General features: G+C 38.8%; 1 protein-coding gene across 5 annotated transcripts; it reads left to right on the top strand.

Annotated features, from left to right (window-relative positions):
• Positions 1–61,594: 61,594 nt before the first annotated feature.
• HNF4G (hepatocyte nuclear factor 4 gamma) lies at positions 61,595–128,510 on the top strand. Of its 5 annotated transcripts, none has more exons than XM_075415981.1 (10): positions 61,595–61,678; positions 108,766–108,934; positions 110,541–110,635; positions 114,281–114,387; positions 119,381–119,536; positions 121,724–121,811; positions 123,920–124,072; positions 124,256–124,492; positions 124,982–125,104; positions 125,498–128,510. In XM_075415981.1, exons 2-10 carry the CDS (start codon positions 108,789–108,791, stop codon positions 125,614–125,616), a joined length of 1,224 nt encoding a protein of 407 aa, XP_075272096.1. In that variant the 5' UTR covers positions 61,595–61,678; positions 108,766–108,788; the 3' UTR covers positions 125,617–128,510. The 5 variants fall into 5 exon arrangements, with proteins under 5 accessions (XP_075272096.1, XP_075272099.1, XP_075272097.1 ...); XM_075415984.1 differs by lacking the exon at positions 61,595–61,678 and adding an exon at positions 93,739–93,761; XM_075415982.1 differs by lacking the exon at positions 61,595–61,678 and adding an exon at positions 100,952–101,044.
• The last annotated feature ends 15,669 nt before the right edge of the window (positions 128,511–144,179 follow it).

The raw sequence follows: 144,179 nt of genomic DNA, 5'->3' as shown, positions 1-144,179 counted from the left end.
AACAACACAAGTCTACCCCAGTCAGTCATTTCTATTTGACTCCTTTACACTGAAAAATTCTGTGAAAATTACTGAAAATTCATTCTAGTATTATTATTAGATGTGTTAATCTTAGCTTCAGGGCATATAGTTTTTAAAACTTGTCTGCTGTATAGTCAGTGCTGTGTTTTCATTTTGTATGTGCTTTGTGTAGACATGCTGTGGTCTCCACGACAAGAAATTTTATTCATGCACACCAAGGACCCATGCCTGGATACTAAAGGAAAAACGATCCCTAAGGCAACCTATAAAGTGCATCTGCAGTACAAGCAAGGTGTAAAATCTCTGTGGAGTTCACCTTCTCATAGTTATAGCCTGCACTAGGTTGACAGGAAAAAAAAAAGCCTTGGAAATTGCCATTAGAGGGAGCGGGTATAGTGCTGTATAAACAGAGCCAACTAATCTGCAGTGTAGAGGGTGCCGTTCCTCTCACAGTGGAATAGTTCACCAACCTCTCGACTACAACTTCATTGCAGATTTCTGTCATTATGCTTTTCCTCTTGCTTTTCTTTGTGGAATAGTTCTTTATTTGAGATATGATTGGTTATTTCCTATTTTTTTCTAAAACTCTTTCTGTAAATACCATTAACTCACTTGAAACTTCAGTGTTCTGGTGAAAGTACAAGGGAATCTCCTAGCTAACTAATGTGTTTTCTACAGTGGCAATGAGGGCAGTAAGGTATAACTTACTGGATAATTAAACACCAAGGAACAAAACTTGAGAGAAACAGAGAGAAATATTTGTTTCCACTGTTGGTTGAAATATATATTCCATGTGGAAGAAAAAATAAATCGGTGTTCAGTGCTACAATAGCATTGATGGACTGGATAGAAAAAAAGCAGAAAAGGTGGTGAGAACATTATGATTCCATTTTACTTCTAGGTTTGTTCTTCTAGGCACCAATAACAAGTGTTTTAGTGAAGTTTATCTTGTACACTTACTCTGAAATAAGAAAGGACATCGCTCACAAAGCAAAAATCCAGTGTGGACCTAAATATCTCCCCCTAAAATTGCAAAGTAACAAAAGCAGGCTTCAGAAAAAACTGTGTGAAAGAATTCAAGGGTATTATGGAAAGAAATCCAGAAGTAAGACTGATTTCCTCTATGTTCTCACTGTATTTTCACTATAGTATTTATGTGTTTAATACTGAAGAGATAAGTGGGAGCCCTGACAGAAAACTGCTAAAACAATCAATCTGTTGCATATGCTGCACATTTTGTTTCTGCACACAAACCCCTTTCAGTGTTGCAGCACAGGAGGGACACAGGGGCACATGTGCATTGGTACAGTTCCAGGGGAGAGCTCATGTTATGATTTACCACAAGGCCACATCTTTGCTAAGCTGTTAGTATCATCTATGCACATATTATAGTAACATCTATACCATCTGTCATACCAATCAGTATCAAATACTTTACAGATGTCTGTGTACAATTATATTAAGAAATTGTGAATAATATCTTTGCTGAGATTACACTGTTGTTGAATGGCAATGTAAGATAGCCATGAAACTGCAACCCTGCTGCATGTCACGGGTTTAATTTAGCAAAGCAGTCAGCAAGACTTTTCAGATACTTAAAATGCAGAAACACTTTGTCTAAGGCTAGATGAACAGGAAAATCATTTGTTTACTTGAAAAATACTGATGAAAATAAACAAAATATGTTTTGCTTTCATCACGTGCATAATTTACAAATCTAAAAATACAAATTCTTGCACAAAACTGTGGTAAAAAAGAGATGTTGGTTCTAATAAACCCTATGAATAAATTCCACTGACTCTAAGCTTCTTTCAGCAATCACTATGAACAGGAATCTAAGGCTCCCTAGTATAGAAAACCCAGAACCCAGCAATGAATTTGCTAGACTTGCTAACAAGATTGTAGTCTTCCATATCAGTGGTAACAAGTTCCAAGCACTGCCATGTGAGCGGATGCTACTGAACAGCCTCTAAAATCACCATTGCAGCGGCTTTCAAACTTGACATATGTATTTCCATTTGCTTGTAGAACTTCAGCAAATGACACAGACAATACCCGGGTGCCCAGCTGCCTCCACATAAACTAACTACACAGTCTTCTTTTTAGTGAAGCCATCTTTATGTCCTCTTGATGAACACTTTCTGATTTGGCCTTAAAACCAATCTCACCTTCTAGAAACCTTGTATTGTCAAAAAAAAATCTAACAAGTAATACTGAAATATTATGACTAACTTCCAGCTGTTTAACTATTATCTCTTGAGACTAACATATCATGAAACCTTCGAAGAGGTATTGCTATATCTACAACCACACACTACCACAACTGTATTAGGTGCAGTCTTGTGAGGGAGGTAAATTCATGACTGGCATCTTAATTGTCATAGACTTTGTACTTCCTTTTCACTTTTGAAAAACGGGTTACAAACTGTATGAGCAAAAAGTGCACATAGCATTTCTACTCTGATGTGTTTGTATTTTATGTTCCCTTTGGACAAGCACAGAGAAGCAAAGAAAGGAGCCCTCAGCTGAAGGTGACACTCACTCTCTGCCCTGCCAATTTATTCTCATTACAGAAATCCTCCAAGAGAGGGAAATATTATGTGCCATGTAGAGGAATATGTAGAGAGGCCATCTTATATGAAGAAATGAGTGTCAGAATCATCTTTAACTGTCCTCTAGTTGACTGTAGAAACTGCTTTCATGTCCCAGCTGCTGATATATATTTTCTATGTATGTTATTATCAGTCAGGAGAAAGATAATGCTGAGTACTCGGAAGTACTAGAATTACTGTCTGAACATTTCACATATATTTTGTTGCTATTTGTTTTTATACTGAATTTCCTGTTCAGTTTAGTACTTTGGCATCTTAGTACATCGAACCCTGGGGTGCCTCCAGGCTATATCCTTAGCCCATTCTGCACAAGAAATTAAATGAAATGAAGAAAATGATTTCTCTCAGCGAGCTTGTGCTATCTGGGAAATGGGATTTCCACCACCCTGCTGCTATGAAAGATGAAAACAAAAGGTTGACCAATATGAAAGCTAAAGCTTGAATATATTTTCAGCGCAAATCTTTTTGTGGAACAAAATGTTCTTTTAGAATTTCTTCTGCATATTGACTTATCTGAGTAAACAGTCCTTAGTTAATAATGCAGAACACATGGTCCTGTTTTGATAAGCACATCCACAGGGATTTGTGCCATTCAGTTTGAACAGAGCTACAAGTCATACATTTTTGTACCAAAACCTGGGCAGCTCATGTTAATTTATGGTCAACAAAGACTTTTTCTAAGTCTTTTGCTCACCATTATTGAAATGAAATATGAAGTACAGTGAGTTTAAGGACTATAGGAAGCCCGCACTATCAGATGATGTTTAAAGCTGTCATTCAGGTTTGGAGATAGAAATAAGAAAATCACAAGAGCAATGCTCTTGGTCTCATTTGGGAAAAAGGACAGAGAGCACTGCGTACATTACAATATCGTACTCTTTAGCACCAAGATATGGATCGGAGTGTCTTAACCTGGAGATGGGAGTTGCAATTTCTTTGAACACAGAAGGGAGTGGTAGTTATACAACACTTCCCAGGCCAGCTAAAAAGTGGAGATAAAGCGTGTGGTTGTCATAAAATAGTCCAATGCTATTTAAAGTGTAGTAGCATGCATTAACTAGAAAAATGGCCTGTAGCTAATTCAGCCTATTACAAGAATCTGCCTGAAATCATCCAAGATTTCACAGCTGATGGGCAATGCACCTGATTCACTGCCACTGTGTCATTGCAAATCATTGCCTTAGAAATGTGATTAAAAGCTGTTTATTTTTTTAAATGAACAGGAAAATTCTAGGAGGAATTGTTAGCGGTGAAGCATTTTAAGTCAAAGAAATATTCACATTGCTGCTGCTGTAACTGAAGACTCTTGAAGCACATTTGCTGTATGACAAACCATCAGCAGACTTCTACTTATCTCAGTACAAGCTATGTTTTATTTCTGTGAGCTTTTGTCTAAGTGACACTGAGCAAAATGGAAGTATAAATCCCTCTAGCTTAAATCCTGGTCATGAGAATAATCCTTTTCTTTCTGATAAATGGGAAACAAAAAACATGAGCTGGTCATGAAATGGAATGAACAGTAGAAGGAAAGGTGTCAATTTAAAAATAAAAATAAAAGTGGGACCATGTGGAGAGTGGCAACAGCAATAATTATTTGTATAACAGAGCTTATCTATCTTGCTGTGCAGGAATATGAGGTTTCAGAATCTTTCCATTAAAAGAGAAATATTCCCATAATTCTCACTGTAATGGTCATCACTGCAAAAAATAGAAAAAATAGTCTGGTCCATATATTGCCATTTGTTTTTTCCAAATATTTTTATTATTCTTGTTTATTTTCTCTTCCTCATAATGACTAATAATGTTTTTTAAAGAAAAGATCCATGGAAATCAGTGGACTAAATTCTAATATACTTGCTAGAGATCATCTGGAAAAATAAATTACTAATCAACATCAGGAAAAATATCAGAATATTATCTGATCTTCAGGTTTTCATTTGTTGCAAGTGCTAGCTGCACAGTCCATCGTTTTTTCTCAGCAATAAAATTGTTTTGCAGTTTGGGGGTATGACTAGTTCATCTAAGCTCCTATAGCACAAACGCATTTTCAGTATGCAGATCATTTTCTAGGAGAAAAATTAGAACCTATTCATAATCTGCAGTTACCACAACTGCACTGATTTAGAAGCAATTTGGAAGTAAACATACATGATATTACTTCTGTTGAACAGAAGAAATAAATTCTTATCATTGTAACATTAGCAGTAGCTGAAAAGTTTAAAGTGATGGCAAGGACATTTCAGTTTAAGAACTCGAAGTTTCACACTAACCCCCTAATTCTTGATTCACAGCAGCTTTAATAAACAGTTTTCTTCCTTATACTGTGCTCTTCTATACCTACTGTGAGAGACAATAGACATTTGGGACTGAAATGAACACTAAGCTGCAGGTCAGCATGTATATGCTGATTCTTAGGATTATAACAAGAACTATTCCTGAATTTCATATTGAAATACCCACTGAGATCTCATAAAGAACTATTTAAAGCCTCCACAATAACTCTGCAACAAAAAGGTCAAATAAGAATTGCAAGCAGAGAAGCTGCTGGAGATCAGCAACAAGATTGAAAGTAAGGAAACTGAAACAAGCCAAAGACAACAAGCATGTTATCTGACTCCTATCTGCTCTGAGAGATTTGATAACAACTTTGAAGGTCCTCTGGTTACCACACAATTCCGTCCCTTAACATCTATAGGCTGTGTATGTTTAGATGATTTAAGGTTAAAGCAAGTATTCTGCAAAGAAAAGTAATTAGCTGTTGTTTCTGGTAGACAAAATTATTATTAAATGATAATGTGGCACATTTCATAGACTTTTCTCACAGAAGCACCCCAAAACCAAAGAAGATTTGGCTAAGCACCCAGTTTCCTTCCTTTGTTCACCTGTCTGTTGAAGTGTGAGGCACCAAGCCGTCCATCCCTGTGTTGTCTCTTTGTGTGCGTGCTGCCCTGCCTGTTTCAAGAGAAGCTGCTGTTTTCATTCAGCAGTAGGTGAGATGTGACACAGATTCACAGACAGAGGAGGCCAAACAATAAAGACTAAATGGTCTTTGTGAACTCTGTTTAAAGAGAAGCAAGGAGTTACTGTGAGGTATTAGCGAGGTATACAATGCTGCAGTGCCAAGATGAGACAGCCTCACTTTTCAGGAGCCTCTGATGCAGTGGCAGATCCATTCCCTGCTAAGATACAAGCTTTTGTTATGAGAGATGCAAGTATTGCTCTAGGAAAGAATTAAGAGCTACCCAAACCAGAAGGACCAGAAATCACAGACACTGAGAAAAAGGGTGCTACAGAGGCAAAAATAATCCTGACTTCTGAGTTATTATTGCCATATTTCATAGCTCATGCTCCCACGCAGACAGTGAATTTAGTTTTAGCTAAAGGCACATAGCAGAACTGGAATTCCTTTAGTAATTATTATTCCCTCAGCAAACTAATTTAATATGTGTTTGTCTGGCTTCCTTCTGTCCTGACCAGAATATCTGTATGTGAATGTCTATATTCCTCTAACTTATTAATGTGCAGAACTGAGCAAGCCTTTAACTTCACAGGGTCATGGAGAGACACATAACTCATGGTGTTTCTTGAAATAAGCAATAAAAAAAAGCAAACGTATTTTGAATGAATTCGGGATACAGTGTGGAGTGTTAGCAGTAGCTTTAGTAGTTCACTGTTTAGGGGATCTATCATTTCTTTTCGATTTTCCATTAGCACGACATGCAAAAGATTCAAGGAGGGAAAATTTTTGCAGTTCATGTAAAGCTTAAAGAGCAAAGCTCCTTTCAAAAGCAATTACTGCTAATGTAGTTTTACTAGAATCCAGTAGGCTATGCTCATGCTCTGATTTTCCAGCTGAGATGCACCTGGTCATCATTGCTCTCCATGTAAACAGATGGGCTGCATTGTTTCTATGATTTAGACAGTTCTGTATAGCTTATCTCCACAATATGAAACATTTACTTGTTCCAGAGAACTCATTTCATAACATTTATTTCTAACATAATTCCTGACATCCATTTTCCTAGAGACAGTGACTGGAAAGTACTGTGTCCAGACTGAGTATTATAATATACGTAATTATTGCTGGGATACTAAAAGTAAGCTGGCTTCCTCCCTTCCAATTGTTCAAACAAGCAAATTCTCCTTGGTCAAGATAATTAAGCTGTCTGTCAGCCTTATCACCTCAGTGACAGACTCTCCTCATTTCAGCTGGTGTTTGTCAGGCTAAGTAGGAATTTCAAAGAACAGAAGGCTTGTGAGCAAGCGCGGAACATAATTTATACGTCAATGTCATTTTATGAATGAATCCTAATCAATTTTAGTGTAAGATCATCTGTACATTGAATCATTCAGGAAAATTAAGACAATTCAGCTAAGAATTTTATTTCCGTGTATGCATGTTTAAGTGCTTTAGGTATCATGGGAATGAATTCAAGTGTGAGCTAACTAGAAGCTGGAGTGTTCTAAGTAGGAGTTACTCTTGTGTGCATGCATCTGTGTAGGTTTAATCCCCTTTAATTGACTTCACATTGTCAGGCAATTTACGTTAACTTTCCTTACTGTTTGCTTAATTTCCTTACTGTCCTTAATGGTAAGAAACTCAGACTTGTACCCATGAATGGGTCTGTGGAATCACTTTTTGAAGTTTTTATTATTCTGCCATAGGCTTTCCATTTACAGGTATCCTAAAGGAGAAATAAATTCTTCTCTGCTTCTCTGAAAGATCATTTGATTGATTTTCTATCTGTCTGTTTTACTCCTTTCAGACATGGGAGAGAAGTAGGGTACTTCATGCTTGTAGAGTTTATGAGAAAATATAGGGAATAATATAGATGTGGCTGATTTCACGATTGGATAGAGGGATGAAGTGGTCTTCTAGCTTCACTTTCAACCACTGTTTATTGTCTTATTCAACATTGAAAGGAAACAGCAAAAGCTGAAGTCTCATTCACCCTCTGCAGGACACCTGACCTGGAGTAGCAATACATAACACACAAACATCTTTGTAGTGCTAAATACCAAACTACATCTGCATTATCGCATGCTGTTCCTACTGCAGGATTGGTAACTCCAGTCCTACTCACTGCCCTGAAGCACCTGCATGGAGAGGTCTGGCCCTGCACGGCACTGTCCCGCACCTCTCTGCTTTTCGATTCCCAGAGACATGGCCACAGGCATAGTGTCAGAGAAGAAGAGACAGAAGGTGAGTTGTATTTGTCCATCCTTCTCCTTCTAACTTCTCTCCCCTCCCCTCTGTAAAAGGCCAGAGCAGAGCTTTTGTGCCTGTGAGGTCAGCCAATGAAGGGTGGCCTGGCAGTGTTGCAGGGGATTTCATATGCTAACAGATGGAGCCAGGAGACCTAGTGTCACCTTGTCTTTGACACTCACCTCCCAGACCGGTCCCAGCTCTCCTGTACGATTGAATCATCAGGATAGTAGGGACAAAAAGGTTCAGTGATAGCACAGTTTGGGATGTGTACTGTGAAGGATTCAAATGGCATTGCCTATCACTGTTTCAAAGAAATGGAACAGGAGAGGCATGAACAGTTCCTAATTTCCTTATACACATAGGTTGAGGGGAATAAGCAGCGAAGGATTTGAGGTAAGAAAAAGCTCAGCCACCACCAGGGGCAAGACCTATCTGCCACTCGTGAAGATCAAGCAGCAAAAGGTTTGGTCCAGGTTCAAGGTAAGTGTCAGGCAAAAGAGGTCACCCTTCACACAGCAAGATTCTGGCAGGGCAGCAAAGATGAGCTCTGCAAAAGGGCAAACCAGCAGTGTACGCTTTCCCACATCATGAGATGACTGTGTAGGGTGCCTTCCAGAATTTGGGGAACTATTTATTTATTGTTCCTTAAAGAACAGAAAGGAGTTCTGCCAGCATGTGCAGCACTGCTTGTCACCAGTCTTAGGCTAAGCTAACCTGTGTTTATATCTCCCAGATCTTTGACGCGGGGGGAATTCCAACCTGTCTCGCTCCAGGGAGATGAGACAGTCCAAACATATTACTTCATCTCTCTGGGTTGCTGTCTGCCATAAGTACAGTGTTGTCTTTGTGATATACCAGGATGCAGATTTATATTTAATGCTTAATTTAAGAGAAAGAACAAGGGTAAGCAAATAAAGTATGCACAGCAAACTGAAGCATTTGCAGCTGTGTGAGTAGCTCCTTGAAAAGCCTTCAATATAAACCGGCAACACAGCACAGTCAGTACCTTTGCAGGCAATACTGTCTAACAACTAGGTAAAAGGTTTCAATAACATGGTGCTGGCAGAGTGTATTGACTGTTTGTCATTGCACCAAGATGACTTCACAAAAATCTGTACTCAGAACAAGCCACAAAACGCTAAGGAAATCAATAGGTCAGTTAGATGCCTTTAGAGCCAGTGGTATTATGAGTCACACTGAACTGATAATTATTATCTCTGCTAAATTAAAAACTTACTTGAGTTCAGCACTTTTGGTGCACCAAGGGAGGGAAAGGTAACCTAAGGAAATAAGTTTATAGAAATTTAAGAATTTGTAGTTGCCCTTCTCCTTATCAGAAGCTGATGCTTGTGAAAGGTAGAAGAAAAACAGCATCCTAGAGGTTATTGTTAGGTTGTTTATCACGAAAGCTATAAAAAGCACTTCACAATACCCTGTTTTTTTCTAATTGTATTAGATGCCCTAGATATTTAGGGACCAGTAAAACCTAAAGGACTCACAGTTAAATAAGGCTAGTCTATAGGTCATGAAAGAGTTGTTGATGACAAAAGTCTTAAAAATCTAAAACTCACTGCTGCCTGTCAGTTTTACAGAGAGGAATGATAGATACTAGTTCCAAAGCAACGGACTGAAAATGCCAAGGTGTCAGTAAAATTTTCTTGTGTAGCAACCTACAAAGTCTTTCTCTTCTCTCACTCCACTAAACATATGTGTGCATCTTCTCTGGGGAGACTGTCATACCCAATAGACAGAAATGCCAGAGATACATTGTGCCATTCAGCTCCACATCAGTTTCTCATTCAGTAAACTAACTTTCTGCTTATTACCATCCAATAAAACAAATTGGAATAAACTACCCCTCTTCAGCTGCCCAGGAAGCTAAGAGGGATTAGTGCTATGGCTAGGAACAGCTGGCTGAACTAAAGCTGGGCACAATAAAAGTGATGTTGATAGGCAGAGGAAAACATTTTGGACAAGTAACCAACACTGTAATAAAATTTTTTCTTGAGGGACAGCTGCTCTCATTTCTCATTTGTTAAGATGGCAGGCAGCCTCGGCATCTTTCTGCATTTCTCATTACACCATATGACAAGAATCACCCAAAACATCTTCTTTCAATTATGGCCAGCCGTGAGATTGGAACTTCTTCTGGCAGAATGTGACCTAGTCACAGTTATTAAAACTTCTGTGGCTTGGTTTGCAATGAACTGAATTTGAATGCACTGCACTGAATTGAATGAGGTGGGCCTCAGACAGTAGTATCACCCACAAGCAAAGCTCTGTGTGAAATCACAGGGATCCACACACTTAAGAACTCTTGGTGGCTTTTTTGTTTCATGAAACAGTCCAAATGCCTTTTCAACCCATCTCTACTTTTAGCATCCATAATACCTTATGGCAAGGAGTTCCACAGTTTAAGCAAGTGATACCTGAGGAAGCCTTAGCCTTTTACTTATTTCGAACCTGTCTTCTACTGTTTCTTTTTATGCTTCTAGTTTTTGTACTGTAAGACAGCCCTCTATTAAGCATTTCAAAGTTATTAATGATTTTACAGAACTTTATCAGTTCTCCCTCATGTCTTTTCAGGCTGGAGAGGTGAAATATGCTTGTTGGTCTTTTTTATGAAAAACATTACATAATTTTGATCATCCTTGTTGCCTTTTTTCTGTACCTGTTCCAGTTCTACTATATACTTTTTGCAATGGGATGACCAGGATTATACCTGTTATTCAAGATGTGAGCTCCCCATGGATTTGTAGACTTTTTCAGTAATGTTCTCTGTTTTATTCTCTGTTTCTTCTCCAATAATTTTCAACATTCAATTTGCTTCTTCACAGCTTCTGAGCACTGAACTGCTGTTTTCCTAGAAATAGGTATTATAATCACCAGGTTTCTTTCCTAAATGGTAATGATCAGTGCAGAGGATATCAAAGGGATTTTTTTATTTCAGTGAAATTTTTATTCCATATCTTTACATGTTGGGAACAGCTGGACTGATGACATTTACTTTTATATTTCATTTTTTGGATGAAAACATCTTTGGGTTTGATTTAGTGGAAATAAGCAAGTTTTCCAACCCCCTTTAAAAAAAATCAACCGCCATCCATGGTCAAATGTAAAATAATGAAATGCATCAGCTACGAATGCAGTTTCTTCTCAGTTCAGTGGCTGTATTTCAGAACAGTAGGCACAAGAACAGTGGATTTCTAATCACCCACAGACACAATCTAAGTGTATAGCTTGGGTGGGTCATAACAGCTATCCAACTTTTCCATGTCACCTTGCTGTTCATAGTGAAGCCTACATTATAAGAAAGAAGTAGAAGAAGAAATAGAATTTTAGTAGATTAAGTCTTAGCATCTACCACTGACTTGCTCTTTAGAAGTAAAACACCACTATGACTTGACCAGTCTCTAAACAAAACCTTTGACTTTGGCACCATAAGACTTTCCTGAGGGAAGAGAGACCATCTCATTAACTCACAGAGGGTTTGCTCTTACTTTCACCACTCTATTCAGAGAAAGTGTCATTAATCAGCTTTCCATTAATATGGGTGGCTGTATCTTGGCAGCAACATTCAATTTATTCAGGGCTTACAATTTAGAAATATCCACCCCACTATATCAAATGGTGATTTATCATTACTGCAAGGAGATGTTAATTAGAGCAGAACTATAGGCCTCACAATACAATCATATTTTAATGGGTTTTTAAGTCCTAGTAAAAATATTTCCAAAAAATGCTTGCTGACAGACTGATGTAATTAAACTGATGCCTCAGTTTTTCAGAGTTTGCAGGGCAGTCAGTTACAAGCAATGTTTCAAAACCAAATCTCATTTTATAACACTCTGTACCATAATTATGGATGAATAATGGAAATCAATGCAAAGGCAGGAACAGAAGATGAAGAAAATTATTCCGGTTAAATCATTCATTAGTATAATCTTTTATGTAGAAAGCAAAAATAAGCAACAGCTAAGATTTCTTTTGCCTGTATTTTCTTAAAAGAAAACCATTAATGAAGCTGCAAGCAGGAATGTATTTTCATAAATGTGACCTGAGATATTGTATTTCTTTAAGTACATATCAATTTCAAACACAAGCCTGCTCGGCAGGATGAATAGAGCTCTCCTAATAAATCATCCATCCTTTCCACTCACGCATGAAATCTGGTAACATGCACGACAAAAGATAACAGATTATTACACCAAATCAAAAAAGAATAACATATGCCTATATTTCTCAGGCACTATGCTCAAGTAGGATTGCTATGTCTGCTTAACTCTTCTGCTTCTTGTTTGGTGCTGGAAGTTTTATGGGATAAAATACAGTCTGAGTGAAAGTCTGAGCTGTGTTAGCATGGCATTTGCTCTGACATCACAGCTAGCATACAGAAAACGCAGTGGTTGCCAGGTTGTTTGACTACCAAATTCTGAAAAATATAAGGGAAGGAATTGGAAAGAGGACAGTAATCTTTTAAAAAAAACCCCAAACTGGTTCAAAGGCACCAGAAAGGAAAGTAAATTCTAAAGTATCTTTGCTAATGACGCAGTCGTCCTGTTCACTGCGTCACTGCATCGCCATCCGCGGCGCTCCCCTGACCCCTAGCGGTGCCCACCGGGGGCCGCTGTACCTGGGGCTGCAGCACCAGGGGCTGGCTGCGGGCCCGGGAAGCCAGCGGGTACACGTCTTCGAGAAGGCTGCTTCAAAAGCTGTGTGAAATACTCGTGGGTTGGATGCGTTCACCGCCTCCAGCCACCCACTGGCGCGTTTTCGTGCCGAACATGAGGGTGCATTTTCACACTGATGAACCGGAAGAAGGAGCGAGGAAGCTCCCCTGGAGCAACAGAGCAATGCAGAAGAGACTACGAGCCAACAAGGAAGCCCACCACCAGAACACAAAATGTTCTTTTTCAGATGGGCAGATATTCACGCATACAGAGGAAATACTCTCAGCTTATCACCCTGCAACAAAGCTTAGCATCCCCCCATGGCTGCTATATCATAGTCCAATGTTATGTCTAATGAAATTATGGAAAAACTCCTGACCCAACCCACATGCATCCCATATAATTTGAGCTCACTCTCAGATACTTCAGTGTGGTTGATGCAAATAAATTATGACTCTTCAGTTTTACCAGGCTGCAGAACTTTATACAGTGAAATGTATCCAGAGGTTTAAATCTGGAGGCTTTAGTGACAGGTGCATTACATTTAGGATTTCAATATATGAAAAGTTTAATAGTGTCAGCCTTTAATCAGTTTCAACTATTGAAAAAATTACTCTAACCTGTTTTCTTCTTTCCATTAAGTCTTGTGTAGAGAATCAATTACTTTAGTTGGCATTTTCTGACACAACTTACTGGATGAATAGCATTTGGAGAAATTGATAAGTAAGGATTACGGATGGAATGCAGGGACCCGGCGAATTCAAAGGTATTTTGCCTTTGAGTTAAAGAGGGTCAAACCTGAGCCTTAATCTAGCTATCTGACAGAAGCCATTTAATGATGCTATCTCAAATACTTCCACATAAAAAATACAGGGTCTGATTCTGTTCTCATTATTACACATCCATCAAATCGCATGGAACTACTGCATTACATATGCTGGAACAGGTTCTGTTCTGATCAGGTGATCTGTCCTTTGTTTGCTTGATAAGACCAATCAAAGGGCAGATGACCTAGTTAGAATATTAGGTTTGGAGAAAGTCGTTTACATATCATCATTGTTTGTAGATCTAAATTTTCATGAAACAAACTCTACAACTACAGTAACTTTCCCTGTATGTTATTCAGAATACTATATGAGCTCATCATGAAGCTCCTATTCAGACAGGACACTATTAAGCAGACCTCCCCGCAGCACACCTGGAGGTTGTGAAGCCTGTGGTGCTATTAGGCATTCTAAGGGAGGAAAAGGGACTTAAAGGAGCATTGTACCTCTGAATCAAATCTGGGTGGATAGATGTGATGCCCTCATGAGGGCTTCTGAAAACACTCAGTAATTTTAGCCAGTTTTACAAAGGACAGAATTGCCAAAAACGTTCATTTCAAATACGGCTTCTGAAAATCAGATTTTAGTGCTTCCTCCTGCCTTTCCCTAAAGGAGGTACTGGCACACTTGTGCCCTGCTGGAGCCTGTCTGGGAAAATAAATGGGGCTGGTTCCAAACGGCCACCACGCAGGCTGGCCAGCAAAATGGAGGTAAGCAGGGATCTGAGAAGACATGGAGACAGAGCAGAGAGTATGGGGAACCATTAGGAGTAGAGGAGAAGCAAGCTGGAGATGGCTGAGGGAAAAGTTCAAAGGTCCTGAGGAAAATATCTGTAAATCTTTTGGTTTGTACCTACAGGTTGCATAAGGCCCATTCATTTCTGGAGAAACTCCTTCCATTTGTAAGTTCAGATATAATTTTTTTGCACCATAAAAATAAAAAAGAGAGAAAAAATGGCTTCAACCCACATTGTAAGCTCTGCAGGTTAACAAATGCAAGTGGTGGAACTGTCAGTGGCTAGAACAGTCGATTTTTCAGGAAAGAAAAAACTACTGGATAGAGCATAGGACTGGATGGGAAACTTGGGGGAGATACCTTGCTCTCACTTGAAGTGGAAAATATCCATAGATTTTAATGTCTTAGGATCATGCCTTGCAGAGAAAAGCTTCAGATGTTGAAATATTTGCTACACTATATTAAGTTCACTGCTCAAATAGCTTGTGTGAAAAGACAGGCATTTTACATTTATTCACTGAGAAATGTATCTCTGTAACAAGACAGTCTTTTAGGGCTGATCAAAAGTACTGCAACCTTGCTGGTTTAAACTGATGAAAGTACAGTACTTACACAAGTATTTGGAAAATATGAAATGCCATATAAAGTTTGGGGGCGTTTTTTTCTTTTAAAACAAAAATATATTTTTAGGAGAAAAATCACTTCTAGCAGTAAAGATGATAAAAAATTATCTCTAACTGTTGGAAGGATATAAAATAAATAACAGAGAAAATGTGGTTTAGAGCTAACAGAGGCCACATCTTATGAAAAATAACAATGGGGTACAAAGTGAAAGATTTTGATGTGAAGTAAAAGCTCTTCCTAAGCTGTTTTCCATTCTGTTTTGTGCTTGGGGCAGATTCATAGAAGCTGTGGGGGGAAAAAAAGTGAAGAAAATATTTCTTTCTTGGTTTTTCAATGTTGAAAACATTTATAGCTGTATTTTAACAGTTTGAACAATGTTAATAGCATCTGACTGTGAATGAATTTACAGATCTGTAGAATACATTTTTATAACTAAAAGACCTTCTGTTTGAATAACACTTATTTTTACAAATGCTGCTTTCCTCTTCCATGTTTTTTCAAGGTAGACTTAGCATTGTTAATGAAAAAGTTACAGCTGTCATTTAAGTAGAGACAATTAAAAGTAACTATGTTTTTCTTTTGATGATCTCACTTTTGTTATTGGTCTCTTTAGAAGTGCATGAGGTGACTCACCTTGTCCTGCCTTCTTTTGACTAACCTTTGCAAATTCTTCTAAAACACCAAAGAAGCAAATGTATTGCTTTGTTCATGTACAATAACAACCTAACACTCACTGAGATCAGTTGAAAAACTCAGCATTGTATCTTCCAAGACAGACTCACAGATTTTTCTGAGAATGCATCACTTCCCTGTGCTGTTTCATTGTCCCTGTCAAGGTCATTTCTGGAGTAAAACGTTTACATACTGCCTTGGGATATTTTACTACTGAAAGCATTTTTAGGTTACATGTAAAATAGCAGTTCTTAAGACCCTAGTATCCCTCCAAATACCCCAATAGATTTTCTCCTAGCTAATATAATATTGTAGATACAGCATGATGCTCTACTAATACCCGTCCTGATGCAGAGTGGGGAAAAAGTGTCATAATTTGTTCAGACAAGCAGGCCAAAGCCCAGATCTGGAAGCTGTTCATCTGCAGATATCGTACAGCCCAGACTCTGTTCTGATTTCAACCGAATATAACAGAGGTCAGCTTCTGTGGTTCTAGGAGTTTGGAGGTTTTTTTGGAGGGGCACGTCTGTAGGTTTTTTGCATATCAGTTTTCCTTTCTGTCCCTTTTTTACTGGTGACTTGGAACTTTGGCTGAAGGTATTGGAGTCAATACACAGACTAGCAATGTTACTCCGTGATCTGTTGCTAAAAAAGTTTTCTGATGGTATGGAGATTCCTCATTTTCTTTCCATTTTCTCTCTACTACCTCCTAAATCCTGTGAATATCCATCTCAAGCTGCCATTAACCAGCATTCAGTCAGCCTCCTGCTGTGTTCTATGTATTTTTCTCCCAGTAAAAAACTCTGGCCATTGTGCAAGGGACACTGCCATCCAAATGTCATATCTCTTCAGACAGTCAATGCCAAAATGATTTTAAGTTATACTTCAACTAAAGAATAAATATACATTTTGGACTTTCTTTCAGCAGCCTGGTTCCTAAAACTGAAAAACATTTTCTGAAGCAGCAGTTGTCATTGGTTGTGACAACAAGCTGTGGAAACAGTCCCTCATATGTTTCTACGAATATATGAATTTTCAAATTATTCTGCTTTGACTCCTATCCTAACCTTCTTGTGCTCACTATTTAGCAGTACCCTAGCATGTAGGTGTACTAGTAGGAATGCTGATCAAAACAGATAATTTATGATACACAGTCACAGGTACTGCTGAGGCTAATATATTGAGAGAGTGATAAAAAAAATCTGATAGGCAGATTTTCAAAAGTAATCAGCTCATGCAAGGCAAATCAAACTCACAGAAGTGTTTTGCTTCAACTGAGGTTGTGTTCCAGAAATATTTAGTATATTCAATAATTCTTGCTCACAAGAGAAAGTACAGAGAACTTTTGAAAACTTGATTACATTTTTGTATATACAAATGAGAGCTATCTCTTTAAGAGCAGGTCAGTAATTTAGGATCCTGAATAAAAACACAGAATTCCTTTAAATGTGATACCTTTCAGTCTTTGCACTCAATCAGAGAATATCTGGAGAACTATAAAGTACCATTCAGGAATTCTGTAGAAACTATTCAGAGTATTGGAGTGAATGTCCTATGAGGGACAACAAAAAGTTAAATAAAATTCTAGATAAAAATTATTGATCTGGGTCTACAAAAAAGTGAACAGCACACTGCAACAATGCTGTTCTAATGTGATGATACAATGCTATTTTCCGGTGCCAGGCTTTTTATACAAATATTTGTATTAAATGGACATAGACACTTGTGGTTCTGTGCCTCTAGCAGTCTTTTTTGTCCAGTCTCTTCAGGTTCACACCGTCTCAGACACATGGCTCATAATTTCTGGAGTGTAGAAGGCTACCCGGGTGCCTTCCAGGAGCTTCGGTCTCCTACCATAGAGTGACTCCACAGGAAGGGGTGTTCCTCTCCCCCGTCCTTAACCACATTTAAAGGCATCTTTACATAACTTCATTCAAAAGCTGAAAAGGAAGTTCAGATTGTTCTCAGGATTCCTGTAGGAGCAAGTTTGAACTTTTCATCTCTATATTTAACTTAAATATTTATATGGCAAAAATAAATCCCAACTAGTTTTACTCTGTTTTCTGGAAATTTGGAATATTAGGTTTACATTTTCCTTGATTATCTTTTCTTCTTATTATTACTTGAGGTAGCTGGGAATATTCCGCCTGGATATGCTGCTTGTTTGGAAACAAAATGTTTTCATGAAAATGTGAAAACTTTTTGTTTTTACAAGATTCATTAAAAAAAAAATTATTTTTTTTTTAATTCCTTAAAAAGCAGTTTGAATTTTACTGAAAGGAAGCCTTCACCATAGTTTTCAAATGTTTTAGAATGTATTTCACCAAAATGTTCCCTTTTTTTTTTCTATCCCAGAATGAACAAATTTGAAAACTGTAAGATTACCTAGAAAAGTGAAAATACAGTTTTGACATAAGTCAGGAAGAGAGGAGGAGCAAGGAGATTAATCACATGCAGTTTTTAATGCCATTTATTTTTTTAATACTGTTTTATTTTCACTGACTAATGATCCAGTATCTATAAGTAAAACTTCTCTTTACAACTTGTAATTACTTCTCCTATTTACTACATGGGAAAACCAAAGACGAACAAATTCGGTACAGAGTTTGCATAAAGGAGCTCACCAGTGCTGGATGCTTCCTATTTTGGATGATCTGTATTCCCTTAAGATCTATAGTTCTAAGGCCTTTTCAAATGGCTGACCTGAATTACTAACTCCAATTTTAACAGTAAGGGAGAAATCGCGGATCTTTTGAAGTTAATAGCAAAACTTTCAAGGTTTTCAAGGGAGCTAGGTTTTCATCACAAATCTATCTAATGTAATAAAATCTAGATCATTTAATCCCTGGTCCTGGAATTTAAACACTGGACTTCCTTTTTACGTTTACCACTCAATAGTTCAGAATTGTAAAGAGAATATTTTTTCCCCTATTGATGTAACATCTCAGGGACTGGCAAATCTAGGTGGTCCTACCACCCCTAAGAGAACTGAAATTTTTTAATGGAAATTGGAGCATAGATGAATGAGCTAACAGCAGGGTTCAATTTTAATGACAGCAACAAGGAACTCTGTAATTAAGCACATTAAGGCAGAACAACCTCTTTGAATTTCAGAACATCTCTAGTTCATGCTCTAACATCTGTTTTTCTTACACTGCTTTAATCTGCATCCTCCCTTCAGGCATCTTACACCAAGAGCTTGACAGACGTTCCTAGCTGACAGTAGCTGGCATCCTTTTAGTTGACAAGGGAGACCACTGTTGAAAGAGATTGGGAAGAGCATTCTCTCTTCCCTCAGGGCCTAAATGCTCTGCTTTTGCAGAACTCCTGCAGGACCTGCTAGCTACAAACTCAACCTGAAAATACATTTTTTTCAGAATTCAAGAAAGAGTTCACCTGATCTTCTCGCACACTCTAGTCTCATACTTTGGATTTTTGCCCAATCTCCCAAGGGGAAGAGTTTTTGTGTTTTTTTTTCCACGTAGCTGTTATTTCAGCAGAAAGTAGGATAATCTCAATTTTTGCAAAACACTGAAGCATATGCTTATGTCCCATTGAAATCAGATGCAAATGAGAGTTTATCTAAAATTCTTCTTGTGTATGTGGTTATGAGATTAAGGGACACATCCATATTTTTTGCTGCATCAAGCCCATTGAATGTACCTTTGAGAAACATAAACCTGATATAGAAAAGTGTTATGTGTTGAAAATCATAAGAAATCACAAGAAAATAATCAAATGCATTCATAAATATGCCATCCAGTTGCGCTTGTTTTCCTGGACTAACTCCCATCATGTGCATAAAAAGATCTGTTTAGGCTGTATGCTTCTGGGCAAGGAACCTTACCTTCGTGTTTCTATTTAATGCATCTGGTGCCATGTAGGTAAGAGTAGCGGTTTTAATCACTTGTTCTCCCATTTCTGTAATCCCAGTTATTTCACTTGTGTGTTATTTATCATTCCTGCTGTGTGTTATTTATCATTCCTCATTGTATCCATCTTGTTGAACAGCCACTACCTGGTGATCTGCTCAGATGAATAGTACAGATTCCTTCCAAATACTGTTTGATGTGTATAGTCAATGTCTTATACATTTTGTGATCTGTTCTCATAATCAATATTCATGATTAGATGCCGCTGATCGAAACATCAGTTATATTCATACATGGCTTTCACAAAAGACTGAACTCCAACTTGTCAGGACTATTGCAATGACGGTGGAATGATTATGATTAAAACTAAGCTGATATTTCCACTTCTGCAGCCAGTGTTTCTGGTTTTATTATTTTAGTCTTTCAAAGAATGAAAATGGATTATCCAGATGATTTTTTTGTCTTTTTTCTTTTTCTTTGAAAGAAAACAATGCTCTAGATCCATTAATCTAGTCTTTCTTCACTTCTAAAACAAACCAGCTCCTCTGGATAAAATTCTAGACAAAGTAAGGTGGTTAAAAAAGCAAACTGGTAAAGACATATGACACACATTGAGCCTTGTTATTGACAGAATTTTGAAAACAGAAGCCTTGCTGAGATGTTCAGAAGCCATTAATGGCACATTGCATCTCACTATTGGCTCAACTCTGTATCCTGTTTGCTAGTCATTTTAGATTCAAATACCTCCTTTAATCCCATGTGGGTGTTGAGCTTGTTACAGAGTGAAAATGTAAGCCAGAGAAACTTCTGAAACAGCACTAATTATTATTAGGTACAATCATAGTTCTGGTTTACTTCCCCACTATACCTGTTGTGTTTGTTTGCTAAAAATAAAAAAGTGTGCCCATACATTCAAAAAAAGGCATTTTTCATTAGAAAGATATGCTCTCGGATGCTATATTCCATTAGGAAGAGGAAGCCCTAGGCTTAACACCATAGAAAAATACATACAGTGTAGTGACAAAAACTAAATTAATGTTACAAATCACTTTCAACATGAGATGTACCTACCCAGGAAGAACTTGCTCAAAGGGGAAGTAATTTCCTCTAGTGGCTTATTCCACCAGTCTTAACCCAGACCCTGTGGCGTCCCGCAGATGCCTGACACACCGTCCCCCGGCAGAGGACTCCCCAGCACCGAGGGATGCTCTGCACTGCATCCGCCCTACTCACCCCCGGGACAATATTTGTTTCATCAACCTACAGTAGGCTGAATACGTTGATAAACCAGACTATTTTACACACTTCTGTTTTGAAGCGCTGTCCAAGATAAGCAATGTTGGCCGGTGCTGTGAGAGTATCTAATTATTTTTGTTGCTCAGAAACCACATGCAAACTAGTTGGCCCTTGCTGTCTCTTGTCATCTGATGTTACAAAGCAATCTACACTGTCTGTGAGCTTCAGAACACATACTGACAAAAGAAGTAGTTTCCCTGGTAACAAGGACCATATGAAAGCTCTCAGAACATATCCTCCCCAGGAGTTAATTTGTTTCAGATGGGAAAGGTGATTACTTATAAGAAAAAAGGGAAAACAGCTGAGCTATTTAAGGATGAAATAGTAAAGAGTAAGCAGTGTTATTTGTTCCACTTCCACTGTTTGCATTTATATGCACATGATATATGTATTTATATGTATAAATATACGTGGTTTTGTATGAATTATCACTGCATAAGTGCTAATAAAAACATGCAATGCATTTGGCAGTAAAGAACTTCTCTGAGGGCTTCATTACATCACCAAAAAATGAAAAATCATTTCTCAAATGAAAAGCTTGAATATTTCACAAAGGTCCAAGCATACGAAAAGATGAAAGCACTGCAGGAAACATGAATACAGGTCTAGCCAAAAGATTAGGAAATACAGTATGATTGGATTGCCAAAATTAAATAAATAAAAAGCAGACTAAATAGAGGAAAAAGTCACAGTAACACTTAAAAATAAAACTGCATATGGAGGTATAATGTTCACATGCCGATAGCTCTTTTAGGAAAAGTTAATTCTTTTTCCTCTTGAATAACTGGAAGTATTATGATGTGATTGATTTAAATGGTCTTCCAGATGTAAAGTGTGGGCTACTAACGAGTCATGACTCACTAGATTTTTTCATACAAATGCTGTGTGGCTGTGATTGAAAGGAAAAGTTGTCTGTGGGTTCATGAGCTGGAGAGCAAATGGTGTCCACAGCTGGGCATGGCAGAGGCAAGGAATTTTGCACAAGTTATATTGTTAAATGTGATCAGTGAAATGAACACTTGGGGTGATTGCTGACTCGTGAGTTGGTATTTCTTGAACTGTTTAATGATTATATCCACGGAGATCGTTTCTCGTAAGACTTCAATGAATAAAGATACCTGTATGTTTTAACAAGACTCTTCTATTTGAAAATAAATCAAATGAAAGGCCAAGACATTGTTGGGAAGAGGAGCAGCAAACGAATAAAACATCTTTAAGATGAGAACTTTGACTACCTAGATGTGACTATTGAAACCCAAGGTTTTCTTTGTTCAAAATTCAGAGTTTTTTGTCACTTTGGATTTTTCTGTGGGCTAAGTTGGGGTGGTTTTTGGTTCATTGTTTGGTTGATTTTTTTGGGTTTATTTTTCACAGACCTGTGTGGAAAACCAGTGCAAAAAATACAGATTTTCCTTGGCCAGAACACTAAAATTATTAAAGTTGAAGTAGGGGAAATTAGAAAGGTCTAGCTCTATATGCTTGTCATAACTGTGATTATTTATCTGACTTTTTCCCAAGAGACTATGGCAGTAACATTTCTTCCATAAAGTTAAGTCTTTTTCTTTTTCCTGATAGCTCTTAACAGCATTAATTCATTGAAGTTTTTGATGACAGTGTAAATTTTTTTCTTTTCAGCTAAAGGGTGCATGAGAATTGATACCTGGTTGAGAAAGTTACGAACAAACAGTCAACGATAATGGATATATTTCAAACCATTTTATTGAAATAAGAAAGATATGACAATGTCTCTTTAATGTCTCTGTTCCCAAAAGAGAAGACATGAATTAACTGTTCCAAAAATTCAGTCATATATTTAAAATGCATGATGGAATTCCTATAAATCTCACTTTCTGCAGTGTGCCACACCTCAAATTATTTGGAAACCTGAGCTGAGCTCTGGCAGGAGTCTGTGGTTTTCTTGCTGAAGAGTTCTGCTTTCGGAGAGTATGTGTATTCCAGAATTTCCTCTTGCTCTCAACGTGTTTCTGGCTATGAATCAAGATATTGCTATTGTTTTTAGAAGACATGACTGACTCAGAGCAAAACTTTGAGGAATGTCTAAGTGCCTTCTAGGTTAAGTCTCGGTTTTAAAAGTGATTTAGGCACACTACCTAGAGACAGATAGGTTCATCGGAAGATTTCCAATGTGTCTAAGAAGTTAAATGCTCTCTGTGGGATTGCCTCTTACTGTTTGGACCTATTCTCGGGATAAGCTGTTTTATGATCTAACTCTTCTAGATACTAAAGCGAGTGATGAGATAACTCAAACTTTCCCATCAATTTTTCCGTCAGACTCTTTCTATCTGCTCACATGCTGGTGATGTCTCACCCAACTGTAACTGGGTTTGCTTTTATATTAACCATTGGAGATCATTTGAAAATTTAAAATAATTATTTACGTTACTCCTTTATCTTTTTTTCCCATTCTTCAGCACAACCAGTCTAGTCCTAGATAGTACAAGTATTTAGAAAGTGTATTTGCTAATGTACACAAAATGAGAAACCTGATTTCTGTCTCCTTCTGAGTCTTTCTTACTATTAAAAGTCCTTGTACTCTGCCAGATTTTTCTAGGGAAGTCAAAGTCTCCCACGTTTACCCTCCCACTTTAGAGTCTTTGCCACTACTAGAAGACTGTGGGCTGAGGAGCCCCGTCTCCTTCAAGGAAGATAAAATCACTCACACTGTCATTTTTACCGCTATGCTTGCTTCTTCTGAAAGGCTCCCTCCTTATAGAGATGACGTCTCTCCCCTAAAACAAGTTGTGACACCCTTTTCATTTCTGTAAATTTCTGCTGATAATCTCTATTCTATAGCCTTCTTCCTTCTCTCCCACATTACTTTTGGACAAAGAGTTTTTAAAAGTCAATGACAAAATTAGTAGCAAACACTTTGCCCTGTCTTTTATCACTGATGATCTTCTTCCTCTCTTTGCTGAGATTTTATTCTTGCTACAAAGTGGAGTTTCTAAAATACAGATGACTCCAGCATAAAGGAAGATGGCAAATTAAAAAATAAAAATTAAGGTTAAGTACTGACTCTCAGTATTAGTACATGAATATTTTTGACTCTCACACTGAATATTAATTATTATTGTTGCTTTATTCTGTCCTACCTATACGTCTTTGGGATTTGTCATGTAGTCAAAAAAGAACCAAGACATACTATTGAACTAAAAAGTTAATTCATACTCTGATATGAAGTAATAAAACCTCATAGTGAAGAAAACTCTCTATGTTAATATCTAAGCACAGCTGTGGTTTTTTTTTCAAAATCGATTCAAGATGCATTTTATCCAGTTTTTCCAAGGGGCAGGACAAGGATATGTGCCAGCAGAATAGCTGTTGATACCATAAAGCCATTAAATAAAGAACATAATTTCAAACTAAACACTGGAATCCTGTCACAAACTAAACACTCCATCTGGTGCCATTTAACTGAAATAACTTCTTCAAGGCACCACTCCCATGAAACATACAAACTTCAAACAGCATTATTTTACTACAAATGTGGGCTATAAAACTTGATAGAAAAAAAGGAAACCATAAAGTCCTCAAGTTTCCTCTGAGCCTGAGCTAGAATCCAGATCTTCCTGAATTAAGTCACTTTCAACATGTTGCAACAGATCTTCAGACGAATGAGGGTCCCAGTAGATATAAGTTTTATTTTCATAATTCATCCTCAGCTTGGCTGGGAACAAAGTAGCCACCTTCACATTTTTGGCAAGAAAACTTTCTTTACTGGAATAAAGGTTTGCCTTTTCAATGGGGTGTTTGGCAAGAGATCAGGAAAAAATAATATCTGATTTCCTTCACACTTGACTTGCCTTTTTTTTTCTTTCAAGCTTTAGTAAGAACTTTCTCTCCATCCTTCAAATCCTCCAGCCAAACTATAATTGCTTTGTTAGGTCCTTTTTGATCCACTCACATACCCAATATTTTATATCTGCTTTACAAATATTGTCTTTTTAATGACACTGAAAACTGTGAGTTTTGGAAATAATTTTTTTGCCTTGACTTCACAGTTTACTAGAATCTGAAACTCCTTTACTCGCAGTAAGATTATTATGCCAACGTCATAAACCTGTATTTTATTTTCCAGCATAACAATGAGTTTTCTTTTATGAGACTTTAAACATTTATCAGGGGCCTCTGCTCTGTATAACTCTTGTCCCTACAATGTCTTTTCTTTGGGTATTTTTCTACTTTAATTATGTACCAGTCTATGCTGTGGACACTCTCTTTCTGCTAATCAATTTAATCTCACCAGAACCAGCATGATATTCCTTCCACAATAAGCTCCCACATATTTATTAGTATTATAAAAAAATGTGAAGGGATTGCTACAATAATTCAGCCTTCATAAACTAAACGTGAGTACTGTTCCTGCACTAAACTGAAAGAAAACACTAGAGATTTTTGGTGCTAGTTCATAACTCTAAAAATTATTCTGTGCAAATTTGTTTTTACACTGGTCTGAGCAAAAATGAGAAATTCTTAACTACTCAGATAGCAAAACTTACAAGTCAAGAACATGGGATCTCTGTAGGCTTCTACAGAACACCATAAACATACTGCTGTCTACAACAAATTTCCCCTGACCAAGATCATCTGCCTTGTTTCCCTCTGAAATAAAAGCTGCACAAAAACCTGGTGGAAATTCACTGGCTTAGGAGACTAACCTAGGGACTTTATGAACTGTTTGGAGCTTGAAAGAAGCCATGTTTTACCTGAAAGTCGTAAAAGACAGCAGACTTGAAGAGGGAGAATTTACATACTGTGCTGGAAAACTCCACGCTTTGGAGCTGAACGAGAACAAGTAGCTGCAACTTTCACAGAGGTCTTATCCATGACATTAAATCTAGGATGGTTAACAAAATCATGTCTATTAAATACGATACAGACCAGGGTGAAAATTTAAGCAAAACCAACAACAGCAACAAATAAAAAAAATTCTGAAGAAAGTTGAATATTTCAACCAATTGGACAGAGAGTTGTACATTACGTTACTGTTCTCAACTTTATCTCATACAATCTGTAATAGAAAAGAGTAAATTTGTTATTAGGCAACTCCATGGTGCTACAGGGAAATTACATATAATAAAAAACTAATAGAAATTTTAACAGTGGTGATGTACCAAGGCCAATTTAAAAATGCTTATAACTGTATTTTAAATTCCATAGTACTTGCAGGGATATATATGACGTTTTAACAGAATGAGATGCTGAGGGAAGCTCTCAAGGGTTCCTGGAAGCAACTTGTTAAAATTCTGTCACTAAATTGAAGGGAAATTGAGGATAATTTTAAAACCTCTAATGCAATTCCTACATTCTCTGGAAAGAAAAAAACATCCTACTAGAAATGTTTGGTCCCTGGTAGTCATGAAAACAACTAAAAAAGAATAATTTATTTTGCTTTTGGAATGCACAGCACTGGTCCCAATTACATTGTTAAAAATGTCTTGGGGATAATATAACCCAGCCACCTACAAGGTCTTTATGTCCAGCCCCTTTTCAATTACATAAGCTCGAGCTTCTGATGTTGTGTCACTAGACTGCATATTTTTTTGCTTTCGTGGTTGAAGGAAGGCTTGTAGGATTCGTTTGTTTGTTTTCAATGGGTAAACATATCGGTAGATTTTCTGGTCTAGCTCTCTTCTTGAAGTTTGGGGATGGTAGGTTACTTTAATACAAACTGTAGGAGAAAAGGTATTTTGGTGCCTGATGGCAGTAGAGTGAAAAGAATTAATGCTTACAGCTTTGTCCCCTTGATGCACCCAAATATAGAGTGTCTTGCATATGATCTTAAAGACTTTGTGACTGACTTTGAAACAACTTTGTGCTTTCATTCCATTTTGCTGTATATTGTATTGTGCCTTCTGCCAATACGGAAGGAGGTCTTGTGTAAAAATTTAGGCTTCAGTCCTGTAAACACACAGGCTTTTAAGAAGTTGAATAGTCCTATTGCTTTCTGGGGGACCACTCATGTATTTGAAGTGAACCATTCACATCCGCATTTGCAAGAAAGGAGTTTAATAAGTTTAAGTATTAGGGTCAATGTGGACTAACATTACAAATGAATTTCTGTTCCAGCAGAAATAGCTAAATCCTACCCCTTCCAAAGCAGTGGTATGAAATCGGAATTAAAGTTTGCTTGCTGCTATTTCTCAGGAGCTTTACAACTAAACCTAGCTATTGACAGACCTCACACAAAGTTCAAAACCCTAAAAACCAGCATTACTTTTACAGGTTTTGTTACTATGAAAACCATAGTGGAGAAATAACATTTTTTCTAACTGATGTAATTTTTCTGTATCTTTTGTTTTGAACTAAGGCAAAGTGTGAATATTTACAAAAAATGTTTAAATGTAAGCAAGAAAGAATGGTTTGGGGATTGCACTACTAAGCTAAGATCAATAAAATACCTTTAACAGATGATATTCTAATAACTAAATCATAGATGTTAAATATTTACTCTTCGTATAAAACTCACAAAGTGCACCCTGAAGTTACTCATCATGTTTATATTTTTAAGTTGCCTTGTAATATTGTGAGAGATTTAAAATGACTGTACATCAGAGGAAAATATATATTCACCTTGGAACTATAGAAATTTATGTGCCCTTGGCCACCAAAGCTATTCTGGTAAAATTAGGTAGCCAAAACCCAAAATAGGTATTCACCTAATGTATTCCTAAAGTATTTCCTAATGCAGTCCCTAGTATGCCTTTTTAAGGTGCATAGGACACAATTTATTATCTACAAAGGAAGCAAGGCAATATGTTTGAGTAAATACTTTAATATTAAACTGTGATTTTTCTCTGTAAGATATATAGACAAATATTTCACATAGAATTTTTGCAGTGCACATTGTGAAAGAACTCTTTATTTCAATTTGGGTAATTTTCACAAAGATGTAGTAAATGTAGAATTTTTTCAGCTGTCCCCAACTTGAACATCAACAGCGATCTTTCTGTTGGCTTTAACAACAGCAAATCAATGCCATGTTACAGCATATACAAATGAACATACAGCAGCTGAGAGATCAGAAGTTTAGCTTGAATACTCGGTCAGTCTTAATGCTGTCTTCTTACCTGTATGCATTAAAATATGGCTTTAAGTACATGATTGCATAGTACTATTTTTATTAATTAACTAAAAACACAAGAGACCATGAATTTTTTGAGAACTTTCATCTTTAGGTTGAGTACAAACATTAAAGTTTTTAGTTCAAAGACAAATTAAAATAATAGAACATTTTTATCAGTATTATCCCTTTGTCACAACACAATTAGAGACTGAGCATGTTTCACTGATCATATTATGGTACTAGCACTGCATGATACATATGTCATATACTAGCAATGTAAAATTGTTCAATTTGTTTAAGTGAGTGGAACAATTATATGTAAAATAGGAGTTTGCAAAGCCTGGGTCTAAGTTTGTGCCCATTAAAATTAGTAAGACCTCTTTAACTGGAAAACCAGAAAATATTACCCACTTTTGACTATGCCAAATTTAATTCTGCAAATATTTTAATTGCACAGCTGGTGCATTGTATTTCCATCCATCTACATTTCTTTTACGCACTCCAGTCATGCTCCAAAGCATTGACATCATTCTTTCCAAATGAAATAACAAGTAAAAGGGAATGAAATTGTAGGAACTTCTGTTCAATTACAGTTTCAACTGATAACACTGTGCCATACATCACCACAATACCTCTCTGTTCCTCCTGGCTTAAAGAAGGTCAAACTATGTAAAGACAGAGTTCATATGTTCACCATATGTAAAAAAACCTTCAAAGTAAATGGTGTAAGGCAATGGTCAATCCTAAAGAGAACACAAGCTATAAACATCAGTTGGACAGACCAAGTTTTAATTTTACTGGTTAAAGTAGCATAACAGAAACACAACACAGTGGTTTTTGTGTGAGTTCTCCATAGGTTTCAAAATCATCAAATAAAACACTATACTCTTGAAGCCATGCTTCTGACAGACATTCAGAGGAATCCTTGCCCTTGACTGACAAAATGCAAGTCATAAATACAACTGACTCATGTGATCTTTTCTTAAGTTACAATTTCACCTTTCACCAATATCTTTGTATATCTTCACATTTTCCACCACAACAGGCAACAAACTTAATGCTCTTAAAGAAATTTCACATATATGGACAGTCAAAGGCCAGCTAGAATTGAGGGACCAATATAGATGGTTTTACCAGCAGTTAATAAACATTATTATATATCTTGGTATAAGCTACACCTAAGTGCAGCTTTTTAACTAGCATCTCTGATCATTGACCACAGATCACATCAGGAACATGGTTTACGGCAACAAAGATGCATAATATAAGCATACTGTCTTCAGAAACAGGAGGAGTAAACTATTGGTGGAATGGTTCCTCAGACATAACAAAGGAGCATTAGACACCTCAAATTTTAACAACTGTCGATCAGAAAAACGAAAATCAACTAATCAAAGAAAGCCACTACAACTATGCTAGTATCCTGGAATTCAAAACACTTTGAAAGAATATGGACATTTCAAATATGTGCATGCATGCATTTATACAGGTAGGCAACATATGTAAAGCCAGGCTGTGCTGTTCATACAAATACAGCAAACCTGGTATAGCCCCTTTGATGTTGCTCAGCACAGAACACATGCCTGTTTCATCCTAATATAACTGGGATATTTCCTTAGTCTGAGCATTTAAGGCTGTCCTGCAGTTGAAGTTGTCCAAGAACTAGAAAGTAGCCTCTAAAATCATGTTTACAAATCTTGTGTATGGATGGAACTGTAGAATTTTAGAATTAATGTGACTCTCCATTACATTTAAAATTTATGTCTTCATCCAGTTGAGATGTATTCTTAGAAACAGTCCTTCGACAAATCACAGCCCTGACAAAAGAACTGAGAGACTGAGGGTGAGCTGCTCTGGACTTTAAATTTGAGAAAATGCTCTTAAGATCACCCTTAGGATCACGTGTGGTGGTGTTACCCCGAGTGGCCCTAAGCGACCACTGAGAGATTTGTTGTTTCACTTTAGGCTATCCTTTTTTTTCTGGAGATTGAATTTTAAAGATGAAAACATTATAGTTTAAGGACAAAAGTTCAACCTGAACATCCAGTTTCCCTGTGGGTTTCAGTGAAATTGTTTTTGTGATCTTGTGCCTAAAAATGAACTGAATGTAACACAGCAGGCATTGGGTAACACAATACTGACATTCAAAAACAATTAAAGTGGCCCCAGCTTTATTAATAGCCAGGGAATATTTTGTTTTCTAAAACAGATGCTTTAGTTATACCACAGAAATTTAATACATGACAGTTGTTATAGAATCAAGCCATATATTTTATAACAGTGAGCGCTATTGATCAGTGTCTTAATTTAGTTCGCTTCATTTGACCATTCACCCATAGTCTTTCAAAGGCTATATTATTTATTTAAGCCTGAGATATCTGATAATATCTAATTAGTCATTAGTATAAGTCAGTGGAACAGATTTTTTAATTGGAAGAGTAGGTTTTATCCCATGTACCAAAGTGAGAAATTAATTTAAACTGGATTAAACCACAACTCTTCAAGGCCTTTCAGGGCAAAGATATCACAGGCCGGTGAAACTTTATGTAACGGAAGTCCATAAGATGAAATAAACAAAACAAGACAAAATTTCTTCCTATTTTTCTAGTATTGTTTAAGCAAGACTGTGCTTGGAGCTGGAATTCCTGGAATGTTTCCCCAGATACATTCTGCAAATGCATTCCCACTTCGCTGAAAGCACATTTCACCTACTGACAGATTCACGACTACGTCTTATTCTGCTGTCATGCTTCCTTAGATAAGTTGGTATTTTCAAGAGACAATCAAAATGTACTGGAAATTCTGCTAGCACTTAATTTAAAATGTTGTATCTCTGCCTATGTAGATCTTTCATTTGCACAATATCTGTATCACTCTCTGATTCTCTTCCTTGGCTTTTTTGTCTTTCACATCAAGCTTCAATTTTTGTCATTTACATTCAACTTGTCCTTCTTTGTCATCCCATTGTAGCCTGTCTCAGCCTCTGGGTTACTTCTGCATAGCTTCTACGTACCTGTTTGTCCTGGCATCAGCCCCATGTACTATTTATATTAATTAAAATAGCTTTTTTTAATTAACTTTCTCTGTCCTAATTAATTTCAACAAAGACGTTGCTATCTAGTCAAAAGAAAACACAGCAACATGCACGTGTAGATCTCTCTCGTGGATCTTCCTATGCATTTTGGGATGGATTTATTTTATCTACATATTTAGACTGGAAAATCCTCAAGGCAGGACTTCTGTCTCAATCCCTTCTTGATTCTGTGAAGCAGCACAATGCCGGCACCTGGCAAATAATTTGTAATAAGAATAATAAGCTGTGTTTTGCCAGGCATGAGCTAACAGTGTCCTTTCCAAGGTTATGTGGCAAGTATGAGAGACACAAGGTACTTTTTTCTTGAATGAGAATGGTTTCTCAGAAATATTCACATTTTAAATGGTAAAAATGTAATTTTTCTGTTTTTTGTTTAACCAAACTGTTCTTTTTCAGACTAAAGCTGTTTAAACAATACAGCTGACCTGATTCTCACCTCAGATAACTGGCAAAAGAGGCACTTTCAAATCCAGGACTTCAGAGTGTTCCAGAAAAATCTCACATGGATTGCTGTCTGCATCTGAAGGTAAATTAGACTACTAAAAAGGACACAAATGAGCTCTAAACACAGGGAGCTCAGAGCTTAAACTAGAGATAATTATATTGTTATAATAATAGTAAAATTCTTCCTCCTTGATTCTCAGGCTTTGCACCCTTTGACTTCTTGTGACTGTTCAATGTAATGAAGTGAGCATATCCATCCACAAGTATTTGAAAATCTTAGGCCTAACTGTGTGTTGTGTTTTACAGCACATGGTGGAGTTTTTTCAGTGTTGAGACATATTTTTCAGCCCCAGAACCCAAACTTTCTACATGTATGTACCGGTTAAGAAATATTAATTATTTTCCCTAATTCAGTATGGATACATGATATAATCCAAACTTTATTTAAAGTTTGCTCTGAAAAATATTCCACATTATCAATGCTGGAGACACACAATACTTGAGGAAAGGCTGCTTATCAAGCATTCTCTCTTTCCTTTCAAGACTGAGACTTCGTTGATTTCCTTTACCCGTCCATGGCAGCAAGAAATCTGCCACACTGCAAAGCCCACCTTGCCCTGCCAGACAGAGAATCCATGCCGTGTGCTGAGAGACTTTCCATGTGTATGATAACATTTGGTAGAAGAGGTTATATGGCCAATATAAAAGACAGGGGAAAACTCAAATTCCACTTTTTTTGGCCAAGGGTTTGTCAACCTTCATATCAATTGCAACAGCTTTTGTGCTGTTCATAGGCAGGTAATGACAGCTCCCATTGGTACACAATTCCTGCATGTAAAGCAGTACCAGATAAATACTCTCAGAATAAAGACATGGGGACTGTCAAAACAAATAGTAGTTTTACTTTTGCATTTCAAAAATTGCTGGGTCAGTGAAACACCATGTTAAAAATTCCTTTCTAAATATTTTATATTATTGCTTCAGAAGATAGTAATAACTGTAGAAAGCCTAGAGCTACAAACCACCATTATCATCTTTGCATTTCAGCTAGTTTCACAATGACTGATTTAATAAAACCAAGTCTGTCAGTAGTATTTTTAAGGAAAGCTTTGGCCAGACATATGTTTTCAGGTAACGCTTCCCATCCACATACAAACCATTCCTTCATCATGAAAGGATTTTTTATACAGCTAGCTATTTGTATATATTTTAGCTTTCATGCATATGTATGTATGGGTATATATATTATAGATTATAAACATAGCCTCAGAAATATTTCTGCACATCGAGGAAGGCACACATTTTATACCAGAAGCTGTGAAGTATTATATAAAACACACAAATAGGTGAGCCTGGGCTGACTCACAAATATGTGAAGGATAAGCCTGATCCTGGAACTTATGTGAAGCTTACTGAAGGCAATAAAAAAATCTTCCATTAATTTTTCAGCGTGTTTTTCACAAGGTTTTTAACTATTCAAGCACGTTGTCCTTAGACCTATAATGAAATAATTATGGTGCTAAGCATACTTTGGGTTTTGCTCTGAATTTACAGACTGAGATGTGAAGAAGTCAGGAGAGAAAATTATTCAGAACTGTTTACTGAACACTGCTAAGCTTTGAGGATTTTTTCTATTTATGTCCAGAATTGTATACCTCTACTTATAAACGCTCTCAATAAATTCCAATGTCAGGATCTGATTATGAATATTAAGTTCATCCAATAGATTTTGAACAGACCCCAAAAGCCATATCCATAGTTGGAGCAGTCATACACATGCAGCAGATCTTCTTAATTACCAGTGACATCACACATGAACTGAAATTATGATTAATTACAATTCCTTATATTAATATGCTGAATACCTGTCTAGAAAATATCCACATTAGAACGGCTTCCTCTAACTTTCACCTGTACTTTAAACTGTTTCAGAGCTAATGGGGTTGCATATAAGCTAACAACCAACATTTTTTTGACTGAATTCTTCAAGGGCAGGTGGAACAAAAGGAGCCTGTGAAGTGTTACAACTGGAAAGGACAGCAAGTGTCCGCTGTCAGTGTTTATAAAGAAAATAAGCAAGCATGCAAAACTGTAGGGTGCTACTTCCCCCTTCTCCTGGACCTGGTCACTCGGTCTCCTCCACAAAAGGTCCTGCACATCCCCTTTTGCTGCGCATAAAGATAAATTATGCAGAAATTCCCTAGAGTGTCCTTTGTGAAGATTGTGTTAGCTGATTTCTCGAGTTCACCAAACTATTGATTACCCAAAGACTTCTGACATCCAAGTCAAGAATCCAAAACAGGGGTGAGGGGCAAAATAATTTAGGCTGTCACACACAGATTGGGCCAGCCAACTCTCTGATCTGTCTGTCCTCAAATTACATAGACGTCTTTAAAACTGAAGCGGTACTGTCTTGTGTCTGAAAGCATCAAAGAGGGTGCAGGGTTTATACAGAGAAAAAGCAAGTGCTTCCGGGTGGAAATATCTCAGTTTTGCAAGCATTATTAATTTCAAGAGGCATCTTATATAGGTGGAGCTACATAAGGCCTTGAATTAGATTGATGAAATAATAAGAAATGGCAGCAGAAAATGAACGGAGACAGCAGAAAGAAAAGACCATAGAAAACACGAGTGGAGAACGCTACCTTAGGAAGAGCATCATTTGCAAAGCACTATTTATTTAAAAATTTATATTCAATAAGAACAGATTAAAAGTGGACAAAGGACTGATAAAAAGGAGATTTGAGATGAGACCTGGTGTTGTAGGAGATTGAATGACTCCCAAAACGAAAAATGACCTCTGATTAGTACAAGGCAGCACAAGCCGAGGATAATCTGAGAGAGCTAAGGGGTAGACAGGGGAATACAAATCATAAAAAAAAAGGAGAGTAACAGAAAAGAGGGATGAAAGCATGACTGTGATGGCTTGAACTCTGTGTACGAGGATAGGGAGCCACTAGACTGCCTCCTGAGGGGAGAAGGTGAGCATCCAATGCAGTGAAAATGATTTATAGGAAAGTGGTTTGCATGAAAGGAAGCGACAAATACAGAGAGGAAGATAAAAAAGAAATGCAAGACAGAGTTTATTTAGAAATTTAATGATTCAAAATGTAGCTCATAATTTTGCATACAATATGCATTTTTTCTCAGATACTTGGTGAGAAGCACTATTTTACATAAACTAAGCATATCACAAAACTAATTCCCCTCAAAATTTTTCTTCTGAGGTTGCTTAAGTAGAGACTTTTTCCATTATTTACAACATACAACTAAAAATGAAGATTGTCCAAACTAGAGGTATTTCAGATGAAAGATTTTATCAAGAGAGAGTTCACAACATAGTAAACCCACAAAACAGCCACTATTTTGTAACTTTAAAAAACGAAAAAATATCTATAATTACAGTAAATTCTTTTTCTACAGAAGTTTTCCTTTAAAAAAAAATAAAAGAAGAAGTCTCATCTTTATGTCTTCATTAATGTAAGGGAAACATGAGTTCCTCATATTGCTAGTTTTAACAATATTACATAAGCTAATAACTCACGTTATTAATTTGAAATGTTTTTTATAACTCAAGAAAGTCAAGTGTTTGTCTACAGTTTTAAATATGGGAATATATTTTATCATGGTCGGAATGTAACTTGTGAGCACCAAATCAAAATGGTATCACTGTCACAGGCTCCTGTCATACTTTCCCTTCTGTAAAATAAGGCTGGATTATTTTGGCCTCCTTCCTCTATCTCTGCTACCCAAATTGCAGGTTCCTTGAGGAAGGGAGTCTATCTTGCTATTTGTCCGTGAAGTGCCAAGCAGAGTGAGAATTTAGCCTCACCTGGAGCTTCTAAAATAAATAAAAATTATTGAAAAGAAAACCTTGAAGCCAGTGTTCAAAGCTATCCACAAATGCCGTGTTTAAAAGAGCTGTGAATGGCAAATATTTACTCAGTGTATTCCAGATAAATCAGAATAAACCCATTGTGCTATGTGACATTAAGATCAAAAAGACCTTCTGCTGTGAATGGGTCCATAGTAAGACATAAGGATCCATTATTTTTCTTCACTGTCATAGTTTGGAAACATTCCTAATCCCAGATTGTAAACTTTTATTATTGTCATATTTTTAGATGTTAGCTACCTCAGCATATTTTCAACATAATTATGAGTTGTGAGATTGGTATTTTAGCATGCAGTAAATCTGTATAATTGCAATCTATACCTCTGAGCTCACTTTTCAACTCTTAGATTGAACTACAAACCTCTGTGGTACTGTTTATGGAAAATTCCATATGCTTTTTAGGACTTTTGACCTAAATTCCTTAATGTTCTCCGAACAAGAATATCCCAGATTTTACCAAGAGACTTGTTAGGGAAAAAACACAGAAAATAAAACAAATACATTTGACTGTTTTGTTTTCTGAAGTTAAAAATCTCCTAATACAGAGGAAAAATCAGTTTTGCCAAAACATTGCCACTGTACAGAACAGCCATCTGTAAGGTGACAGGTGCCGGTATCCCGTTGTTATAAAAGTAAGACATGAACTCAAATAAACAGTGATTGCAGCTAATGGAAATGAGGAAGTTATTGACAAATGATTTGAGCTTTATGAATAATTTTAGACAGAGATGGCAGTAAAGAAGTGCAATCACAAGGAAGATGTAATAGTTCATAGAATTTCTTTATCTTACTGAATTATTTTTCTGTGAAGGACAAAGACAAAGATAAAACCAGGGTCCTGGTATCAGAAATGCATATTAATTTATAATGTATTGCTTAATGATTTCAGCCAATGGTAACAGCAGGGCTTCGAGCCTTGTGAATTATTATCAAAAAGTATTAGCTTTTCTGGTGAACATATGCATGAATGAGCAGTGGTACAAAGCTGAAGAAAAATCTGGAAGTCTCTGATCTCAGGTTACTGGAGTTCTTTTCTTTAAAGACTTACTTGACCTTACAATGGCATGTCAGCAAATTAGATTTAGGTAATGCTGTTCCCAAGAGCTCTAATTATGGCTTATATGTATATTCTGCAATTCATTAAAAAAAACATGCATTATAACAGCCTCACTGTATACTAATTTGCATACGTATCAAAATAGAATCTGAACAACCAGAATTTACAGAATGGCTTTAATTTTTCTGAAGCATTTAGATGTTTCATAAATACTCATAACTATTTTTCATGGCTGACATGCATTTCTTGAACTGTCTGAGCAAGGATAATTTACACCTGTTTTTGGAAGTGGCCAGCACAGATAACTGGTCTGCTCAAGAACATGTAGTAATATGAAATATAATTCTTTAAAAAAAATAACTGAACAGATTGCCCTAGGTGTGACATCTATGGAGGACAACGAGAATACAGTAATGAGAACGGCTTATGTTTGCTATTCCTCATTCACACTGAAAACTTGTCATAAAAATGGATTACCTGCCATTCTGTCCTGTTTGCAATTCTTGTCTTGTGCTAATAAGACATCAGAAGTTTAATGTTTAATATACCCTGTGAAATAAAATAGCATATAAAAATGTGTGGATATCAAAACATTTGCTATCTTAACCTCTTCCCTTTTACTGTGTATCTACCAGGGTGACAAACAAACACCACTTATGATGCTGCCTACTGCTTTCTAGTTTCTGGGAGTAACATTACGTGCTTGCAAGTATCACAGACATGTGGACCTTGACACATGAAAAAAACCCATCAGAAGGTGATAAACATTTTGGGTTGCTGGCAACCCCCAGGCCTGGAGTTGCCTAGTTGATTTTGGTGATATTTTGTTGTATTAGTGGCCTAGCTGCCTTCACTTTTATTAACTCCAGAGCAAAATCTGCAAGCTGCTGAGTGTCTCTCGCAATGTGATGTCAGTTCCTAGTTTCTGGTGACCACAAGGAGAGCGTCAACATCTTGTCGAGACACCTTTATATTCAGCTAATTTACTAACATGAATTCAGTATTTAGGACTGAACCCAGTGAAACTAAGGGATTTGAGGATATTAACTAAATATATTCAAGAGAGTTGCTGCGCCATTACTTCTTCAGTCATATGGAATTAGACTTGATTGGATACCTTAACAGGTACTTCAAAGCTGATGGAAAGGACCAAAGGGCTTTTAAGCCAAGGAGTTAAGCGGCTGTGGAGGAAATTCCTATATCTGGAAAGACATGGACCTGTTGAAACAAGTCCAGAGGACAGCCACAAAAATGATCCGAGGGATGGAACACCTCTCCTATGAGGAACAGGTCGAGAGAGCTAGGGTTATTCAGCCTGGAGAAGAGAAGGGCAAGGGGTAACAATCTTAAACTAAAAGAGGGTAGATTCAGACTATAAAGAAGAAATTTTTTACGATGAGGGTGGTGAAACACTAAAATAGATTGCCCAGAGGGGTGGTAGAGGCCCCATTCCTGGAAACATTCAAGGTCAGGCTGGACAGAACTCTGAACAACTTGATCGAGTTGAAGATGTTGCTGCTCATTGCAGGAGGGTTGGACTAGATGACCTTCAAAAGTCACTTCCAACCCAAACCATTCTATGATTCTATGATCTTTTGTTTATGTATAGGTGTACCTTATGAAGGCTTGCACGTTGGGGTGCAACAGCTTCTCTCACCTTTAGTGTATTGCCTGTAAGACAGTTCTGTTTATGGACTGACACTACATTTACTTGAATAAGCGTTGAATTAATGTTAGTAACAGTGGGACTGAGCCCATAACTGTCAACGTCTACATTTTGTGTGTCTTCAGAATGCCTTATAGTCACTGAGTTTTCTGAGCTCCTCAGATGTAACATGCTTGAATAGCCCGAAACTTAAAAAAAATTATAAGAAAAAATGAAATAAGAGAAGTCAGACAAAAAGGAACTTTTCTGTGGGTGTTAAACAAAAGCAGTGCAAATTTATGTTAATAATAGAAATAGTGTCACAACTTTACCCCATAGAACTGCTGCCCTAATGTAAGAGTGTCTGTAAGCCTTCTTAAAATGACATTAGAAGAGAATTTGTCACTCCAAACTGCAGTTACATTTACAGTAGAATATTTGTACAAGCCGTTTGCTGAAATACCTCTGTTTTGATTCCTCAGTAAAGAGAGGAAAGGCAAGAAGCTCTAGCCTATATTTACCATGGCGCAGACTCAAGATAAGCCTTAAAATTACTTTTTGGTGTCCAAACAGTGTGGTTTCCCCATCAAAAGGTTATTTGATATAAAAAAGCTTTATTTGGCAAAACATCGGGAACATTCACTCTTTAATTAGAGCAGAAAACTTCTGAACAGTCTGAGGCCAGAGTTATGGCGTTTTATGATGCTTCTTTTCCTGATTACAAAAGAAACAAGTGCAGCAGAATCTCTTTCATCCCCTGGGAAATCCCTATAGGTCAGTTACATTATGAAAAAATAAACCAGAAACTGTAATACTGAGTATGCTTTCTTAACATCTTGAGGATTTGTTTAAAACCTGTGGAGCTTAGCTCCTGGTGTTTTTTTTTTGTTTACACTCATAGTGCTAGAAATTTTAAAAATGCGTTTCATTAAGTTCCTTTTCCTGTATACGTATATCCTTCTTTTTAACTCCATTTCTATTTGGAGTGGTTTTGCATTTAATTTTGTTGGTTAAGTGCAAGTGGGTCAAATGTCAGCTTAAGTGTCTTTTTTGTTCTGTCCTTGAAGGAGTGGGAGCTTTTGTTTTACTGTATAATTTTAATACTCCTTGCTGCTCCCAACTGGATATTCCGCTGAGTGATTGCAAGTCTTTAGGCAAAACGAGTTCATATCTAGTTGATTGACTGTGAAAATTGTATCCAAACCTCCCCAGAATAATACACGATCAAATGAAATAGTTGGTATTTTTGAAAAAAATCTAGCTTAACCTAGATTTACTCTTTCTTTAAAAAATGAGGTGAAACTACCTTCAGTTTTTAGACACAGCAAATTACATTCTGCTTGTCATTTCAAGTGATAAGACCCAGAAAGCCCATTAATTAAAACAGCCACAGAGCATCTGCAGCAGTTTTGAATGAGTGGAAGGTCAAAATTCTCTGTCTTTGTGGATTAGTATTTTTGTGAGAAGGTCGAGGGGCTTGTTACCTGCCCCAGAGTCCTCCGCAGCTTGAGAGTTTGCTCTTTCGCAGTGGGATTAAATGTGATGGTGGTTGTCCAGACTGTGTTTATTTCTAGATATGAAGAATAATAAAAGCTCTGCTTTAAACATGCCCCATGACTGAGAAGGTAACATTTTACAAATTGTGTAATGGATGTTCGATTATAATGCTTCAGCGTTTGGGAGGCACATCTATCTAAAAACTACCATAGATCACTGCAGGCTGGGCTGCCAGGGAAGGTTTATTTGCATGGAAGCAGCATGGCTAAGAGTTAGAGGGCCTGCATACTGAGGCAGAAGGACCTTTATTTTAGCTTTAGTTTTACCAGCTTTCTAAGAGATATCTGTAGCTCTGGGCATTTCTAGAATAAAATACAGTAAAATTACCAAAAAGCTGATTTGTTTTGTGGTGTGAAAAAAACACAGAAGCTGCTTGAAATGCATTTTGGGTAACACGAATGAAACTAGAAGACAAAATCTTTTGAAAAACCTGCCATACTGATTTGCTGGAATAATTGAAATAGAAATAAATTTATAAGAAGAATTTTAAAATAATAGGATGGATTAAGCAACTCCCACAGAATCATCTATCATGCCTAAGAAGTTTGGCTTATCATACTGAAAATGAGTTTTGGAAGAGGCACAAAAAGGTCCATTTAAGCAGAGATAATAGAATTAATCAAGGCAGTTTTCACAGGAGTAAACTGAAACACTACTCAAAAGAAAAATAGGTCTGAGCATTCTTCAGCTAATGAGAGTTTTAAGGCTCTCTTATCAGGAAAGATGTGTAACTGAACTCTTCATCAACCCTTCAAAACAGAAATATAAAAAAGAATATTCTCATATACTGTTGAGGTCTACATTGGACTAACATTTTGAACATCATGTCCATTGTGAACAGGTTTCAGCAGAACTAGAAAAAGTAGCAACAAAATATAATCAGTATTGTGGATCAGCTGAACAGAAATTATGTAAACTACGACTCTTCAGCTGGGAAAAAACAACTGAGGAAGGCTGTGATAGAAGCCCATAAAAAAGAATGATGACTAAAACTTTTACAGGCAAAGAGGAAGCAGCATGCAAAGAAACTATTTTACAAACAAAAGGAAATGCTTGCGTAAAGGAGAGAATTAAACCGTGGAACTCAATAGCACAGGATGTTGTGAAGGCCAAAATTGTAAATGTCTTCAAAAAAGGACTGGATGACTTTCCTGAAGGATAGGTCCATTGATAAATATTAAGTGTGATAGTCTATGTCCACCCTCTGACACAGGATGTCTTTAAAATACTGACTGCCAGAAGCTGAGAGACAACGGTAAGCAAGGGACCTTTTTAGAAAGGCTGAAGAGGCAATGCATGGAAAAACAGGTCAGCTGAGGTCCTAAGTACAAAATCAGCATACAGTATGGCAATACCAAAGGCCCAAACAGTGCCTGCTAGCCTATAGAGGCAGTAAGAACATATAAGGACCAAAGGCAACAGAAATGCTGTCATATCCTGCTACTCATCATGGATGCATTCCTGCAAAATGTCACAGTTAGTGATCTGAGAGACAGCAAAGCAAATGTTATGATAAAAAAAATAAATATGCAGAGATCATCCACTGCAACATCATATCTTCCCCACTCGCTTTCTTCAAACCTGTTCTTATGAGGATTATGACATTCTCAGAAACGCTCAAAACAGCCATGTCTTTCTGTAAAAGTTTCTTCATTCTCCACAATAGGACTTACAGTCTCTATCTGCCTCAAGTCCATAGGCATTTAGCCCTTTCACTTCTGGTGACCAGACACACTGGCATATTCTGCTTACTCCATTCTCCCGTCCTGTTCAACTGTAAAAGTTTCATTTGTCCCATGACAGAGATTTTTTGCCATGTAATTTACGTTGACAACAAGAACACATAGCATGGTTGGGGGATGGAAAACATGCCCAAGGTGAAGAGATTTTTCCCTTCAGGTAGACCTTACAGCATCCTTCCCACATGTACAAGGAGCTCAGCAGGAAGCGAAGACAGAGTGAGACCCTTTGCAGCAGTGCATGACTGGAGCATGAGAGACAATAGGCACAAGCTGAAACAGGAGTCACTCAAACAGGGCATAAGAAGAAAAAATTCACTGTGTGGACAGTCAAGCTGTGAAGCAGGTTGTCCAGTGAGGTTGTGCAGTCTCCATCTCCAGAAGGTTTCAAACCCAACTGATTAAAGCCCTAACCTAATTTCACAACTGACCCTGTTTTGAGCTGGAGACGGTACTAGAGGACTCCTGAGGTTCCTTCCAGCTTGAACTTTCTACGATCCTATAATTTGCACTCTCGTGAATTTGGTCCACACTCATAATCCATAACATTTTATGTCATAAAGGCAGGAGGCACACAAGATTTAAAACCAACCTACAGTTTAAATATTCTGAGATCATATATTGGTTGTTGGGCATACTTCAGAATGACTAGGTGGCTCAGGGATGTATTCAGTCGTAAACGGTTTCCAGGAGGTAAAGGATGGAAAAAATAACTGAGGAGGAAACAGCAAAACTAGTAAGATGAGAGTGTGATGCTACTACAGTACTTTTTGTGCAGTCTTAGGGACTGTGAAGGAATTTTGTGTGAAAATCTCAATAGGTACAGTGGAAACTGTCACTGACAACAGCTTGCATATTCTAAGCAGATCCTGCTAGGAACCTGGCAGCTCAGCATTGTCTGAGACACCTCCTGTGTGAATGTAAAAGAGCTGCTTTGACATACCAAAGTCCTCACAAGCAGTGGAAGATCTTCATCAGTGTTTTCTGTCTGTTACAGAGAGGATACAATATCAAGGTCTATGTACCTGTGGTCTTAGAATAGTGGTGCTCATGTTTCTTAGTACACGCTCTTTTTCTTAAAGACTATTCTTTGCTTCACAAGCAGCTGAACCTATAATACCATGCATATTTTACAAGGCACTTGAACGAAGTATGTTCAAGCACTCCAGTATGTGTTATTACACGAGACAGGTACTTTAAAAGCTCTCATGTCCATTTCCTTTGTCTTTGGCTACTTTTTTCTACCCTACATCTCAGTGTGTCATATCCATTATGCCTACAGAGCTGTTCACAAGGCTGCTTCATGAAGTGGATCAAGAAAATCACTTAGATTAAAAATCATGCTCCAGAAACCAGGGTTATTTTAGTCTGACGGGAGGGAGATGGAAATGTTATTGCAAATGTTTGAATAACTGGTAAATTCCATACCAATATTCCTTTCCAGTGTTGTTTTGTTCCTTATTTTGTATCTACATACTTCCTACAAGTAATGACTAGGTATAAGCTTACATTGATATATGATTACAGTCTGTTAAACCTTAGTTTGCCATAGACGTTGCTAAGAAGAGTTGTTATTTTTTCCTTGAGAAAAGCTGGAGTTTCTAGCTTTTAAATGCCTATAACTGACAAATGTCATGACCTTTAAACAAACAACAAGATAAACTTCTATATTTTTGAAGCTGAATGCTACAAAGAGCAACAGACTATAAAATTAACTGACTAATTTAAAAGTTAAACATTGAACAGGGAAATATAATCTGGATGTGGAGGTTTTCCATAATGATACGATAAAATATGACTCAATGCCTAGAAGAAAAAAATATTTTTTATTGTTTCTGGTTTTTGGATGTATAAAAGGTGACAAGATACTGTCATTCAGTGTTTGTAGTGACTAGCTGGTAACATGCAATTAAAAACAAGTAGCAGTATGCCAGTTCTGCCCACAGGGTACTTCTCCGGGACAAAGATGCACACTACGGTACATATCCTCAGATGACTCTTGGACAGTACAGCAGGAAAATCTTATTTACTTCTGAGATTTTAAGGCACATAGATCGTAATCAATAAAGCAAAGCAGACAGTATAGTAAGATCTCCGAACTAGTTTGAGAGTTAATTTGATAAAGGTTAAATATTTAACTGGGAAAGCCAAGACAGATCACACCACAAACAATTCAGAACATCAAGAGTTACATGAATTTATGTAAGAGTTTGGACATATATGAAGCAAAAAGAAGCTTCCCAGTCTCTTTACTAATATGATACTTATGACTGGATCCTCTCAGGTTGTGTAATCGCATGAATACGGGTTTGACACACTGGTTTGTTCAAAACTGTCTCCATCATTTCAGGCAACACTGAGACAGATGATTTTTCTTATTTAAATAAAACTTGATTTCCTCAGGATGATTTACTATTTAAGATAATTTTTTGTACAGTGAAAGTGAAATCCCACATGCAAACACAAAAGGCAGTGGGAAAGTTGGTGTGTTGTACTATATCAGCTTGCACTAGAAGAATGTAAAACAAACTGGGATGGATTTCTGAAGCAAGAGATTGATCTCTGCCTTCACACAGCAGTGTGGAATTCTTACCTTCCTGTTTTTTATATGGAAGATGATGTTTTCTTAGTTATATCTCATTTTTTTAACCTCTTAGCTTTGAATTTTCTGTTGGAATTATCAGTACTGAAGGGGTATAATGTTTATTAGAAATATCCATAAGAAACTTTTTGTGCCCAGTGATTTTGAGCTACGTGATTATAGCATTGATAACAGAGGAACATTCTTGCAGTCTCTCAGCTGGGATAGGATAATAAATCTGTCACAATGGTTCCTGAAATGGAATATGGACCATATGGTAAGATACTAAAAAATGTGCAAAAAATTGCACATGTGAGGTGTCAGTGATCATGAAAACACTAATTTCCTGGTGTTTCAGAAAACTTAACTGAGATGGAAGGCTATCACTTCAGGATGAGCATGTACATTCTACTGCCACCCAGTGCCACCTGCACTACAGAGTAGTTACACAAGCAAATTGCAAGCTGAGGGAATCTGCCCAAGTAATACACTTCATGGAATTAAATATGATTCTGCTTATAACCTGTGACCTTCATGAAGGAAGCACCTGCAAGATGTTCCATGTGAAATCAATGGCCACAACTCTGGGAGTTTATTAAACCATCCTACTACGATGTCAGTGATTTGAAACACTGCCATTGTACACAAAACATGGAAATATCTGCCATGACAAAGAAAAAGTATGTCTACAGGCCGCTCCAGAAAAACAATACCTGGTTATTTTGATGCCAACCAAGTAACATTTTAGGTTAGCACATGGAAAGTGTGCTACTATTTTACTTCATGTTGTGTGCTGCTCTATGCATGATCTGTGTTCTGCTCTCCCCTGGTCCGACATCTAGCCCATGGGACTAGAAAGTCTTCCATTCTACACCCAGCCTGACTGTTCTTAGAAGAAGCTCTATTCAACAGTTTACGACAAAGCCAGTGCCAAAAGCTGACATTTCTGTTAGCTTACCCTTTCTGATTACTAGGTAAGTGAAAAATGCAGACTGAGAACATTTTAAGGATATCACCCAAAAACATATTTTGACTCCTGTTTCTTATGAACTCTTGTGTTAGGCTTCATTTCCTGCCCGTGAGTCACCAAAAAGAGGAGTCTGAGACAAACAGTAACGTGTCCATAGCAAAACTTGCTGGTAAGCATGGCAGCAAGACATTGCAAAGGTCACCAACTCTGCAAAGTCAGCATAACCTTCCACCTATTGATTCTGCAAATCAAGAAACTCGCAAGCTGCTGCAAGTAAATCCAAATCCTGTAAATATCAGGAACATGAAGGTTCCAGTAAATAATTCCTGTCAAAGTAAGTCTATAAACAACTCGTTAAGACTTGTCAAACTGTCAGAAGTCTTTTATATTTTCAGCACTCTTTCCAATATAAGAGATAAAACAAGAACTTGCTGATATTACCCTACAGCAGGCTGTTGGGTATGCTGGTGCCTTTCCAAAGGTCTTTAAGAATTTTAGACCAAAAGGAAGGATCTAGCAAACTTCTTTGCAAATACACATCTCTCTGGCAAGCCACTCAAAGAAAATAAAGCTAGAAGAGTTATGATCCTGTAAGCAAGAAAAGAGTCAATTCCACCATCTAGCAGTCAATATGTCTGACTGTTTAGTGCTTGCCACAGCTTGTTAGAGGGTTTCCTCCTCAAGGAACATAAACCAGTCTTGGAAACAGCTTTCTATTTAGAGCAAGCAGAGATCAGATTCGGTAACAATAGCTCTGGTAAGGTTCTAACATAGTCCACCTTTACTGAAGTCAGCTACTGGAAGAAACTTAAGGAACATTTGCATTTGTTATGGTCAACTGACAACATTTGCAGGGAGAAATATCTGTCAGTTAAGCTTATTTCTATGTTATCCAACAACCTTAACTTCCACACAGCTCTTACACTGCTGCATAAAGTGCCCAGCAGTAAAAAAAATCTTCATGCCGAATCAAATTTCTTAATGAAGGGCTCCTCCAAGACCCACTACTTCTCAATCAGTGGTACTCTACCTACCAACTCCTATATGTTTCTGTCTGCAAATGAATTTGCACTTGCAATCAAGTCTGGTTCCTGCTCTGAGGTCAGCAGACATTTCACTATGCTCCTCAGAGCATGAGAATATATCTATAGTAATAGATAATTCGAATAGGGGAAGCTTAGCACTGAAGTCACATTGACCAGCTCACATCTTCATGCAAAATCCTCTTCCCCTGCAGGGACAGGATAGCTACATCTATACTACCTTTTGGGAATGGCCTATCGGGAACAGCCAACTTGTGCAAGAATATCCAGGCATTTATCTATTAGTGGGTAGGCAAATCCCTAGCTGGGAGGGGTTAGGCTGTGCTAATGAGTATACTAAAAGTTAAAAAGCAAGAACAATTCTGAACCAGTGCTCAACTCCATGCTCCAGCCTTGTTTTATTCCACAGCATAAACGTAGGCTTAGAGACCAACTTCATAGTTTGGAAACTAAATCCGCCATAACTTCTGCTTTTTCCCAGAACAGGAAGAAAATCACAGATAATTAAAAAGGAAGTCATAAAAGGTTTGTCTCAAAAGGTTTGTTCAGAAATGCAAATTAAATTCCTGAATCAGAGAATAATTCAGGTTAGAAGGGACTTCAGGTTGCCATCTAGGCCAGCCTCCCACTGTAAGGAGGGTCAGCACTGAACATGGACCAGGTTAGGGCTGCCGGCTGAAGTGCATTGGAGTCTGACTGAAAGCTGCTCACAGCTGCCAAATGCATTTTGAGAACAAGCAAATACAAGAGCCCAGATCTACCCATTAGAAGGTAATGGGAACTACCAGGGGTAAAAATGTATGTATCTGCCCTGAAGATTTTAAAACAAGGATTCACCCTATCTACAGCAGATGACTGCTCATCTGTTTGATATAACAGCCTTCATACACAGTTGATCCCTCCTGAAATAAATAGCTCTTTGAGAGTAATAAGCAGTGCATTAAACTCAAATCCAATTCCTTGGCTTTCAATACTATTGAGCATTCTGCCATCCAAATATTAAACGTGAAGCAGCTGCACTATAAGAGTGCCAGAAATTTATGGTCAATAAAGATCTGCCACTCGAGGCTAACATAAACGAAGAACAAGCCATCTGCCTAAAATCCAGAAAACTGCTTTAAATATATGCTTCAAATCTTTGGGCAGAACATAAAACTCTAACATCTTCATGGCATTTAGTATAGGTATTCATTAGTATCCTAAGTAAGAAATGCATTTTTAATCCCACATAGTAATGCCAGGGTTTACCTTACCTTGGCAATAAAGTTCTGTCTAAACTAATGTGCAGCCAAGGAAGTCATGGAAGGTATACACATCTTCTACATAAGCAGGAATAACTTTTTGAAGAGAATTTCAGAGAATTTAATAATTTACATTATTAAACAACTCTGGATTGTGCAGTGATGTAGGGAACATCAAATAAATTCATCAGGCTGTCCCAGAGTCTGTGATAGGTGTTCTGTGGAAATATAGTGTGTTGCTGCTTTTTTGAATGCCTGCTGTAAGAGAGAAAGAGAATGTTGATACATAATTCTATAGATAAATGTTATTTTATAACTTATTGGGTGTTTCCAATTTATATATAAGGCATTTTTTATCATTTCTGCATTGAATTGGTAGCAGTTCTGCGGGGAGTGGATCTGCCATGAGGTAGGCCCTGTTAAAAAGCTAAAAACAGAAGGACTAGTGTTCTATTTTTCTACTAGTAATTTTGGAATACTGATTTTTCAGTGAAAGAATACCTCAGTACTTCTACAGAAATGTGAGGAGGATAATAATTTCCATTAAATCCTTTTTAATGATTCAAAGTTTACAAATAAATCTTAAGAAGTTACAATTGCAGGAAAAAAAAAATTCATTACAAAAAGGATAAAGCAAACCTCATCTTAGAGCAACGTGTGTGAGGATGCTGAACTTTTTCACTTAATGTAATTTTTGTTCTCAAAGGTGCCTCTGCTTTGGGAATGTGAATTGGCCATAGTATTCAGATCTTCTTATAGACTATACAGATAGCTATGAAATGCCTCTTGATTTAGGGATTAGCAATATATAGATATGTGAACATTCACCCACAACATGAACCTATCTTCCTTCATGAAAATAAGCTGTGCTACGACACCAGAATGTACCTTTAAAGGTTAATTTAGAACTGTTATCAAGAATTTTTTAGTTCCTCATAAAAAGATATTTTTTAAAATTATTTTTTACTACATCTCATATAGGCCACAGTGAGTAGTTATCAGGTACTATATACGATTGTGTAATTCTGACCCTGATGCAATCAGTCTAAGATGGGCTAAATTTTCCAGAGAAATTTCCTAATGTGATATTATTTGTAGTCATCAAGAACACCACGAGGGCTTTTTCGTAATTAAGTTTTAGCATGGCAAAAAGAAAAAGGCCACATGGCCATCTAGTGTTTACTGTGAGAAATGCAAGTAATCAACTTCAAAATCTTGCTCCCCATTTGACAATAACTCTGCATATCTCCTTTAAAAGTGAAAAAGTTTTCAGGGTGCACGCTATTTCTGCGAAGCCGAAATCTGAAATTCTGGCTGTAACACTGAAAACCATAGTACACAGGTTCATTTTGCAGCTTCATTTATTCCTGTTAACTATGTCCTTGAGTCTAGACTTCTGCAGCACACTCATCAGCATGGAGCAGTGATACCAGGGCACGCAGCTAGGACTTTCAAAGGCGCTCTCAGGTGCTGAGTGAATACATTAAATTTTGGTAGCAGTCAAGTGCCTAACTCCATTTGGTTATGTAAACAATACCAGCTGGTATTATCTACCCCAAATTACTATTCAAAGCCAAATAAAGATTTCTTGCCTTCTCACATGCACAAACTCTCTGAAGCCCATGATTACATCCAGACTGCTCTGAAGGAGGGTTATGCCAAGCAGCCTGGAAGCTCTCCGCCATGCAAACATACCAGGCGCACCCTGGCATGTGGGGTCTGAGAACGTGCTGCAAGTCTCAGGTCTGGTCTTGCTCTGAGGGCAGATTCAAACCCATAGCAAAAAAGATAAAGACAGATGTAATAGGATTCTTCAGCTGCAGTATGACCTCGTGCTGAACCAGAGCAAGTATTTACAGAAGATCCGTAAGTCAAAGCATGCTTATGGCTGTCAGTACGTGTCAGGGTGGAGTTATGATACACTATTGTTACAATTGTATGGTAATGTTTGCCTGTACATTCTATAATGTATTCAGTGTAAAAAATTCACATTCCGCCACAAACAAAAGTCGTTTTGTTTCCCTTGAAGGCAAGAGGAATTTTGCCATTGACTTTGGCAGCATTACATTTCTTATTAAATTAACTCATTTGTGCTCATATAGATTTGTTATATTAGTTATCATTCACAGAAATGCAGAAATTATCATAGACTCATAGAGTATGTTAGGTTGGAAGAGACCTCTGGAGACCGTCTCTTCCAATCCCCAGGACCAGCTGGAAAGAAGGGAGGAGCTCTTCTCCTGACGCCAGAGTACTTCCTGACAACATCACTCGGAAATTCAGGCTGAGTCCTTTTTTGCAAAATGACAATATTTTTAATAGACACTTTCTACTTCAGCTTGTTCTGCCTGTCCTTGCATGGTTTCATGGTACTGACCATAATCCTTCAGGAAAATAGACAACTCTTCCTGGGAAAAGAAATCTCGCATGAAAGCTACTTCTATTGCATCTGAAGATGCAAGCGTCTCACCTAAACATCTCATCAGTACATGTTCATTAGCAATGGCCCTTTTGTGCATATGGAGTTTTAATTAGCACTACCTTTGTCCCTGCAGGAGGTAGTGCAAATGACAGCTGAGTTCATTAGCTTGCTGCCACTGGGTAAATACCGAGATGTCTGCCACCGACATGAATCTCTTCTGCACTTGTAAGCGTGGGTTCTTGTCCTACCTCTGCCTCATTTGTTAATTCTGGCCACCAAGAATTGTGACATCAAGCTTTATTTGAAGGTACTTCCAGCATAAAGATGGAAGCAATTAAATGACATTACAGCTAATGAGGGACCACCTGAGCCCTATGGCAATTTCTACAGGCATATGGGATCTGGTGTGCTATTCAAGAATGTAGAAGAAATATCTGAGGTGATTTAATTCATTAAATAATTCCCTAGGTTCTCGCTAAGTACTACACATACACAGGTCACAGTGTTCTCCTTTTCTTTTTTCCAGTGTACAATTAATGAGATGGCACACTGAGGAGTGGTTGGATTTAAATGTAAGAAGACATGCCATGTATGCAAATGTCCTGAAGGAAGCCCAGACGCGTATTCCACAGAAAAAAAAAAAAAAAAAAATCAGTGCAACCTGGCACAACAGCATTCTGCAATCTAGGTAACTGGATTTACCCCAGATAAAAGAATATTACACTAAGCCAAAGACGAAATCTTTTAAAAACTGTCCCAGGGGTTGAAAACACATCCTCCCATACATTTGGTGACAGATATGTCTAAGTCCCTGCAACGTTTTAAAAAATCCCATCATCCTATCATCCAAATATTTACTCCTGTCATATTTCAGAAGATCAGATTCTGTCCTAAAAAAGCTGCAAAGGACAGTTCACTGTAAAGGAAATAGTAGGGCTTGAATATGATAGGAATACTACAAGCACTTCTAACTACTTGCAGGATGTCCAATACAGCCTCTAGCTCGTCATCACAGTGTGTGGATAAGGCATGGTGCAGAAAGCATAGACAGCACTGCAGATAATTTCCAGCCTAACCTCTTGGGTTTCCTTCTCATAAAACCACAGGAAAAGAGATAGGACTTTTGAACCCTGTCTTACCCAGATCCCTTTGTATAGATAGAGGCCAAGGGCCTAAACTTGCTCCTGCTTAATCTGGATCAGTTGTACCTTTTTTCAGAAAAGATTGAAATAAGAGGCAAAATCCTCACCTTCCCCGTAAAAGTGACGGACAATCTTCATGGCAGAACTCTTTGCTTGGGGCAGAAAGCAGAGTACAAGCCCTTTGGTGGCTGCAATTACATCACTGACTAATGGAGCACAAAAGGGGTGTTTGTTTTGAGCAATCTGCTATGGTTCTAGGACTTCATGGCCACATCACACGTGTACTGGCAGTCAAGCTCATGCCAGTTGCCAGCCCTTCATGTGTCCATACACCTAAACTTAAAAGGCAATGCAATGAAGATCTCTATACCAACACCAAAGTGCCTCATTGCTGCTGACAGAAATCCCTGCACGACAGATGCAAACTCCTGATGTTCCTCATGTCCACACTGTAAATGGGGCACAGAGGATGGTGGCCTAGCAGGACACTGAGAAGAGAACTACTTTGAATTCATCCTCGCTGCGCTAGAGTGTGTGTGTACACATGAACCCAGGCACAGAGGGAAGGCAAGTTCTCACCCAAACAGGAAGGCCGCCAACAGACCAGATCACTATCGTAGGTGCAGCTCTGGTTCTCTTATTCTCCCTCTCTGCTCTTTGATGCAAATAGCTGCATGTTCACATACAAATACAGAAGTACACCTATAAAGAGATCAATAGGAGACAGGTGCCACTTTAATTGCTCTTCAAACGTTTCCCTGCAGCTGCATTTAAGGAAAGACAGACCCTGCAACCATCAAAGGGTGAATCCTGGCGTGTTCTTATCTCAGCTTCACATCTGACTCCCCTGTTGCCACTGTATCGGAACAGTTCATAATCTCTCTGTATTTGTCTGTACTCTAGACTACCCTGAGATAGGGAAGTGTTTGTGTATTTTCCTTGTAGACAAGGGAGGCACAGGCACATTCCTCTCTTCAGTTGAGACCCATGGCAGACAACTGAGTGAAAACCTTGGCAGTCGCAAGGCCCAGAGTACAATAACCTTTCAGACTTCTGGTAAATATACACAGACTTGATTAGTACTATACTATGGTGTAAAATTCATACATGAAAATATACCTGTGAGAGTAATGAAATATATCTTCCACTTGCTTGTTTGCTGAATATTCTCCATTTCCCCAGTAAGCATAAAGCTTTCGAAACCTTACAACCAGCTTGACAGAAGGTTATTACATCGAATTTAACTTCCTTAGCTGTTTCAAGGATTTCCTGATGCCTTTTGACCTGCAATTTGATGCCATTTTTCAAATGAAACAGCTTAGGGGATTGGTAACAAGACAGGGGGCTTTCACTTGCGGGTCTGTGGCAGCCATCTACCTTTGTCAATACTGATTACAGTAATGTGTGGTTGCTTGCTGAAAATGAATTAGAATTCCAACTCTGCTCACTAATTGACAGAAACTGCATCAGAAACTATGCTGACCACTGGCATCTACGTTGTGATGCCTCAATGAAATGGGTGAAAGAAGAAGTATCAGGCTCCATTCTTATCCTTCTGGGACAGGGTTGGATCACTAGATAATTTGTGGAATTACATACTGCCCATACAGTACCTAGTCAATGACCAAATAAGGAACTTCACTTTACAGGACTGTCAATCTATCGCCTTTCAGGAGTGTTAAGTTCACTTAAAAAAATTAACTTTAGCAGAAAAGGATGTTATTGCTTTTACTGAGGTCACTGAAAGGGTAATATCATTCTCGGTGATGCTAATGTGAAGGTACAGGGGTGACATGAGCTAATTGCACAGTTACCACTTTATTATTGATTTATACTCTCCTGGCATTTACAGGGAAATAAAATAGAGTTTACATTTTACACAGTCTCACAAAATATAAGCCACAGAAACTACTGTAGAGAGTTGGACTTCAAATTGCTAAAGTCACATGTAAAGGAATGAAATCAAGAAAAGGCATGATATCTTAAGCTTCCTTCTGTGAAACATTAAAACTATAATTGGGGGGGTTGAAAGAAAGCAGACAAAGGGCATTCAACTACTGAAAAAGTTTACTCGCCCAATATCTGTGTGCATATAGAAATGTTCTGCCTCTGTGATTAGCACAATTGTCATAATTAAGGCGCACAAGAGGGCTTCATAAATGTGTTTCAGCTGTACATTTTACTCTACAGATATTCAAGTGTCAAAAAATAAGACGAAACACAAGTATAACTGAATGGGTATAAATTTACATGTTCAAACTTAGTAACTCTAAAGCATGTACATAGCTGTTCGTCCCTTGAAGTATTTTCTTTTGCCAGCCTATTTAGTCTGCTAACTTGTTTTGGTCATTTTGTTCATTCGCAAGTCAGAATGAGAGACTTTTTGAAAGCAAGATTTCTCAAGAAGCTTCATCTGAAATTTCTTCAGTTACGGGGCTCATTCAAGATTCACTTCTCTGACTCCCCTCCCCTGTTCCATACAACACTGTATGATGAAGGGTATCAGGAAGCAATGCTCCAGTAGAGAAGCAAGTCTGAAATTCACTTCACTGTACAAATCTCCAGTCCTGAGACTCAAACACAATAACAGAGGACGAAATCACGTGCACGCCGATAATTGAAATGCAACACAGGTCCTGGAAAAGTAGGTTCCAGCGCCCATGGCTCATATCAAGCATCTGAAAAATATATCTTAGGTGTACTTACATAAATGTTTTGTATACGTATCTGAAATCCTGTGGTAGACCTGTGGAGCATGCAGCTTCATCTTTAGGGAGTCTGGCACCTCCTTCTTTATTGTGTGAGTCTAGCCTTCTCCCCAGAACTTCTATTTGTCCCGACATGAGGAACATCCCATTATACCAGATACGTGAATTGGGAACCGGAACATAGAGAGCCTAAGAAACTTGGCAAAATATCACACAGTAAGTCTACTAAGAAAGCAGAGGAAGAAGTACATCTATACAAATGTATGAACATATATACATATATAGATCATTCCTCAAAGACAAATCAGCTGTTCCATGATGATGCTAGCATAGACGATAGAGAAGAAGCTGTTCCCCGAGGACATCTTTCTCAGAGGATTCGATGTATTCCACACTGGGGATAGAATTTCCTTTCAATGTACTCTTTCCCAGCATTCCTCTTTTGGTTTATATCTTTTGTATCATGGAGGCAAACCAGTAACTCTTAAAACAGCTATTTTGTAATGAGGTTGATGCAATCCATTTCTTCTAACGAACACATCATTCTGACTTAAATGGTCTTTTTGTTTCTCTTCTTCAGGGAAAGGTGGACGCTCTCAAATTCACTCATGTTAGCATACTATCAAACTACACATACAAACTTGCTAGGAAAAAACAATTCGAGTACTTTACTGAAACATTCTACTGTCAGGCTGACGAAAACATGCATTGATCTCTCCCGTTCCTTGAAAGAAAATGCTTGTTTGTACAAATCAGTATGAGAAAACACACTGAAAGTCTGCAAGCATTAATTTATATCGTGTGATACGATTTATGGAGTGTGGTCATTTTTATAATGACCTTGACATATTTCCTGGGGTTAGTGACTGCTTTTTACAAATGGTTTGATAAAGTAAATATATTGTGTCTCAGCAATCTTAAGTGATGTTTGCTTTTACCCTTTTTTTTTTAATTAAGCTTTTAATTTTATGTAAACTATTTAAATAAATGACAACTTCAGGTTCATCATCTAAAATATAAGAATGCCCATACTGTAATTAGGCTTTAGTTTAGACTTACGGGAGACTGCATTATATCACACGGTTCTTACGGAAAATGTAAATGCGGAGTTTTAGATCCATAGGTATGTTAAATAGCAGTGTTAAGACAAACTTCTTAAAATATCACTCTTCTCCATCTTTTATTACCTTAGAAATCAAAATTGGCATATATTTTTAACATAAATACGAACATTGTAGTGTTTGATCATGTATTCTGAATGTTGCTGTGCTCCATACAGAGCACGAGGAATGTACAAGAATCACTACTGTGGCTGGGTTCTAAGTAACTTTGGTAATTATGTGAGCACATAAAAGGCTGAGGTACATATAAAACGGGCTGCCCCTTCTGGATCTGGTGACTTCAGCACCTGAAGGTACGCAGAAGTTCTCCCTTTCACGGATGGTTAGTTATGCCTCAAAATCCTCCAACACTGTAGTTAAACCAGACTACAGCCACTCACCCTCTGCTGCAAGCTGCTTGTCCTCCTTTCATCTGTATTTTGAACACCATAACCCCCCTCAGACCTCCTGTCATAACTGCATGCATGTCCAGTGTTCCTGAAATAATCTGATTAAAAAGCAAACAAGTCGACATAATTTTTAAGTTAAGCTGGATCATTTTGACATGGTTACACCAGGAGTGGTGGGTAGCATGCTTCAGAAACTGGCAGCTTTCAGCTGAGGAGGTGGGCAGCCTAGGGACAAGTGCTTGGAGCAAGGTTGGGACTGGCTGGGCTCTTCAGCACTCGCCTGGCTCAGCCCCTTCAGCCTCAGCTGCTGTGACCAAGGCTCGGGCCTTCTTCTGCACTAAAGACCTGAGCCATGTGTTTCCGAGCAGACTGTGTGGAAGCGGTTGGAGTGCAACCAGTTCAACTGAAACCATCTGCGAGGAGTCAGCATCCATTTCTCCAAAGCAACGCTTTTCAGCTGGTGACCTGTGAACCACTGTGGTATGTGAGGAATAAGGAGAATGTGAGGGGTAACTAAGAAAAGTAAATACAAACACCAGTATAGCCATGAGCCTGTACCTCCACTGAAAAGGTGGTGATATAGAAATGGAGTAAGTTAAAACCCATTCTTTTGAACAATTTAACATCCAAAATGGGGTTAAACTATTCTGTAATTCTTTAAATCCAGTGCCAAACACAACATATTCTGGAATGCTATAAAAATATCTGGTAAACTTTAAGATTTAGGCAAAGTTGAATTGCCTCATCTTCTCTGCCTCTACGTGAGCATAAAAATAGCCCAGACACACGACCAATAACCATCATTATTAATCCAGACAAATGGAATTCGTTTAAATGGTTCATTAGACTTTTAGGGTGCTTTTTACCTGCAGAGCCCAACTGAAAACATCACAGAAGTTTTCATCAGTTGAAGTCATGGAGATCGAATTATTCCCAACTCTCAGCAAAAGATGATTTTCATATGCCATGTCTACACTGTCAATATCAAGGTATACACGCTGTTTATCAGAATACACAGTGCAAATTATACTCAGTTATCAGTAAAAGATCATTTTCTTCTGCCCTGCCTACATTTTGAATTCAATCATCCCTAACCGAATCAATGAGATGGAATGACTTTGTCTACAAATTATGTACCAGAGGCACGCTCATCCTGTTAATCTCTGTGCTAGCCTGTTTCAGTTGTGCTATGTTCTCATCTTGGTGCTGCTGAAATCTCTTTCAGCAGCAATGTCCTCTGCTTACCTATTCTACAGTTTCCAAGATATGTCCCAAGACCTGTATCACCTGGGAGGCAGTCTAAGGCAACCACCGCGTTCTCAAACATGCAGGGAGAAGCCTCCACTTCAGTAAGGATCGTTTCAGAACAGCCCATATTGGGCAGAGCACACAGACTCACAGGTGTGTATCCATGCATATAAACCCTTTTGATCATTTTTATAGGTAAGCATGAAGTATATTCTAAATCACATTGAAGGCATCAGATAACGATAGATCAATACACTTCACACGCGTAGAACAAGAAACAAATCCTTAGAACGCTGATCTGCTATGACCAGTGCTTTTAGATGTGGTGTGTTAACAAATTTACAGTAACTATGAGGTTTTTTTCATTTTATCTTTTGTTCGTGCACGTGTGTCTTGACTGTATTTTGTGAGGAAAGGAAATGAATGATGATTTGCACAAACCATGCCATGAACATGGCCTGGATTAAGCAACAAGATCGAAATCATATCTCCAGATATGCAGTTACTGTCTTCATCTGGGGAATTGTTTTCATTGTACGTGTTCTCATTACATCCGTAACTACAGATGTGCTGCCGAGCCCTGATTCCCGCTTTAACCTGGCAGGATTTTTAATCAGAAAAACAAGCACAGTGAACGTGACTTGCACCTCCCGACGTTCGCTGCCGTTGCGTGAATGCCGGTGTCCTAGATGATGCTGTGCCCCCCACCCCCGATCAGAGGATGCGCTTCTCTTCCGTGGGAGGCACTGACAGGATCGCTGGCGCAGGTCAGGTGGAACAAACAGGACGAAGACCCCGGCTCTTACGCTCTGTTTAAGCAATCCATCTACATGATGAACATCTGAGGGGTGACGGGGCCAAGGCGGGAGGGGGAGCGAACGAAGCATTCGGGCAGCGTGACACCTTTCGCCTGCCGATCGCCTCCTCCTCCCCTGCCACACGCGCGTAAATGACGATTCAGAAGTGACGCGCCGGCAGGGTTTTGCTCACTTTCCCGCTCCGGGGCGGTCGTTACGGCTGCGGCGGCAGCTCCCCCCCTCGCTCGGGCTCCCGGGGGCCCTGCTGCGCCGCGGCCTGCTCCCGGGGCCGGCGGGCGGCGCGGCCCGACGCCGCTAGGTGGCGCCGCTGGGTCCCTCAGGGCACCCGCGCCCCGCCCGCGCTACCGGCCCCGCGCAGCCGCAGCCGCCCCTTCCCCCGTCAGATAGAGGGGGGCAGCGGGACCCCTCCTCCCCTCCCTACTTACCCCGCTGCTAATGAGGGGAACGGACGGGGGGGCGCGAATCGTCTGAAAAGAGAGGCGGAAAATGAGCCCGGGCAGCCGCCAGGAGGCTGGTTTTGCTTCTCCGCTCTCGCAGTGAACTCCTGTAACCTGCGGTCATTAGCATAATCTTCAGAGATCTTTCGGGGGGTAATCTTTAGAAGGCCCAGGGTGCTCGCTTGCGAAGCTCCTAAACAGCGTGTCGCTGGCGGGCCGTCAGCACCCTCCGAGGGTTCTTTCTTGGGGTTCGGGGGGTTCCGCTCCGCCTTCTGCTGCGGCGGACAACAACGCGGTCTCCGCCTGGGTAGGGGCCAGGAGAGCCCTACAGCTCCCATCGCTCCAAACCGCTCTCTTCCGGGCTTTTAATTGACCAGGGGGAAAGGCATACATGTTCCCTCGAAGTTTACTTTTCGTCGAGGGTAATTATCTCCCTTGCATTTGAACTCTTCGGGAGGGGGGGACGGGGACGACCAGAATAAGTTTACAATCGTTTGATTCCCCTGCCTGAAATCTGTAGCTCTTTTGTGTGAGCCTTCGGAGCTCTGGAAATGAACAACCCAAGCCCGCGGTTTGCAGAAATGTTCATTGCAGCGAAGGGCGTGTTCGGAGAATACAAACAGCACCCGCAGATAGTTGCCAAGGGCACCTCATACATCTTTGCATTACACCTTGAACCAGTCTGCCCGTATCTCTGAGTTTTTATTGCACAGATCATAAATGATTGTAAAATCTGCAAATCTTTCATGAAACCCTGGCAATTAATAGTTTAGCCAGGGAACCTTTAAAGAAAACAGGGTCTCTAATGCAGCCCTTGAAAACGGTTCACAGCCGCGTGGTGCCGGCGTAATCTCACAATTCAGAGTTTTAACAGGTTTACAGCTTTTCTTTTTCTTTTGAACAATCCACTTTCACTCTGTTTTCCGAGGCAAGAAAACACCAGGAACATTAGTTAGCACCCGAACGGCAGGTGTCCTCGGAAAGGGCTCTGCAGAAGTCAGCTCGAACGCTCGGTACCAGAACCTGTAAAATCAGACCGCGTTTCCCATTTATGGTTTCAGGTAACCACATAAAACTCGCTGTTTCTTTCAGCCGGTTTGGTCCTGATCGTTTCCTGCATCGCGCTTTTAAAGCCAGGAGCACCCCATGACCCTAAGTGACTCTAGTTCTCGGCAGCTGTTTAGATGGTTTTTGAAGACACGTTGGGGTCCTTTATCAATTATTCGTGTTAACAAAGAAAAGGCGCTCGCCTGAAGAAGGGAAAGTTTTTCAAGGGAAGCTCCTGCGAGGAGAGAAGCGCCCGGTGCCCCATAAATGATTTACGAGGATCAGTAACAGGGAAAAAGCAGCCCAGGGGAGGAGGAGAGGGCACACAAACGGTTGCTTCACCGGCAGGTTAATGATACCGGCACTAAGAGGGGGGACACCGGGCGGGGGTGCCGCGGTGGGCGGCCGCCTGCCCCCGACCCTGGCTGTCGCCGCAGCCCCTGACCCCCAGCCCTCAGAGGCAGCCCCCGCAGCCCCCCGTGTTCCCTCCCCGCATCAGCCGGCGGGCGAGGGGCGGACGGACGCTGCGAGGGGCGGGTCGGGGACGGGCAGACCCTCGCGGAGGAGGCCGGGGGCTGCCCGGCGGGAGCCCGGCGGGCAGCTGCCGAGGAGGTGTCTGCGGCCACAGCCACACGCAGCCGAGAGGCTTAGAGGGGCTTCTCCAAATCGGCGCAGAAACTATACTGTCCGGGACTTCTCCCCTGAAGTCAGCGCCTAGAAATATTCGTTATCTCCCCTGCAAAAGGCTAAGCGGATTTTCTCCCCTCCACAACCTCAGGACCGTCTCCCATCCCTGCTTTCCGGGATGGAGTTGGGGGGGCAGATGCGGTGAGCAGGAGGGACGTCTCCTGCCCCGCACGGCCCAGCCGGTGCTTTCAGGGATCCCGAGCAGAGGGTCCCCGCCGCTGCCCCAGCGCCTTCGTGCTCCATCCTCAGCGGGGGCGGGGGGGGGGACGACGACACAGGACTGGAGGTGGCGGGAGCCCTCACTCTCGGGGGAAGCGGGAAGGGCTCCCAGCCACGGGCGCCGGGGCAAGCCACAGCTACTGCCGCTCTTCGGGCTGTGGCATGATTCCATCGCGGAGACGACGCGTGAAAACGCTGCTTCAGAGGTAGCACAGGCGGTGAGGTGACCGTCAAGGGACTCTATGCTGCCCCCCACTCTTCCTCAAAAACGTTGTTGGTAACTGAAAGAGGCAACCACTTCATAAAAACCATTTAAGGAAACGCTGGAGTCGAAATGAAACCCACTAGTTACATTAAGGTTAAATCAAACGTGGCCTTATGTGATGAGAAATACGCGCAAATGTTCCCCGCACAGGAAAGGAATTCCATTTACTATTCTGCAAGCTATTTGCTTTTGGCACCATGTAGTACCTTTCTCGCAGGAAGAATAATAATAACGTTTGTGTACGCCGAAGTGACTGGAATCAAAACGTTCTGAGCCCCCCCCCCCGCCGCCATCAAATCTGCCCGCATCCAGATGCAAGTGTGGAAGTACACTGGCTACAGATGACCACTCGGCTTTAGCATGTTAAACTTTCTTCTAATTAAGATAGCAAAGAAACTCCGACCAATCCTCTTTATTCATATGAGAAAACTGGTTATTAGCTGACCTCATATGGCAGAGGTTCTCGGAAGAAGGGTGAAAAGCAACCCTCCTGTAAGTGACAGTCACTTTTTAAAGCGGCTGTTTGCGCCTGCGGACTGCTCCGAGGCGCGCTGTAGCCAGCAGCAGTAACGTTTATTTCATTGTCAGCGCTGCCCTTGCCTGCAGTGTTTTATCTGCGGCAGGAGATGGGCAAGAACTTCTCAGGAACAAGTCTTCCTCGGCGACTTTTATTGGCCTTTTAAAAACCGCCTGTGAAATAACACCGGGGGACTAGGGATGTATTTACACCTTCCTTGTGGCTATCTGGGCAATTATTTCCAGTCGTTATTAATGTTTCGTAATGGGGAGAGGGAACTGTCAAGCAAAACTCCCTTTGTTACCTCCAAGGGACAATCGAAAGCCCCTAGAAATCGGATCCAGAGCTTCCACGGGCAAACTCTGGAAATGAGGAACTGGCCATCTTAACGAGATACAACAGCGTGGCAAGGTACCACCGGTGGGAAAGCGGAGGAAACTCGCTGATCTCCTCACCGGGGAGACCCATCAATCACCGGCCGCGCTCAGAGGCCGGAGGAGGAGAACATTTCTCATATGTTTTTTCCCGGTCTCCTTCCTGGGTAGAGCCCGCGTAGCCCCCCTCCCGCGGGAGTGTCGTTAAATCACCGACCCGGGGGTGCAGTTAAGTGAGTCACGCACGTTCACGCGTCCCAGGCGAGACAGTCCCTGGCTGCGGGGACTTTCTTCGCCCTGGCAGGGGGACTTGTGCCAGATGTCCTCATCTCACGCCGCCAAGGAGGCTCCCCCCGGACCATATTTGGAGAGACAAGACACCACCTTCGCTGCCTCGAATTATTTCCTTTCTTCCTGATGCCTCTGTGGGTGTGAGCTGGTGATATCATGGGCAGGGCGTCGATTATTGTTTCGGGTCTGTGAATATTCAGTGTCGGAGGACAATGACAATTATTATTTTATAAATACTTCCTCATGTCACGACCTCCCCGACGGTAAGAGGTCGACGAGGTGCCTGTAAGCGCAGGGAACCCAGAGTTTGCAGCGGATCCCCGTCTTCCGTCCCGTTTTTTGACATAACCAGGCGCCCAAATAAAAGGGGGGAGGGGGTACTTTCGTCCCCCCCTCGGTGACTGCTTCAGTGGAGCAAAGGGAGCGCCGCGCCGCGGGGAACCCTGCAGGTCCGGGCGCCCACAAACCCGCGGCTCCCGAAGGCGGCGGAGAGCTGAGCCTCGCGGCCCGGGGGTCGCCGTCCGCTCGGGGCCCTGCGGGGCGGCTGGGCTGGCCCCTCCCGGGGGGCAGAGCTCGCCGGGGGCGCCGCCGCGGAGCCAGCCCGGGGGGCAGCGGGGCCGGGGCAAAGCCCCACCGCGGCCCCGCGGGTCCCGCCTGCCGCCGCGCAGCGGGGCCGGGCCCGGAGCGGCAGGCCCGCCCGGCGGCGGGGCGCGGGCTGCGCGCAGGGCCGGCCGCTGTTGGCGGCAGCGGCTTTCGGTTTTCATTGAGGCCGCTGGTTACTGTTTAACATCCCCACCCACGTTTCAGTTTGTTTAGTAAATCGATCTGATGCTCGGGGCTGAGGCTGCTGCCCTGTCGCCATTGAGCAAAGTTAATTCCCCCCCCCGCACCCCCCCTCCACACACTCTCTCCTCCTCCTCCTGCTGCTTCCCGCTGCAGCATATGGTACGGACGGTGCCGGCCGCGCCAAGCGAGCCGCGCAGCCCGGCGCCGGGACGCCTGCGGGGAGCCGGGGGGTGCGGGGGGGGGCAGGCGGCCCGGGGGATGCCGCCGCCCTGAGCCGGGACCGCGCCGCCGGAGGCCGAGCGACGGGGCGGCCCCGCCGGTAAGTTCCCGGGAGCTGGCGGCGCCGGCGGCCGCCGAGGGACACCGCAGCCCCGCGCCGGAGGGGGCCAGCCGGCGTGCGGGCTGGGGGCAACTGACCCGGCTGGTGGCGAAGCGGAGAGCAGCCGGTCGGGGGGCAGGGCGCATTTAATTATATACTTTCTTTTTTAATTTTTTTTTTTTTTAAATACGTCTGGTCACGTGCCCCTGTTGTCGGCGCCCGGGGCGCTCCGGAGTAACGCGGTGCGCCGGGCGCAGCCTCGGGCCCCCGGGGCGGGGTGCGTGCGTGTCCCGGCCGCGGGAGCCCCGCGGAGCTCGGCCCCGGCCCGGCCCCGGCCCCGGCCGCGCTGCTGCCGGGGGCTGCGCTGGCGTCCGGGGCTCCGCAGTAGCCCAGGTCGCGGCTTTGCGCCGGGCTGAGGGAGAATTTCCAAAGGCTTTTTGGTTTTGCCTCGCTTGTTTGTTTCTCCGCCCCCACCCTCATGGTCGTCTGTGCGGCAGGTGGATTTGTTGTTGTAGGGCTGCTCCTAGTAATAGCACGTAGCCAGTGATGGACGACTTGGTAGAGAACCCCAAAATACTCCCCTTAGGGGGAAAAAAACCCACAGAAAAATTCAAACGTGAAACGGGCAAAGCAAGCCAAGGATGAGCTTTGCAAGTGGATCCAGCAGTGTGGCCAGTGTTGCAGGTGCACTGTTTATGGGCTACCTTTAATGCAAGCCAACTTTCAGATGTCACACCTGTGAGTCGAACATCGGTTTCTGTACACTGAGATGCGAGATACAGTCAAGTGTTTTGTGAAGTAGACAGTAGGCTGCAATGATAACGCTGTTTTAAAGCTACTTTGCACATTCGCGGCGGTGAATACTATTCCACAGTAAACTATGGCTGCGTTAAATTGGACCTTCCTTTGTGTAGGCCTTTTCTTGTACATTGCTGCACATACTTTGATATACTATGATTTCTCATCCGTATTACAAAGGCAGTAGAGTAACATCTTTGTTAATTGGTGCCAAGTTTGTTAAAATTGAATTGGTGAATAAGACTTCTCACGCTACACAGCTTTCAAAGTCCCCGAGTCTGTTACACGCTAAAGAAAACTACAAAGTGCTATGTAATTCTCCATATTCCTTAAGAACAGAAGTTCTTACAACTTACATAGGAGGCATACGAAACATTTATATACATGCAGGTGATTTTCAAATATTATGAACGCTATTTTGGTAATTTCATTCTTTTCCTCTTTTCTTTTTATAGTCATATAGTAAGGGAAAAAGGGACAAAATGCTCAGTTGTAACTCTGCTCACACTTCTCATTATTCTTCAGTCTCTGAAGCACTGAGAGGAAAAAAGAATTTTAAAAGTGCTATTTCCATTGCCCAGTACTCAGCTCCCTGTCTCTCTCGTACTGAAGCGCACTAGGCTGCCTACAGCTCACTTAATAAATAAATAAAAAAAAAAGTATAGGGCAGAATCAGGATACTGTTACCTTGTTCATGGTGTTAGCCTTTGATTGTAGCAGCTCATGCATTTGGACTCATTTCCCAGAACACGAAATTTGTGTGTTGTCAGCACAAAGCATAACTTTCTCTGCAGCTTCTCTCATGTAACTAGAGGAATGCCTCTGTTCCACAATTTTGTACTTGGTAGCAGTAGTGTAAAACCAGAGCAATGCAGAGGTCCTGTTTGCATTTCCAAGGCAGCTGTTGTAAGTACCCTTAGGCAGCGTACTGGGAAAAGTTTCAGGTGGCCTTGGGCTACCACTGCTCTCTATCCTGCCACCCACCAGGGAAGAACACAGGAGGTACAGCGAGGGAAATGGGATTCCTGTGACCCGGCTATAATAACCAGTTCCTTGTACGGCCAAGTGATGTTTACTGCTAATTTGCGCACATCGTTAAATCATCTCCAGACCAACTCCCTAACAAAGGCGCTCTGGTATCAACACATCTTTGCTACTCCCATTCCTCAAGATATGGCCTAGTACTGCTTGGCCAAATTTGAATCTCTGAATCAAATCCTACTTGATCCCGCTGAGTTTACCAAACACCTACAGTAGTGCAAGAACAGAACTTGGTCCTGGTGCTTGACGTGGCTCCTGTTTCAAATTTTGTAGCAGAATTTATATCATGTGCTTACGGACTCAGTACTGCAAGAGGTTCATCCCTATTGTCTCTTCAAGCTCTTTATGACTGGGATGGAAAAATGGGATCCAGCACATCTCATCAGTATTACTTGCAAATCTGCATCACAGACATCAGTTTCCACTGGCTACAAGAAACAAAACATTACTTTAAACAGTATCAATTCTTCTTAGTAGGTCATTAATTGAAAGAGACTTCCTGAAAAAAATTCAAAACTAGTAATGTGGCAACCCACGTGACAGAAAACGTTGTCAACTTTTTTTTGTTTGCTTTTGTTTTTTTGGGAATTGAGTGTATTATAACGAAACAATAACAATTCACAACTGATTTAAGACTGCATAGGTGTTATAATGTGGCTCGGAGCTGAGCAGACAGTGCTTTTACATCTGTCAAGTAGCAGGGGCCATGTACTCCATTTATTAATTGATAAATGGACTCTTTCAATGCAGAGATCTCTGACTCAGTTCTTGATGATTTTAGAGTTGTCTCTTGCTTTTGAGCTTTGAAATATTCTCTGATTTATTTATTTTCATTTTTTATTTAATGAAGTGGTTCAGCTGTTCAGAAGTCTTCCATTTCTCTGTTTAAAAATGAATATTAAGCCTGAAAATTAGTTTGATTTTCCTATATAGTGTCATGTTGATATGAAATATGTAATAATAGATAATTGCATTATTCTGGCAATGTAGACTGGTATCGTAGACTGCTGTAGAATGTAAAGAAAGGTTTTATTTCTGTACTAAATAGTTACTGGTTGTACATGGTAATATTTTCTGTGATAGAATTCAACTTCTCAGCGGAAGTATCAATGCAACATAAAATAATATGAGGTTGCAGGAAGGCACGGCTTTTAGGTTTTAATGTATTTTAATGTATTTAAATACATTATACGATTTATCATGATGAGAAAATTCGGAAAATGCATTTCTAACAGATTAAGATGTTTGAATGTCTTGCAACAGCTTTGATTGAATCAAATATTTTTCATTTCAAATTTTCAATTTTAAAACAGCACACCCTAAAAATCAGGTCAGAATGCTGCGTGTAATGTCAGAGCTGAGATCTGTCAAACTGAAAGGCTCCAACAACATTTTCAAACCTTTCTCAATTGTCAATTTAAGTTAATTGAAAATGAAAGGTCTCGCTTTCTGGATTGGGCCATTTAAATAGAAGCCTGCTGCTTTCATTTTGTAGAAGGGCAATCTCCCTCCACATACGTGTTTTTAAAAGGTTCATTCATAATTCTCCCTTCACACTTCTATTGGAAATGACAGAATTCATTATTTTGAGTTCTTGTACTATTTTTCTGCAACTTGGATGATGAATTGTACGAGATCTAGTTCATAACGCGGCACGGCAACCCATGAGATTTAAAATTCTCCAGGCTCAGCCTGTCTCTTTCTGGCACTCGGCTTGCACGGGTGCAGGAAGCCTCCATATGCATCTTCAGCCTCTTATGGAGAGTAGTAGGTTGGGATCTTTTTATTTAATACTGACTAGGGAAAAGACTCGCACCCTTTCTCCGTAATTCACTAGAGGTATCCAGGCAACAAGGACATACATTACAGTCAGCAGTATACAAGGTGCTGTGTGAATTCTCCTTGCCTTCTGTTTATCTGGGAATCCAACTGCAATAGACCTACACAAATAGTGTGTTTCCACTGTCTATTCCTAGCATGGTAGAGTTTGCCCCTAGACTTTAGGGTTTTTATTTGTATTTAGTTCTCTGATGGAAGAGAATTTCTCAATGTGTATGTGTGACAGTACCTGCCCAAACACAGGGATTAGGCTCATATGGGAGAGGGGGATCGAGCCTCTGTGAGATGGCAAATACAATTCAGCTTGCAATTGATAGTGCATCTGCTGGAATGTTGAAATGAGAATCCTCTTTCTGAGAATAATTTTTGTATGGGGTTGCTAGGCTACACCAGCCTGATTTGTACTTGTCTGAAAAAAAAACCTAGCAGCAATGTCCATCAGTAACTACTTGCTAACCAAAATAGGTCTCACTGGCAGAAAGTTATGCAGAACCAATTTCGTTTTTTATTTGTTAAACAAGGCATTTTTTCATTAGCTGCTGACATGTAAAGTATCAGCACTGGACACTGAGCGGGACCAGTTCATACTCTCAGAGCTGATCCAGGTGCTTGAAGACTGCGCATTGCAATGACCATGTTTCCTCACGAATCTCAGGCACTTTTTGTGCCACCCACAGATAAACAGTTTCTTCTTTTTTTTTTTTCTTAAATGATTATGATGAGAAAGATGATTCTTATTGCTACCACTTGTCTCAGAATCACACCCCAAAGTGTCTTGCAGACAGTGTCTTTTGCTATTCCCGTCAGGATAATAATATTTATTCCTTTTGCAAGGAAATATCAGACTGACATTACTTTAGCAGAAGAAATTCCTTGGGCAGAGGTCTAGACACTACTCAGAGAAGTGAGATGGTGACCACGCTGTGATTGCACATTAATACACACTCACTGTCCTCTCTCTGCACCTGATAGGTGTAAGTCAGGTGTTGGCTGGTACCCGCTGTCGTAGTTCCAAGGGTAAAATTATGATTTTGGAAATGGATAGGATTTTTTTTCACCAAATTGCTAAATACTTCACCTGTTTTTTACTCCCTTCCCCCCAAATGCTGAACAAGTTGAAAACAGGCTTTTCTGCGGGATCGTTTGGTAGCTGCTCAGTGACCCTGTTAGGTGGGACAGAGATCCCGTACGTTGTTGGCTGTGTGTGTAGCTTCATATCGTTTCTGGGCAGTTACCCTTGGATCCATATTTCTTCTTTTATCCTCACAAAAATAGAATTAGACTTTTTACTTACAAACGGTAAAAACAATGCATAGCTTTTACTGCTAGTTCTAATTTTGGTGGTAGACACTACCTACATAATAGGTATGTGTTATTCTTATTTTAATATCCTTCCTGCCTTTTGGGAAAATGGTGATATTCCTGGCTTTAATGTCCAAATCCAAAACGTTTCAAAAAGATTTACATTTTTAAAGAGGCTTTAATGTCTTCCAAGCCTGTCTCAGTTCACATTTCACAGTGTCTTACTCTATACTATAGCTTTTAACTTTCTTTTTTTCCTTTTTATCTATCTGACTCTCTGAGCTTCAGTGACTTTTTACATTAATATTAAACATGTAATTTTAATGAGTGGTTTAGGGAGACTCAGAGACAATACCTTTTAATTTACTTTAGTTTTGAAGTGCCAGAACTTGACCTGACATAAGGTTAAGGCAGAACTTTAGATTTGATCATAGTAATATGAATAACTTTGGCCGTGATAGTAAGAGGGAAAAAAAAATGCAAAGGAAGGCACTCAGTTTTAATATGAGATTTATCTTGCTGTGTTTCGTTTCAGAATCTTCTAAATAAATTACTTGAATACAAAGTAGTCTCTTTAAGAGTTTGGTGTTGACACCAAAGTTTGCATGGAAAACCAGATCATTATATCAAAGACAAAACACTATCTGCAAAAATTTTTTTAAAAAAAGGAAGCTTCCACTGAATGTCCCCAAAGAGCAAAAAGTAGTCTCAGGATTAGGGGAAAGAAGTTTTAGTTGTAAAAATGTAAAATGCATTAAGCTAATTGCAAATCAATTAGGCTAACTTTGTGAGTGGTTTTTGTTTGTTTGTTGTTTATGGCTTTTTTTTGGTTTCAAGTGGGTTAAGATGAAAAGAACTTATCTTGGATAAAAAGTACTTTACAGGGTCTCTATCGCCTTAACTACTGTTATTTAGCATTGTGAGTAAAACGTAAACTGCATGAACCAGAGCCCCAGCTCCCAGGAATTTACAATCCATACTGCATTTAAAAATATGGATGCATTCTGTGCTTCACAGACCACAAGTCTGGTCTGAGCTTTTTGGCTGATTTTGGGGTCCATCTCCTCAGCCAAATTTTTCAGGCTTCGTTCAGATGCCCTTGTTTGCAGGTAAGTAAAAGTGGAGAACAAACAGTACAAGTTCCCTGATGCAGGCTGATGCATTTCACTTCCATTTTCAGGCTCAGCCGAAACAACTGAAGGAGCCTGAGGCATTAGTACCGCTTGCTTGCCTGCTTCATCTCCCACCCCTCCTGAAGGTCATTGTCCCCATAACAAAGGTGCCAGAATTAATACATATCCTTGTCCGCAGTTGGGATAGTTTCTTAAGTTGTCGAATACAGGGACTCTGGTGTTGATCTAATGGATGTTGAACTTCCACGGCTGAGGTCTGGGTGCGTGCCCACCTCTGCTGTCCCTGTTGGAAGGAATGGTCAACTCTGAGGAGAGCCGAGGCTGAAGTTTTAGAGTATTGTGGCCAGACATCAACAAATTGTTCTGTCAACAAAATCAGTCATTTTGTTTCTTACCAAAAAGAGTAAGGTGACTGGTGGATATATAATGGTAGGGGTATTTGCCTGCTTGAAAATTGACTGAGGGCAACTCATTTCTCATTTTTAACCTCATGTTGATTAGCGGTAAATAGGAAAGCAACTCCACTATAGTAATCTTTCCAATAGCAAGTCTGTAAAGACCTTTTTAATAATGGAGCAAACCCAGGAAAGTTAATTGAATAGGCTTACATTTCAACGGCAAGGACAGGTTAGGCACTTTGCAGACGCTGTGGCTGAGAAAGGGCTTCAGATTTTAACAGAAATTTTGCCATGATTTTTGTTAGTACAGAGCTTAATAGTGGAGTTTCTATCTTATTTTAATCCAATAGGTCAAGTAATTTATTTCCCAAGATGTATTTGAAGCTGAAAGAGGTAGAAAATAAAAACTCTCTCAGTGATCATTCCCAAGTTTCTAGGGTACCAGAGAGGGTAAATGAGCATTCTGAAAGTGAGATACATGTATGAATTGCAAAAACCTTGGTAAGTAGAAAATGGACACAGCCTAGAATGGCCCAAAGAACATATCTATGAGATTGCAGCAAAGTTTTTAACCCTTTATGATCTCCTTTTGCAAGTAGCAGCCCTGAATTTGTAAGTTTGGTCTCTTGCTTTCCAGAAGAGGACAAAAAGCAGCATTGTAGAGCAGTTAAAGCCAGCAAGGCGATTGTTAAGCCTCAGATGTACAAGGAAAGCCATGAAGCAAAATGTCTTCTGATACAGAAGTGTTTCATTTGTTTGGCAAAGTAACATATTTAAAGAGTTGTAGGGAAGCTGCTGTTTAGGACTAGACACATTATCGAACCCAGAAAGACAATATGCTCTGGGACGTTACTATGAAAACAGCTTCTTTGTCTGCCTTGTCTGATAATTTTAGGTGATCAAAGTAATAGATTTCTATTTTTCAGTTTAAGAGCTCTGTTCTACCTCAGACCAGTACAACTGGTAGTAGAAACTTTGGGAAGCCTTGGCATCATGCCACTAACAGTTTAGAAATCTTGAAAACCGATTGTGTAGTGCAGTTCTCCGGAAAGGAGATATCTGTCCGCCACAAGTGCAGCTTGTGATCCGGTAAAGTTAAAGATGCTCCATTGCTCTTAGCTAGATAAAAAATTCAGCGTGTTCTGTAATCCTTGATGAGTGAATACATGTTTTTTTCAGATATCAAGAAAAATCTGCATCTTGCTGGTGGCTGCTGTTTGCTGGAATCTCTCTCTTTCAACTGAGATGCTTTCCACATACAGTTTGGATTTGGTGTGCCAAAGAACACAAACATCTTCATCTTTGCCTGTTTCTCTGCATCCTGATCCTAATGCCACTGAATTAAAAATTCTAACTTATTTTGGGTCAGACCCAGTGCTGGGTATTTGAGATGACCCTGACCCTAGAGTCAATGTAGTTAGTCAGAACTGCAAGAGGAACTTGTGTGTGTACAAGGATATTTTCTGGCTGGGAACACTGGTAACTACTTGTAGTATATCTCAAGCATTAGATACAACATTTGGATGAATGTATATTTCCTATGTCTGGGAGTAAATCCGTGAATCATACAAGCCTGCAACTTGCTTGCCTTCTTGCCCTGATACAAAACATTTAATGGTGTTGTTAGTATGTGACATAGTTAGATTCCTGTTGAAAATCAATAACCTTCGCATAAAGCAAGCCTTACATCCTCTTCTAAATTCATTTAGAATCATTTTGTGTGCCTCATTAGCCTTGTAATTTAAGAAAGAATAAAAGAAAAAGAAAACAAACCAGCCACCTATTATTAAACAGTGTATGTAATTTAATTTTCCCAACCAAAGGGGAAGTTTATGACACTAAATATATCTGATAGTCTGTAAATACCTGTGTTTATAGTTCAACAGAGTAGTGGTTCTCAAACTGTGGTCTGTCAAACACTTAGTGATGATACACAGTGTGCTGTAGGTGGTATGATGCCACTGCTTCCTTTCTTCCTTCTTTCATCTGCTACTTCACTTTCATGGGAACTAAATGTAGCACTTTAAATTCATTCCTAAAGATTCCATGCAATTTCCCATTAGAAGGTGGATGGTCAATGTGAATAGACGTGTTTTACATGTTTTTTACATGTTTTAGAGACGGGACCTATACTTAAGCACAGTTGACATTTAAAGCAATAGGCATTGAGTTCCTGAGAGGAAAGACACCATACGACATAGAAGAATATTGTTGACTTTCATATAAAACTTCCAGTGAGTTTTTTGGAAGTTCTTTGAGCAGATTTTAGTGTGAGAAAGAGTCAGTTAATTTTACTCATAGCTGGCAACCTATAAAGATACTGAATCTTTGAAATTCCTTGTAGTAACCTTATGGGAATTATGCCAGATTAAATAAATGGGATGGGGTTGATGATGACCTACAGAAAAAAACTGAAGATAGGCATTTATTTGAGTTAGAAAAATATCAAATGTCATACGTAATGGATGTGTGAAGAAATAAGATTTGTTCTGCTTAGAGGTACAGTGACACCCACTTTTTTGTGTAGTAAAATGTGAAGCAATACCAAGACAAATGCAGCTCTACTAGATACAGTTGTAAGAAAAAGCAAAGCCTTTAACAGCTGCTTTATTAAACAATTCTTACTTTTTGTAATTAATTTTTACTATATTTCCAACATGCAGTCAATGTTTAGGAAATTTAAATTAAGCAAACTCTTTGCTGATTTAAATTTATTATTAAGAATAATCTCCACCAAAATAAAGCCAAAAGCAATAAATATTTCAATGTGTTTTTTTGAAATAGATCCTTAAAATAATATTTAAAAGGAAAACATAAAATTTAAAATAAAATTGGAATAAGCAATTGACTAGTCTAAGTCTTGAACAACACATTTTTCAGTTTCTAGGAACTTCACATAGAACACCTTAGAATGATGTCCCACATGTAAGAACCTTACTGTAGACTGTTACTTAAATAAAATATTAAGATTTAGTAAACTGTATTAAGAAACGGAGTTGGTTGTAATGAAGGAAAAAATCCCACACATTTTAAATTCCCTGAGCAATTTCTTGATGCCTATAGATGCCTGTTGACTGAGCCTTGATGACTATTTTGTCTGTGTTGATACCTACGTCCAAACAGCTCATTCCAAAATTTCTATGTGTGTCTCTACAGTCTGTGTGTGTCTCTACAACATTTTTATTTAAGAAAAATGAGTGTGTACAAGTTATTTATAGGCTTGAGTACTAATAAACAAGAACAGTGTGCAAAGGTAATTTTTTCTGTACAAAGGCTGACCATGTATGCCTGGGTTTTTTGCGTGTGTGTTTGGGAGTTTGTTTGGCTTTTTTGTTTGTTTGTTTTCTCTTGGTTTTCTTTGTCCTTTGAGTACTCTAAGACACAAGAAGAACAGCTGGCTGTGTACGAGATGTAGCTGGTTGGTGGACAGCTGCAGCATGAAAAAATGTGGCATACCATGTTCTTCTTGCATCGCTGTAGATTTCTTCCAGTCAAACACTTTGGAGAGGAAGGGGGTTGTTGTTGGAGGAGATGTATTCTTTTTGTGTCATTTACTCTTGGATGAGGAGCAGGAGCATCATTCTGTGTGTTACAGTCTGTACATCTGTAGGGCTGGAGAGCTTGGCTTTAGGGCAGAAAGAGATGTAGCTGAACTGAAAGCAGATGAAAATCAAGATGAGGAATTTGGTGAAGATGTGTTTAGGGCATATTTCCAAAGGCTCTACTCTCCCACCTTGTGTTTAGAAGGGATGAAATGAAGTTGCTGGCCTCCAACACCTGGAGTCGCTATGCCAGGAAGATCACAATTCAGACATCAGTCGTAGCAACTACTTAACAGGGTTGGAGTTCTAGGTGGAGGTATCTTCACAAAGGGACAAAATGTGCAAACTTTGCAGTGCTAAGTCTGGGATTCTGAGTAAGCTGTTGCCCTCGCAGTTTTTTTGGGAAAAAAACCCACATTCTGGCTGTGTGCCAAGGAAATTTCTGTATACCAAGGACGTTTCAGGAATCAGCAAGCAGTTTGCAAGCAGATGAGATGCAGGAGGAGAAGAACCAGATTGATGCTGAAATTATGAAATATCAAAGCAGCTGAAAAAGAGCAGAGAGAAGAGGTAAATAATGAAAGAGACATTTTGTTTGGGAACATCTTGAGCTTTGGTGTCATAAGCCTAGAACTTACTTGAACAGCAGGGACAAAGGAGAAGGAGATATGTTAACAGGTACTGAAGTGTCTACAGATAAGCATCACTGAAGCTGGTGTGGTGGTTAAGATTATAGGTGTCTGATGACCTCAGGTTCGATGCTTAGGAAGTAGTAAGGTGATGACCTGAGAGACAACAGAACAGAAGGCTCAGAACTGAGCCTTGCAGGAGTCTACAAAGGAAGGATTCTCTGCTTGGAAGAAAACAAAATGTTGAGACATGAAAAACGAGTATTTTCCAGATAAAGTAGTAGCAATAGATGTATGTTATAGTACAGCAATGGGAAAGTTGAAAGAATTAGAGAAATGTGTATATATACAAGGTGTGGATACATATGCATGTTAGAGGCCTACTTTTAATATATTGCAGCTTGTCAAATTCATTAATTTCTCATTCTGTACCGCATGCACACTTATGGAATCACGTCAGGGTAAACCTGATAAGAAAGAGGTACTACCCTGAAAAGTCATGAAGAAATGCAATTTTTCAATGCAACCTAACTTTTTAAAAGCACAGCTGAAGAATTAAAAAGTAGTTTTATTAATAGCGCTTCCTATTTGTAGCTGAATAAAAAATTCTAAGTACTATGAAATGAAACTATTTTAATAGTCGCAGAGACTCTAGCAGTATCAGAATCAGTATGCTATTATTAGTACCTCATTGCTATCATGTGGGAATATTCACACCATTTTTGCACATTGTTGCTGATTTCTCTGCTGACTGAACTTCAGTTAATAGAGTTACACCAGTTTAAAATCACTGTGATAGAGGGGAAAAATGAATTCCATCATTTCCATTAAAATGCACTATCATTGTGTGAAACTAATTTCTTAATTCAGTGCTAACTCCCTTTACACGTAGTTCTGTTGGAAAAATTGTGTGGACTTGCCTAGCTTGTACCTCAACAATGGCACAGTGTGGATACAGACAATTGCTTGTTCTTGATTGCCAAAGTTACTTGCAGTCACCATTATATAACAAAGTATTTTCTAACTCTGGAGAACCTTAACAGATTCTTTGCTCAGTCCTTTTAACTCACAGGTTCACATTCCAGCATTTATAAATGTTTGCTACATAAATGCTTTATTTTTTGAGTTTTCCAGATTTCTGTTTGAAGAAGTAGCTTTATAATCCAGTCCCATGAATTACAGCTACTAGAGCTTTCTTGAGGAGGCTTTAGCAGGTGGGGCTCTGTACAAAGCTCCTAAAAGCATATGAATAGGAGAAAAAAATGCGTGTAGAGAGCTGAAGACAGAACTTACAAAGCTTTTAGCAGGCAGTATAAGAAAGTGCAACAAATGTCCTACATTTTGAAACAAAAAGAAAGTCATCCCTCCCTGAAAGTTCTTTAAACCGTGAGATCCTCTGCAGCTCAGTGCTTCGTGCAGAAGTATAGATGACATAAATGTAAAGGTTTTTCTTGCCTTCCTGATTTCTAGGGCTGTTAAATGTCTGAGAGTAAACTCAGATGAGCACTAACGATTTCTAGCTGTTACCATTACAGTAAATAATTGCTATTTATAGTAATAATGGTTTAGCAACAGTAATACCACCAGATGTGTCACAGTCTGCTTCTCTATTTATTTAAACAACATTTCAGCTGTTTGTATTTTACTTTGAAGATCAAGAAGTGTATTTCAGCCAAATCAGTGATTAACATTGACACTCCAGTGTCCCTGGAAGGAGGTCTTGTTTTTATTAAAACTTTCTCATTCGGCAACGAAAGAGGTGATAGCACCTTCCAGTAGTTCAGGTTTACTTGATGAAGCAAAATAACTTGCAGACCTTGTGAGAATGGGTCCCATAGGATTGGTTGTGGTCTACTTTCGCATTTGTGATTTTCTCTTTTTCATTTTGTTTGAGATTGAACTTGAGAGAGAGCTTTGTTCCGGACAGTAGTTTATGGCAGTGGGCTGAAGAGATGAGATTTCATTGAATCATAGAACTAATACACAAAAAGAAAATATGTGAAAGTTGAAATGACAAGGTAGAGTAGCTTGGTTGTTGAGGTAGATAAAATAACTAGGTTCTCAGGGAAATGAGGTGTTGTTTTTTTTTTTTTTTTCCCCCTGAACTAGATTTAGTTTGAACAAGAACAGTTGAGATGGAAAATCTAGACACTATAAAAACTTGATAAAACCAGAAAAAAAATTCCTCCTGCTTTTTCTTGTAACTTTGTGTTGAAGGATCTGTAATGGTGTGATCCCACAGCCCAAAGAAAGCAAACCAGAGTCCATTCTTTTTTCAGTGTAATACAGCTAAAGGAATAATAAATAGATTTGATTAGAGTGGATTTCTTTTTACTTTATTTACTGTGCAACTGCACTGTCAGAGCACCTTGAGGTATTGGAATGCACAGGAAAATCAGTAGCACTTGGAGAAATCTGTGTGTTCTGCAAGTTGGTTTGTTTTTCTTTTTTTTTTTTTAATCTAGAATAATAGTGTATTTATTTTTCTTCTTTTTTCCTTTAGAACTACTGGGGCAAGTTGTGACTGATCTAAGACATGTGAAGTACCCCTTTGTGAACAGGAGAATAAAGTCGGCTTGATGCAGTCATGCCACAGCACTGACAGAGATGCACTGTTTTGAGCTAAAGAAGCCAGGGGTGCTGTCAGGGCTCTCCAGTTTCCAAAGAACTGTCGACTCTCATGTGGGTGGAAGGGAGAGAATTACTTTGCCTTTGATTAATAAGGAGTTAATGTCAGTAAAGCTTCCTTTTACGAACGTGCGGGGAGGAAGCGGCGGGCAGCGGCCTTGGTGGCACACAAGGGAGTGCGCTGCGCCCTAGGGAATGTGGATCTTTGCAGCAAGCGGAACAAGCCTGGGCTGAACCCCGAAGCAGGACAGTATTTCCGACATTTTTATGTTCTTGCTTTTAGCACCTGAAGAAAATGTCCGTTTGCAGTCAGATGTCGTTGGCTTGGAATTTAGGAGGACTGTAACAAGTTGGTCAGGTTTTGTCAATTTGCTAAGGTTTTCTTCAGAAGTGTGCTTTTTCTATTTGCTTGTTTGCTTTTAAATTTCTGTGTTACTTGCACTGGATTTGCATGCAGCTAATCCAGATAATTTTTTTTCACTTTACCAAATTTATCAATCTGGCAGAAATAACCATGTTCTCATCCTAGCACTTTCAGCTGCCAATTACTTCACCAGTGAGGAACGCTTAATGTAATGTGACTGTACTGAGCTCTTACTTCTCTGGCGTAAGGGGATGGTGACATCTTACACTATTATTTCACTCTTCCATTTCGCTGCTGCATGAAGTCTTATGTTGACAGCTGCCTTAATTTAGAAGTATCTGTGGAGATATACAAAAATATATGATGGGATACTTTAAAAGCCAGTAATTTAATTTGCCGACTTCTAACTTACCATACATCTGAGGTTCAGAGAAGACCCGAAACTGATCTGAACAATTACTGTGTTTTTCATGTAGTACGGTGTTGCTTGTTGGTCTCATGAGGCTGAATTCTGTTTGCAGCTATAATAAAAAGGTAGCCTTTGCTCTAGGATCTTTAATGCTTGCTGAAGTATTATCAGTAAAGTAAATATTTCTACTGCAGACCTGACTTTTGCAGCCCCTTCCCTTCTTTATTTGCCAAAACAAATCAAATTGACTTCATTTTCCACATGTGGTCTTTTCTGGCGAAACGGGGTTAGATTTTGAAAAACAGAGTTTACTCAATCCACATGTTTGCCAGGGTGACAATTTGCAAAGAAGGGAGAACTTTTGACTCTTTGAAGCTTTGTAATATGTTGTTGTTGTTTACAACATACAACGCGTTTGGTTGTGGTTTTTTGTATAAAATTAATTAGCTTGTCCTTCTCTGTTTTGGGTAAGTAAGCTGAATGTTTGGAGGTGTTCAGTAAATGTGTTAGAGGAGACTTATGCATAACAGTAATGAGCCGTATAGTATAATCAAGACCTACAACATCTGCTGTAACCATTACAGTCTCTATAATAAATTGACTGAACACTGCAAATTAATGTAGAAGTTAGATTTTTTATTTGCTGAAGACATTTTACCAATCCTGTTCCCCCATACTTCTTGCTGCCACCTGCTGAGATGACTTTTTGTTTGATGTTTATACCTGACCCAAAGAAACTTGACTGGAAGTGATTCCTTTGAGTCCTCTGGGGACAACTTGTTATTTGTTAGACAACAGAGTGGGACTGCCAAGTTCCCTCCTTAAAAACTGTGAAGTTAATTAGTCACCACAGTTAAAGCAAGAGGGTGATGAGGCATATTTAATATGAGTGAGAAGAATGATTATCCTAAGAGACAGATAAATTGATTAGGGTAGTATCTTCATTAAGTTCACTTTCTCACTCTTACACAGTGCGAACATCACAGATACTAACAGCTCTGGTAACTTCCCTAAGTCTTCCTGCATTTACGAGAACACTGGTGTAGTTCAGGTTGCACTGCAGAGGCGAGAAGTAATGCGTTGACAGACGGATCATATGTGATAACTGGCAGGTACTGATGAAGGAGCATGACACTCCCGGTAAAGCTACTCTTGGTTTTGCCTCAGACAGTAGGTGATAAGCCAGACCAGAATGGTATTTTGAGGCTTCAACCACTCCAATTTAGTATCAGCTATTTTTTTATGAAGTACCTTTAGTTGTGCTTGACAATTAAACCTCTTGAAAGTAGAGTTTTACTATTTGGTTCAATAACTTAATTTTTATATGCTTATATACATATATAGAGACATGTATTTTATGCATGTGTGTATATATATAAATTTTACATATATTATATATACATTTCAGTAGGATTGAAAATGCAGTGGTCATTGTCCAGCAATGGAGGAAGACATAGCCCTTGCCCGCAAAACATTTGATGAATGTTTTCAGCTGGGTTAAGGAATGAAGTTATTTGCTACAGTTAGCTTGTCTTTATTCTTATCAAAACTGTGGGGCTTTCCAATGTCAGGACACTTGGTGGGTGGATACTTCTCAGAAGAACAGAGGACTTATCAGTGTTTGCTTAGGATCTATAATGTCTGCAGCCATAAAAGTAGCTATGCTGTCTGTAGCACTCATAAATCTTCATCTAGTCAAGGCTACTGTCTCTTTCTTCATGCAAGTTTGTGTTTAAAAAAATGAGCGTAAATCAACTGCATAAAGTAATTACTATCTCAAAACACCTAACTTCTTAATTGCTGTTTTTGAAATCATTCAGTTTGCAAAATTGTCTGTATCACTTACCGGCCCTGCCACATAACCTCTCTCTTTACCCTTATAATGAAAGCGTATTGCTCAGGCACATACTCACCAGAGGGCACTCTTACACACACAGATAATTTGTTTCTTCTGGTGAAAAGAATGTCTGGTGTTGGAAGAAATGGTGTGTTGGTGTTAAATTTTGATGCACACTTTGCTTAGGGGAGCTGTTGTTAATAAGGCAGTTTGAGCTGGTTTAGTCTCTTTATGTAGATAAAGCATATTCTTCCTACTGAGAAGCGGCTATCACTACCAAAGATGACACTTGTGTAGAGGGTCCATCTTTATGTGTGTGAATTAACTACATTATGTCAAACCCTATGTAATTTATAGCAAGTGAGTCTAATAAGCCTGAATCTTTAGATTTCCACTGAAACAGTAGCAGAAGGGCAAAGACATTTCTGTTGTTCCTGTTTATTTTTGTGGAAGACAATGGACAGGTAATACCAAGCAAAACCAGTAACTCTGCTTCAGGTAATTATTATGTCTGCTTTTGATTAATTAAAAGCGTATACTTAGGCAATATGATTACACAGAAGATCTCTGTATCTACACGCTTACACAAATTTGTATTGCTATTAGTTGAATAAAGATAGTTGAGAAAACTAAATAGTGGTGAAGTTTATGCTTCAGGCTATATTTTATTGTGGAAATAGACTAGTTTTGCCAGATCTCTTATGACAAATTTTACTCCAATGTCTTTTTGGTCTGATTATGTGTTTCTTGAATTTTTACTTATATTTTTCATAGCAAAAGATGTTTCAAGTTTAGTAGTGCCTCTTTGGGTTTTTGTGTGTGTATTTTTACTTCACTTTATTTTAGCATTTCCCAAACCACCCCAAACCACAAAAATTAAATAACATGCATCATATAAAAAATGGATCTTCCACCACAAGTTAATATAGACATTTGTTAATAATTAGATGCTTTTCTACTGTCTGTGCTCCAGCATCTATTATTTGTGAAATTCAGTGGCTTTTTGATCACAGAGTGGATTTTTTTATTTTAGGTGAGTCTGTTTAAAAAAAAAAAAAAGTTTAAATCTCCAGTAAAAAGAATTTTTACAGTGGGAGTGCGCACTACATAAGCTTGCAGTTCTTTCAGTGAGTCACTAGGTATAGGGAAAAGGATGTTATTGACATAGGTGTGCCTCAGTGGGCCTCCTGGTGGTGTGTACTCCCTGTGTCCTGCTCCCTGATTGTACTGTCTTGAGAGAGAAAGCACATGCCATAGCTCCTCTCCTGCTGATGAGGTCAGGGAGAGGGAAGCAAGGGGGCTGGTGCTCTTCCAGAACTCATTGCAATAGAATATGTAGCAAAGGTGAGGCATGTCAGGCTTAGGAGCTTTGAAATGCTTTCTGGTTGTGATTTTAGACATTGTTACAGTATAGTTAATTTTCCAAAAAGCCTGTGGCAAATTTCCTTGAAAAGGCACTTAAAAAAACAAAGCTATCATGGGTTAAGATGGAAGGATTTTTCCTGGATTAATGATTGTTTAATAGATAGAAAAAAAAGGGTAGGGCTAGGATTAGGTTTAAGGTTAGCTTTCGTAATGAAAGGGAATTGCTAACGAAGTCACACATAGACCTGTCCAGATAAACAGATAATCCGAGGACTTCTACTGTTCAATATATTCACCAGGGCTTCTTGAAAGGAGTTGATTCATGAAGTTGCAAGATTGTTGCTTCAGACCTACTGCCACAGGGTACATCTAGAGTGCATCTATATCCTAAGTAGCAGATCTGGACCTGGTAACCCACTTAAAAAGATGAAACAAAGCTTGCAAAGGTACCCTTTACATGTCATTTCAGTGTCAGTCAAGATGGCAGCTATCACAGTAATACTGGACAGGTTTTTGTAAGTATTTTAATAGCTTTGGGTAAGGAGCAGGGTACTAATGAGCACTGACACATTAGTTCTTTTCTCCACAAACTCCCCACTGGAAATCCTAATAAAACAGATGTGTTAAAACAGTTGAACAACACTGAGTTCACGGGACTTCTAAGCATGTCACTTTCTTTCTATTAAGTGTTTTGTAATTTCTGATGGTTTTTCTGCAAGCCCATTTGATTATACTTAGTGCAGCCTTGATGCAGTGCGCTTGAATTGCTGTATCAGTGAGATACATGAATTGTAGGCCATTATCTGTCATTAACTCATCTAGAATTTCATGGCAAACTAAGCGCTATGTGTAATGTGTTTTCTCAATTGCTACTGACTGTGTTGTCTTAGTATAGCAGAATGTTGCTGATAGTACAGTCACATGCAGTTCAGATACATGGAAACCAATCTGGGGGAAAAATGGGTTTAGTTAATATTGCAAATATTTAAAATTATTTTAGTTATTTCAATGAATTTAGAGGCATTTAAATTAAAATTTATCATGTATTTATTTTAGATTTGTTAGTTGCATACTTTGCCTGTGAAATTCCTATCCATGCAGAATAAAAAAAAGAAACAAAAAAAAAAAAACTTGGGCACTTTTATCAGGATATGTGTACTACAAAAAAGGCATTTACAGGTTAATGAGTGGATGTTTGTACTTTCCAACACTTTGTTTCATAAAACAGATGTCATGTTCACCTGCAACTGGGCTCTAAAAATTGCCTGCTACCATTTTGTGATTTCCTTAATCATTTACAGTTAATTGACAACTGATGACCTTAACACAAAAAGAGATCTAGCAAATGCAAACTCTTACCATCTCATTTCTCTAGCGGATACTTAGGATTGAGGTTAGATTTTCAAAGGGGTTCATGCCTCAAAAGATACAAGTAGACACCTAGTGAAATACACCCTACCTTTCCTACGTGTTGTCTGTAAACTCATCATCTTCTCTGCCAGCAAAAAGGAACAGGGTGATCAAAACCACCAGAAATAGGTGCGGTTGCTGGTTCTCTTTCCTGTTGAGAATGGTGGTGCAGTGAATACTGTGGCTATGTGTGTGTGTGTGTAAGAGGGAATCCTCACTGGAGAAGTCTCTGTACAGGATACCTGCTCTTATTCACCCTCTTCTGAATGCCAGCAATCTTGTCCTTCCTTCTTTTACTCTTTCAGTTGAGAATCATGCTTTTCAGTATGCTGGTTCCCAGCAGCATGAGGCCAGCCATTATCAAGAGCTGTGGGTTCTCTTGCAGTGCACATTTGCATCTTAAGGTGCCTGAATACTTTTGAAAAATCTCTGCAGCTCTGGTTTGTGTGGGTACTTGATCTACTGCTGATCTGTGGTTTGTGTGTGCTGCTCGTTTCAGTTTGTCCACTGATGTTTTGTTGAGAAGATGAGTTGTAACCAGGTCTAAGATCTCTCTGCTCACCACCTTCTTCAGTGTTTAGAACTGATGGGGACAGAACGTTCTCTATGACAAGAACATATCTAGGCTGATGTATCGCATTGTTTCTTCTTGTTTCTTTTTGTTTCATCTCATCTCCTCACATTTTATCATCTCATCTCATCTCATCTCATCTCATCTCATCTCATCTCATCTCATCTCATCTCATCTCGTAATTTTATTTAATTTCCTGGAGACTGCTTTGCACAATGTTTTCTATACCATGTCTTCCAATAACTAACGAAATGTTTCAACTAAAATCAATGGCAGCTTATAAACACACTAACAAATATTTTTATGGTGTATAACAATTGCAGAGTTTACCTTTTATGGCATAAAACAACTGCAAACTTTCTTCTCTTAGTCTGAGTAAAATTTGATTATTTTTTATCAGACTTGCCATCAAGCCATCATCTGATTCTATTTCTAGATTTACTACTATTTCTAGCCTCAAATATCTTTTGTAGTTTTACATGTTACCAAGTGTTTTAGACAGCTTTCCTCATAGATTTGTTTGAAGGAAATATCCTGAATGATATACTTTATTTTAAAAACTGAAAGGGATTTTGTCCTTTGTCCCCTAGTGTTATCTAGGAGATAGTGCATGTTGCTATTGTTTCAGATTTCATGCTGCTTTGTAATAATTTGCACATTCTTTTGTGTGGATTTCTTACTGAATCGTATACTTTATGACTAAATTTGGTTAAATAGTGGAAGTTTATTTTGTGTTCATATTTGTTTAGCTTAATGCAGAGATGTTAGAACACCAAGAGGAGTGGCTTGATAAAGCAACAATCTACTAACACTTCTGGTACAGTTAATACAATTACTTTTGCATACCTCCGACAGGCAATGGTTTCACTTAGGAACTCATCAGAGTGAGTGGTAAAAGTCTATGTCCATTAGCATAGGAAAATAAAAGCCTAATAAGATTGAAAAGGAGAAGGAACAAGAGGACTGACATGAAAGGGTAACAGAATGAAAAATTTCAGGGACTTGAGTGACTTGTAAGGTGAGACACAATTAATCTTACCCAGAGGTTGTAGAAAAGGTGGTTGATCATTCCGCTTGTCACTGGTCACAAGTTCCCAAAGAGAAAAAAGATGAATCCTGTTGGCTAGCTGGGGAGGTAAAATGCACTGTGCTGCAGCTCTTGACCTAGTAAGTTATTTCATCAAGAAGCAATAAAGAATTGGCAGAAACGGATGTGAATGTTAATCTGAGTTCAGTGTTGCATCTAACTATTGTTAGAGCTAGGTAGAAATTTCTTTTTTAATTTGCTAAAGTTTTAAAGAACTTTTTAAACTTGGATTAAGGATTTTTCATATTTGGATTAACTAACACTTTGCCGATTTTGAGAATCAGCTTGCTTCCTTTTTCTTTTTAATTTTTCAGTGCCATTATTTTGTGTATTCTTTTTCAGAAAAATTGTATAAATTAATCAAATTTATGACTTAAACTAGTAGTTATCATTCTTGTCAGGTATCTCTGATGATGTTACTCCAATGACCAAAGAATTAGTATGGTGAATGTTTACAGAATTTTGGAAGTTTTCTTCTGAGAAAATCCAGACTTAAATCTGTTGTATTTATATAAATGTATATTTTTGAACTTTTAAACTTATCAGCACATTTCCTTAAAGATAAATGTATTGCATTTAAACATGACTTTCTCATAAAATTGTCCCTAAGCCAAACTGCATAACCTTCTCTTTCTCTCTCTCTCTCAATATACACAAAAGAGCACTATATGTGTGCGATGAAAATAAAATAATAATATAAATCTGTAGACATTATTTTTTTCTGCATATTTTGTTAATTTATTTACAGTATGCAGGTAAATTGACATTGATTTTTATTCTGGAAACTAAAATTGTAACTATTAAGGTGAATATATTTGCTTATCCAAGACTTCAGTGCCAGCTTTTGCTATTAAGATTAGGTAAAGTACATGTTGGCCACATTTTAACTATGAGTTCTTACAATAGTTTAAACATGTAAGTAAACAAGCCACAGCATATATAGGTAGTGTAATTTTTTTTCAGAAGGTCGTCTGTGTAAGTCAGCTACAAATCACTTTTTTTTCTTCATTGCCGGTCAAGTCTCTTTACCACTATTTATGTTACAAAGGTTCTATTTAAATATATTAAAAATGTTTTGAGGTTTTTTATTGCTGGATAAATCAGATTCCATTATTGACACTGTTTCCTGATTTATTTTTAGTTTCTTTGTTCAGAAAAGGCTGCTAAATTTAGGGAGGCATAAAGTTGACAAAAAGCTGCATATGTTTTGCCAACCCTGTTCCAATTGCCTGACACTTTGTCGAGAGTGTAAAATTATGTAGCAGAGAGTAAAATATAGATTAAACAAAATTCAATCATCCTGAAAAGGGCATTGTTTTGTTTTCGTTTTCTCCCATTATTTTCTTCATCTATTTTTTCCCGTATCTGTCTGTGGTTTTTTCTCCTGTGCTTTTAAGCAAAATGCTATGATTTATACACAGTGCTTTACTTTAAATCCTGGCTCAATGCAATGATTCAACACATAGCTCTTTTTTATTATTTTTTTATTTCAGCAGGCCATTTTTCACACAATAGCATACTGTTTGGACACTTGAAAATTCAAATGGAAAGGAGAATTTTTTCCTCGGAGTAGTTTTTGACCAACTTTTCTATTGAGAACATGCTATTTGAAGAATGTTGCCAAGCTATGTGCATTTTCTATATATTGTGTGCACTTTCTTGTGCAAACACAGCCTGTTGTATATTTTGCTTACAATATTAATACAACATATCACATGCTATCTGGGTCACGTAATTTCTTTGTTCTGAGCAGTTGCTAGTTTATGGCTGGGCTTCCACATTTAAGCAGCATATCCCAGTCTGAAAGAGGACAGGTTCGCAGAGCTCACAGAAGAGGAACAAACCACTGCTGAAATCTGTAGTAAAACAACCTGTCTGAAAAAAGGATAAGCAAAAGGGAGAATATCTCTGGAAAAGTCTAGAGAAGATGGCGAGAACAAGAGAAGAACAAGCAATCATATGATACAAGGTGTATCATACAGCAGGGGAAATGCAGCATTAAACCCCCCAAATTATTTAAAAAAAAAAAAATCCAGATATTTTTTTCAGGCAAAGAAAGAGGAGATTCAAAGACCAATTCTGTTCAAATTGCCACAGGAAATGCATAAAGGCACACATAGGCATTTATAAACATCTGTTATGAAGGTTTTAAATAATAAAAAGTAAATAAAAAGTAAATAAAAAGTAAAAGCGGCTGAAATTTTGGTACAACATAATAAGAAATCCAACAGTGGCCTCTTCCAGGTTCAGAAATATTATGATTTTTTAATCCTGAAAAATGTTTCCGTGAAAGAATTTCTTTAATTTCCATAGTAGTGTAAAGACATATTGGCTTAATGACATATATTTTTTTTATTATGTTGAAGTGATTTTTATATATAGCAAACTGATTAAACAAAATGACAAGGAGAAGAGATTGACTGAAAAGGAGCCAGTGGGAAAAGAGAAAGAGAGAAACGTTGGGAAGGAAAGACTGGAACATACATGACACGTGGGTGAGGTGAAAGTAAAGTGGCTCTGCAGACATTTTACGTGTCATAAAGAGGTAACCCTACAAAAAAAGAATTATTAATTTTCACAAACAGGAAAAAACAACCAACCAACCAGGGATGTTCAAAAGGTGGAACTAGAAATATCCAAATGAGAAGTCAGTTACTGATTGGTCCCTAGATTTTTCTGGTAGATTATTACTGGCCATTTTAAAATCAAAATGGGTTCTTCTGAAGGGCAAGCACATGTCCTTGGTCCCCATCAGGAATAACTGGATCAAATTGCACTTTTCTGGGTTACTCAGAAGTAGTGTGGATTATCAGAACGTCCCCTTATGGGAATTATGTTTCTTAAAACTTCTTAGAGAATAATATAAATGGTTAAGTAAGGATAGATTAAACTCTACTTAAATAGTTAATAGATAACTATAGCTCTTTCAATCGAAGAGGTGTGGTATTTTAAAGGAATGGATTTTAGATCGACATAGAAGTGATTGTAAAAACAATCACAATACGTTATAGTCAGTACAGTTTAAATTTGACTGCTTGTCAAGTATTTTGAGGAGGGGAGAATCAGATTTACCAACACAGTCACAAGTGCATAGTGACGGAGCACTGGAACAGGTTGCTCAGAGAGGTTGTGGCTCCTACTACTCTGGAGATATTCAAGACCTGCCTGGATGCGGTCCTGTGCAGCCTGCTGTAGGTGACCCTGCTTCGGCAGGGGGGTTGGACTAGATGACCCACAGAGGTCCCTTCCAGCCCCTAACATTCTGTGATTCTGTGATTCTGTTAGATTTTGCATACCTTTCTCACCACTATGGAAATGTCTACAGACTAATACAACAGCCACAGCGCTCTTTGATGTTTCAGCCATTTTATGTACCTAATTTGGACAGTGCACTTGAAGGCTAAGGCACACATTAGCATTTTAACACAATCTCAGTGCAGCTATGCAAATTTTGTGTTGCATCTAACTCATACCCAGCTGGGTCAGAGTATGGGCAGCAGAAGTGCAGCCTGTACCCATCTGATGAGGCAGACCTGATGTCCACTTCTTCCACCTTTCTGGCTGCCCTAACTCAGATCTTTTGGTATTGCTCTGTAAGAAAATGGATTTGGGCTGAATTTGCAAAGTTTTATTTTTTCTTCTATAAAGCTAATCTTTTTTTCTTTGAGTGTTCTTTTTTTGCACAGTTTGTGTGAAGCGAGCTTTAAAACATTAGGCAGAAGTCTGAGAGAAATGATCATCAAGGGTTTGAGATAGAGGAGAATTAGTAGCAGCTCCAGGTATCACTGGGTATGAAGGTCTCTGTCATTAAGGACCACAACTAAATAAACATGCTGGGATATAATTGCTTTATTGCTCTTTGCTCATTTTATGTCATTTTATTGCCTTACTAATGGCTGTAGGATTAGGTGTGTAAGAGAGTTCTGAAAATGTAGAACTGAGATATACAAAAAAGTGTGTGCTTCCCATAGAGATTCCAGCTTTTCCTCATCGTGGATGATGGAGAGACAAATTTACCTTGCATGGATAAGTGAGGGTAGGGAGAGAGGCACAGAGGGACTTAAGGAACAAATCCATTCCTAATCTTCATCCTCACTTTTCTTGCTGCTGCTGATTTTTATGTGCCTTTATAGTGGCCCCAGTGGGAGAGGCTGTGTCATTACAAGCAGTGCTTTTTTTCCTCCACAGTTAGCCAAGTGGTATGTTTCTGATCCAGGATCTATGTGTGAAAATATGCAGATAAGAATTAATTTTAGATATATTTAACTATTCAATAAAGCAGTCTCATTTCTGATATTGCCGGAATAAATCTGGTATACTGGTGTAGCAGTACCACTTCTAAGGACAAAAGGCACTGATGTGCTAATAATTTTACTGCTTTCTATTTTGCATGCACTGCAGTTTACAAGATCAATAAAGAATGTAGTGCCTCAGTAGACCTACAATTTAGACTGCAAGAATCTCTGTTCTTGACTGAAGTCCTGTTGTATCCAAATAAGCGGAGCTAGTTTCATCCCTGGTGTCTAGAAGTGATTTTCTGTGTTGTCAGTTTCTTCTGAGGAAAGAACGATGTATGACCCATAAGGTTTCTAGGAAAGTAAAAAGCAAAGCAAATAATGTTATCTTTGATGAAGCCAGTAGATTTTTTGGTTTTAATAGGAAAACCTAAAAATGATATGCTTTTATTTTGATCTTAATAGCAGACAGTTACATTTGGGATGCAGAAAAAAACTTGTCTTTCAGAACTGAGTGGCCAGGTATGTTTTAGTTGTATTTAAGAATTGCTCATAAATGTACAGACTACACATATATAAAAATGTATAGAATTAGTAGATAGCATTGACATAAATATACATAAAACAAAAAAAAAGACAGTGACTGTTCAGCTGAAGCTTAGCATTTAGAAGTGCAAGTCACCCCAGAAAAGTCAGTGAGGCTGACTACAAGAGGTGCAAAGTAGTTCTCAAGGTTACTAGAAAATGTCCCTTTGTTTCCTTCATGCCTTCATCCTTCTTGAAACCCTCTCCACATAGTCAAATTAAATTTGTTTTTCTTTCAGGCTTCTCTACTACAAATACTGTTTTATTATGTAGTTTACCCAGTACCTAAACATGAAAGTCATCCAAAGAGAAGGGAATCTTTTATTCATACGCTTCTATGTCAACAGTTCTGCAGTCTTAAAAACCTTTTTGTCTCTTATTCCCTGTATGTAATCCTTCTAGATAGTATTTCAGGACAGTATATAAATTCTATGCTTTTTTATTCTACAAGTGGAAGAAAATCTGGCATCAACATTGTCTGATGACTTAAGCATTTTCTTGAAGTTACTTTAATCTTCAGAAATACCTTGTATCTTGAGTGAAAGCACTGTATTCTCAGCCTATATAATCCAAAGAAGAATTTTCTTTAAGACCATGGTTGGTTTGCATGGCAGGTAGCTTAGCATTTATTTAACTCTTACTGGCTGCAGGTATTACCTAGAGTCAAGGATGGAAACACAGGCTAGGAAATAAGCCTTCACTCATCTGTATATGGAGAACTGAAGCTTCTTTTTTGAATGTAAAAGTAATGTTTTGCTGTATGCTTCAGTAACCTACTTGCTTGGTAGAGACTATATCATTAGCTGTCCTATTTTGACGTGCCACTCTCAGAAAATGATGATCATTTGGAGACGTAACTGTTGGAATGATCACATGCTCCTGAAAGCCACATGTATACCTATGAAACTGAAGAAATTGGTGGTAGGTTGGTGGAAGGTAGGCACACCGCAAGGATTTTTGCCAAATGGTATCATCATGTTGTTCGCCCACGGCTGCATGCGCTCCTTGTAAGGCAGCTGCTTCCTCATCGTATATTATTATTTTCTCCATTTGTCCAAATTTTCCAATATCCTTCTTGGAAAGATGAACAGAAGACCTGTGAACCACTAGTTTCTTCTTCCTTTTTTTAATTGATATGCTTTAATCAGATAATTAAGGACTTCACATTTCCAACATGTCTTGACCTTGAAGACCCAGTCCTGAAAGGTGACAATTTTTCTGCTGATTTCATTAGGCTTTGAATGATCAGATATTCTTCAGTTCTGGGCCTTAAATACACAACACTTAAAAAAAAAATTTCCCCTTTGCATTTTCTTAAGTGAATTCTACCGTGAATGTTTCTCTCTGTCCCCCAGTGAACTCCATGATTCTTGTTCCTTCCTACTCAGCATCAACTCATGTGTTTTGAATTCAGTCCCACTTGGTTCATCAGGATGATATTTTACACATTTTCCCTGTTTAATTATATAATGCCACTTTTGCTCAATTTGTACAAACATCCTTTGGACTTGTTACAATTTGATTTTCTGTCAAGGATTGTTCCAAAGAAGAGAAAATGATGGGCAGAGGAAATGATGCTGGTGTATATCTTATTTGCAATTCTAATAACAGCTTTGTGAATTTGGACACGTTAAGTAAAGAGCACTTCACTCAAGTGCACATTACTGCGGAACTTGCTAAACATGCCTGAGAATAATGTCACTCCAATCTGGACAAATTAGATGGATAACATCATTTGCAGCAGTTGTTAATTATGTATCAGCTGCAGTCACAGCATAATTCTGTTAATTGCTTATCACACTAAGGTTAACTTTCAGTCATTCTTATTTATTTAATTCGTAATTAGAATAACACACTTGATATTGTTCACTGACCACTTAAGAAAACAATATTCATACTGGAAATGTTCAGCAACATAAGACTAGAAGAGATCTCCGAAGTCATCAACTTGGCTGATGTCACCAACCCATATAATAACTTTCATAAATTTCTCTCTGTGTCTTAAAACCAGTTGGGTTCCTTGCCTCTACTACCTAAATGGAGGTTTGTTACAGTGCCGTAACCCTGCCATGTTTAGAAGCTTTCCACTTGCCAGCCTGAAATTTATGCCTTTGTTCTCACGGCAGCATTGTTTTATTGTCTAAATAATTCTTCCCCCCCTATGATGGTTACAGTGCATGATTTATTTGTAGAATAAACTCCTTCTCACTCTTCATTTCCCTGAGACGAGCAAACCAACTCCTTTTAGACTTTCTGTAAGATGCACATTCTTGTGCCCTGAACATGGCTGGCAAGCCATTAGTGCTCCTTAATTCCAGCTGTAATGGCAGTTTTTAATGCCCCCCCTCGTGCAGATGGAAGCAGAAATGCCGTTCACTGTCAGATGAATGACACCTAGCAGGAGGTATAGATAAGTTCTGCTGGCTCTACAAAATGTGTCCAGACGTACTGGTGGAAGCGATTGGCTGACTTCTTATTCTGGCTAAGTGAACAGATATAGCAGTATTTTAATTAAAACTGTTTGAGACAGCTAAGTCAATCTTTGCAAACCAAGTCCATCATAGTAACTTAATTTATGTATTATTATCTCTAAAAAATAGAGAATGCAGTAGTAATTTCGCCAGGGAAGGCTAGAAAGATATTGTGATTCTTAGCAAATAAAAATTCAATTGAGAACTGAGAAACTGGGGGACACTGAGCAAACAATCCTGTACTGGGGGGAGAATTAGGGGACTGGCTGGAGAGAAGCTCTGCTGAGAAGAATCAAGAGATCTTGGCAGACAGTGAGCAGAGCATGAGCCAGCAGTGTGTCGCAGGAGTAGAGGCCGACAGCATCCTGGGCCCTATTAGCAGGATCAAGGGAAGTGATTTTCCCCCTTTACTCAGCACTTGTTAGATGGCATCGAAACCAGTGCATTCAGTTTTGTCTCCTCCCCTTACCCCGCCTCCCTCCCCATCCCCTTCTTTCTTCCAGGAGAGACATGGGTAAACCGGATAAACTTCAGTGAAGGGCCACCAAGATGGTCAGGGGCTGGAGCATCTGCTCAGTTGAGAAGCTAACGGACCAGAGCTGTTTCAGCCCAGAGATGAAATGGCTTTGGGAGAGGGGCCTCACAAGAACCTCTGATACCTCAAGGCAGTTTGTGAAAAGATGGAGGCAGGCTTTTCACTGTGGTGCAGGTGGGAGGACAAGAGGTTATGGATGTAAGTTGAAACAGGAGAATTTCAGTCTGGATGTAAGGAGAAAAACCCCTCCTCTGAGGACAGGGAGGAACAGGTCCAGTAGAGGAATAAGGTTCCCCGAGAGGCTGGGCAGTCTCCATCCTTCAAAGTATTTCAAGATATGACTGTATAAAGCCCTTAGCAACCTGGTCTGACCTGCACTGAGCAGAAAGTTGAACTAGATGATCTCCTGAGGTCCTTGAAATTAAGGATTAAGAATGCATTCAGGATTCCTCATTCCCATAGTGGTATTTTATATAGATTATCGGGTGCTGTATAAATGCCCAGTCTTTTAGTTCACTTCTATATCTCTTCATTCTTGACTGAATTTTATATTCAGATCCCCTTCAGGAAATAATATCAAGATAATTTTTTTTTTAAATTTTTATTATTTTTATTTTTATTCCTTCTCTTCAAAACAATACAGCACAACAATCTGCTACAATACTACTTCAGTCACTTTAATTCTCTTCAGTCTCGGAGGTTAACAAAGAACCTGGTGTTCTGTTTCACCTCACAGTCTTCTCTTCGCTTTTCTCTCCTAACAAATGAAAAATATGTCTTCACTTACATAAAATTAAACTGCTTACAACAAGAATTGTGTCTTCACGTCTTTTTAGGATTTAGTGATTCTGAAGAGTTTGGGATCTCAAAGTAATTATTTCTGCCACACTTCTTAGGAATAGTTAGATTTCAGATTGTTTGGGTTTTTTTAACTGTTACTTCCAAGACAATCGTACACAAGAGTGCTGTACTTTTGTTTCGTTTTTTTTTACCAAGAATGCTATGCAGATCAAATTAGATAAATCAAATAAATCTTCAGTTAGAAAATATTTATAATGTTTCCTATCCCTAACATTTATAAAGTCAAAAAAAGCATAACAAAAAAAGTTACAGTGTTTTAGTTGCACTTATTCAAAGGCCCAGGGATGGCCAAGCTTTAGCAAGAAGTCGTATTTTTATTAGACCAAGCAGGACATCCACTTCAAACAGGCAACACTGGTATTCTCTTTGGTGCAGTGATTATGTTGTTGCTGCTAGGTATAACAGTCAGTCTACTACAACAGTGCCACTGACTCTAGACTTTACCTCACCTAAAAAAGAAAATCCTGTTACCCCTGTTTTTTCCACTCACCTGCAGATTCTGAAAGTTTCTAAATGATTAACTTGTTGTATGTGTAATAAAACCTTAATATAAATGGTTAGGATACACCCTCTAGTGACCTTTTCATCACCTGTCTAAATGAGGTCATCTTTGTTTCAACACTGCTACTGAGTCAGCCTTCCTGATTCCTAACCAAATTTGTTCTGTGGTTCTTTCTGATTAGGACATTCTTTCCTACTGTGATTTTGCTTCTTTTTGGAAGTTGAAAGACTGAATTTCGAAAGGAAGTTACTTTTGGCATTCTCACAAATCAGCTAGGGGCATTAAAATACTAATGTGTTTTAAATGCTGCTGTATTTACAGAACTTATTGATCAAAAGTTGACTGTCACTGTAGGTATTTTCTCACATGTCTAATTAAAGCAGTGTTATATGGAAGATCAATAAATTTTAGGTAGTGAGTGTTACTAGGGCATTTAATCAGTAGAGAGTACAGTTTACAGCTGGTTTTCTCCTTAATCAGATGAAAAGATGTATATCTTTACCACATTGTTTTGAAAAGGCACCAAAATCTTAGAGTGCAACAACTTTTGTGTGTCCCTTGAGAGAAATTTAGCAGATTAGTTCTGTTTTCTCCTTTTGTTCAACATGGAGAGTAGCTTTGGTAAGGCAGCCTAACTTCTAGCGGAAAGCTGTTCCTGCGGCTCTACCTATGCTGCAGGGCAAGTGCGTCACAGTACTGGTTTCAGGAGATCACAGAATCACGGAATGTTTGGTGTTGGAAGGGATCTCTGGGGACCATCTGGTCCAAGCCCCCTGCCAAAGCAGGGTCACCTAGAGCAGATTACATAGGACCTCGTCCAGGAGGGTTTTGAAGGTCTTTGAATATCTCCAGAGAAGCAGAATTGACAGCCTCTCCGGACAACCTGTTCACATGCTCTATCACCCTCAAAGTGAAGAAGTTCTTCCTCATGTTCGGGTGGAACTTCCTATGCTTCCGTTTGTGCCCGTTGCCGCTTGTCCTTTCACTGGGCATCACTGAAAAGAGTCTGGCCCTGTCCTCTTGACACCCACCCTTAAGATATTTGTAAGCATTTACAGGGTCCCCTCTCAGCCTTCTCTGCTTCAGGCTGAACAAGCCCAGCTCCCTCAGCCGTTCCTCAAAGGAGAGATGCTTCAGGCCCCTAATCACCTCCGTAGCCCTCCACTGGACTCTCTCCAGTAGTTCCTCATCTTTCTTGAACTGGCGAGCCCAGAACTGGACGCAGTACTCCAGATGAGGCCGAGGGCCGAGTAGAGGGGGAGAAGAACCTCCCTCGACCTGCTGGCCACACTCTTCTTAATGCACCCCAGGATACCACTGGCCTTCTTGGCAACCAGGGCACACTGCTGGCTCATGGTCAACCTGTCGTCCACCAGGACACCCAGGTCCCTTTCCGCAGAGCTGCTTTCCAGAAGGTCCGCCCTGAGCCTGTACTGATGCATGGGGTTGATCCTCCCCAGGTGCAGGACCCTGCACTTGCCCTTGTTGAACTTCTTCAGGTTCCTCTCTGCCCAGCTTTCCAGCCTGTCCAGGTCACACTGAATGGCAGCACAGCCTTCTGGTGTAGCCACCACACCTCCCAGCTTTGTGTCATCAGCAAACTTGCTGAGGGTACATTCTAACTCTTCATCCAGGTCATTGATGAAGAAGTTGAACAAGACTGGGTCCAGTACTGACCCCTGGAGGACACCACTAGTTACAGGCCTCCAACTAGACTCAGTGCCGCTGATGACAACCCTCTGAGTTCTACCATTCAGCCAGTTCTCAATCCACCTCACTGACCACTCATCCAGCCCACACTTTCTGAGGTTCCCTAGGAGGATGTTATGGGAGACCGTGTCAAAAGCCTTGCTGAAGTTGAGGTAGACAACACCCACTGCTCTCCCCTCATCTAGGGGGCTAGAAGGCTATCAGATTGGTGAAGTATTATTTCCCCTTTGTGAATCCGTGTTGATTACTCCTGATAACCTTCTTTTCCTCCACTTGCTTAGTGATGACATCCAGAATAAGCTGCTCCATCACCTTTCCTGGGATGGAGGTGAGGCTGACCGACCTGTAGTTCCCTGGGTCCTCCTTCTTGCCCTTTTTGAAGACTGGAGTGACATTGGCTTTGCTCCAGTCCTCGGGCACCTCTCCTGTCCTCCAGGACCTTTCAAAGATGATGGAGAGTGACTCAACGATGACATATGCCGGCTCCCTCAGCACTTGTGGGTGTATTCCATTGGGGCCCATGGATTTGTGGGTGTCCAGATTGCTTGAATGATCTCTCACACAATCCTCCTCGACCAAGGAAAGGTCTTCCTTTCACCAGGCTTTCTTTCTTACCTCCAGGGCCTGGGATTCCTGAGGGCCGGCCTTAGCAGTGAAGACTGAGGCAAAGAAGGCATTTAGTAACTCTGCCTTTTCTGCTTCCTCTGTCACCAGGGCACCCATCTCATCCAGCAGCGGACCCACATTTTCCCTAGTCTTCCGTTTGCTGCTGATGTACTTGAAGAAGCCCTTTTTGTTGTCTTCGACATCCCTTGCCAGATTCAATTCCAGGTGGGCCTTAGCCTTCCTCATTGCGTCCCTGCATGCTCTGACAACTTTCCTGTACTCTTCCCAAGTGGCCTGTCCCTCTTTCCACATTCCATAGATCTTGCTCTTCCATTTGAGCTTCACCTAAAGCTCCTTGCTCATCCATGTGGGTCTCCTGCCTCCTTTTCTAGATTTCTTGCTCAGGGGTATGCACTGATCCTGAGCATGGAGGAAGTGATTCTTAGATAGTGACCAGCTCTCTTGGACCCCTCTACCTTCTAGAGTCCTGACCAACGGGACTCCTCCAAGTAGATCCTTGAAGAGGCCAAAGTTAACTCTCCTGAAGTTCAAGGTTTTGATCCTACTTATCGCCCTGCTTCCTCCATGCAGGCTCCTGAACTCCACCATGTACCTGAATAGTGTCCCAGTAGGGTGGGGAAGTAACTAGTGTCCTCCATATGCCTTGTATTTCTTGTTCCCTGGGCCAAAGTGGGTATCAGCTAGTCTCCGAGCTCTTGTGCATGCTTGGTGTATCTTCCTCCGGTCACAGGGATTTTGGGTACACATTCTCAAACCGGGACTGCAGGCGAGACCATGCAGGACAGCTGTCCTGCATTTAGGTATGGTAATTTAACATTTGCTTTGTTGCTTTCTGTTATGAGGAATGTTCTTCACTTAGCTTATTTTTGGACTATGTTACCTGTATCTCCATTTTGATCAAACACAGAGATAATTGGGTCTGATTCTGTTAATCTTCATTTGGTATAGTGTCCATCACTTTATGGTTGCACACACGTTAAGTTGGCTGTCTCTCTTCCTGAAGCTCAGGCCCTCTGAAATGTGTCTTAAGCTGGAGCAAACATCCATTACGTAAACTAGGAGTGCAACAATATTTTGAATTTGTTGTAAAATGTGATTAAAAATGTTTTTTTTCTGTCATTTGCCATCTGTAACAGGTGGTGTATGTGATATACTTTCAGTTTTGAGAAAGCGCTCGGTTGGATAGTGCAGGAGGTATGTGTCCATCCAGGGTCTCCACTTTCAGCTCTCTTCTCTGATTTTGGGGAGTCATTCAGGTAGATTCACCTCACCTGACTCTAGGTGTTTCTTATTTTTGTGTGAGTGCTTTGGTTAGACAACCAGTGGGAAGAAATGGAGGTTTTGAGAGGGACTCAGTTCAACCTAGTGTTAAAGATAGTTTTAATGAGTCTGTTTAGAAGTGCCTGTTTCTGATCATTGTATATAAAGCAAGTTAGGCATCTAGTTTGCATGCAGATGACTATACTGTATACATGTGAACTCAAATATCATAAACATTATCTTTAGTTATCCTTTGCCTCAGTTCTCTGTTCATAAAAAGAGGAATATAGTTTGCCCTCTCTCAACAGATGTGGAGATAATGTTACTGACCGCAAGGTTCTTAGATAAAATGATGAAGCCTACCTACAGGAATACATTAAAACCATCAATAAGGTCTCATGAATATTGCTGATGTCCAGAAAACCCACCCAGACACAGGTGTTACCTATAATATTTAAGGTAAAACCGATCAAGTAACCTACATTATTGCAGCTACACAGAACTTTTCAGACTGGATCTTCATGAGTTGTGTGGTATTTTTTACTCATAACTGCACCCATAACTATTTTTCAAAGTGCCCTCTTACCTGCTTATAAGATAGAGATTAAGTACAACTTTGCAGAACTGCTTCTCTCGTAGCTTCCATGCCAGTGAATTTTTTCTGCTCAGCTTAATCAGTGTTCTGGCATTATTAATCAGAGTGATGCAGCCCACCTTATTTTTCTGATGTTTATCATCAGCTTTTAAAGAGGACTTCTACTGATTTTGAGCTTATTAAAATCACTGTTAAAAATATGTTGGGAGCAGATATATCTGTATCTCTTGGAAGTTACAGTAGTTAATGTTTTATTCCTACCTGAGAACACACCTAACGTGTTAAAATGAAGAGATAACCACTGACCGATTGCAGAGTGGATCAGTATGTGTACAGCAAAGAATAGGCTTAAGCTCCTTCTCCAGAGGATTGTGTTTTATGTGCACTGGGATCTTAATTTACTGCACTTAGAGTACAGATGCCACTGGTCATAAAGCTATGAAGTGTCCAGGGCCTTCTTGATTCTTGGGACAGCCCTGTTTGTATTTTCGAGATACTGTTGTCATTTCGTGTTTGCTGAAACCAAGAATGACTTTGTTCTCATAAGGAAAATAATGTAATAACTATGATGTGAAATTTCTTGTTTTATGTTCTAATATAATGGTTTTGTTAGCCCAATTTAGGATTTTTAGAACCTTTGGATTGTTGGTGTGGATACATTTTACAAGCTAGGTTTTCAGCAGTACTCAATCCCATCATATACTATTGTTCTCAGAAGGGAAAATATCTCCTAGAAAATCAGGGAATTTTACACGCATGCCTCCCCAGGAGATGAGTTGTTCTAAAAATCTTCATATTTATTTGATGTGTAAAATTGAGTTACTTTATTACTTTGAAACCCAGTCCAAAATATCATTGAAACAGAATATATGCCTTTATGCTTTTGTGTTTTTCCTTTATTTGAGTAGTGGTTTGAATTTTCTGTCCTTTTACCATACTCTCAGTTTAAAGTCATAGTCTTTAACATACTCTGAACTTGTCATTTTGTAACAATAAAAATGAAGGAAGTTGTCACGCTGAGCATAATCACGCCAGTGTCATGGAAGGGTTAAGCCAAGCGTGTTGACACAATGTTCTTTCTGCAGGAATGTGATGAGTCAGTTTAGACTCTAGTTAAAAATTTTAATTTTAGACAGAGTAACTGAAAATAATGGGACTTGCCTGACTATTCAGTTATTTAATTAGCCTTTCACGTAGGACTAAGAGTTATATACTCACTAGCATGGACAGAAGTGTACTGAGTTTGTTTTGGAACGTTATGTAGAGTATATAACTCATTCAGTAGGGTATAGGATATATAAATTAGAAGACTTGCTGTGATTAATTCATCTCACAGAAAAGAAAGACTCTAGGCAAGCTGAAAAAAACCTGCAAACACACCTTGCCTTGACACTGGTTGAACTTTTTTTGAACTCTTTTATTGTGTATACAAAAGTAAGGGTGTTTATCTGTGGAAAAAAAACCAAACAACATTATAAGGTATTTCTCCAGATAAGTGCAGATAAATTACAAGTAAAATTTATCTAACTGGCTATATGAAACATGTTTTACGAAAAAAATTGCGTAAAAACCTGCCAAGGAGTCTTATTAAGAAGTTACTAATCACCTGGGGGTGACTGAACAGGAGTGTTTAGTTTTGCTTATCAATGTCACGATGGTTTGGTTTTGTCTTACACCTGAACTCATTCCTCTTTTCTTCTCATTCTGCTCTCCAGGACAAGTCTCTGATTAATTTTCCTGCATGTATCAGAAAATAATAAGTTACCTGATCTAAGCAAATAATTAACAAGTAACTCTAGTCATTTAACCGTAACTAAGCAAATCTCACTGCAAAACACTATGCTACAAAAATCCTTTAAGCCCTCTAGATTGGCAACACTTCATGGCTATTGAGAGTTTTCAAGAATAAAATGAACTAAAGAATATCCAGTTAAAGTAGAAATATTAAGCACTAAAGTTTACCTAATATTAATTCGCATACCTAACAGTAAACCTTATGTGTTGCTATGTAAAAAACAGAAGCATCCTATTTTTTATCCTTCCTCCTCATGAAAATGCACAATTTTTGAATAGTGCCTGCTAACCCCAGACAGGATTAGCATATTTAGTGTTAATCTGGACACAAAGGAAGCACAGGAATGGATTGAAGTGGTGAAATACAGATTTACTACTAGCTCATGGAGAGAATCTGCACATGGACAATACAATGTCAAGAATTACTAGGATTCAGTATGTAGGAGGGAGAGCTTCCCCCTGTCATATCCATTTTTGTAGGTATACTCAATCTAGCTGTCACAAAAACCACCAAAAATAAATTCCCGTGTATACATATATACAGATACACACTTATACACATACACATGTATATATAAACCAAGATTTTAAATCTGCATAATATTTGATATCTGATTTATAGTGAGAATTACAGAAACACTTGAGAGTCTGGGAGTTTTCAGGGGTCTGACATTTTCCATTCTCCCCCAGAAATTTCGAATAATTGTGGAAGACAATGGAGGTTGGACTCAGAATCACAGAATCACAGAATAGTAGGGGTTGGAAGGGACCTCTGTGGGTCATCTAGTCCAACCCCCCTGCCGAAGCAGGGTCACCTACAGTAGGCTGCACAGTATCTTGTCCAGGCAGGTCTTGAATATCTCCAGAGAAAGAGACTCCACAACCTCCCTGGGCAGCCTGTTCCAGTGCTCCGTCACCCTCAGAGGGAAGAAGTTCTTCCTCATGTTCAGACGGAACTTCCTGTGCCTCAGTTTGTGCCCATTGCCCCTTGTCCTGTCACTGGGCACCACTGAAAAGAGCTTGGCCCCATCCTCCTGACACCCACCCTTCAGATATTTGTAGGCATTTATAAGGTCCCCTCACAGCCTTCTCTTCTTCAGGCTGAACAAGCCCAGTTCCCTCAACCTCTCCTCGTAGTGGAGATGCTCCAGTCCCCTCACCATCCTTGTAGCCCTCCGCTGGACTCTCTCCAGTAGCTCTTCATCCTTCTTGAACTGGGGAGCCCAGAACTGGACACAGTACTCCAGATGAGGCCTCACCAGGGCAGTGTAGAGGGGAAGGAGAACCTCCCTCGTCCTGCTGGCCACACTCTTCTTGATGCACCCCAGGATCCCATTGGCTTTCTTGGCAGCCAGGGCATACTGCTGGCTCATGGTTAACCTGTCGTCCACCAGGACACCCAGGTCCCTCTCCGCAGAGCTGCTCTCCAGCAGGTCCACCCCAAGCCTGTACTGGTGCATGAGGTTGTTCCTCCCCAGGTGCAGGACCCTGCACTTGCCCTTGTTGAACTTCTTCAGGTTCCTCTCTGCCCAGCTTTCCAGCCTGTCCAGGTCACACTGAATGGCAGCACAGCCTTCTGGTGTAGCCACCACACCTCCCAGCTTTGTGTCATCAGCAAACTTGCTGAGGGTACATTCTAACTCTTCATCCAGGTCGTTGATGAAGAAGTTAAACAAGACTGGGCCCAGTACTGACCCCTGAGGGACACCACTTGTCACCAGCCTCCAAGTAGACTCAGCGCCGCTGATGACAACCCTCTGAGTTCTGCCATTCAGCCAGTTCTCTATCCACTTCACCGACTCAATTATCTTAAAGGTCTTTTCCAGCCTAAAGGATTCTATGATTCTTTGATTCGATTATTCTATATATGTTGCAAAGTCTACTCTGGACAGCCTCCTGGCTAGGTAAAAGAATAGAACTACTTCATGTCCGCAGCCTTTACCTCCTGTCCCCAGTACCTGGCATACTTGTTCTGACTGTCATCAGACTTCTGCTTCACCATTAGCTGTCCTTGTAAATCTTCCCTTAGATGTGTGCTGTTTCAACAGGCACTGCCATGGCCTTGACTGTTCCATCACCCAGACACACTCCTCTCCATCAGCACAGTTGCGCAGCTACTAGTTGATATTTCATGGTAGCCTATATGCAGTAGTCCCTATGTGACCTCTTGGCTACAAGGTGACTTTTATTGGACTGTTTCCTGCTCTTCAGCAGTGGTATTATTTGGTGAAAGGCTATCCAAAACCCCTATGCTAAGCTGAAGGCTGAGAAATCTCAGAAGAGAGTTTTCAAGTATTTGCTGCTGACATGCAGTTATTATAGGTGTAATCCAGTTCTCATTAGCTGAAGAAATTTGCTGCAACATGAGAGTAATAAAGAGGTGAAATAATAACAATAGAAAAAGTCTTCCTGATTCTGATAGGTAATCAAGGGCGGGAGAGTGCAACTGCAGGACCACCACACCCAGATTCACCACTGGTTGCACTAAACAGTTGACAGAAAGTAGCACAGGGCATCTGCAAAATGCAGAAAATGTTGCCTTAATAATTTTGGTCTATGCAGAGTTTGGGTGAATGCAATGTGAGAATAATTCTTGAAACACACTTTTCCATTAAAGAGTGATGCATCTATGGGTTTGCAAAAAAGAATGTGTCTTGTACTTTGTGAGATGCTACCCAAGGCACTCACTGATGTTCTGCAAACTGATGTGTGTGCACATGTGTAAGTGATAAATAAAATCAGATAAACCAGGTAGCTTTGTTTACCTTGACCTTAAGTAGAGGATGTAACATCTTCCCTTTGCATATGGCACCCTTATATTACTGTCGCTATGCTAGTAGCATATTACCTCAATGACAATGTGGTATATAAACTGAATAAATCATTTATCCTTTTAGAACAAGCTGCAGAGAATGATATTTGGAATAGGGAGTGAGCATCTGAAAGTGGGCTATATCCCTCAGCCATTGTGAGTTATCTTCAAAATTACCCTGCAGCAACTGTTTTTCAGGCTCAAAATATTTTAGATCTTGCATATTCCTTTGATATTTCCCCTCAAGTACAGACAGGGCAAAGACTCTAGTGGTTGCGAGATTAAAATTGTAAACTGCACTTTGTAGAATTTGGAGTGTTAAATCTCCTACTCGGCTTTGAAACTCTGATGTAGACTAGTCATTGACATCTTCATAACTATTTTGCCAATATTTACAGCTTCAAAAATGTGCTAAATAGGGCGGGTCCACAGTGTTTGACAAGCCAGAAGCCAGACATGTTCTTTGTTTTCTATGTTTATTCATATTCATGGCTGTTGAAGTTGTAGCCAGGTGTTCTGCAATACAGATACTTTATGAAGCCAAAAGCATAAATACAAAGACAATTCAGAACTTGCAGTAATGGTCTGTTCCCTGTTATGCCAAAATGTAAAAAAGCCTCATCATAACTTATTAAAGCAAGCTATATATTTTTGCGGTATGATACAGTGGAACCCGACGTAATGAATCACCAATTCAAATGAAAAAGAGGCAGATTCAATATGTGCAAGAACCTTGTTTTTATAGAATGCCTGGGGTGGTCTAAGGGTCTGAAAATGTGTGTAATGGAAACAGGCTTAAGCGGAGATTTCCCACAAAGATTTGTACTTACTTTTCACCTGGCATGATTTGTGGCAGCTAATCTTACCACCTTGCCTAATAACTGTGCTGTGAAAATCTATCATTCAATTCTGGTACTGGCTTTGCTTTTCTAGTGTTTTACTTAATTACTCTATTTTTAGGACAAAGTCTAAAGGAAGATGCAAAATGAAAGGCAGAGAAGCACCTAAGGGCCATAAATTTACTTGGTAAGATGATAGTTGGTACTGGGTTTGAGAAGTGTGTGTGAGACGGTGCCTTTGATTGTCTTACTGGACGCAGTTATTGTGCTGTGCATTTACTCTCATGATTCACAAATTGTTCTGAAAAATCATTTAATGTTAACCTGCTCAAAGGGAACTTTGGCCTTGTTTGGCTCTGAACTTTTTTTTGGATAGGGGCGTGACAGTGTTAGACACTTGCTGTAATGTTTCAGCGTTGGAGAGGACTGTAGCCCTGTTTCCATTACGGTATTTAGGTCTTAAGCACAAAAGGCTATTTATCTTCCAAGAAGTCTAAGAAGTTTTGTAATGCATGTTCAGATTTTATCACTCATTTTTACATCTGATTCAACTCTAACATTTTTAATAAAAGCGAACTATCTCCACAAAATAAAGTAATAAAGCAGTGTTACAAAACTTTTCCATGTCAAACACGTCATACACAAGCAAACATTTCCCAGCCATTACTCATGGAGCATGTATGAAATGCTTGGGGAGTGGGTGGCAACAGATCTGATGTGACGGTGACTGGCAGCGTTCTCCCTGGCGGTGAGGGTGTGTTACAGGAGAGGAACACTTAGTCTGTGGTATTACATGGGCGTTTGTCTCTGTAAGCCAAAGAGGAGATTCCGCGCTGGAGTGCGGAAATTTGCATACCGCTTCCTGGACAACAAGCTTTTGGCAAATAAATTCTCAAACTTGGAGATCTTTGACGGAGTTTACTGTAGTGAGGTGACGTTCTGGCTCAGCTCATGTGGTTTCATTAGGCTTAGTTAGTACAGACTCCCTGCGTATCCCATCTCACATATGTGCCGGCAAATGGGAGGAGAGACATACCAAAATAAGTGTTTTATCAACATACTGGATAAATATTTCAGCTTATTGACAAAATAGGATGCCTTCCATGGCTCACAGTACTTGCAAAACAAAGAAATACTGTGAAGGTATATTCCTTACATAGAACACATGGGAAACAAGAAAAAAAATCCCCAAACTTGTAATACTTTCTTACAGGGACCTACATTTCTTACTAAGCTGAAATAAGAAAAGGATATATTGCTACTTCCGAAAGAAAAGAAGAAAATAAAAAATGTCAGTAGTGACAGTAGTTTGAGATTTATTTTTATTTTCAGGAAGACTTTTATGGAAATAACCTTGATTTTACTAGCTTATGTTCTATTTTATACCACAGTCAGAAAGAAGGATTACATTTAATAGGGAGAGCAGAACAATTAACAGAGTTAATAGTCTTGAAGATAAGATAGGAATGCTTTCTGTATGTGACTGTGAGGTCATCAGATTTAAAGAAAGAAACCCAACAAAACCACATGAACAAAGCCATTATTGTATAGCTTTCTCTTTCTTCAAAATTACTGGAAAATTTATTTTGAAAAATCATTTCTCACTCAACTTTACAGTACCATTTATCTGAAAGGAGTGTTTTACATTTTGACTAATTATACAATTTTAAAACTCCTGCTTACCTAAGGGTGGTATTTATTGGCTGTCAGTAGTAGATGAAGATGTTAGAATTTGAAAGAACATCTCATACTACAAGCTGCAAGGTCATTCAGAATTTGAAAAACAGTGCAGATGTCCAATATTAAAAGAAATCTGCTGCGTAGGAGTCTGAATACTCGTGAACATTATAAAGCTTGGGCTGACGTAGGACCAAAAGCTCTTCATCATTAGCTTCTTTCCTCAACTGCTCGAATTTCAGGACTGCATTCTGGTCCACCTAAGGCAGAAAGAAAACATATTAATATTTTACAGTAGTCATTTAATATACATTAATTGTGTGTGATTTACTTCATGATGCCAGAAATCCCCCAGAAAGCAGATTTTTATGAATGCAGGATTTGACTGTAGAAAGTTTCCTTAGCAAAACATGGAAAAAATAGTATAAAGAACGGCTTTCCTATAGTGTGCATTTTTCCATATTAAAAAATCAATTGAAATTCATTTTTATATGACAGAAGTATGAAGGGTCAATTCATTCCCTCTCTTTAGTAGTCACTGAGGGGCCTGTTTTGGCAGCAGTGAAGAAGTTCTGCTAACAGCGGTGGGAATAGCAAGATTTGATCATGTCATACATGATATCTTCCATCTTACATTCATTCCCTTATTTTAAAGTTAATCATATGCCAGAGTGTTTTGGGGACTGGAGTTTTGAAGTAAAACTCAGCTAGTCTTAGATATGTTTGTATTTAAGCAGCACACAATTTTGATATGAAAAAGCCAGAGATTTTTTGCAGAAAATCTTATCAAAACTTATGCACTAAGGAACAAAACAGAATTCTAGTAAACGTGTAAACCTTTGTATATTACTTTAAATAGCATATTTAATGCAATTAATCATTTTTCATGTAACTAGTAGCTAGTTTTGTAGCGAACACTACCCAAATACAACAAATTATTGTAGCAAATACAACAAATTCTGCTGCTGAAGAAACTTTTCCAAATGAACCATCAGATAGTATAAAATGATTCCATCTGGTGATGACTACTGTGATTTCATAACCAAATACCAGCTGGCAACAAATAGGTCTTCATCAATCTTAATTTATAACGATAGTTAGTATGCTTCTTTAAGAAAAATCAAAAATATTAGCTATGGTGAAAGACAGTGAAACTGTATGTTTCCAGCACTGTGAAATGGTATTTTGAATAGAATTTCTTCCATTATTGTAGGCACGAAATACTCTAATATTTCAGTCATAGACATAAATATCTCATATATTTCCCATATATTTTTTGTCTGCTGTAGTGTATATTTGGTTTTGTAGTTGTAGTTACATTGGCCATTAATAAACATGCTATTCATGGGATGGCATTGTAGGCTTGCCCTTTTGAAAGTAGTAACTGGCAGGTTTTTGGTATCTCATTGAATATAATAATGGATGAGTGCTTTAAAGGAAAAGGAGTAGCACTAGGTTGAAAAGGACAGCCCCTGTGGAGACCCTCCAAAATCTGCAGAGAATTTCTGTAAGCAATAGCACGATCCTAAATACTCTTCGGTTTGGGGATAGCGCTGTGATAGCCACTTGTACAAGAATCCTGTTGTCCTGATAGGGCCACTGGACTCTACTAGGGCCAGGAGGAGAACTCGCCTGAGACTGCATCCGTGTGTCCACAAGGACACAAGATGATTTGTGCCTGACAGGTAGCCCTGGGGACTTGGAAATTATAAGGATGAATTTTGGAATGCTTTTTTTCTAGGTCTTTTCCTGTAAATTTTCTTTTTTCATCAGTAGCTTGTCTGCCATTGATTGCCTTGCCTTTTTTTTTTTTTGTTTGATCAAGGAAGTTTTTTTGATACAATTTTGCAGATACTTTTACTGAACAACAGCTGCAGGCACTCTTTCCATTCAAATAAGCATTTCAATGCTGTATATACAGTTATTGGCTCTTGTTAATTGAATGTAAACTGGACAGTTTTCCTATATATGTAATCTTTAATGTAACTGTTGTTCAGTGTAAAGGGTAGTTTTCTGTAAAGAATTTATTGAGAAGTAATAATTTTTGAAGTTCCACTATACAGCATTTAAAGGCATGTGTGATTAGCAACTGAAATTCAGCTATCTTTTGCATAGATTCAAGCAGCTTTACAGAAGGTTTTTTAAATGACTTTGTACACACCATGTTCACCAGCTGATGAGCAGTGGGCCTACCCAGAGATTCTTCTTTTCAGAGAAGGATTTTTTTCACTTGTGCATCTGCATGGTGCTTGAAAACAACACGCTGCCATCACATCTTGCCTGAAGAAGAGTTAAGAGCAGAAAGCCACCTTCTGAGAGTGTGCAAGGTCCTCTGCCTAGAGCCTTCGCAGCAACAGAGTGTGTGATGGGGGGGATCTATAAACTGGCCTTTCCTGCTGCAGAGCTTGTGTTGCTTGAGGCCTTGGTTAAGCATGCCGACACAGACAGCTCGTTGCCCCTGTTAAAGAATGCTAACAGTAGTTAAAACAGAAGGTTTTGCAGCTGTCTTTTAAAATATGATGGCGGATGTTTTGGGTATAAGGGTAGTCCATAATTATATCACACTGCTTTATCATTTTGAACAGAGAGAGCAAAATGGCATATGAACCTACAGTCTCTGCACAGAACAGTCAGAGCATTTAGGACCGTTTATAGCACACATTGACAACAAAATGCGTGGCAGGGTGCAGGAGATAGGAAGCTTCCTGCATGTCCTTGGGTTCACTCAAGAACTAGAACCAGTACAACTCCCAATAAGGTATTCCATAAAGCATTCCAAGATTATCAGAAGGACTACACTGTATCATAAAAGAAAAAAAAAAAACCAGGTAGAATATAGCATGCAGAAGCAGTTTTCCAGCTCCTCCCATTGCAGCACGTAAGTGACACAGTTATAGTTAACTTTGGATTATCAATCACTGTGAAACAGAATGGGAAGGTTGTACATTTGAGCAGCTTTTTCACTGTTTTTGCATTCAATGATGAGGCTCTCGGAACCAATACTAGACATGGAAATGGCAAACTACAGTGAAGTTTTAGATCCGACGTATACAGCACTGGAGTTCGAAACTATGCAGATTCTATATAATGGCAATGGTGAGTTCTGCTCCAAGATGCAAAATCAAGCCAGTTAACACAAAAAGTGAAGTGCAGTAATGTTATGAGGAGTTAGCTAAATGTTGTATTAGTGGAGTATTTGGGGTTTGTTTTCAAACTACAAATCTGCCCTTTTACACTTCATCATTAAGTTACTAACATCATAATTATTTTACATTAAGGAAAATAAAAGAAAGGTTATATATAATAAAGTAACTGAATTGTACTGTCACCAGTCAGTTAATCAAAGGAAGAAAATGGTGTATTCAGCAGTTGTTTTATTTACTATAAGACAAATGAATAACTAGTATTGACAATTTGGACGTGACACTGTATTTCTTATATAACGTTCAGAAGGACAAGACAAAATTATCCAGAGGCTTATGAAAAAAATTAACCACTGTTTCTTGATGCCTAGTCGCTGATTGTTGGACTAGTATTTTATTTATTTAAGTGTCAATCTAGCCTTTCTAGGTGTGCCTATATAAACTAGAGTGATTTTTTTAAAAAAATCACATTGACTTTCTAGAAGCTAATGTTTATCTGAGAGAAACTATTTGTGAATGGCTAATGTAACAATTTAGCTTCAGGTGGAATTTTTAATGCAATACATTTTTTAATAAATTGTATCAGTGAGTTAGCTTGAAATAGGAAGCACACTATTTCATTCTTACCATCGTTGACTACTGACCGAAAAAAAAAAAAAAGGAAATGTCCAGCTATTAGAATGAATAAAAATCTTAGGCAAATTAAACTGCTCTAAAATGACTTTCCAAATCTTCTAATACACTTAAAAAACTTGTTGTATTGTACTATAAAGTATATTTCATAGATCTATTGTCGTATGTATTTTTAAAGGCAGAATGAATGTTTAGTGATTCGCAGGAAAAATACTTAGCACTTGCATTTCCACATATTCCTGCCTTATAGAACTGAAGTTAGTTTTTGTTGTTGGGCTTGAGGTTTTATCTGAATTTCTGATATTACTTTACAGCAAGCTTAGTAAACTGAAAGACAGATGTGGTTATTGATTTGGGAAGAAAAAATAGACCTTTATGCCCTAAATGATTTTGAAGCTGTCAACCATGATTATGTAACTTTTAGATGATTTCTCTGCTTTTTGTTCTAATATGAGTGATTTCATTGGTCATTTGTTTTTTGCTGAATAGCACTTTTTCAGATCTGTTAATGTTACATAAAATGGGAAAGCAGGTTAAGGAGGTTATGCTGTGTTGCATTACATGTTGATGATAGAGCTAGTTAAATTATTGACTGTGATTAGTTTGATAATTATTAGTTATTATGTTTTATAAGTTTTAAGTTACTAGGTTTTTCTGTTTAGAGTTTGCTTTGAGTTTATCCTAAGTGCTTTCTCACAGAATTTGTAAAGATATTGTCTTGTAGCTACAGTGCTAACATTCAGAGAAGCTTAACAAACCTCATTCAGGCAGATTATGCAGTTCTGTTAAATAAAACAATTTTGCAAAATGAGCTCAATTTCCAAGACAAGGAATATCAAGGAAAATAAGTATATCCTTGTATACGTACACAACTTACATTGCTATGAAATATTTCATTACTAAATTTAAATATTGTATTTTTAATTATTCTGCTGTCATGATGATGCAAAAGTACAAAACTCCAAAAGATAGATTTTATATTATTCTAGCTCAAGTTATTCTGTAACCCATTTTTAAAAATAATTTTCCAGTCATGACAAACCTAGTTTTAAAATAAAATCTTTACAGAACTGAATTCTTACCTTTAAGATTTCATTTTTATTTAATCAATTTTTAATATATTTCCTATCAGTTTTGTCTCTGTAAAACAGAAAAAAATGTTGCTTTTTCTCTCCTTGTCTAAAGAACTCTGTTTAAATTAAAAGCTCTTCAGGACACAATGAAAATTTTATAATATATTTGTATAATACATTTCAGTTGGATCTAGTACAATATGAATAATAATGTGTATCAATATTAACAGTTTTTACTTTTCAACCTGTCCACTGGTCATGAACCCATGGACTTGACTTTTAAATGCATGTTTGAATAACTAATTGACTCTTTCCTCTCCCTGACCAAACAGCTACAAATGTTTAGGGCATACTGCAAACAGCTTTCCTTTCAGAATACCAGAAGCACAACAGAAAAAGCTATTTTGCATTTATTTCTTTGAACATGTCTGTTAAACATTGTGACTCAAAGAAGAATAAATGTACCTGTTTGGATTTCAGGTGAATTTCTTCACTATTGTTTACAGTATTCAGTGACTAATTATTAAACACGTAGCTAATATTCTCTTGTGCAAGTAAAGTCTGCACCGATGTTCCTTTGGAAAATTTGTTCAAGAAATAGCACTTAGACAGTCCTCTTAACATGCTCTTTTTTTTCAGGTGGTACTATGCAAAAATTGTCTGTTTTTTTTTTTTTTGGTCATGTATGCAGTTGTATCTTAGAATTGTGGAATCATAGAATCGTTAAGGTTGGAAAAGACCTCTCAGATCATCAAGTCCAACCGTCAACCCAACACTACCATGCCTGCTAAACCATGTCCTGAAGTGCCATATCTACACGTTTTTTGAACATCTTCAGGGATGGTGACTCCACCACTTCCCTGGGCAGCCTGTTCCAATGCCTGACCACTCTTTCAGTACAGAAATTTTTCCTTATATCCAGTCTAAACCTCGCTTGACACAACTTCAGGCCATTTCGTCTCATCCTATCGCTAGTTATCTTGGTGTGATAGCTGCCAGTTATTGCCAGCTCCTGTGAGAACTCATGTATGAGATCTACCAGCTGACTAGGCAACATTGCTTTGTGCCAAAGTTCCTCTTCGTGTTAGTAAGAATGTATACGCAATTACACATGCAGAGTTACACTTTAATTTTTAACCCCTTTCAGTCAGAAGGAGTTTAGAATAAAATTCTTGTTGCAAACTTCATAAATTCTGCTAACCTCTCTATAACTTTGAAAGTGCTCATCTGAATAACACTGGATGTAATTAGATATGCCATGCTATATAAATAGGAAGTGTCAATTAAAAGAGAAAAGGCCTTTATTTAAGTACAAATTGTTCATGAGACGGTTGTTGAGAGTCGTGTCCGTAACTACATATGTTGTTCTTGCCTCTCCTCAGATAGTTCAGGAGAAGCTGTCAACATGAATGCTGCTGACAATGGAGTCAGTAGTCTCTGTGCAATATGTGGAGACCGAGCAACTGGAAAACACTATGGTGCTTCCAGCTGTGATGGATGCAAGGGATTCTTCAGACGCAGTATACGGAAAAACCATGTCTATACATGCAGGTATTTAAAAAGTTAATCTAGAGGCACTAAATTAATGAATTGGAGCAAAAATTACTTTCAGACCTTTTCAGACTTTTCAGAACTTGTAGGAGTATATTCAGTTTTTCTTAAGGAATTCTAAACAGCACTTTTGATGAGCATGTGATTCATGGTTTATTCTCATGATTTGGAATAAATGCCTTTTCGTCAAGACTACTTGACACTGCACATTCTAGATACCACATTCCAGATGTATGTTTATATTGTTGATATCATTATGTTTCATTCTTTTATTTAAGATTACAAAGGTCATTGCCTGGAAAAAAAAAAAAGGAAAAATTCTCAGATTTTCACTGGCAAAGTGAAAAGTGTAGTTCTTCACTGTTTTCTAAGAATTCCCTTCCTTTTTTTTTTTTTTAAATGAAGGCAATTTCTGAATAAAATGCATAAGATCTGTGACCGTTGTTTTAAGGACTGTAGAAGCACATCTACACATCTTCCCACTTTGGGTGACACACTGCTCTTTTGAGTGACCATTTCTCACCTGCCAGTCTGAATGGCAATCTGCTAATTTCTGGATGTCTGGCTGCCCAAATTATCGTACTGCAGGTCTGTGCACCATGTTTGGCAAATTGGCTTGTGCATGAGTGAATCCATACAATATCAGTTTTAAGCCGTGCACAGAACATATGGATATTTCTGTGAGTTTAGACAAATCACTAAAAGCGAAAAGCTTTTGTAAGAAATGCTTGTTACTGGCAGGGTTGTTTGCTACACTCTTCCTTGATTGCTTAACACTCTTCTAAGGAAATCTCTCCCTTATAGATATACCACAGTGATATAGCATAGACATAACCCTAAAGTGGAATGACAAAAGCTGATATAAGTGATTCCAAGAAGTGCTCTGTGAAACATAGATCTATTTGTCTAACAAACACGTGCACAGCAAAAATGCAGAAGCAAACAGGGAGAGGAGGAGATGCCTCATATACATTGCCTTTAGGTACACATGTAGGTGTGCACGAGAGCTTGGGTGAGCCTTCCTGAAGTGTCATGCTCTGTGTGTTTCCTCAGGTCTTTATTTCATTGTGGTGTTAGAAAATTTTCCTCCCAGTTCTTGTTTATGTTGTCATCTGTAATGATACAACATGTAGCTTGTTCATTCGTATCTCCCAGAACGAGTAAACTTTGCCAGCCAAGGGTACTGGTTTTGCAGCTGAGGGCTCCTCCATGCCAGTGACACTTGGCATTTGCCCTGATTGTCCTTTCCTTTTTCTGTTTGTAGCTTTTCTTCTTTTTTCCCTCCCACTGTTTGGTGCAGCCAGTTACTGACATATGTCACATGTAAACTGAGGTGTAAATGATGCACATAATTCCAAAATTTTCCACACTTCCACTTTCCAATGCGTACATGTATCTCTACATACACATATATTCCTGCAAAGTGAGCAGATATGAAACACCTCTCAAGACTGATTAATTAAAAATAAAAATCAAAACAATGGAAGAAGAAAGTCTGTGGTTATAGGCATTATCCTGACAGGCCAGATGAGCTGGCTTTCTTCTTCATAGTCAGGGTGCCGCTTTATTAGTGGTTTATACATCTACCTTTTCTTGTCTTTAATAGATTCAACCGGCAATGTATTGTTGACAAGGACAAAAGAAATCAATGCAGATATTGTCGTTTAAAAAAGTGTTTTCGAGCAGGAATGAAAAAAGAAGGTAATAGAATCATTTACTATTTGATATACAAAGAGAAATAATCTAAATTATTTTTATAACGTAATAAAAATTCTAAAAAACTCCAGCAGAATAATTCAATGGAAAGTCTGCTATAAGGCCTTCATGATGGAGAAATGCTTTTATATTGAGGGGAAATATGCGTCATCTGATTTTCAGGTGGGTAAGCAGTTCTAACACATTGAGCATTAGCAAATCATTGTGTTTAAAGCAAATTTGCAGCTGTTTAATCCATTAATCCTGGCACCAAAAATCAATGATTTCTAAGTGTTCAACCATAGCCTGGAAAAGTTCAAAGCGTGAGATTTTCATTTTAATTTTTACCGAATTTGAGTAATAAAATGTCTATCTGGGATTTTGTTTCTACCCTACCAAAGTAATCACAGTGCCAATTTACTGGTTCTTTGCTTGAATTTAAATGTTTGAGGCATTTAAGCCAGAGGAAGGAGTGTGAAGTTGAGTGAAAAAGTAGTGGTAGCTGTCAGTGGAGTGTCCACATTAACTGAAAAAAATTTCTAATCTCATTGGGACTTAATATGGGAAGATTGTTACTTATGCATCTCACTGAAAGATAAGAAGAAGCATGGGTGTCACAGTGATCTTCCTTTCAAAGTAGAAGGACCAGATGACCACAAGAGCAGAGCAATAGGGAACAAAAGGCAGTGGGACTATCAGAGGATTTTTGTTACCAGGTTGTTGGGGCTGTTTCTTCACTGGCAGTTATGATGTAGAGGCAAAAGACGGCCTGATCTGGTTCAAATAAGCACTTGAAAATGGTTCATCACAAACTTTGCTGTCTGTTTTCTTTGGAGCATAGTGCATCTGCCTGAAGGCCACTCTGCAATGTGAGTGTGCAGTTCTCCTGTACTGTAACTAGGTTATAGTATTTTTAGTCTATACATAGTTTCTCTAAGATAAAGGAAGCTGTTTCTTTACGCTTTCATGTATCTACACCATAGTACTGCTTTGCTAGTGACCAAGTTTTAGTATAAGGTAAAATGGATTTTCTCTTTGCAGCTGGATGGTGATATTCTAAACAGCATTATACAGTGCGTGTATGAAACAGGTTTGCTGATTCTTGTGGATCTCCTTGAACACAGTTAAGCCTTTTGGAACTCGACCCATTAAAATCAGTAACATATTGTATATATATTAACAATCTGATGTGAAGAAAAGGGAAGACCTGTGTGTCTACATCAACCCTAAAAGTTTTGCAAAAAGCAGAGCTTCATAGACTTTCAAAACCTAAAATTAAAGAACAGTTTAGCTCAGAAGGGGCATCTGGAAGTCAGCTAGTTCAGTCCCCCATTTAAAGCAAGGCTAACTTCTAGGTTGAGTCAGGTTGCTTGGGACCCTGTCCAGCCAGGTTTATACAGTCCCTGAGAGGGAAGATTCCACAGCCTCTCTCAGCAACTGCTTCCAGTGCTTGACCACCCTCACTGAGAAGAGTTTTTTTCTTTATATCTAATTAGAATGTGTCTTACTGCAGTTAGGATAGTGTCCATTGCTTCTTGCCCTTTCACTATGCATCTGAGAAGTACCTGGCTTCATTTTCTGTGAACTACAGAAATTAGACCCAAACCTCTGCCTTGGTCCTCTCATTTCCACATAAACAAAGATGTCTCTCTGCTTCACTTTATGCATCTTGTGCATTACATCTCCATAGCCCTTCGCTGGACACTGCCCAATTTTCCAGCATCTTTCGTGTACTGGGGAGCCCAAAACAGAGAAATAATCACTTCCCTCAAGATTCTAATGCAGCCCAGTGCATAGTTAGCTGACATGGCCATGAAGCATGCTGCTGACTCATGTTTGTTAAGTGAAGATATATCCTGCACAAAACTTTTAACCTAACTTGCACTGCTCTGCCTCCTGTGGTCCCACTAGCTATAAAACTTTCATTTTTCATTGCGTCCAAGCCATGTTTATTCAAGGCTTCCCAGTGCTAAAATAATTCAAAATGCTGAACTGTAAATTTCACTGCTTGTGTGTTGTTATATGCCTCTCTACACCATCAGGGGATGTCTCATAGAGTAAGTGTAACATAGTCTGTATGAAAGTTTCTCAGCTTGTTTCTAGCAAATTGCCTTCTTCTCATCAAGGCAAAGGTGAGAAGGGCTTCAGCAGGTAAAAGCTATGCAAGCCCTCTTTGAACAAATATTCCTCCTTCCACATGGAATCTCTGTTTAAGGCAATTTTAACCTGAACTGACAAGGCTTTAGCAAGTCAGACAATCCAGTTTAATAATCCAAAATTATGCATACACAGAAGAAAACTGAAGCATGAGTCTCAAAGTGCTCCACCAGTGACTTTCACTAGTGATTGTCAGAATAGCTTACCGTTTTTCTAATACTAATCAGCACTGACCTTATTTTAATATTCTGTGGCAGCACTTTAGCTGCTGAGATTCAGTGAAAGTTTTTTTCTCCATTCTTTTAAATGGAGAACTGTTTTAAATAAAGGTTATTTTTTTTTGTTTCCTGCCTACATGAGCATTTAGCACTTTGTGTTTATTACTGCACAACATTTCTTACTTTGACCTTAATAAAAGGCCCATCAGTGAGTGTCCTTGGCAAAAAAGTTAGTATACCTCTGGAATAAACTATGTGCATTTTTCGGATAAACCCTGAAAACTATTCAGTGTATAAAATATTTTTTTTATTGAAGCCTTTGGTACTACTTCTGAATTCTGTAATGCAACTTGTTTCCCACAAAATGGCAAACATATCTTTGGAAATAAAGCTGCTGCTCTTAAAACATTATGAGATTCCTGCTGCAATAAAAAGATTTTGATCAGCACGATTCTTTTTTTTTTTTCTTTACTCCTTGTCCTAACCTTGGACATGATCTAGGTTTTAGAAAAATCTGATTGATAGGTTTTTTTTTTCTTCCTCCTTCAATTCAAAAGTAAGCCTTTCTGCTTCATACGCCTTGCATGTGCTGATTAAGGATTCCTTATCCAAAACTCTTCAACTGCTTTTTTTTGGACTCCATGAGACAAAATTTACTGGCTTGAAACTTTTTTAGTGCCTTTTTTTTTTTTTTTTAAACTTGGTTGATCTTCTGTAAACTGGCTAGGAATGCAATTTCATTGAGGAGGAGCATGAGATTGAGTTTCAACATTATCTTACTAGTGGATTAAGTTCATGAATCATTACTGTTTCAGGATTTCTCACAGGAGGGCATGGGTAGGGCTTTTACACTTCATCTGATTGAGACATTTTGTCAGTTGTGGTGTTGTACCTCTTGACCTGTTCAGTGGTCTGGAGATGTCCATTTCTACCATTATCATAAAGCCTCATTTATTAAATTGGTTAAAATAACAAAACGACAGCATGTGTTCAAGTTCAAATGAAGAAAGAGGTTTTACTGTAATAAAGCCAGTCACACAGTGCTGATAATTCAGTAACTATCTAAAATTAGTTATATGTAGTTTTTACAGGCAAACACTATACAGATAAAGACCATAAACGTGTTGTCATCCTTCCTCATTACTCACAGCTAAAAGCACAAGGTCTTTTTTGAAGGTCGTACCTTTTAATTCTTACAGTTATCTAGTAAGTTTCTGAAATGATCTTGTGTGGCAATGTCTGTAAGTCAATAAATGAGATGATTATTATTTTCCAGCTGTACAAAATGAAAGGGACAGGATAAGCACAAGAAGAAACACTTTTGAAGGCTGCAGCATTCCCTCTATTAGCACATTGTCACAAGCTGAGACGCTCTCCCGCCAGGTACTGAGATCTACCACAAAATTATTTGATGACTTTAAGACCATTTTTTCTGAAGTTAATTACTTTTCAGTTTCTTGTTTTATTAAATATGATTATCAGGATTACTTTTTTCTAGTTCCAAAATGCACCCAGCTTCCTCTTCCCAATGAAAGAATCAGTGATAGAATAAATTCTTAAAGCAATGTCAATAAAAAAAAAAATCTGCTTTGTCCAGGACAACATGTCCCAGGCGCCTTTCTTAATAAAGCTTTATGATTCTTACTGCTTTTAAATCTGTCACTGTCTCAGGCAGCTGGTGGCATCTACCTATCCTTGAGGCTGATTTTCCCATGAAACATTAGGGAAAAAATTGTCCAGCGCCATTACATTCAAAGGGGTGTGGACACTTATTTCCTTAAATTCTTTTGAAAATCCAATTTTTAATATCCTTAGATATTATAAATACGGCAAGCAGAAGTGTTCCAACTGCAGAGTCTATTCACATCTCGCTTTTAAATTTTCTTTGTCTCATCTGAACTTCATTTTGTTCTTTTTTTTTCTTCCCTTATCCAATCAATTGCTGAATGGAACAGTCTCCAGTCCTTTTCTGCACCTCAGTAAATCATGGTCATTGATTCTGCATTCTTGCACCTCTTACTAACTTGCTTAGAATTTAACTGCTACCTTTATGATTTCATGTTGACTGATTTATACATCCCCAAATGTTTTGTAATCTCATCCTTTATCAGCATCTCTCTTAGGGTAGAAGTGCCTGTAAAGAATTGATGCAGGAATTACTGGGTGATAGTCTTTGATACATATTGCATGTCGGGCAGACTAGATGAACATAATGGACCTTCCTACCTTTCATACCTATACACTATGAAAAATATATCTATTTTTACCTCCTTAGTAATTCTTTGAACTTGCTTATTGTGCTTTTTTTTAATGTTACTCCCTTAATCATTTCCAACTTGTATATGCAATTCATGTCTTAAACAGAATCACATCCTTAGTCTTTCCTGCCACAAAGTTCTTTTCAGACAATAGATTCCTGGCCTAAAGCATCACCTTGCATATACACACAAATTTATTCTACTCATTTTTTGGTATCATAGAATCATAGAATCATTTATGTTGGAAAGGACCTTTAAGATCATCGAGTCCAATCAGCGCAAAAGAGATCAAAAACAGGAAAAAGAATGGGGGAGAGGTTGAGACAGGGATAAAAAGACCACCAGAGAGACTGGGACGACAAAGAAGAAGGAAGGGAAGACTGCAGGGATAAGAGAGAAGATATCTGAGAAGAAAGATGTTTGCGAGATGTCCATGAGGAAAGAAAATCCAAGAAGCATCACAGAAATGAAAGCAGCCCGAGTCCTCCTCAGTCACCCAAACGAGCACTTTCCTGATAGTGATACTCACAACAGTGGAGATGATAAAAATGAAAAGCACAGACTTCTAAGCCAGGTTGTGTGGCCACAGGAATCCCGGTTACTGAGCCCTTGTCATGTTACAGAAGAGTGGCAGTCACTGGGAAGAAGCAGAGCAAAAAATCAAACAGAAAGGAAAGTTCCCAGAATTATGAAGAACCAGAGATCAAAGAGAGGGTTTCTTCAGCAGATAATCAAAGAGGGCAACCATATGCTTCAGATAGCACCTAGTCCACGCTTCAGGAAAATCTTGGACATTGCCCCTCTGAAGAAAGAAATGCTTGTGACGGAATGCATGATGACAGCGAGAAGTCTCAAGTGTAGAAAAAGGCCACAAAGAAGAAGAAAGATTAGGACAGTAGGGTGGAAAGGTACGCTAATGAATCAATGACCGGGGAAAGCCAGGTCTTTTCACCCAAGAAAGGTCAAAAAAAGAAAAATGTAGAGAAAAAGCAGAAGAGGTCCAAGGGTGATTCTGAAGTTTCTGACAAAGAAATTGTTCCACATCATAAATGGAAGAAAGGCCCAAGAACCTCCTCTGTAACAAAAGAAGAATTGGTTCTTTTCAAGTGGTTTCTCTCCACCTGAGAAAGCTGTGGCAGAAGTCCCCCAAAAAAGAGAAGATACAACATTTAGTGACTGGTATGTGGTAGTAGGAGAGAATTGCTCCCACTATGCCGAGCATATATGAAGATACACTCTTGGCCTCAAAGACCAAGAGGAAACCTTAACATGATGGAGAAGTAAAATCTTAAAAGTCCTTTTTACGTCAAGCACATGGGTCTGTAAGATGAGTTCAATCCTGAGGAGAGACATGGAGGAGGTGTCACAGATCATTGTCCCAGTCCTTCAGCTGCAAGATGAGGAAGAAGGTGTCATTCATCTGTTTTAAAATTTTCATATTAAAATAGGGAAAATGAATTATTTTGTCCCTGAAGATCCCTTACAGAGGGTAATTGTCCAATGCAATTTTTCTCCTACAGGCCTAAGAGAAGCTTCCAGGATTATGTAAATATGAAACGTGCATGCTGGACTCTTGTAGGAGTAAATGCATGTGTCTCTGATGGTTCTCAGGACAATAGGGATCTAGTGTTATATTGTCATGTTCATCAAGTCATTAATGGGTACAAGTTGCATCGTGTTTCATCTCAGAGAAAAAGGAAATTTTTTACAGTTAGAACAATCAATAAATGGAACAACCTTCTCAGGGATGTGGTGGAGTCCCCATCACTGGAGGTTTTCAATATGTGATTAGACAGGGTGCTAGACAATGCCATCGAGGCTCCCTTTCCCAGGAAAGGTTGGATGAGATGATCTTTTGAGGTGTCTTCCAAGCTGGGCTAATGTATGATTCTATGAACCATCGACTTCCATGTTGCACCCCAGAAATGAGAGGCAAGTTAAGCAATAGAGAAATAGAAGGAGGAAAGTTCACAGCTTCCTATCCTTGTGAAGAGATGTAACCCTAGGAGTCCACAATGAGCTCTGTGGGAGTCATCCCATGAATCCCAAGCAGAAGCTTACCAAGTCATTTCAGCACAGACTCTGTAGTTCATCCTGGAAGATGTAATTTATAAAGATCCATAACTTTGATTAGAAGGTACTAAAGGAAGGACATCGTATTAAGTTCATGAGTCAATAAGTCTAATATTTAAAAATCTGTTCTTTAGCTTCTTGAATTAACTTCAGCTTTGTGTATGGTGATATCTTTTTCTGGTAGATCAGAGCACCTCCTTCTATCAGAACTCTCTTCTTTGTGTACGTACTTTTGAATCATGATCAAGACTCCACTTAGTCTTCTGGTGGAAATATATTTAATGAAATGTATTTAATTTCTCTACTCTCTTTCTGTACTGAAGGTTTTCTAGACTAAAACATTCTGATAGCTCTCACCTGAATGATACTCAATATTTTCAACATTATATTGGTAGAATAGATGCCGGAAATGGACTCATGATTACAGCAGGGATTTCACAAATGCTCTGTCTACAAAAAGACAATACCTCTAACCTTTTTCATATATCATAGCCTTTGAATTATGTGGCTGAGGTTTTTTTCACTTGCCTAGCCGCTGTATTTCCCTGAGAACTAATGTTCAGCTGGTTAACTGCCATTAATATTTAAGCTGTTTTCAACTACCATATTATGCAGAAAGTGCTGAGCTTTAGTTTAGAAGTGCAACTCCTTTTGACCACCCAAGGATAATGGGATTTTACCACAGATCCCACTGGGGGATTTAACAACCTAAATAGAATCCACCATCCTGAAATTTGTAGGTACACAATATTGGAAGACAAAACAATTGGGGGGGGCGGAGGGATAAACTACAGAATATCCTGACTATGATTTCTGTAGTAAAACATAAGGTGAAAGTCAGTTTCATAGGACTTGTCCAGTGGTGGGGTTTTGCTGTTGTGGTAGGATCTTTTTCCTTTTTCTTTTTCTTTTTCTTTTTCTTTTTCTTTTTCTTTTTCTTTTTCTTTTTCTTTTTCTTTTTCTTTTTCTTTTTCTTTTTCGTTTTCTTTTTTGTTTTCTTTTTCCTTTTCCTTTTCTTTTTTTTTCTTTTTCCTTTTCTTTTTCCTTTTCTTTTTCTTTTTCTTTTTTTCTTTTTCTTTTTCTTTTTCTTTTTCTTTTTCTTTTTCTTTTTCTTTTTCTTTTTCTTTTTCTTTTTCTTTTTCTTTTCTTTTTTTGATTTATTTCTATTTTATTTTTTTCTTTTTCTATTTTTTCTTTTTCCTTTTCCATTTCCTTTTTTTTTTTTTTTTTTTTCTTTTTTCTTTTTCTTTTTCTTCACTAGTATGAGAGCAGCTATAAACTGACCTTCTGTTCTCAGGCTTGGTTTTATCTTAAATTGTCTTTCCTGCCTGGCTTAAGGGCAAGCCTGGTTTTGTTCTTTTCCTTAAAATTCATTAAGAATTTCAGGATTTAGGTCAGTGATTATGTGAAAGTGCCCCAGCTTCAGGCCCAGAAAGATATTGCTCTCTTCTTATTTCACAGAACACTGTTCACTGCAGGTGGTCTAATGCACACTTATATCCTTTACATTTGCTCTGAAATGTCTCGGGCCTCTGCCTATACTGTGACTTTGTCATTACAAAACATTCTTCTCCAGGCACTGAAACACCCTTGTTTTACCTGCTAAAATTAATGATACTTTTCACTAGAAGAACATGCTACCACTTTATCTCTCTCTTTCTTTGCCTTTAAAGTTACAGCATGCTCCTATGAGCTCTTTTTTTTTTTTTTATGGAATAAAGTAAATGTCAACTATTTTAAAAGAATAAAAAACCCCACTACCCCCCTACGCATAGTAAGGGCTCTGGTATATTTTAAAATAGTATTTTGAAAAGAGAAGCTATTATATCATGATCTGAATAGTGTAATTTTTAACATACACACTAGTAATAACGAGAAATATAATTTTATATTTTACGTGCAGACTAATGGTCTGTATTGTCAAGGAATTTCTCAAGAGTATGCGTGATTACTGGTGCAATTTTTTCTTAAATATTCTGTTAACCATTGAAAAAGCAGTTATATGAAATTTAACATTGTTAATTTTTTTCTCTCCCTATGTCCAGATCTCAGTCTCCAGTCCTGGTGGTAGCACTGACATAAATGTCAAGAAAATTGCTAGTATTAGTGATGTCTGTGAATCTATGAAGCAACAACTTTTGGTGCTGGTGGAATGGGCTAAATATATTCCAGGCTTCTGTGACTTACCACTAGATGACCAGGTATAAGAGGAGACCAAAGAGATAACTTTAACTGCTGTCCTGTTGTTTCTGTGATACTGAAATGTTATGGTATAACACTCATTTTTTTTCTTATCAAATGGAGGTAGGTCCTAGGCCCACCATCTTAAAATTTTTTAAAGTTTTGAAATAGCACCACCACAAAAAAAACAAATGAAATTTATACAATTTTAGCACGTTAACAAAAAGAAACAACAAACCAGTATGTCTTTCAGTGTTTTGTTTTTTATATTCTTTTGGAAGCAGAGATACCAAGGTGCATGCAAAAATGAAAAAAGACATTGTAAAAAAAGCCACATTTTTCTGACCTTGCAAAGCATTTATTTCATGTTCACCTTTTATAATAATATGGTTTAAGACAGTGTGTTATTTAATGTGAAGCAGGTCTTCCCCTCTTGCAAAAAATAAAAGACTTTAGAATCTTGAACAAATGCCAGACATACTGATATCAATCCATAGCAAATAATCTTTCATATAATACAATGTACTAAAATTATAGATGAATGTGGGGCAAAAAAGCATCAAACCTTGAAACTTCTTAAGGTTTTTTTTTATCACAGAGGTCTGATCTATCATCACATCTCTAATATATCCTAATATATCGCTGAGTTTCAGAGTAAGTTGTGCTGGCACACTCAGAACCAATGTCTCCACGTTGCAGTGAGGAGTTCGCTCACCGCCCACCTGGGCAGGAGATTAGCTCATGGCTCAGGATCTCTTGATTCCAGTCCACCAAAATCTCATTCAGCTTGAAAATGACTCTGTGAAGTGTAATTGTGTAACTAACTCCTCTGTTTTACCTCTTCAATCTCTGTTTTTAACAAAGTCCTACAGGGAGGGTTAGATCATCCTTGGGTTTGAGACTCAAACTTAGCTCATTACCTCTTACACTCTTCCTCAGGAACAGGGAGGTGTGTCAGGCCACAGAAGACCCCTCAAATAGAGGCTTAATGATGCCTTTGCAGACCTACAGAATATGATATGTATGCACAAGCTCAACATACTGGAATAAGTTAAAAATCTGTTCATGTGAGAGAATGAGAGTTTTAAATGCATTGGTAACAAAAGGGCAACAAAAGCAAGCAAAAATATTGCTGTTTTTATCATTAAGGTGGGATGAAGGAAAAGAGAAGGGATCAGACCTCATTAAAAAAAATATCAGCTTAGAAAGGTAGGATGAAAACACCCCTGCAGTGCTTCAGAAGTACATGTTGGGAAATACTCCAGAACCTTAAGTACTTTAGAAGAGCAGTGAAAAAGTTATTTGGAGTTAAAACAAATGCCACTTTTTGCATTTGTGATGGCCTTTTCTAAGGGGTATTGTGCATTTAGTTATAAAATAAACCATCTGATTTTGAATAAATGATTCCTGATCTGGGAAACAACCTGATTTACAAACCACAGAGCAGGCCAGAGCACATAAGTTAACTCTACTGAGAACCTGAAAAGTCTTAACACATAAAGTATTCCTAGGTGCTGTGTAACTTTACATCGCTCCTAAAGTATTGTCTTGGGTTGGTAAGAAAAGAATTACTTCCCAAGAGAGGAGTTCCTTGAGGAAATAGAGGCCATCGCTGAAGTTTCAAACAGTCATGAAAAAAAAAGGAAAGTAAATAGATGACAAAAAGTAAACTAATGACCACATTTTTAAGTGCCTTCCTGGTATGAATCAGGTTTCTTCTTTGTTGACAGTAATGGATATTTTAGCCCACTGGCTTTGTTAGGGAAAAAAACTCTTTTAAAGTGCCACATAAATTTTTGCTTCAAGGTGAGAAAAATGCAACACTGATAGTGCCAAATTTACTGTAACAGTTCATTCCAGCCCACCGGAGTCTTCAGCATCATCTTAAAATTCCAGAGAAAACTTTGTTGAGGGAATAGGCACTAGCAAATAAATGCAAGTATCTTATTTATTAAGAAGTATTTTGCAGAGTTGTATATTTAAATTCTAGAGCAAATCCTAGAAGTGACAGAGGATGACAATTACATTCGCTGTTAGTACAGTGTTAAGGTTTTTAAATTTGCTTTACGTTTTGCATTAGATTCTTAACAGTCTTGAACATGTACCTGTATCCGAGTACACTCACGGTAATATGCATCCTTATTTCTTTTGCCCTTGTTGGAACTTACTGCTTTATCTTCTAATGAGTCTGCCTTTTTTTTCTGGAGGTTGCCCTGCTACGAGCACATGCTGGGGAACACCTGTTGCTTGGAGCAGCCAAACGGTCCATGGCATATAAGGACATTTTACTTTTAGGTAAATATTGGCTGTGTTTTAATTAATAATGATGATGTTATAGTACGTTAGCAACCATGTAATCACTTATGTGGGACAACTGCTCTGACAGAATTAAAGCACTGCATTCTGTGAATGTTAAATAGCTACTAATGACATAATGTCACGTGCCCTGTTGCAGCAACAGCAGGTGGACAGTTTCCTGTCTGTTAATATGGCTAAAGATTTATTGGATACAAGAAAACACAATTTAAGGGAGTTCCTGGCAAATTGTCTGCTTACATGAGCATTCTTTCTGCACCTTCATCCCATAAAAATACAGAACAAAACAATGAAAAAAAACCCATAAAAACCCTTTGCTTAAGAGAGGAGCAGCCAACCTGTGGCACATGTACTAATTTCAGTCTTTGTGAAAACCATTTAGCTGATGCTTCCCCAGGAGCCCTGCAGACATAGTCAGAGAAGATCCCACAGGCTGGAAAAATAGTTATCCTGCTTTCTGCAGCTCTCTTTCCCAGGAGCCCTCTCACTGCTGCCTTGACAGTCGCCACATGGCCATCATGTAAACAGCATGCCTGTTGTCTCCTGCCATGGGGGAGATCGGTGCATCCATGGTAGCTGAGGAATCCCACCTGCATAAGCATGTTCTTGGTCAGTTGACGTGACTCCTTCACTAGGTTAGATAAAGAGACCATGGCTGTTAGGGAAGGAGACGTCGTCGTGTGGTGGAAGCACATCATCCCTTCATTCACACAGCGGAGAGACCCAGTAATATGATGAGATGTGTACCTGTGTGTAGAGTGACATGATGAGGCATTTGTTAGTGCTGTTTCACACAGTACCCTGCCAGTCTGAAGTGCACCCCGCCAAAAATGGTCTCATTAAACATGTGCAGCACTTCGCCTGTTTTCTGACCAAGTGTGTATGTCTTCTTGGACAGGATTTTTGATGTGAGGCAAGACTGAAGAATAGAGGCTCAGACTAGTTTCTTCACTGGAGGTGTGGTACAAGGCAGTTTTCTGCTATTTGTTCTTCCTCTTTGGACCTGCCTTTTCATAGATCTAAATCAGCTTGAATTTACTTTTACATGTATCATAACATTAAAGGGACAGGAAGGGCTTGTTCTGGGGATACTACTCTCACCAGCAATCCTTTGAAGTTAAAAACTATACAAATTACCTTCTTAACCTAGTTCTCTCTATGGATACAGTTTTACTGAAAAAATTTACAGAAATAAAAAGTAAATATTTGCAGCTTTGTTGGGATTAGTAGGTAATAAAGACAAATAATGAGGAAATAATAAGCAGAAAATTATAGTCAGCATCCCCAACATCAGCATATATACTGGAAGAGGAAACAATCTGAGGCTCCAAGGCTTATTTCTGATATGTGGAGACAGAGATCTATATAGCTTATTAGCAATTTTGGCATATCTCTTGTGATATAATCATCAACTTTTCTTTCAAAAACTGCTTGGTGGCTTCTGGAAGCTCTGTGGATTTCCCACTGTTCTCACCACTTATGTTAGACGATTTCTGGGCAGAAGGTGAATTTAGATGCCATGATGGAAAATTCCTCAAAATGGAAATTTGAAATTAAAAGAGCATGGAAAAGTCATTCTTTTCTGAAAATTTTCTGATGCTGCTAGACTTTATTAGAAGTAACATCTGCGAGAAAATGAAGCATTCCTGGTGTTTCCTCTGGAAGAAGGCTCCTTTGTCCATTGACAATTCCTGATCATTCAGCTTGGGATATGTTATTTTAATGGGAGAAGAAGAAATTTTAGATCAGTTTACCATTATATTTATCTCTTATGTAAAGTTAAAGGCCTACTTGCTCCATGCCTATGCATTTAGATGTGGACCTCAGTCCTGTGGGCTAATCAGTAACTGTGCATGAGTGGACATATTTACATGCACAGGTTATTTACTGGGTGACAGCTGTATTTTACACATATGCTCTATTTGCAAAGAACAGTTTTGTATGATACAAAGGAGAGCTGTTACATGAACAAACGCTAAATGATTTGATTAAGCAAAATGAAATATGTTTTTGAAAATGGACTTCGTCTAGTACATTACATCAAAGTCTTTAGATCAATCCACATGTTGGTATTCTTTCTCTCCAAGGCAACAATTACATAATCCATCGCAACAGTACTGAAGTAGAGATCAGCCGAGTGGCAAATCGGATTCTAGATGAACTAGTTCGACCCTTCCAGGAAATTCAAATAGATGACAATGAGTACGCTTGCTTGAAAGCAATTGTGTTTTTTGATCCAGGTACCTTTTCAAAAATATCTCTCAGAATTATTGTGCGTATGATTATATTGAAAATAATTTTTGTTGATGTAGCATCTCATCATGTTATGTAGCTGGATGGAAAAGAATAAAATGAAAAAATGTAAGATACTCCTTCGAAATCATAATCTGCCTTGACTTTAAGTTTTTGTAATTTTTTTTAAGATGCAAAGGGCCTGAGTAATCCAATGAAGATTAAAAACATGCGGTTCCAAGTCCAAATCAGTTTAGAGGATTACATTAATGACCGTCAGTATGACTCCCGAGGAAGATTTGGAGAACTTCTGCTTCTACTGCCTACACTCCAGAGTATCACTTGGCAAATGATTGAGCAAATACAATTGGTTAAACTGTTTGGAATTGTTAAAATTGACAGTTTGCTTCAGGAAATGTTACTGGGAGGTAAGCTAACAACTTGTAAAATTTACCATGCTGTATTATGTTGAGTTTAATACACTGGGATGTTGAAGGAATTGTGATGTAAGCAAGCACTTTGACCGCTGCCTCACTGGCTGAGCTTTGGGTCATATAATTGTTTGCTAAATCCTACTTGTTTTGACTGCTCATCTTGTTAACTTAGTTGTACAACTTCACATTGTGCTGTGTACTTCTCAGCCATTGCTGGGTATCTAAACATACAATTCCTCAGGCAGATGGAGGAATCCTTACAAATATTTTATGAAATCCGCTGTTAATGCAGTCAAAACAGTGAAAACAAACACAGTGCTTAATATGGTTGAAGTCTGGTTAAATTGTTTAATGAACACCCAGCGGCAATTATTCAAATTGCCAATCAAAATATTTGCTTTGCTGAAATGTAATTATTACAGTATAAGTCGCTGGCAACAACATGGTCTTTTGAATTGATATATGCTCATGTTATTTTTGCAGGTACTTCTAATGATGCCAGTCATCTGCATCACCCAGTACATCCTCACTTAGCCCAAGATCCACTAACTGGCCAAACTATCCTCATAAGTTCAATGTCTGCTCCTGTACATACAGAACAGATGTGTAAGTAATTTCAAGTTAGCCTTCTGTCATAACATGTCACTGTTACAGTTAAAAATTAATTAGAATGCTGGCCTGTCAGTACTCATAAAGTTGTTTCATCATCGTTCTTAAATTAAAATAATTATGCATTAAAACCAAATGTATATAAACAGTGTAAAGTGGGAGACTTTGACCTGAATTTAATGTAATTTTAAAAATTCAGCACCATTCTGATATATTATTTGTTTTACATGCACAACATTTAATAAACTAAAAATTCTGATAATTAAAATATCCTGTTTGCCTAGCACGTCAAATGTAACAGAACTTCCTTTTGAGGAAGTAGTATGTGTGTGTGTATGCAGAATAGATCAGAATATAAAAATATGTAATTCTTTCTATATTCTTTTTCAGCAACTCCAGAAACACCATTACCTTCCCCTCCTCAAGGTTCTGGGCAAGAATACAAAATGTCTACAAATCAGGCTTCAGTCATTGCACAGCAATCTGTTTTGAAACAAAAACCATTGTGATAATGTTTCTCTGTCTGTCTTGCTCTTCCTTCCTTCCTTCCTTCCTTCCTTCCTTCCTTCCTTCCTTCCTTCCTTCCTTCCTTCCTTCCTTCCTTCCTTCCTTCCTTCCTTCCTTCCTTCCTTCCTTCCTTCCTTCCTTCCTTCCTTCCTTCCTTCCTTTTTATGCACTAGATGAATTGGTACGACACTTGCACATTTAAAATCTCAGGATAATAAAGTAAATTATTTCCTCAGCAGCCACTACTGTGGGTGTTTCTTAAAACACCTCATGATTTGGAAAGTAATACACACTGTTCTGACTGCTGCATACATCTGTAACAGTGGATGCTGCAGTCTGACAAATATGTATAAAGGTTGATATTATTTTTAGGTCTTTTAACTGCACAGATTAATTTTTAATTTCTTGTTTTAGTTGTTGTCTTAATGTTATTGTTTTAGATGTGTATATAATTTTTTCATTGTGACGGAACTGGTTAGTGCTTGTTTAGCTGTGAACTGTAGACATGAAAAAGTAGGGTAATCAAACAAAAGGTAAGATTCCATTAATAGTAAAACAGTAGGCTACCAAAAAAAACACATGCATTAAATGAAAAGGAGAAAACTTAACGGACAGAAATACCCAACTGATTTAAAAAAAAATTTTGGTTTGAAAGAACCATCTCTTTCAAGTAAAATGTCAGCAAAAGAGTTGAATCCTCCCTGCTTACCTATTTGTATGAGTCAGAGGGCCTTCCATGTGCAACTATGTTCAAGGACTTTTTAAAATCTGTATACACAGTAATGTCTCTATTGGTCAATTGGACAGTGTCAAGGCATAGGTGCAGGCATTTGTATTGCTGAATTGTTAGAACAGGGACTGGTAGGTTTTTAGTGAAGACTAACTAGTACTCTCCCAACCAATTTCTGGGCACACTTTGGGAATTAGGCCAGTCTAGGGACACTTTTCACCGGGTGCTTTGGATATGGCCACCTCTCTTTAGGGGCACGCAGAGTGCAATGAGGAATATGGCCAGACCATGCCACTTGACCTCAGGGCTGGAGTACAGACTTTATACTGTTTGATTTACTAGTGTAAATGTAGCCATTGTGTTTATTTGCCTCACTGGCTGGTCAATGCATGTTTCAGCAATCACTCTAAACTTCACCTGCAGGGTAGTAGTAGTTAGGTAGTAGCTCTGTGTCTTGAGAGATATGGCTTACCTAACTCAAGTGGCAGATGTGCCTGAGTTCAGCTCCAGATGTTCCTGATTTGAGCCATGGTATTTCAAGCTAGAAGACAGCCAGCACACCAAATACTCATCCTCTGGATTTTTAAGAGTTTTCAGAAGCATGAGATGAATTGATTTAGTGTGACAAGCCCCCTTCTCCTCTTCATGCCCTTCCAGTCTGGGGGGATCCAACACCGACTAAGTTTTGTGTCTGGAGTTTATAATAACCCATCTGGGTTTGGACCCTCTGTGGATTTGCACAAAGGGGAGCTTGTGACACATGCTCACTTGAACATATACTCACTCAGTTACAATTTGTGAAAATGATCTATTATGATATATAAAGTAATTTGTTGTTCATACAATACTGACTTCATAAGAAAATCACCACTTTGCACATTTAATTCATTACAGACAGCAAAGATTTTCCTTTAGTACTTTAAAGTAGACTTTCTTCCCAGAAGTTATGTAAAAGACAAAGAGAGAAAAAAGAAAGAATAAAATACTCCAGTTTGCTGAACTATTGCAAAGAGAAAACACAGTGGAGTCAAAATTCTGCAAGGTGAGATGTTGGTCATCTTGAACCAGAAACCTGCATTAATCACAACATTTGAAGATGACGTAATTAAAGCTCTGGCTTTTAAAAGTTGCTCAAACAAACTGATACGATTCTTCAGATACATTTTTGCAGGCAGGAAATGCGACACAGTGAATGCTGAGCTGACCTGAACTTTCAAAAGGCTTTAATGAGAATACACTTACCACCAGGTACATGCTGTGTTTCTTTCTGTTGTTTTGAAGTAGTTGCATTTGTAAATTCTGCATACAGTAGCTCTTAATGTTTACCTTTTGCTTTTTAGAGTGTTGTTCTTTTTACTGGTTACTGCTTATTTTTTATCAATGCATTGCTCTTTTTACAAGTCCCTTTTACTGAGTTTTTATGACAGAATAAAGTGCTGAAGCTTTGCCATTAACTTTAGGGGGATCTGGACTGTGCTATTTTTACAAGTTGGCCACCAGCACTTTGTGAGGAAACACAAAGGTAAAGTATGCGTGAGAGATACTGAGCGGCCCAAAAGTTGACTGGTGGGCATCACTTTTGTGTACTAGTTGTAGAAAGAGTGTTTGGCTCAATTTGGATCGGCATGACTTTACTGGGTCAGATTAATTCAGTTGTATAAACGTGGCAGTATTGGTCTGACTAAAAACATTTAACTGGAAATAAAAAGTGCTCCCCAAGTTGGCCACCCTTGCCTTATATAAGCAATGTGCATAATAGCTTAATGGGTTTAGTTTTCACACTGTACTTTAGATATCAAGTGTACAATAAAATGTTTTCACACACTGCCAAAATGTACTGGATGAAAAATATACTTTAGTATTTTATCTGACAAAAAGCCGTTATCTATTTTGTACGATATATTACATTTTTGAATAAAAGGAACAGCACTGTAATTTATTGGGAAAAGCTGATTTATTTTATAAATGTAACATTATTTTTGTAAACTTAATTATGAAAAATCAGAAATGATTAGCTTTGTTAAATATTAAATTATAATGAGATGTAACTTTATATGTTTGAACTCTGATACCAAGTTTTTGTGTTGAGAGTTTGGAATTGAAATCGTTGCTGGAAATACTTCAAATGGACTGTTTTTCATCAAAACTCAATAAAGAAAAATGAATGATCCAAATGACACATTTGCCTTTTGGTAATTTTGTGACTATTTACATAAAAAATGACAATGCTTTATACTGCTTATGTTATGGATAAGTATAAAATTGAAACACGCTTTTGTCTCTACAGTATCCACAGCATCACAGAGTGGCAAAGGTTGGAAGGGACCTCTAGAGGTCATCTTGTCCAGGCCCGTATTCAAGCAGGATATTGAAATCATATGAAAGAATACGATGGAAACATTTTAGTCGATTCTGCTGTAACATGGCAAAGTATTAAATGGCAATTTTTGGTTCTGACTCATAAAAAAATTTAAGCCCATGCTTAATTCCATCTGTGTTTAAAATGAAGCATATGTTCAACAGCCTTATTTTTTTTTTTTCCCAGGCAGGGATAAGTCAACAAATCACTCCCTTTTGTTGCTCTAGTACATGGTTATTTATATTAATTTAGTTGCAACTAAGCAGTTGTTTATTTTGTAGATAAAGACTTTGAGAACTTTGGAAAGACTTTTTAAGATATATGTTTTTTTAGATAACCAGTATCTCCTCAGGCTTGGAAAGTATGTTCAGTTGTGTGTCTTGTTTGAGTAGATTTTGGACAGAGGTGGGGTTTTTTTTGGATTGGGGGGTGGTGATAACACAACAAATTGGGCTGTTTGCTTTTGCTCACATGCGCTGTACTCCGGATTGGAGAGCTGCAGGGCAAAGATGCCATGGGAGGCAGAAGGGGCTTCACTTCTGAAGGCTAGAGAACTTCGGGTCTCTGAAGAATTTCTGTCTGTGGCTGATTCCTCTACATGAAGGATTTCTCTGCCCTTGTAAATGCTGACCTGGGTGAAGGAGGCTCATGACTTTAGGAAAAGAAGAGATTTTTTTTCAGCCTACAATGAAGAAATCATGGAAAACCCTCTACATCTTCAACAGCATGAAGTGCTGGCAGACTTTTCTTTAAGGATTTCCATAAATCAACTTTACAAACAACTCCAACAGGTGAATCAGGAGTGCAGATTTTACACAGAGAGATGGTTGTATTAACTTTTAGTTCTAATCACTGTACAAAATTCCTCCCAGCTAAGGAGTTCTGAATGTGGATAAGGTATTTACTGGGTTTCAGGAACCTTCTGCAGCAGAACATTTAACATTCTCAGAATATAAGAAGAAAATCCATTACAGCTCTTATTTAATATTTGTATACTTGTTTTCACTTGAAGGATGTTTGTCAGTCTGTGACAGACTGTTTCTAGTTGTGCACCTCCAATATTTCTGTTGCTTATGCTAAAGTATACAATAAGAAAACATTTAGCTCCACGTTTTACAGTGTCTTTCATAAATCGTCTGTATTTATTTGAAAATATCTACACTTTTCATATTGTCCCTGATGCACAGCTATTATCTTTCTTTCTTCCCTTTATTCTCCCTTGGAAAAAGACAAGAAATTAAAAAAAAAAAAGTTTACCCCCAAATTTGAAGTAATTGCATTAACAGGTTTCTCTCTCCTGTCAGTTTTGTAATATAAAAAGATATGGAACATAGTTGTCATTAAGGCTGGCATCAGTCATTACTTCCTTCTGGTTCCTTGTTGTCGCGGGGCAAATCCAAGTATTTTCATTAATTGGAAAGTCTGCTTGTAAATAAACAGCCCTCTATAAAGTCAAAATCTAAACTTGATTACAGAGGATAGTAAAGACACTGAACTTCAAGAAATATATTTTCAAAAATCTCTTCCATAAAAATGAAATTAAAATGCATGCCTGATTTCTAATCAAAATTATAAATATTCCTATGAAAGGGTAAGAAACTTAAAGACAGAAATGAAATATAAAGACTTCTACAGTGAAAAAGAACTTCCATCTTCTATCACAAGATGGAAAGAGGCAAATAATTCACATTGAATACCAATATAACTAAACAGCTTCTTAACAGGATGGACAAAATTTCATCAGGATTGGGGAGCAAGCATGTTATGCCTAAACAATGTTCTTATGATGATGATCTCTATTCCTTAATGTTGTAGTGGAACTATGATTGCTACTGACATTATCCGAAAGTTCATCTACGTTGAGTGTCAGTGAAAGTTGTCACATCAACATTAGATTTACTGGTGGACTGAGAGTGCTGTCACTTCCTCACTAACAGTGCCTGATGTGACAGATGCTCCAGGTCACATCATGGTGCTACGGCCTTGCACGAGCACAGAGCTCTTAATTACCCAATGATTTTGGGCCTGACACCACTTTTTTCTTCTGCAAGGAAGAATGACACTGATGTCTGACACGATGAGATGCGCTCCACGGGGTGAACAGCAGAAAGCATTGAAGATTTCCCTTTAGCCAATCTGATCAAGGGGTGCTTCATCTGAAGCTTAGATGCTATGCTCTGAGATTAGAGAAGAAAGACCAGAAATCCACATTTCCAAAATTTCTTTGACTTGGATCTGAATAGCACTGGCTGGTGTCTTTGAGTCTCATAGTAGCAAGAGGGCACTCTGAATGGTTGAGAACCTCATTAGGCTCAGTGGCTTTGTGGGGTTTGGCCTCCCATGTGACCTCTTCTGACATTTTGTTAGTAGGTTGACCAAACAGACAGAAGTTGCTGTTTCAATTTTAGAATCCTGAATGTTTTCAGGGAAACATGGCAACAAAGATTGCGCAGGGAGATGTGTCTCTGGGACTGAAATTACCTTAAGAATTTAAAGGAGAGAGTGACTGCTTAGAGAAAAATATTTTAATAGAGGATATGATATGGCGTACTACAGTCTTCCAAGGGAATTTAGTGAAAAGTGGAAGGAAGAAGACCTGCACAAATCTGATAACACCATCAATTCCATGAAGAGATTACGAGAATCTCTACAGTGGAGGTATAAGATTAGACAGCTTTGCTCAATATAGTTAGATTTGTGGTCCAGTGTATCACCTGTACATTGCAAACATCAGATTAAGCTGGAACAGCTGATTCATTTATAATTTTTATTAAGCAGTTCATGAAACATATTCAGCAACTTAGTATGCCCTCAGGTGCCCACAGACAATTTGTTGGTTCTCCACAGGGCTGCTGCGCAGGGAGGCCGGGGCACATACTGCATCTTTGCTCCAAGACCTTTTCTCTAGGTATTATTTAAACACTTTCCTTATCAATGGGCAGTATGGGAGTGAAACAGGACCCTTCATATAGCCCATGACAGTGCTTACTGTCACCAGTCCCCTTTTATCATGGTGTTTTGTTGCACGTGGCACAGCTGAACCTGCCAGTTGCATCATTTGCACTACATGTTCGCACATCCTGACCACTTTTCCTGGAGCCACTCTGCAAGTTCCCCCATTCTGGGAACACTGCAAGACAGCACCCAGCTGATGCTATGATGCTAGCAGTCAGTCATCTTGCAAAGTGATCATGCTAGCAGCTGATCCATTATGCTAAGTCATGCTTTATTTCATACTTCTCACAGGCCAGCTGAGGTGAGATAAAAAACTTGGTTGAGTTTTAGTTGTGTACAGAGCCAACATTTCAATTTGATACAGCTTTGGAGAAAGTAAAGCGTCGGAGCTTGTGACATGCTGATCTGTCGCCTTCACGAGTATCATCAGCCACTCGATCTGAAGAGTGCTTGTGTCACCTATTAGAATGGACCCTACTTCCTATCTTCTTGAAATAAAACAACTAAACAGAATGAGTTACAACTGCTATCTAGCTAAAAGTATGCCAAATTCATAGAAACACAGTTTTGAGATGATATAATATTTTCTTTTCTAGTCTATGCATTTTGCAGCTTAAATGAAATGGTGCAGCTTATGTTACATTTTGATCAGCAAGCAGGTTTTCCCTCCCTGTTTTTTTGACCTCCCCTCACAATTGAATGAATTTTCATGAATATGACTGTTCAACAAAGCATCCCAGTTTTCAGATGCCTGCCTTTTGTAATTTAAATAATGTAAGCATATGAACATAGAGATTTTGCATTAAGAGGCAAAGGCAATCTCACCAAAAGAGTTTATTCAATACATTTCCAACATCATCTATTCCAAGATATAATTAAGATTACCATGGCCCAAGACTAATTTGCTGTGGTTTCCAAAAAGTGGAGAAGATAGCAATTGTAACAGAGGACAAGAATTTTCCATATAAAATTTTTCATTGTCGTATTAGATTTTTTAATGAGCATTGGTCCTGATCAGAAATGTAATAAACTGGAACAATACTCTAAAATATGCACACAGATGTATTATAAAATAGCAAACTTTATATATTTAACTTATGTACTATGAAATACACTTTTCTTTTGCAATATGGACATTAACAGCCATTTTTTATCTCAACTGCAAAATCACAATTTAACTGTAGCATGATCTGTCCTCTATTTTAATGTGGGGTTTTTTGCAGGTTGATTAAAATTGCATTGTGTGATTAAGTACATAGAGGCAGTTATTCTATCCCCGTGACACTGTGCCTCTTCAGAGATTGACAGCCTGAGGTGCTACTCATTAACCAACAAATAATTTAAAAATGAAAATAAGGATGGAGTCCTTCTAGAAGGCAGGAGAGGAATCCACATCTCCCTCATCCTGAGGAAGGCACTGTTGGAGCTTTCAGCTTTTGACTTACAGAATGGAACACCTGCTTAAGGAGAAATTTGCACTTTGAAGGTAGGGAAAAAAATCCCTTAAAAAAATCCCTTAAAAAAATCCCTCAAAGAAATTAAAGTGTTGCTAGTCTCAAGGGTACCCGGTTAGAGAGGATAGATTCAAGAAGGCTTGATGAACACAGAAGGGCAGTCAGCCAAGGAACTAACACAGCACTATTGCATTTTGCACAGCACTATTGCCTTTTGCAATGCCTCAGCTTCAGGAGGTACATGAGTATGTGAAAAGGAATCTTTCTTTTGTCATGGTCAAAGCAAGTTTCAAGGCTTCATGGTTAACAGACAAGCTCCTCAAATGATGAAACTTACACACAGAAAAACCAGAAGGAACATTATTTTGATTTGGAAATAATTCAGCTTATTGATTTTTTGTACAAGTCATTCTTTCTCATATTTTGAGTACTCTATTCAGATTTTAAATGCTTGGAATTGACCATGCTATGTCAGATGTCATCTTTGTGTTCTGCCTGGTGGGGGAGAGCCGAGGCAGTGAATGAAGACATTGAAAGGGAAAAAAATATGCCAAAGTAATGGGAACTCTCAGACCCAAAGAATGCACCTCCATCAATGCACTGAATAGACTCATGGGACCTACTTCAGCTAAAGCATGTGAATGGAACTATTTGCTCAAATTACTATCTTCAACCCTAATAATATCATTTGCTGGTGATAAAGGTTCTTTAGTGTAATAACTATTAATTGCATTGCTCTGTCCTCTCTCTCACCTGAATCTTATCTTTCCCAGAGTAAGAGTCCTTATTTATTTACAGCTTAATTTATATTGAATCCTGTGCCTGAGAATCCTTGAACCCATCGAGCTTACAGCACTTGTGTTATCACACTGCTAGACCTTTTTCATATGAGCTCAGGCTGAGTTCCATGAGGCAAAAAAAGCATCTGCTAGAATAACTAGAAAAAGCAAAAGAAAGCAGCAGCAGATTTAGAAGGATGCAAAGTGTCCTGTCGTTTCTGTTACTCGCTGCTGCTGAACTCACTACCTGCTGTTTATGACCTCTGGACATGTTTAGTGACCACACGGTAGTTCCTCATGTCACAGGGAGACATATAGTGACACAAAGGTCTATATGCTGCCACTCATTTTCTCTGCACAATCTGCATCTGGATTGTTATGGAGAGTGTTTGGAAAGATGTAAGCAGCACAATTATTTCATTCCATTCTTTTGTTTAAAAAGCATAAATACATGAGTCATCCTTTGCCTTTTTGCACTTTATTTCATTGATAAATACTGACTCTGAAGTATTATTAAAACTGCAACATTTGGACCAGATCTTTGTTGATGTATGTCACTTTCTCTACCACTCACCTTACTAAAACCAGTTTTTAGCAATGTTCATTTTCTAATACTACTCAATATTATTGCAAGGTAATTTAAGATTTCAATCTCAGTGTATGACGTGACTATGGGACCGTAGTAAGGTATACCAGTATTTCTGTAAAGAAGGTATTATTGCAGTCAGAGCATGTGCTACAGTACTTTAGAGCTGCCCTTCTCTGACATTCTCTAATTTGGGTGCAATGTGTATTACAGGTTAATCCCCAATACACACAAACCAGTTCACCAATTTAAACCTCATTATTTCCTGTCACTTTATTTTAAACTACAACCAGCACAAGAGACAAAGCTGTGCCTATTGTCCACTGTCATTTCCTTTATATATGGAGACACTGAGAGTTATTTGTTGACCTTTGAAGCAGGGTGTCAAGCTCCTTTAATATTCTTTCATTTCAGATGATGAGGAACAGAGCAGAGAGTGCTGGGTCAGTCCCACATGACTCGTGTCCTCGGTGGTAATGGGGCTAAGTGGTACAGGTGACCCCTATTGTAAGAATGGAGCAGCAGAGTGCCTGCTCCAGCATGTCTACAGGGCTACACCACCCTGCGACTGAGAGAGAGTTACTTTCTGCTACTTTTTCTGTGGAATAAAGACAGCTCAGCCTCCACTGAAGCTGCTGCTCCGCTGGAAGGTTTCTTATTCATGCATTAGGCATTTTGCTTTTTTATGTGAAAAATATTACACTGCAATATTATGGCACAGTACAAAACATGACAGTATTATTGGAAGAAAAATTTTGCTAAGAGCATAGCAAGCCTACCCTGGAGTTTGATCAAACTCTGTTGTGTAAGTACGCAAACTTGAGGAAAGATAGCAGTGGTCCTATTAGCTCTGTTCATAGCGAAAGCAGGAGTGTCTGGATATCCCTCACTAATGTAACGTAGTGCATAAGAGCAAGCACCCACCTTCAGGGCATGAGGTAGAGCTTTTCAGACTTCTAAGGCATTTGAAATACAATCTGAAAAAATGCTTATCACTCCAACCTGATTGGACGGAGCACGTAAGCAAGACTTAACTTCAGAGTCATGGCTGACTTCATTGGAGCTGGTTTTAGGCTTAAAGGCTAGCGCATTCTGACACGCTGTGCTGTGTAGGGACAAGTGGCACACCACTGCATGCCACCCTGTGGAACGGAAAATATTGCAATGCTGCAGCCCAACATACCAATTCTGGCTGCTCCGGCCACCGTATTTTACAAAACACAATCACTCTCAGCAGAATAGATGCTCTCTCCTATGTACAGGAAGCAATGTAAGAAGACAAGATGTAGACTGAGTTAAGTCTCTTCTGTAAATTACAAAGGCTCACCCACTTCCTTATCATTTTGAATACAAAATTAATCACAGATGCAAAATTCTGATTTTTATCCCTGGACAGTGCTGAGAGTTTTGGAGAGAATTAATATCTCTTTCCACCTGTGTATGAAGTGTTGGTGGAACTGACTGCTCAGCCATCAACTGGGTAGAAACTTTTGTCCTATCACAAAGCTGCACTTGCAAGTAAGAGTTACACTCCCATCCTTCCAGCAAGGTCGGAGGCTAAATGGATTATGAGAGTGTGCACTATGTTCTAAAACCTTTATATACAGTGTCCCTCAAAACAAATCTAGTGACAGGAACTTTGCACTGTAGCTAATGCATGAATCTAAACTTTGGCATCAATCTTCAAAGATATCTTGGCACCTAACTACTAGTGAAATCAATGGAAGTTGGATACCTAAATAGTAATTAAGTGCCCAAGCATCTCTAAGGATCTGTACCTTTGATCTCAAAATCTGTCAGTCCAGCTCATTACAAGCTCTGCAATTGCTTTATAAAATATACAAGGTATGAATTAAGGATAAGATTAATTAATAGCGGCATTAACTGTAGCAAAGCAAAGAGACAGATTGCACTGACAGAGAAACAAGAAAGGATAATGGATTTAATGGCATGTGTTCTAATGGAAAAAAATAACCTACTGCATGAGACTGTCATATCTGAAAAAAATGTGGCTACCATTTGCAGTTCATATAGGGACAAAAAGGTTTATACACTAGCAGTATATAAATCACTGAAAAGAGTAAGCTGAGATCTTTATAGTAGCAGTGATATATTTTCCCTTGTGGAAGCCCTAGCCCAATTTTGTATCTACAGAACCTCTCTCTGACTCAAGGGGCTGACCTATCTCAAACACCCAGTGCTGGGGAGGGATGCATCCGGAGTGGAAATGCTCAGTCTCTTTGAGCAAACACCCATTGAGGAACAAGCATGAAACCTCTTGTCTTCATTTACTACCAGATAATGTAGGAAACTCATCATTTAACCTACTAGCTTCCATGGTTGTCATTAAAAGTATGTCCCCAGGCAGGGTAAGGACAGAGCCCTAAATCAAGACTGAGAATTTGACCAGTGGGCAGGGAGCTGGAAAGTTAAACATTTCCAGTCCAGATATCTCCCATGTGGAAATTCACATGTGTGCTAGCCACTGAGCTAGCAACTAAAGCGCAGAACAGGACTTGCCTCATTCCTCATCCCTTTTCCTGACCAGACTGTGGATCTCCACGAGGAAACTTGGTCAAGTTCAAAGGTATTGAGGCTAAGATGCTTCTGGCTTTGTACACAGGTAAAAATTTTTGGAGCTTATTTATGGGACCTTGGTGTTAGGCAGAGAAGAATTTTGAGGATGGCAGCTGGGACCGCAGCCCCACTTTGATCCTATGTATATTCAGTGATGCAGGATGATACTGCAGCCTCTGAGCCACCTCTGGGCTCTCACTGGCATGCCAGCTGTTATACTGCAAGCATTATACCTGTGTCGGTACCAGATTAAGCTCAAAGATAAAGCACTGATATGGCTAAACTGCCTTCAGACCCAGGCTAGCATTTCCACATATGTCTGTGTTAACTTTGTCACCTATGCTGCACTGTGCAGGGCAGGCTTGTGTTTCTGTCGGACCGCTTCGTAGACCTAGTTTTCAGTGCTTTCTTGAGAGGCTTCTTTGCCACTTCTCTGACTTCTTAACTGATCCAGATAATTACATCTACAGATCCAGACATGGCAGAGCAAGTAAGTAAATCTAAAAGTTAAATATAGCTGAATATGATAACTGTTATATGAACTCATAGTCAAGCTGATGTAGAATGCAATACATGATGGTAGCAATAATTTTACCTGGAAATGGTGTAGTGAAATCTGTGAGACTGAAGGGCGGATGAGGTTTCATCTTAGATACTTAAATACTCAAGGTAGGAAGTAGGTGCCGAAGTCTGATGGCTGCAATTGGTCCCAACTTCTTGTTAACATCCCAATTGCACCTATTCTGCCAGTACAAAAGTTGTGGGGGGAATAAAAGAGGAAAAAAAAAGAAAAGAAGCCTTTGCAATGATATTAAAATGAACAGTTTCAGCTTCATGTCCCATGGTATTCGATGTAAGCAGCTGAATAGCGAAGAAGTGGCTAAGGAATAAAGTGCTGATACATGAGCCAGATCTCCAGGTATGATGGCAAAGTGCACAGTCCAGTTTGGAGAGAGAGGGAATGCACAGGAAGAGGAACTCTCACCTAAGCCCTTCCCTTGTCCTGGGGCTGCTGTGTGCAGGGCCAGCCCTCAGGCGTAGGTTAGAGCAGCCCTAAGGCTACCTTGCTAAGTAGACAGACCCCTCTGCAAGCGCAAGATTATTCCCAAATGAATGTTATCGACTGCTGTGTTCAATCTGGTGTTAAATGATTCATGTACTAATTGAGCTCCTACTACTTACCAGCTGAAACGTCATTTGACCTCCCTGTTAGCGAACACAGCCTTGCTCCAGTGTCCTGACAGTCATCATTGTGTAATTGACCACCACCACCAAAAAATAAACAAGAGCCTGCACAATGAGTTCTGCTGATTGAATTTGCTTTGTGAGAGTGATCAGGTAAATATAGTGCTGCAGTTGATTTTTTTTTCAAGCAGAAAAACTATGAAATGCTTCAGGGCACCAATGAAATAGGGAGAAACCAGAAACTAGGACAAACTGGGAACAATAGTCCCCAGTGAATTACTTGTTGCAATACCCTAGCTCATGTTAGTAATAGAAAAAAGTAGCGGACAACAGTATATGGTCATCTTCATAATTATATACTAAATCCCAGAATACTTGAAAGATGAGGTAACAAGGGAAAAGGAAGGTGATTTAAAAGGGTCCAGCTAGAATCACTCTGGCAGATATTCAGTTGACTGGTGGGCCTGTGCTTCCAGTAAGTATATACTGACTGAAAGAATCCATTCTTTCCTTCCATTTGTTTTTTTTTCTTAGTAGTTGTAGCATCTTAAAACACTTCTTTATATTTGGGCATTGCATCTTTAGAAGCATTCATCTGTGCCACAAAATGTTTGGTACAGATCCTTCTCTTTCCAGTACTTATTTATCTTTTCCCAGAGGATAGTTTTGCATTGACTCCCCAACTGGTGATAAAGTATGGTACAACTAAATCAGCCTTCTGTAAAATCTCATATTGCAGGAAGAGAGCCAAAGTGGCACTCTTTGCCACTCCATCGAGTGCCCAGAAGAACTAAGGGGACACTTGTTGAAGTAACCAGACGAAAGACCTCAAGGAACTAACTAGAAATACATTTCCATAATGGCCTGGCATCTTCCTATACTCTTTCTTCAGAAAAGAAGGTCAATTTTTAACCTTGAATAATGGACATTTTGGATATGTGAAACCCTATTCAAGACCTGACTTAAAACTTTATGAACACTGAGCAATTCTGGACCTAGCTTTGAGTTGGATGAGGAGTTTGTTTTCGTTCATTTTGTTTTTTTAATTCCTTTATTTAAAATTCAAAGAGTAGTTGGGGCGGCTGATATGATTTATGTGAGGTAAAATTGTCCATGAAAAAAATGGAACAGCAATTGCCCAGTGGAAGCAGAGCATCATTGTGATTCTGTCATTTGTGTCCATACAAATGCATCAGGAGAGGGAGTTATTTGGAGCTAGTTTGTCTCCAGGGCTGGTACACAGACAAACCAATACCGCCTCAGTACCAATAACTGACTTACTCTAATCTCCGAAGGCTTACAGGCTTGGCCATCTTCTCCATGTCTGGGAAACATTTTTATTTCCAGCCAGGCCTTCAAGGCACGGTGCAATAGAGCTAGATGTGTGTGATACTGTGTTCGGCCTCATGCATTCTGCCAACTTCAATGTGAGCTTCAGTGTGAGCCTCTGGCTTTCGATGTGAGACTGAGTTCCAGATCTTGGCCTTCTCTCTCTCAGAGGAAAATTCCATCTGATCCTTCAGGGTTCATGGGAGCTGGACATGCCTTGGAGATCAGCATAGGATCTCTCTCAGAGGAAAATTCCATCTGATCCTCCAGGGTTCATGGGAGCTGGACATGCCTTGGAGATCAGCATAGGTCACAGATCACTCATGTCTCCTATCGAAGATAGAGGTCAGGAAATCTTCTGGCCATAAGTGCTAAAACACAGTACGACGTTAGTCTGTATGTGTTGCTTAGAAAGCTGATCAAGGCAAAATAAGGATTACTCAAACTGAAAGACAGACACATTGAGGTCAATCAGCTTAATGTACTGACATGTAAATGCTTGATATATAACCAAGAGAATCTGTTGTTCTTTGTATTAGGTGTTACACAACTGACAAAGAGTTTTGAATAAATTGTATAAAATGATATTGAGACTTACAGGTATATTAATCTTACCAGGCACAGTGAGGAAAAAAAATATAAGAGAAACTAAATGCACATTTTTGAACCAGTTCAATGGTCCCTTTATTTTATTATAACACACATCACTTTCATAAAAGAAAATCACATCTTGAAGAACTGACTCAGTAGAACACTCACCTAATTGTGTGTTTCAAAAAGATTTAAACCTGGGATGATGTGATCTGACGAATCAGAGCTTTATATACTAGAGTTCCCCTGAGCATACCAGCAAAATACTAGAAAAGGAAAGTAGAAATATATTTGGTTTTCCAAAAAGTCTTTTTAGTCCACTAAGTAACTCAAGAGTTGTAAGGGTGAAGGTAACAAAGAGTCTTTTTTTCAGTAAGAGACAAAAAAGAGAAATACGAATGAACACGTGAATTTCAGCACAGTTAAAAGGATAAGTAACAAAACAGTGCTCATGTTTCTTGGTGATGTGAAAATGCGAGCTGGGGGGGAGGAGCAAAACTGTAATTATTGTCTTTGGAACCTATGGTGGTAAAACTAAAAAAAAGTTTTCACTGAGGAAAAAGAGGAACTGTCCATGACAGCAAGATATTTTTTCTGTAAACATATTTGCCTCCCATCTCACCTCCATCTGATGGCCACTTTTCATCTCTAGGACTTTCATCTCAGGAACTGCCTTGCTGGCCAGCAGCTGTGGGGAGTCCCACAGCTGGGGGGGGGAGGAGTGCTGTGGCAGTGCAGTGGTCAAGGAGCGTCAGACCATACTGAAGCCCAGCACCCAGAGGAACCCTAACATAAGGCACAGTCTTCCCTGCTTGAAACTCTGTTTAATATATTCCTAAAAATTGCATGCAATTGCAATAATTAGGGAAGTCCAGGACCTGCAGGATACATACAGCCCCTGCCCAGCCCTACAGTATTTTGTCTCTGACTTTGCTCATTAGCTCAGTGCCACCTTAGACAGTCCCTATTTTTCATAGTATCTGACCAAAGATAAAACAGAGATTTTTAAATTTTCTGCTTCTGATCTTTGACTTATTAATGAGAAGTTGTCAGATGGATATTAACAATCTAATTTTTTTAGATTGCAAACCAAATGTTTCATAAGAACTTCACAGGCCAAAGATTTTTATAGGACATGAATAAGAAATCGAGATGCCGTATTTCTAACATGTAACCTTCATACCCATCAGCACACAACATAACCCACAGCTCCAATTCATTTTAGTGGGACAAAAGCAATCTAAAAGAGAAACAAAACCAACTTCATATTACTAGAAAGAATTGAACTCTGATGTATATTGATGTTAACACCCTTCAGAATTATTTTTTTGATAAAGGTTCTTTTGCACTATTTTTAGACATTTATTTATTTTAATGGTGTACATTTGTGAGTTTGTTTAAATAAAGTATGTGTATTACAGTGCATACACATATGAATTATACTTGTATATATTTTTGTATTACATTGATCAACTGTCACATGCACATAAAGACTGGCACAATGTTTTATGAATTCTTAGCAGATTCAACTTCTTGGTTCTCTGTCAATTATACAATGAACATTGAATTATTCCGAACCGTTTCAGCAGCTTTAGGAAAAAACTGGTCCCTCATTTTACATCTTATGTATAGATTTAGATTACGTATTAGGAAGAAATTATTTACTGTGAGGCTGGTGAGACACTTGAACAGATTGCCCAGAGAAGTTGTGGATGCCCCGTCCCTGGAAGCGTTCAAGGCCAGGTGCTCAAGTGAAAGCAGCGGGTGCTCAGAAGGTCTGAAAAACTAAAGCCATCTTATTTCAAGAGGGAAACATACATATTGAAGCAAGTAGAATATGCCATGTCAAGAAACTGGCGATTTCATAATAAAATAAAATAGTGATAAAATTATATAACATATCACATTCAAACACTGAAATGAAAGATGCTTGAACAGTAAATTTCTAAAAGTTTGTACTTTAGGAAATCAGTCTCAGTTCTATGATAGGCTTGTATTTATTATGATAGACGTGGCACAGACTTATATAGTCAAACAGTTACTGCTGATATAAAAAAAGTTCAACATGCTTTACAGGATGTTCATTTTGTTGGCATTTATTGTAGACTCCATGATTTCCAGAATCTTTGATATGCATTCAGTACCACTATGCAAACCAAGTATTATCCTCTTAAAGTAGCAGAATCTAGTCTAAAAAATAAGGTTTTAATACAACATTTCTTCTTCCAACGTTGTCCATGAGCTGCCATCAACTCCTTCTTCTGTATAAATTATTTGAAAAATTGTGTTACTTTTCCATGAAAGCAGGGAGTGTGCATACGATCACAATGTCCTGGATATAAGCTACAGGGAATGTCTTTAGACTGTTTCACCATTTACTTCTCAAAATAACCATGTAATACTTCAAGGACAGTACGTGAAGCAGCCATGCAAAGCATCAGTGCTATTTCTGGAATAATAGGAAGGGATGAGGTTTTATTTCAATGAGGCTTCAAGCACTGATCAGACAACAACCAAGGAGCTTCATGGCTATGTAGAGCACAGTCTGTTGCAGTGAGCCAGCCTGTCAAGAAAAAAATTCTCTGATTCTTGCATGCCCATTTTATATTGCCTTTCACTTACCCCAATCCCAATATTATGAGGGAAAAAAAGCAATTTAGGAATGGGCAAGGAAGTATGGAACTTTTCCTTTCTAAGTCTGAAATTTCCTATGTTACTGGACTCCATTGTTTGCCATCAAACTTCATGACATCAGGCTGCTGCTTTTTGTGTGTAAAATATATTCATAATCTCTGTGCAGTTTTTCTTCTAAAACAAGTATTCCTAACCTCTAAAATAATCTACCCAGCTCCTAAAACTCAGGGTCTGCTTTTGGTATTCACATTGGAAGGCAATTGATACACAGCTGGCCTTAATTGGATTGCTTTTGGGCAGGCTGTCAAAGAGAAGAACTGAAAGGATGTGTTAACCTTACTTGCAAAGGCAGTCAGAGTCACACAGATAGACCCATTGGTCCATTGTGTGGTCAAAATTTTGTGCCCTACTTCTGTACATTAAGAAGTCTTCCTAGCAATCTTTGGTACCTATCATGAAGAGTTGCTGGCTTTATTTTTTTTTTTCCTTCCTTCTTGTATTATTTAAATAAGAGCAGCAGAAGAAATGTTTTCTGCTGTCCTAGTTCTGGAGAAATTTTCTTACATTTCGGATAACTATACTCACCTTCAAGTGTTGTTAGTATTTTTCCATGGATTCAATACTTTTACTTGGGATCTTCTGCCTGTAAAATGTGATTAATTTTAAATTAAAGAATGACCCAAACAACACTTGAGACTAAACTGAAATATTTTATAAAATATGTATATTGATTTTAAGCAAATGCAAGCTTTTTAGATAAAAAGACTCTTTGATCCATATTCAGCACACCAAAAACTAACTTTCCTGACTTTGATCACACAAAAGCATAGAGAAGATCTTGTCAGAGATGAAATACAGAAGTGAAAAGAGGTGAAAAATGAATGAAGTGACATAACACTTGTTGAGCTTTGTTGTCCTTGCTGTACTATACTAGAACAAGCACTTCTTGCTAATATGATGGAACAGCTCAACAATTTTCAGGCACAAAGACTACTTGAGGGAAAATTCAATAAGTAAGGTAAGAATACCAAACTGTAATCAGGCCTTGGGGAAGAAGTAGTATTGAAACACAACTTTTTTTGACAGTTCTGAGTGTAGCTCTGTTGGTCTGTTTCAAAAACTGTCAAAATAATGATAAGTGGTCTTAGGAGTCTAGTTTGACTCTTAAATCAAATAATCTGGCTGCCTTCTTGGTATTAGAGCTGTTAGCAATTTTAAAACTCTGCTTTTTGAAAGAGAAAAGATGTTAAAATAGAAAAATGACTATCCTGAATGACAGCCTCATCAAAATCAATAGGATTGACTAATTAAGACATCTAAGCTGAAATCAATAGGATCTGACAGCTAACACCTCCCTGTAGCAACAAACCAGCATAAACAATTTTA

The sequence above is a fragment of the Opisthocomus hoazin genome, chromosome 3 (genome assembly GCF_030867145.1).
Source record: "Opisthocomus hoazin isolate bOpiHoa1 chromosome 3, bOpiHoa1.hap1, whole genome shotgun sequence".
In the NCBI taxonomy this organism is placed as follows: domain Eukaryota; kingdom Metazoa; phylum Chordata; class Aves; order Opisthocomiformes; family Opisthocomidae; genus Opisthocomus; species Opisthocomus hoazin.
Note: the sequence above shows the minus strand (reverse complement) of the source record. Positions and strands in the feature narration are given on the sequence as shown.

Coding starts and splice junctions, on each gene's coding strand:
- HNF4G (XM_075415986.1), top strand. CDS start 105,513: ATGATGAGGCTCTCGGAACCAATACTAGACATGGAAATGGCAAACTAC. Junction 114,388..119,380: donor CTGAGACGCTCTCCCGCCAG/GTACTGAGATCT, acceptor CCCTATGTCCAG/ATCTCAGTCTCCAGTCCTGG. Junction 124,073..124,255: donor AATTGTGTTTTTTGATCCAG/GTACCTTTTCAA, acceptor ATTTTTTTTAAG/ATGCAAAGGGCCTGAGTAAT.